The 144179-nt window shown below is 49.1% G+C and overlaps 1 protein-coding gene across 1 annotated transcript; it reads right to left on the reverse strand.

Moving 5' to 3' along the window:
- Positions 1-4495: 4495 nt before the first annotated feature.
- LOC128726320 (titin-like) lies at positions 4496-67507 on the reverse strand. Its single transcript, XM_053820126.1, has 6 exons — positions 67409-67507; positions 10150-10159; positions 9825-10040; positions 7813-9535; positions 5812-6514; positions 4496-5731 (listed from the first exon to the last, which is right to left on the reverse strand). Exons 1-6 carry the CDS (start codon positions 67505-67507, stop codon positions 4496-4498), a joined length of 3987 nt encoding a protein of 1328 aa, XP_053676101.1.
- Positions 67508-144179: the final 76672 nt, after the last annotated feature.

A 144179-nucleotide genomic window follows, 5' to 3' on the forward strand; every position in this document is an offset into this window, starting at 1 on the left:
TTTATCGCGGCCAAGCAGATTATCAGCGCGCGTTCGGGTGGCCCTTTTGGCCGGTGGGGCTGGTTGCGTCCGGCGTCGCTGGCGTCGTGTGCTATCGTCTATAAATCAAGGTGAAAACGTAAAGGATTAGCATTAGTACGATTGCATGTGCTAAGACACGGGTCGGGAAAAGATACCCTCCGTTGGCGGTTGTTTCTTTTGCAGCGAGGGAAATCTAGCCCTCACACGGTAGAAAAACAGAGGGGGCATTCTTTGCTTTTCTCATTGTATAATCAAACCCTACATTCGAATCACCCGTTCGTTCTGCCGGCGAGGTCCTTTTGAGTTGAAATTTTATGCGTAAACCCTTCCGTCACGGCGTTGCATTCGATGGGCTTATAAAAATAAAGCGTGCTCAAACACAGAGTCTCCTAAAAGGATATGCCACTCGGAACGGGCTCTTGAATCGGTTCCTGCTCACTTACGGATTGCGGATGAGCAAAGTTTTCCACCACCGGAAGGAATTTCACACTGGTGGTGTGAGGACAAACTTTTCCCGACCTAACCCCCGAATCGAACATAAATCTTTCGCCCATCAAACCAAACGCCCGAACGAAAGGGTACTCAGAATTCAGGGGACCGTAAATCAGGCCTCAGTGCAGGACGAGCATTAGAAGGAGGCGGTTTTTTTCTACGCCATTTTCCACCTCCCCAGGGGTGAGCGTTTTTTTTTTCATCTTGATTTCCCCCTAACAGCTAGTGCTTTTTCCCCCCAATGTGGTGGTTTTCTCGTTTTCAAATTGTTTACCACCCGGTCCCTGTGAAGTGGTGCAAATTTGCTCCGTCACCTTCGACCACTTCGTTGTACACACACATACACACACCCACAACAGGGGATGCAAATTGTTCGCACAAAAGCGACCGGTGGAAAAGTCAGCAACAGCACGATTAAAGAGCACCATTCCTCGAAGTGCATCGTCCCGGAAGTGCGAGCAACCATTCCCCGGGAAAAGGCAAGACAAATTCACGCAACAATTCACACCACATTCTGTTGTGGTTTCCCGTCCAAATGACACCCCCTTTCAAAGGCGGGAGAGCAAACGGGACACCGACTCTCGGTTGCCGTGTGGTTCGCCTTGCCCACCTTCGGTGCCGGAATATTTCACACACTAATTAGTGTCACTTTACTCCTACACTCACAGCGGTCGACCCGACCAAAACCGACGGAGGTTGACATCTCCCGTTTGGCTGCAGAGATGGGCCATTTTCTTTTTCCATTTCACCCATACCGTTCCGTTGCTAGGCGACAAACAATTCGTAGCAACACGGGACGAAGCGTTTGATGTGGTTTCGATGAAGAAACGCTTCCCCAGCGGGTTCGTTCGTGAGGTGCATATGTTTAGCAGTGCGCCCGGTTTTTCCGCTTTTCACTTGCCGCTGAAGCCATTCTCGGGCAGTTTCTTGTTTTTTTTTTCTCCATTCCAAGCAAAATGCGAGCTAGCTAGGGGAAAATGGTCAATGAAAAATTCACAAGCCACATAGCGCGCGCACTTTGAACTAATTCCAAGAGGAAGTCCCACTTCAAGCGGCTCAGCCATCCATCCAGGGGTTTTCCCGGCACCGATCCGAGAAAAGCTCGACAAGAGCATTGTCAATATTATCTCCCCGTATGGGAGCGAGAACTCTCTACTCACCCTTGTCGCGTGGAGAATGTCTTTGAAAATCGTAAAGCCGCTTTTTCACTCCCTCCCCACCGCATTCGAAGCGTTTGAAGACGGCGAGGGTGATGAAATATTGATTCCCAACCCGGGTCTCGGGGAAAGTGCGGCCACTTTATCGAATCGGAAACTGATTGCACCGATGGTTGACTCGATTCGAGTTTTATGCGACATCCGATTCCCGAGGCGCGTATTATGTGGTCGTCTGGTAGCAAGGGGTTTGGTCCTGAAACCCGGCATAAAGAACCCTCCTTTAAACCTAGGCTAGGGCTTTCCCTATCGGGTATGGGCCCGGTTTTCCAATGCGTTGTTTATTTGCTTACCGACAGCCCGATCGGGATGGGCCCCTAATCCAATCAATCCCCGATGGGTTTTTTTTTTCACCGAATGGCGATGGGTTGCACCGATCCATTTTTCCTTACACTGTCCTTAGACACAAAGCAAGGCCCGAAGCGAATAAAAACTAATCCGTTTACCCGGTTTCCGTGCCCATCTCGCGAAATGGCCCAGGCGGGGCCAATAAAAAAAGGGGGAGCTCGAATTGCTAGCAAATAGGAAACGCGTCGTGTCCTGCTCAAGAAGGACACGCGTCTTTTGACCACTTCCGTAATGGCTCCGGGAGGAGTTTTCCCAGTTTTCCCTTGTGAGGTTTAGCCGAATGGACCGAGTCGCTGTTGCCAGAAACCGACACCGCGAGTGGGTTTGTGCGATCGGATCGGAAAACAAACGATCCAAAGGATCCGGCCGGCATGCTGCAATTGCGCCAGTGCGCCACAATGAACCACGGCACGGTGGCGAAATTGTCCACCAAACTAAACGGAAGCGGAGTAATAAAATAAGTTCGAACTGGGAGGAAACAAATTGCGACCGTTTTGGGGGGGGAAGGGAAAAATAATCCACCCTTCCCGATAGCGCAGCGAGAGGCAAAAGTCGTAAAATAGAAGCGAAATGAGCCATGGCAGCCATACTTTGCGCTTCGCGCTTCGAAACACACCCGCCCGGAAGTTGCTTCTGGGCGGATTTCACGCGACAAAGGAAACGGGAGAGAAAATAAAATAGCAAAAAGAAAGGCAGCAACGAAAACGCATGGAAACGAGCGTCCGGGAAAAACTTATCCACCAAAAACGACAAAGTCCATCCACGCTCCTGTCGCGTCCCAGGCGAGCGTATGTCCTTTCGGCCCCGGGTGGGGGACTTTGGGTTTGACTTTACCGGTTTTAATGATGCCGATGTGCGATGATGATGATCCCGCTGGCCGAACTTCCTTGGCGTGAAGCTGACGGGTGGGGGTTGCAAATAGTAAATGAGGAAAAATCGCCCCCGGGGCTCGGGCGAACGGATCCTGCCGTGTGGGCGGCAAAAGTTGACCCATTCACGGTGCATTGTCAGCGAGCTGTGGGGGGGGGGGGGGGTTGCGAAAAAAAAGTTTGCGAGACGAAATAAACTTCCATTCAGCGAGAGAATTAAGAGGACTTTCCGCATTTTGTGCTCGTCTCTCTTTCGCTCTTTCGTCGACAGCGGGCTGTTATTAGTAAGTTTTTGCTCCATCCACAGGGCACAGAAATGGAATTCAATCAACCGATACGACAAGTCTCGGCCTCGAAGCATTGTCATCCGATTGGATTCCTGGTTCGATTAGCAAAGGTTTCGTTTTCACAGCGCATTGCTGGTTTTTTTTCCGTGGCTAACGGGTCATCGCAAACACAAAGCGGCCCAATCTTCTGACTGCATTTAATCTGCGCTTCTTTTTTGTAAACAAAAGACTCGTCTTGAAACGCATCTCCCAAAATTGATGAAAGGAGCAATGGAACTTGTTGCGTTCGGAGGCAAAGTTCCATTACACAAACGACGGAATAAGCTTGCTTCTGGTGGAGAAAAAAATCTTCAGTAAAAAGCTCCAGTAAACAAAAAAAGCTCCAGTAAACAAATCGATAAAGGATCAAAACCCAAAAGCCCTCCATATTGAAACGCACAAAAGACCAGATCAGGTATTCCTAATAAATATAGCAGAATTTCTTTTCTGAGACGTACAATAACAGCAGAAATGTTTTCAAATCGATCAGCATATGTTTCGATTATATCGCTAATAAAACAAGTGGGAAGATCCTGAAATTAACGGAGGAGTTGCCAAGCGCTTATTATTGAATAATTGTATGACAAACACTCATTTCTAAGTGGAACTTTTGGTGTTAACTTTTTTCGTAATAAAATTGATCACGAAAAATCATTGCATCAATCATATTTTACGATTCTCTAAATAGTGGCAGAAAAATGTACTATACGTGTTTAGATTATTTTTACTTTTTGTACTATTCTTTTTATCTAATAAAATTAAAAAATAGCTCGAAGAGATATGTCGCTTTTGGGTTACAGGCATCAAAAGAACGCCAGGTTCTGCCTCCGAGATTAGTTTCAAATCCAAATTAGAGTGGACATCATACATGTGATAACGATATGCGATTCAAGGAGTGGTGCAGATGGTACTTTTTTGGTTCTGACTATGAAGGAAAGAACAGACGAAACTCTAATGTATAAATTGATAACCAACATTCGAAAAGAAATCGGTCCTTGTTTCAAATCTCTTCCACGTCACCAATGAACACTCTGCAATACCTTTAGTATGGATGTAAAGTTATCATTCTCTACCGTATCCTTGACAACCGTGTACAATATCTTTAAAAACCCAACCTGCAAAAAACCCCTAAAAACATCCGCATCATTACCTTCGTCCGCTGTTCCAATCCGTCCGAATTCGTTATCCTAAACTATCCTAGGCAAGGCGTGGCGTAGCGTAGCACCTAACCGACGAACGGGAAAGGCGCGTACGGGTTCGGGAAAAAGCCCGGAAAAGCGGCAGCAGCGGCCGTTGGCTGCACGGACACCGACTGCGTTAGGTAGGTGGTCAACACCGTCGGTACAACCGTAGTAGAGTAGAGCGTGGTGTACGCCGTTTTTGCACCAAACGTCAGCTTCAACACCTTGCTGTTCGTCTCAGTCACGATCGTTTGCGTAACGACGGGGGTTGATTGAATCTGCAGCTGTTGCTGTTGTTGCTGCTGCTGCTGTTGCTGTTGAAGCAGCAGTGGGTTGAGCTGTGGGATCTGTGGCAGTGGCAGTGTTGGTAGTGTCGTCGTCACTACCTCGTAGGTTGTCTTCGTGATGGTACCGATTGGGCGTGAGATCGTGCTGAGGATCGTGTTTGCGCCATTCACGATCGGTAACACGTGCGATTCGTACACCGTCTCGAGACGAACAACTGGCTTTGAGGAGGTGATCACGGATGGAATCTGAGCAGCAGCCGCTGGATTGAGCAGTCGCAGCAACGCCAACTGCTGCAGTTGATCAGGCGTTAGTGCGGGCGTTGTAACAGGTGGTTCCGTCGTCACGACACGGTTCTCCTTATTCCCTCCTGAGATGCGTTTCTTCGGGCGCACGTTCTCTGGCAAGTTCGCACGATCTACCTCGGAAAGATCGAAATCAGACCCGATGCTAGCGAGATCCAAATCCGAGGGCAATCGCTCACGCTTTGGCTTCTCATCATCTCCATCACCTTCGTTATCGTCACCAAACTCAAGCTCTAGATGTAGCTCAGAACCAGCCTCATCCAACCGGGAGTTAAACTCATTCAGCGTGCGTGAAGGCACGAAGTGATACAACTCCATCGGAGGAAGCGTTTTGGTGGCCGTAACCAACCGTGTCACGTGGTACGTCTGAATAAGCGTGTAACTAGCCGTATCACCATCACGCACCACCGGCAGAATGTGCGTCTTCAACATCGCTTGTGTCGTGCTGAACGTCTCCGTCAGTGTCTCTAGTGGTGGTGTTTCAGTGTCCAACCCAAGCACGATCGGTGGCAACGTGGCAATGCTCGAATCCAGCAGATTACTCTCCTTATCGAGGTGTGTCGTCGTCGCGAGGATGTTCTCCGTCAACGGTTCCGTCAACGAGGGCGTGATCGTGGCCGTTTCCTGCTCCAACACCTTCTCGATCGTTGATGTGACTGTGATGTAGCGTGTGTTCTTCACCGTTCCAACCTGTAAATCAAACGAACGCAAAGAAAAGAAGATCGTTAGAAGTTCTTAAGCGGTCTCACAAACTCCCGATGGTCACCTACCTGGAAGGTGTACGGGGACTTGATCGTTGCAATCTCGTAGTATGTATCCCGGAAGTCAGCTGGCGTCGAAATCTCCACCTTCAGCGTCTCGATCGGGTACCGGCGCTCGATCTGGTTGTCCGCTTCCGCCTCATTCAGGACGTTCCCGTGCACCGAGCCGGACTGGTCGAGGTCCGCATCCGTGTCCACCTTCTCGGCGTGATCCGGTGGTGACTGCGCGATATCATTATACTGTACGGACGTGTCGGAAAGCGGTGCGGTGGTGAGTGTTTCCAGTACCTGCTCCTTGCCGGCGGGTTTCACCGCGCTCTGCTTCCTGATCGCGACCGTCGGTTTCGCCGGCGATTTGTACTGCCAACGGCCCGGCGATCGGTTCAGCTTGAACTTGTACAGGCTCGTCGTTTGGCCCGGTTCCTGCTCCTGCGGTGCGGATGGTTGCGGTTTCGGCTTGAACGATCGCCTGGTCGCCGCGTCCTGTTCGCGTTCGCGCTCGCGTTCTCGCTCTCGCTCTCGCTGCTGCTGCTGCTGCTGCTGAGGATGCACCACCGACGCGCTGTGGGATGATGTTGGTTTGAAACCATTACGAGAGGACTTATTGCGCCGGTTCTGATAGCCCCCCGGGCCGGGCCCAACGCTCGCCTCACTGTAGGCGGCCACTGTGGCCACCTCCGCGCTTGACGCGGTATAACGGTTATATCTCGTACTGCGGAAAAACACGGTTAGCGGAAGAGAGAGAGAGAGAAAGAGCGAAGAAAGAAAGGGAATGTGTTTTACAATCACCGGGTGCAGTGGGGTGGGTGGGCGTGTGTGTCTTTCGACCTTTTCTTTTATGTACACGCTGGGTTGTATATGTATGTGGGAGGGTGTTTTTAGGTGTGTATGTCCTTCCTTCTTCTGCTTCTTTTTTACTTTGTCCCGCATGCAGCACTTTGCCCTCCACTGGGGGTTGGGGAAAAACAAAACCCAAAACGAAAAACTCGCCGATGGATGAGTGATGTTGAATTTCGATGTGTGTGAGTAAAATGGTGGTGTGAAATGGTGTGAAAAATTAAACAAACGATGGGTAGGTGATGAAGAGAAAATGGGGGTTCGGATTCATGCAAAAAAAAAAACATAAGCCAAAAAACAAACAAAAACACGTGCAAAAATAATATCATGAGATGAAAACAAACATGCCAATGAAAATGCACACACACACACACACACATGCGGGAAACAAACACACCGTTACATTCGGACGCGCATTCGTACATCGTGATGATTTAGTGAGTGAGTATGAGGGAAATGAAAAACAAAACAAAAAAATGGAAAACCAAACACAGAATGAACACAATGAAGCATGCGAATGAACATGCAAATGAACACGAGAAGCTCAATCACACAGCAGTAAACGACAAACGCTTCACGCCCGGGAAAACGGGGAGTTTTTTTTACAAATTTGAAACAAAACCGCCAAACCACTCGAATGTACAGCAATTTACAAGGGTTCTTTTGTTTTTTTTAATGGTTGTTTAATGTGCACACGCTTTAACAACGCATCATTAGGCAAGCAGGGTGGCGTTTAATCGGCTGGATGAGGCTCTCCAGCTGCTGGAAGGTAAGAATTTTAAATGAAAAAAAGAAAACAAAAAGAAAACACCCTGGAACGATGGAGAAAGGATGCCACCCACGCTCGCCCCATGCGCGTTGTTAGGGAGCGTTGCGATTTTCGTTGGGAAAAATAAAGAAAATTAAAGGAAAAAAAAGAACAACAACATGTCGAAAATATAACCGCACGATCGATCAGCGTTTAACGGCGACACACGCACATGCACACACGGTCACTTACACAGACACAGATGGGCACGACAAAGAATGATCGGGAAAATGATCGGTCCTGATTGTTTTCGCTTCGGAATTTTGAGCTTTCCCCTCTTTTCTCCCCCGCCCTCGCAAAGTCCTCGTCTGCGAGCCAGCTCCAAAATGGGCTCGGAAGGACTTCACCACCTTCTTCATACTTACTTCTTCGCGGTGGGCTTTACGGCTTGCGTCTGCCGGTAGCGACCCCCGGCGGGCTTTTTCCCGTAAGCCGGTTGGGGCGTAACGGTGGAGCTTGGCTCACCCTCACCAACCGGTTCGTCCCGCTGCAGCTCGTTCTCGTCCTTGCTGATGCGACCCTTCAACCGGTTCTTGAAGCTACCACCGGTGGCGCCACCGGGCAAACGACGCGACGGTCGCACCAGGCTCGAGCTTGGCTGGCTGGCGAATAGGTTTTCCAGCGGCAAACCAGTGTCCTCGAGCGCTTGTGTCGCCGGGGAGGGCGTTATGATCGAGGCCGCCTCCGGTCCGTACCGGGGCGTCTTGCTGAGAGCCGGTGCCGCCGTCTTCAGGATGCGCAGGGTCGAGCTGGGGTTCAGCTTGGGCCGACGACCCTCGCCAGAGGCCCCGCTCGGTGTGTTACCTTGAATGACATGAGACGTGCTTTGAAGGACCTGCGCGTACTTTCCCGAAATGATCGTCCCGATCACGCTCGTCTCGTGTACGGTCGTGGTGCCGTCCTTGACCACGGTGCCACCGAGTTTCGTCACCAGACCGGTCGGATGGGTGGGTCGGGTGCCCTTATTACCTCGCTTCGGTTTGGGGGCCTTCTCACGCGAGGCTCCGGTACCGGTGGTTGGTGATTGAGTGGCGGCGGTGCCCGCGGACGCGGCAGCAGTTGGCCGCAGGTTCACGACACGGAACGTTTCCTCCACGAACTCGGACGGTTGACGCGACAGGAAATCGTATTCCGGCTCGCCGATGTTGTTGCCGATCTGCAAAACCGGTACCGGTTCGTCACCGTCCTGCTCCTCCTCGTCATGTTCCTCATCCTGCTCCTCTTCGTCCTGTTCTTCGGCGTCCTCTTCCGGTGTGTCGTCGTTCTGTTGCTGGGTCGCTGTTACAACTGACGTTTTCACTTCATCCTCCGAAATGTTCGAGAACATTATTGGCGAGTGTTCCTCGTGCTGATCTGCCGCGGCAGTCTCTGTCGGCTCTTCTGTCGTCGTTGTTGTGGTGGTTCCGGTTTCCGGTTTGACAGCTTCGACAACGAGCGTTTTTGGCTTTTCTGTCACCTGAACCGGTTCAACCGGTTCGATCGTTTCCGGGGCGTTTTCTACCGGCGTCTCTTTCGGTGCAACCTCTTCTTCCTGTGGTTCCTCTTCTTCTTCCTGCTCTTCTTCAGGTTCTTCCTCAACCATTTCCGGTGATTGCTGTTCCGGCTCTTCCTGCTCCAGTTCCTCCGATTGTTCCTCTTCCGATTCCACTTCCGGGGCAGCCTCAGTCGTCGTCGTCGTCGTCGTGGTTGGTTCAAACTTTGTGGCGACAACCTTCACGATCGGCGCCACCGGTTTGATGATGACAGACTTTGGCACAGGTTTCACGATGAACCGGTCCGGTTGGGGTTCCGGTTCTTGCACCTTAACCGGCGTCACTTCGACGATTTTGGGTTTTGGCTTAAGGATCGGTTTGATTGCCACCTTCGGTACGGCTTTCGGGATGAACTTAAGCGGGCCAATCGGTTTGCTGGTCGGCGGTTTTGGTGTTTCCGGTAGCACCTGCACGATGCTAACCTTTTCCTTCGGTTGCACCGGCAATACGACCGTCTTGCTCGGTTTGATCTCTCGGACCACCTCTTCCGTTGTGGTGGTGGTGGTTGGAGTCGTTTCGATCACTGGCGGTGGTGGGGCCGTTGTTTTGGGTGGCTCTAACGAACGAACACGCGTGTTTGAGTGAGTAAAAAAGGGAAAATTTAATTGTCAAAATAATTCCTCCACATTTCAGCCTCCTGCTTCTATGCGCCCAAAAGTATGCTATTTCAATGCGCTATTTGCACTTACTCCCGCTTTGATTAATGGAAGCCTAATCAAGCATCCGTTATTCGGCTCTGACAGCTCAAATCCGCTCGCAATTGTTTGCAAACACAAAACCATCCACACCAACGACTAATTGCCGGTTGGAGCCCAACGAAAACCCACCGTAACCCGTAGACTTACCTGTTACAGCCGGTGCGGCGCTTTGCGGCGAAAAGATCATCACCGTGTTGCCGATGGTGGTGGTGAAATCGAGAAATCCGTACACCGTCTGCGTCGTGTAGTAGTCCGGGTTGACATCCTGGCTCGGTAGCACCGCAAACACCGGATCCCCGCCAGCATCCCGCGGCGATGAGTCCCCGTAAACGCCTCCGCCAGGCGAGTAAACTGCACCGTGCGCTGGAAAAACGGAAAGTTCCGTGGTAAGAGAGCGCGGCACAAACACATACATAAGCGCAAACTTTCAAAATTATCAATCGTGTAATCTCCCCCCACCCCTTTCACTCACCCCCAACAACCTTCGGGGCAAAAGACAAAATGAGAAACTTAAATAATGCCGCTAATTTTCGCGACGGAGCCCCCCCATCGGCCCGTATCGATGATGGTGCCGGTGCGAGCCGATCGGTTTTATTATCGTATCGGGTACGACAAAAAGGGGCGCCATGGTGCTCCTGGAAACCTCCAGCACCGCGCGCGCGCGCGTGGATAATAATTTGCTCAAATATTGACGCTGGGTATTTTCGACAATCCTTGCCGGGACGAGCGCGAGCCCGGTACACATCCCACGCTCACGGAAATGGGCCCCGGAAAAGCGCCATCGATAAAGCGCCGGGCCGGGGAAGGTTTGCCCTCGAGTTTTGTTCGCCTTTGTGCCTAACAATAAACAAACAGTCGCCCATCAATTCATCAGTGGAACGGTGGGGCTCTCGGTGGCGAAAAACTTTCCACTTCCGAGCAACGCGAGGGTGTGACAGAACAGCTCTATTCGGGGCCGGAAGGTGATTTGAATTTACGCAAAGTTTTCCCTCCCCAGAGTGCGGTGGGGTGGGTGGAAAAGCGTGGGCGAAAAACCCAAACTGAGCTAATGATCGCTCGACAACGTGGAAGCGTCTTTTGAATCAATTCCACAGCCACGTGATCGTGCGTGGCGTGCTGTCGGGCAAAGTCATTACCATGCAATGGCTGCAACAGCGTGTCGTGGAGGCGTGCAATCGACACAACGAACGAGAGATTAAACTGTTCGCTAGGAGCTCAACTTTCCTTCACCGTCTACGATGAAACGCTGGCATCGTGGATGGAACGTGCCGGAAAACCATCGAGCCGGAGAAACTGCATCGATAGCACATGCATAATGGGCGTCTTGTGGATAAACGTCTTCCAGGAACCATTCAGTTCCGGTTTAAGACTTCTGCACCCATGCACCCATGCAGAAAGAGGGATTATCAATTCGTTGCATCCAATCCGGCATCTCGAGCTTGAAACCGATTTCCCATTTCCTATTCAAAAGCCGATCACCCCGGGCGGGAAATCAATCGCGCTCGAGTGGCGGACTTTTCCTCCCATTTATTATGCGTCCTCGAAAAGAAAAAAAAGGCCAAGCACCGAAACGATGTACCGCCGAACGAAACGTGAGTGATTATGGCTCAAATCTCCCGCTCGGGGCTGAAACGGAACGAAATAGGGCTTTTTATGCGAGTTCGAGCTCACCGCTCTGATGTAATGCCCTTACCGGAGGGGGGTAGCTTTCTTTTCGAGAAGCGGGAATGAATAAATTTTCCCAGGTGCTCGGTGAATTGGGTGCGCCTCCCCGCATGGAATGGAGCACATTCAAATTTATTCCACACCGGAATCGATCAACGCAGTCTAGACGGGTTTGTCCGTTCGAGCTGGCCCACCTTCCACTCAGCAACAACAACAAAAAAGCCCCTCGAAGGGGATCCAATGAATCGGCCCCATTCCGCGAGCGAGCCGCCATTTCGAGCACAAAAAGCGGGGGAAATTGAAACGACAGCAAATTATCCGCAAACCCGGTACCGGTTTGAAATGGTGAGCAGTGAAAAAAACAAAATCGAAAAAAAAATTATCCATAATGAAGCTCCTCGGCTCCACGGTGGCTCGGAGACGCCTTGTGTGCCCTTTGGCCCCCTCAAGATGGGTGGAGTAATCACCTTTAAACAGGTCCCGCACCAGAACTCACTGAGCTATTACAACCGTAAAGGTTAAAATGTATGGTAACGGCGTTATTGCACACGGTAGTTGGGTTCCTTCTCCTCCCCAACAGTGGGTCCTTTTGCGGGCTCGATTAATCAGGAAAAGCCCTCGCAAGGGGGTCGAGTGAACCGGAAGCGAGCGGGCAGGAAAAACAATCACTCACACGGCTACTCGAAAGGATATTCGCAAATTACCCCTTTGCGTGACGAGCCAATTTTAAAATGAAATTATTCTCAACGAGAACGTCCGTAAGGGTGTGTTTGGTGGGGGAGGGGGGGGAAGGGGGTGGTTGGGTGGACAGTGGGAGTGGGTGGTAAATGTTTGCGCTGTCCCATGGCGTAAGGGTGCAGGCGTAAAAACGCGCGCGTCAGGATGCAACTTTTGGGGGTGGGTCCCAATAAAGCTCCCGATGGAAAGGCAAATACTGGTTGGGGGGAGAGTTTTCAACCCTCGCAGGGCGGTTCCGGGGAAAGTTTTCCCGTCCCCCACTCACCGGGTTTCCTGCTGATGTCGGCAAGTTAGTTTCACCCGGGCGCCGGGTGAGATAATGGCCCGGGCGAAGACCGATGATTGGAGCCCCGAAAAACTAGCCAACGAAAGCGGGAAAGTTGTGCGCAGTTAGAACGAGAGTTTTCCAGCCGGTTTCCTCCCAGCTAGGGGTGGGGGGTGGTTTTTTTTTTCTTCATTTTTTTGCTTTTTCTATTCCCACTGCCTCTTCACTGGATCTCGGGTGCTTCCCGGTCGGTACAATACGAGCAGGGTGATGGGCTTGATTGAAGCGTGCGTCGAGATTTCCACTCGTCGGGATGCATTCCAGCACCGGCGTTCGGGAAAATCGTGGCTCTTGCACCCACCCACATACATACACGCCTCGTCTGATGCTTAAGGGCACAGCCACCCTTGAAAGGGGTTCCTTCGAAGGCAGCAAACAAGTGAGCTAAGCGAAAAGAAAAAAAAAAGAAAATGCGAGGAAAAACCCAATCCCATACGCCCCAGGGTGGAAACTCTTCTGGGCTTCGGGGACAAAGTTGTTCCCCCTTGAGGGTAAAGGGAATCCAAGTGGAGATGCACGAAAAAAGCAATCGTCCGAATGAAATGTAACTAGACTTTTGCATCGTTTTAGCTACTCTTTTTCTTTTGCTTTGCTACCAACCGGGCGCCGGCTCGCAATGCACGACGCGCAGGATATGTCGCCGCTTTCTTATTTCCATCCCACCCTCAGAGGGGGTGGGAAAAACCTGGTGGTACATGGGCCGAAAACCCCGAGAGGTACATGGGCAAAAGTTTTCCACACACGAAAGGTAAAACATGCGCCCGGAACGGGGACGCGCGCAGGAACGCGAATGTGTCCTTCGACCGGACGGCGAAAAAGGAAGAAAATGGAGCTAAAAATGGTTAACGAGCTTTTACCAACTTTTGCCCACCCGGTTTACATGCCCGCACACATATTAAATTCTTTCACTATTCTAAACATGCACTCCCGTCGGTGGTTCCGTTCCAGGCGCTAGAGGTCCTTATGGGGGAGCTGAGCAGCAAAAAAAGACGTTCCAAAAGGCAGACGAACACCACAATCAGTCCTTGGCCACTTCTCGTCGTCGTGACGCTCAAGCCGAATCGGCACTCGCAGGATGCTGCCATCGTCCACCGGTGCCAATATATCAACTCGCTCACCTCACAGGACTTCGAAACGCGAGGTAACAAAGTGAGCTCGAGATCAAACGATAAGTAACCGAGCGCGATTTGCATACCTAACGATTAGCTCGATGCTTGGAATGCGATGGCTTGGGAAACGAAAATGGCCGTTGCTCTGCCGTTGCTTGCCGACATGACACGTGAAGAATTGCCCTCTAATCCGACTGTACCTGTTTTCTCCCCTCAAAGCTGAGGTTGATTTGAAGGACGAAAGAGTGAGCGAGCGAACGAAGGCGTAATGAAGTGTGTGCACTGTTCGAGACGCTACGTCCTTGCGATGCCTTTGAATGGGGCTTTTTAGCGCCTTTTAGCGCTACTAAACGAATCCTCAAAATCAACCGGTTTCTTCGCCGATATCTATCGCTACTCCCACACGAATAATTATGTTTGTGTGTGGATGTGTATGTGTGGGCAGGGGGGTTTTTTCTACTTCGCGAAAAACAACATATTTATTTCAAGCGAAGCGATCAACCACTCCCAACGTAATCAATGAAATCTAATCTATTTTGAGATTTTAACGACGTTCGAGTGGGAAGACGTTAGCGAAGCCTAAAAGGCAGCCTGCGGATAAATAATTTGCAAAAACCTCTCGAGCCCCAAGCAGCGAGGCGGTTGGGCCGACCATCAAAACAAACATCCTTGAAGGGGCGCGAGCCGAAAATACACCACGAGAAGAGCGAAAGCGAAAAACCCCGAGCGCACTTACACATGAAACGAAAATTAGGGGACAAAAATTGGGGATGGCCACACCACTTGTTGGGGAGCCTCGGTGAGATCAAAGGCCCCGTTGCTATGGTTTCCGCTGTTTATGTTTTCCCCACCTTTAAGAGGTTTTTTTTCACCGGGCGCGTGTAAACATCTCAATTAGGCAAGTGCCCCTTGTCAAGGATGAGGAGTTCTTGTTCTCTCGTGGAACGGTGGTGGCGTTTAAGCCCGGTGACAGTTTTATTTTCTCCAACCGACTCTAACACGTTTAACTTAGCCAGAGCGGAGAGCTGACTCATGAGAACAAGCCTGGTGAATCGAGTCGGAGCCATTTCCATGCATGGCTCTGTGTGTCCTTTTCCCAGGACCTTTGGTGCAAACCCCGCCAAGCCCTCAAAATCACACACTACTCAACGGGCGAGCGAGCGATCCCAGGCTTCATTCATGTTTGATTGCGTTGCACTTCACAACCGGGTTGCTTCCGGTTTTGATTCATCTCCCCTCGGGAGACTGGCTTGCGAGTAGGGACGGATTTTCACGGAAAACCTGTGCGTTGTTGGTGTTACCGTTTCTTTTTTTCCGGTGTGAGTTTTTTGCCAACCGGAGTAAATCCTTCCCGGGAGGATACGCCGAGGTGTGTGTGTGTGTGTTTCAACCGAGTGTCTGCCTGTGATGTGACGTGAAGGCTCTCCACGAAGAGAGACCAACAAAAAAAGAAGGGAGAAAACTGGCTCGCTTTTATGCTGAGGCATAAATTTAATGGACAATTGTCCCCAAGGCAGCTAGCAGGCTGGTTGGATGGGGTTTTGTTTTGCGCAAAGATGCCCATCCTGCTCTTTTTTCGTCGCGTGTATGAGTGTAGATATATGTGTGTGTGTGTGTGTGTGTGTGTGTATGTTAAACGTTGAAAGCCCTTCAAAAATGCGATTCTTGCACGTGGAAGACGGCAATCTTCCCTTGCCGGGGAAAAAGAAAATAAAAAATGCAAGAAAAAGAAGTGGAACGGCCCGACTCAGCCAGGTGTTTCCAACGCATTTTCTCACGGGAACCGTCGGCAGCACCGTGGTGGGTAATTTCCCGCGCACCTTCGGTGTCAGAATCGAGCGCGCGTTTGTCATTTTCTCTACCGTCTCAGCCGGGGGAGGTGACTGAAAAAAAAAATTGCAAAGAAGCCACCAGGCGCCTCCCTGCGTGAGCCATTTTACTCACAATTTTCCAAAAAGAAAAAAATAAAATAAAAGAGATAAAATCTGTACCAGCGAATCTGCACACACCACCTTGGGGAAAAAACTCTCAACCAAAGCGCGAAAATAAAACGTTCCCTGCGCTTGTCTCGGTGCTGGGGCGGGCGGTGGAAAATTCGGTGGGCTTCCATTTGTGTGCATGTGGCACTTTTTACGCCTCATCACATCCGCCTTTTCTCACCACCCACTCCACCGTCATTAAAACGTGCGTTCGAAACGCCCGAAAAGGGTGTGCCTGGGCGTGCGAGTGCCGGTGAAAAATTCGTAAGCCGCTTTGGCCGTTAGAAGAAAGCGAAGCAAAGGAAAAGCCGCCCAGCAAACGTGTCCCCGTCGTGCGTCCCATTCGACAATGGGATTAAATGGGTGGGGTGGGGGAAGGTGGCGTGGGCGAAGCGACGCTTCAAGTTCGCTCCGGTGACTGCGTGGATTATTTCTCTCGCGATTGTTCGGTGGAATGTTTCATCTTTCAAGCTTTTCTTTTTTATTTTTTCACGGCTCACCACGCATTCGATGGGCGCGTTTTTATTACGTCAATCCGAGTTGAAAAGTTGCCGAGCACATGTCATGTTTCGCCGGGGAGCGCCAGAAGCCGGTACGCGGATGGGACATTTGTCGCAATTAGGGTGGGCTTGGGCGGGTTTTTATATTTATCAAACACGCATCTTTATGCTCGCACTCGTGAAAGTGAGCGGTTTGGTTTTACGGCGGGGCAAAAACAGCCTACCCCACGTTTGCTGGTTGACAATTGAACAGTTTAAAGTGTGGTTTATTCAAACGGATTTTGGGGGGCGAGAAACAACGAAACTTTGCGAAATCGAAAATAAAACCTGCAACATAGGGGCAATTGTGTAACAGACGGTTTATATTGCGTAGTTGGCTACTCGTTTGACACGAAGCACGCTTTTATTTAAACGAAAATACACACCAGAAACAGTTCAAAACGTAGGTGTTTGACGTAAGACCATTAAAATCAGAACTAAATTGATTATTCCATCAATTAACCCAGTCGACAGAGGTTCAAAGCAATTAGAAAGCCTGTTTTAATTCATGTTAGTAATACGAAACGATCCTACGATAGATCCGGATGTCATAAAAGTACAATTCTTCCCTTTTCCCTTGATCTCAAACGAATCATATAATATCACGTAACAAATATTAATAACAACATAACGAATATTAGGTGAACGAATCATATCAGACGTCTCATCTCACGACTAAAACTTACAAAGTAATTAAACACGTAGCAAGCAATAACGTTTCCTGAATGCTGCTTTTAAGGCTACTTGTGCCGTTTTGCGGTCAGGATATATAATTTCATCTTTCATTTCCAACGGACAGCGAGCCGAGGCGAAGAATTTCAATAACACGTGAAAGTGCCGTTTTCCACGACTAGAGAAATTGAATTCCAGCTCCACTTATGTTATGTTGCTTTTCATAAACCGCAGCTAATCCAACGGGTTCTTGTTGCTCTCGAAAGCACGCCCTGTTGCCATGTGCGCCTCCATCACAAAGGCGTAGATAATCTTTGGCACGTAGGGCACAAAATTGAGTTTTAATTGTGGCGAAAAAAATGGAAAACTAATGGCAAAACTGTAGCATATTACGCTTCTAATCTGACGGTTACAAATTGTAAAATAATTAAAAAAGTGAAGCAAGTAATAAAATTCGCAGGCCGCTGCTCCTAAAGACACTTGTAGCGTTTTGTGGTCATTCAAATATACCAATTTTAGAAACTACACATTTCCGCTGACTTTCCGAGACGAAGAATTTTAATAACGTATGAAAGTGGTGTTTCCCTGGAACTCAGTGAGCTTATTAAATTCCAGCAGCATTTATGTGATGTTGTTGCTGAGAAAACGCAGCTTGTACGAAACCAAAAACCAGCGGCTTCATGATGCTCCCGGAAACACGGCCTGTCGTCATGTGCGCCTCCATCAGCAAGGCGCTAGATCATGTTTGCCGGTCGGAACGAGCTCGAAACACCACCAGGACGACGTTGACGGTGGACCACGTGAGGTGCAAAATTGAGCTTTAATTGTGGCGTCGAAATGGAGAACTAATGGCAAAACTTGAAACGATCGAGCCCCGGGTGGGACCATTTGGCATGCGGCAGCGAACGTTGCACCTTCAACCTGATGAAGCTGCCGATTGTTTCATCTCCAAGGCGCGCCAGCGTTTGGTCCTGGTCATCCTGGTCCGGTAAGGCGAGTGACCAGAACGGCCAACTCCCGGAACGAGTCTACCGTCGGATCCGGTGGCTTCGATCGCGTCGATTCCGGTTTGGGGAAGGAAGAAAAATGGACTCCACACTCGGTGCACTGGCCTCGGTTGTTCGGTGTGTCTGATTTCGCAACCAACGCCCCGAGGGAAATTCTACGGGAGCGTCACGCTTCCCGGTACTGCCCGGGGTAAAGAAACATGATCGAAGCCCGAACACCGACTCCGGGAACAACATCCCGGAGCAGCAGTACCCGGCCGGCAAATAGCAAATGGTTTGAAATTTAACTTTAATTAGACTTTTCTCCAACTTAATTTGCATTTAATTGGACCGTATCCATCTCGACCGGAGAACGGGCCCTGCCTTGCAGTTGCGCCATACTCTCCAAGGGTCCGGCCTGGCTCATTGGGTCCATTTTTCGCACAACTTCCGCCCATTAGTGGCAATAAGCTCCCGACGCCCCGGGAAGGTGTTGCGAGTGTCGGTGAGTGGTTCGAGCCGGCCTGCAAGGACCATTCCAGGACCTGCAAGCACCGTTCCGGTAATGAACCTCCGGACTGGGTGGACTATGGAGGAGGAAGTTTGACTAACTGCAAATTAACCGGAACTTTTTGTGCTGCTCCGTGTCGACGAATCGAATGGAATGTCCACTCAGGTGGTCCCAAACTAGCACACACACACACGCACGCACGCACAAACCTTGGGTGCGTGGTTAGTACCGACGAAAGGTGTTTAACGTAGTCCAGCTGCATTTAACTGGGAACCGCAACGGTGAAATAACATTTTATTAGCATGTGTTCTTTTACGGGTGTCTTTGGATTGTACTTACACAATAAACGTGACAGTAGCTGTCCCACCGAGAGTGGTTCGGATTTTCCGTCGACCAACACATCGTCTGCGCCAAGCCAGGAACGGCTTCAGAAACCATCCCCACACGTAGCGTGCTCGCAGTCATTGAATAAAGAAGCCATCCGCTAATGCCTACGCCTCCCGGGGGATCGGCCAAAAGCGTATCCTGTTCCCGTTCCGGTGCCACGCGGCTCACCAATGGGCGGAGGAAACTGTTTTGGGTGGAAATCGATACCGACCACCGCTGACGGTATTGCCGATGCGCCCCTAATTGTAGGCCACCCGCACAGCACGGTAATGATCGTCCGAGCAATGTTCGGTCGTATGCCGACTTTCCGACGGAATCATTTCCCCACGGGCGCTTACAAGGCGCCACCATCGTTGGGCTGTGTGGAGAAAATTCCGAGGCCGAGATAAGAATGTCCGAATTCTACGGCACGGAGTGAATGGGCGTGAGCGCAAAAGAAGAGCGGGCAAAAGGAAGACAAAAAAGAAACCCATCCAACTACCAACACGGCACGTTCGGTTTGCTGCGAGCGTTTGTTCGAACGGAGCCGTGCGGTTCGAGTGGGAAAAAAACACGAGGATGGACCGGAACCGGTGGAAGGCACGGTAAACAAAACTTTTCCTTGCCATTTCCGACTGCTGAGGCATCCCGGCGGGACTCGCCTCGCCGGCTTCCGACAGACAGTGTGTGCCAGCAAAAGTCGATAATTGGCGGTACTCCCGTTAAGAGCACATACGTGGCTTGGGAGTGTATTTTCGTGCGAGACAACGGTACGGACTAGGGGCCCAGGACTGCTAGGTAGCACTTCTGATGCCTCAGGATGTAATCAACCACCGGCACCCGGTTCGCCAGGCCCCGTCGGCATTCCTACGGGGGAGTTTCGAGCATTCTGGTCGAGCAATGGTCGACCATACGGTGTAAGCGTGCAGCTGGAAATGGGAATTTATGTAAATTTGTATCAATGGAACATACACAGGTATTTTATTACCGGACGCCGGTACGGGTGCGAATGGGCCATCCTTGCTCCCCGAGTGCGCCTGCAAGGTAGGCAATCATGTAGCACACCCAACAACCCTACCGAGCGCAGTGGCAAAGAAACACACGCACCTCCCGCTGCCGTGGACATTTCCCTGGTGACGGAAACGAACCACGGTGCCACGGGACGAAAAGCACACAAAAGGTTTAGCCGTTTACTTCCGGGCCTTTTGTCAACGGAACCTGAAACGGGGACGAAAGACAGACCCGTTCCGGTGCGCCATCGATCGGCCGTCGACATTAAGGATTGGATTGGAACCCGGAGCTAATGCTGTTATCGGAAATTGGCTTCAAAGTAGGTACACCTGCTGCCCGGGTTCGACCATTACCGTCCCTATTATCGAGCCACCGTTTTTTTTTCTTCTTTATTTTCCTTTTTCCCGCTCATCTCAGGACCACCCCAAAGTGGATTGGTTCGAGGGGTGCTTGGGATCAGGAAAAAAAGGGGACTCTACCTAGAAACACATCGACATGAGATCGTGTTGTTCAGTTTTCGAGCAGCGTAATGACGACCACAAAGAAAAGGCCGCTTTCTACGTAGGCAAAGTGGTTCTTATTTTCTATTAGTCGTCCCCTCAAATGTTACATTGAAACGATTGAAGCTGAACCCTCGGCTTGCTGGCTAACGGGTAGCGTACTAATTGAATGAATTTAAAGCACATCCTGAAGGAAAAGACCCTCCTTGCCCAGTTGGTGAGCAGAATGGAAAAAAGAGAAGCTTGGTTACAAGTGAATTAATCCTTCGAACATGCCTCAAGACTACCCAAAACGATTCCGTTATCTCAAACACGGCACGTCCGTGACATTATTCAAACCCTCCTCCCGAAACCAACCAGCACGTCGGACTTCTCCAGGACCGATTATTCACCCACCGCGGTGCACCATAACTCGCCCGGGTCACCCCTTTCGCGACGCATACACAGCGAATGCAGTATGTCGTTCATTTTCGACGCCGGTTGCGTTTATTGTGGCGGTAACGTGCCACGAGAAGGTCCTCGGTCTACGGCCAGCTAGCTGTCTGTTTTGCTGCCTGATAGCCGACCCGTTGCACTCGAACGGTTGCTCTACTAGGAGGTCATAAAGTTACCACTCTGGCTTGGTGCTTGCTTTTCGTGTGCGCGAGTGAAACCACGCCGAAGAAGTACGACCGTGGCGAACCGCAAAATAGGGAGCGAAGAAAATTATTTCGTAGGTTAGATGGCACTTTTCATTAAAGTTTTCCTTCGCCCTCGCCGGGGTCCCATTTCCGGTGGTGTAATGACATTTGCATAAACATAACCATTTCTTGAGACGCTCGATGCCGCGGGCCACAGCATGTTGACCTGAAGCAACTTTTGCCTTGGTGTCCTTGCGGGTCCTTGTCGTGAAAAAACGCGACCCACAACGGGTAGGCAGAACGGCAGCCATCTTGATGCAGTTTGCTGGTGGCGTGACAGGCTCGTTGGTTTCCTTTCCATTTTTTTTAAACAACCACGATGGCGTGCCTATAATTGTTCGACCATTTAAAGGATCCGTTGCGTCCGACGGCTTGAGGCTAACCGCCGAGAGCCATATTACCAACAATGTGTCGTCGTTTCCACACACATTGGCACACCGAAAGGGTTAAAGGCAGAAAAGCCCTTCGAACCGGGTTGGCCTCGTGTCACGCGAGAAAAACAGGACACCACACATACACACACGCGGAGGGTCGGGTTGACATTTACAAATGGCCACCGCAGGCGCGTTCCGTTCACGTCACGAGGGGTCGCCAATAATTAATCACTGATTAGGGCGCTAATTCGCGGTATTTAATGGCGTGACGAAAACAAAAGTGATTCCCGAGGTCTCATAATTTAAGGGCCACTTTATACGCGGGTTTCCCCCGTCAAGCAGCCACTTTGGAGCAGTCGAATTGGCCACGAAATGGTAAAACCTGTGGTTGGGTGCTTGGGACCTCGTTATCTATTTATTGAGCTGGAAGCGGTTATCAGCAGGTAGGTCCTGGAACTAGCGGCGGAAATTAGCCAATCTTACCTTTTGCTAGGCAAAAGCACAGCAGCAACATTTTGACGATGTGTCCCATGGTGCAGCTCTTTGTTGGTCGAAGATTATGTTGATTGTGTTTCGTGAGTGAAGGCTAATCTCTTCCGCAAGTGAACTTTTGTGCAGTTACGCTGCAGGTGTGCGCATTATACGTGCGATCAAGCAGTAGAAATGTGGTGGGAGAGTTTCTGAAACGAGAAGACAAAAAGGAAAATGAAGCCAAATGGAGAAGTCAATTCTGAAGTTGAACTGGGAACAAGCTATTTCGAGCAGAAAAATGGGTTATTTATCAAAAAGTAGCACAATAAAAAGTTTCCCAGCTTGAAAATCGATCCCAAAACCAGTAAGAGATCATAAACGTGAAGCCAACTATCGGTATCGTTTTCAGCAACTTTTCAACCGTTTGAGGGAAAAAAAAAGATCCACCCGCAACCCATTGGCACACAATTTCACCATCAAATTTATTGGAGTAATTTTCTCATCCATAATCGAACCTGACCGCTCGATCGAACCCAGCGAAACACCTGCAAAACAACAGTGCAGTATTTAGCACCGTTTGCCAACTGGTGGCCCGAGGTGGATGGGTAAATAGTTTTAATTACTTTAGTTTTATGATTTCCAACGCCACCGTCACCGTGAAGCGATCGAGGATGGTCGAGGAAAATATGCACAAACAATCCTACCGGTGGTGGTTCCAGCCCCCGAACCATACCGAGATGGGATGAAAATCTAATAGCCCCTACACAAAGCTTGTGTAGCAATAATTTATGAGCGTAGCGGACGCATCCTTTTCGCATGGTTGTTGGTGGGAAAAATGGTCCGAGGCTCGAGATAGCGGAAGCCGTTTCCCAGGTGGTGGCGCTTTTCCGACCATTTCGCGCACCGGATGGAAAATTGTGTACATTTGTGTGTGTGGAAGCAAAAAGGATTTGTTGGTTGGAGTTCCAGGATGAAAAAAAAAACACACACACACACAGTCACACACCCTCACCGGGGGTTGATGCAAGTTACAGTGCGCGCTGCAGTTCGACCAGTAATTGGATAATAAACTGTCTGCAACCGATGTGGTGTGTGCGGCGCATAAGTTATGACTTTACGAAAGCGAGGACGACCTCGCCGGCAGGACATGTGCTGGCCACAGGATGGCATCGGAGTAACCCGTAACGGGCAAGTTGTGCTGGCTCAATTAGTCGCGGAACCGCCGGAATGATGATGTGTGGTCATTCGATTTGTCGAAAGCTCGCGCCCGTTTATACCCCACGCGGGATTTGGATTTGGAGCGGTCGGTTACACAAAATGGGCAACTTGCTGGTGTGTAACTGGCATCGATTCATCACGCGGGGTTGGCACAAAAATCGATCCACTCTCGCCCATGGGAATCATTTGCCAGCCGTTCGTCAGTTGTCGGGTGTGGTGGGTGCAACGTCAAAAAAAAAGCGCACAGTGAGTGAAAATGTTAAAAAAAACCCGTCCAAAGAAAGGCGTGAACACGCCCTAAATACTGCCCGCAACACGCGCTTGCGGTGAAGTAAGCGATCACGTTGCCATGACAGCGCGAGCCACCTTTGCACGAAAAAGGGCGTGAAAAAATCAATCCACTACATGAAACGCCACGACGGTGGTTGCTTCGATTGTGAGTTGATCTCTCGGCTCTTTTTTTCTTCAACCAAAGAAGATAGGCTTCCCCGATGGAGCGCTTGCACCATTTTCGAATTCCACGCAACCCGAACACGAAAGCCCATGTTTAGCCGTAATTGCTTTTAAGTGAAGCCCCACCAGGTTGGTGATAAAATGGCTTATTAATATTCGCGACCGATCGTGGGGCTTCGTGCGCGAAGTACTGAGCCCTTTTGCTACTCTAATTGCTACAACGGCGACAATTAAGCCATTGTGGCGCGCCCTGCCGGTGAAGGTGTGGTGGCAATTTTACGCCACGCGCGTAAGTTATTAATGGCTAATTAAATTAACAAAAAAAAACACACAAATGCCACTGCGCCGGTGGGTGTTTATTTCATTACATCAGCAGAAATGTGAACTGTAAAGAACGGTGCAAGATAGCGTTGGCAAAAAGTCGACAAATCCAAGTAGCAAACATGGATTTATAAACTCAACAGAAAAGGAGAAAAGGCCAAAGGTTAAGGCGGGAAACGATAGTGAATTAATTAGTTTTCCTAATGTTTTTTTCAATTTGTATATTTTTGTTTAGGAGTTTTTGACTCCCATAGATAAAAGCGACCAATTTTGCTTTAAAAGGTAGCCTTTTAGGGCACCCAAGTAATTATTTAATCCCACCGTTCGATCACAAACAACTTCCTATTTCTGCTTTCGCATTCCGCTACATTGTATCCTTGCAAGCCCCCAAAACTTTCCGGCACTTCCATTCTTGTTTTATTTTTTAATCCACGACCCCCCTCTGTCTCACAACCTTCATCGCCCCTCACTAGCTGCATCGTAAAACTTTTGGCCCTTCGAAATAGCCACACACCGACCGTAGCGCGTGAAGCGAAACCCCGAATAGTCCACATCCCACTTAAACGCATTAGCAAGTGCGCTAACCCCCGGGGAGCTAGGACCTCCCTCACGGGGGGCCAAAAAAAGGGGCCCGCAACACAAACAAATCAGCCACCCGACGCTGTAATCCGCGGCAGGATTTGAAACTTTGCCAGCTCCTAATTGCAACCCCGCGCTCAATAACAAAACTCAGCGCGCCGAACAGCAGAAGCAGCAGTAGCAGTAGCAAAAAAGAAAGCCCCGCGTCGCTTAATCCGACCCACTGGTCGGGCGGAAGGGCCATCGAATGAAATTATGTTGAAATAAAAATTAATTTACTTCCACTCCAAGCGCCATCCCGATGGAAATCAGTATCGAAGCGGTGGAAGAATGTTCAGCGCTCTACTTCTTGTGTGCGCTTAAGACGAGGCTTAAGAGCTGGCTTCGGTCGTGTTTAGAAGTGGCGTTTTTTGTTTATTTTTTCCCCCACTCGCTTTCTCTTTCTCTCTTTTCCACCCCCAAGAGAAGAAGGTATGCTTACGCAGGCTGAAAATGAGAACCACCCAACTGTTGGGGAGGAAAAACTCCATTACAACAAGGAAAATGGCGCTAGAACGCGACCCGCCACCGTCGATGCGTTCGATGCAAAACTATCGGGCGGCCATCGCTCGATTCATCGGGCGGCTATCTCGCGGGGGTTAGGTTTTCCACGCGGCACGTTGGCACTCCGCCAGCCATTTCCCGGGTGGCAATCAGCAAAAAACTTTAGTCCCGAGTTCCTCGGGTCGAAACTCGCCAAGCCGGCGACCGACGCACCAACGGCACACATTTTCAGCGGAAATTAAATGTCAGCGGCGCTGACGGTTTCACCGAGGGCCGAGGCAGGTGGGTGGTTGTTGAGGGAACCGAAAGGTGCTCGTGGAAAATGACCTTCGCTAGGCCTACCCGTCGTATGGGAAGTGGCCTTCGTTGAGGCGCCCTTTAGGCGCACAGGATTGGCCCTTTTCGAGGTGAAACCAACCCAACCCAGTCTTCCCCGGAAACCCAACCCGATCGGGGAAAAGTTTTTCTCACCCAACCGGTGGGACATTTCAGCCACCACCCGGCCGGCGCTGGTATTGATATAATTAAAAAGAAATTAAAAAGTTTTCCCTTCAAGATTACTTTTAATTTGATTCTGGTCGATGCAGTTCTCGAAACTGCCACCCGGCGGTTCGCCGTTCGAAGCGGCATTTCCTCACCAGCAAAAAGGCGTCTTCTTTTCTTTTTTTTTGACGCAATTTTTTCTTCCTTCCCTCCCGAAAAGATCTTCCGTTTTGCTTTCGCTTGCGGAATGCGATCCATTTGCGAAAATCGCGCAGGTAAGCCTCGTTCATCAAGCGATGGAACCGATTTCTCGAATCATCATCCCGCGGGATCACTCCGGGAGTCGGAGCGTATTAAGCGTCACCTCTTGCCCACCTTGCTCTCGGTCTCTTCGTCCTGAGCCGGGAAAAAGAAAACCGGACACGGGTACCTGCTGGGAATGTGAAGGCGTGAAGGCTTAGCGTACCCAGCAAACGCCGACGCCGACTGGAGCAACTTTTGATGTGCAAAGTTGATTCGAGGAATTACTCCGCATCTCAGGAGGGGGGAAACCCATGAGGCAAGGCGGTATGAGGTGGCGGGGGAGGAAAATTCGCACGGGAATCGTAATTTCCCGCTCGTAATGCCCTGCCTGTGCGTTTCTTCATCAGGCCGCACAAAACGAATCGAGCGGATTGAGCATCGAGTGGGCTGCCATTAGATTTATGCCACACGAAAAACGACCGAAAGAGAGAGAGAGAGAGAGAGAGAGAGAGAGAGAGAGAGAGAGAGAAGGGATGAGAATGCGCAACCACCCACCCTAGGGATGTGAGGGTGGTTTGCTCGAGCCGATGGCAAAAGTTCGCAAAAGAGGTTAATTAGGTTTTATGGGAAAATGTAATTGTCTTCGAGCGTCTTCCCACGGCTCGGCTTCTGGGGTGTGCGTGTGTGAGCCTGCGGTTGATTTACCACCCACTCTCGCTTTGAGTGGGGGGAAAGGCAAGGCGTAGGAATAAAAATCCCAATCCACCTCCGCCGGGTCGGTTCGGGATCGAGGTGCGAGACTTTGGTTAAATTAATTACAAACCGAATTACGGGCAATGATTGTCAGATTAGCGGCGCAATTCGCGCAATTCGTCGGCACCAGACGTGCGTTTCGGCTCGCAATCGACTTGCTTGAGCGACGAAGATGATAATGGCCGCATTAATCGACTTATTTATGGCCGCAAACGATGCCCGCCGAAAGCGCATGGGGTTGTGAAAAATTACCTGTTTTTTTGTTTGTGGTTTTGGCGCCGAGCTGGAGATTTGCTAAAAATGAAGTACGGCTGGTTTACGAGTGTGCTTGTTTTAATTACGCTTAAAGGAGACTTTTTTTTTCTCTCCATGTACCATATTTGATAAGCCCAAAAATTAACATTCTCCCGGCTGCGTAACGTTCCGTTTGTGTAGCACATATTTCCCTCGCCGGAAAATGCCACGGTTTTCCACCGTACCACACGCTCCACATGACTGGTTTCGTTCGTCGGGTGAATTTTTCCACATTTCCCGCGAAACGGTGACCACCTGCACCGCGGGCCAACTCGGCACTGCGTCACATTTCATCCGCAAATAAGGCAACCCATCGGAAACGGATACAACTATAAACTGGCCCCGCTTTTCACCGCCCGGTACACACGTGGGGAAAATAGTGGGAAAAAAGGTTCCTTCCACACGACCGGACCTGCTCGGTACGCTTTTCATCGCGCATCCGTCATGGGAATGCTTTTAATGAAATTAAAAAAAAATCTCATTTCATAATGGTGCTCCTTAATGCGGCAGCGCATCGTACGTCGAGAGCTCCCAGGCCGGCGTAATGTTGTGAGTAATATGAGCTCCGGTCCGCTGCAGCAATGCATTTATGAGCTCTTGCGCAGATTACGCTCCATCGGTAGCTTTAAATATGCCGGTTGAATGCATTTTCAAGCCGTCTTGTACAACGGAATAAAGCCACGAAACTTTACCGGGCAGATATTGCACATTTTTTCCAGCCTTACAAGATACCATCAACACTCGCCGTAACAGCATTACACATTATAAAGCACCGTGGAACGTGCTTTCACTCGTGGCCACAGCATGCACACGCGACGCTTCACGCCGCCTTGAAACGCGATAACGCAGCCACCATTGTATGCAAAACAACCACGCGCGCGAGCGTCTGCATTTCCGCGTGCAGGAAAATGCCCCTTTCGCGTCAAGTGGGCAAACCGCTTCGTCGAAAGTCCATCAAGCTAATCGCTGCGGACCGATCGCGCGTCCCCGGAGGGTATCATCCGCTGCCTAGCTGGGCGCCATCTGGGTTCGCCTGGGTTTTGTTGCAGCAAGTGGACATTATGTCATCATAAATCATCGGTTGCCTTATCGGGGGTGGGTCGATTTGGGGAGACAGAAGCGAAGGCATCAAAATCACGTCAGAACCCTAGACCGGTTGTCTGAGGCGTAAGACAAATGTTACGCACGACGCTCGCGATGGGCAGAAATAAAGAAACAAAAAATGGCGGCACCATGTTTGGAAAGGAAAAACACCAACGGATGACGGCGACGATGGTGGTCACGATTGCATCAGTAAAGTGCACCAGGGCGAGTGCATCATCACCAGTGATTGCATTTGTGCCCGAGCTGCCGTTGTTTCCTCAACTACTGCTGCAGCAGCTAAGATAAGTTATCACAATCGTTGCTGGTTCCGTTGGTGGAAAGTTAAGCAGCTTCATGCCGAGGAAATAGACTCCCTCCCACCAGAGTGGGAGCCAGAGAAAGAAAGAGAGAGAGGGAGGAAAAATACGCCGCTAACCGTTGTTTTGTAAAAGGAACGCCAGCGCGCCTAATTCCCCATGACAACTTTGTCATCCAGGCGAGCAGTCGCCGGTACGTCACCGGCACGCGCGCATCGTCATCGCATGGCAATGAAGCTTTCTGTGGATGTGTGCTTGTTTGTCTGTGTATGTATGCGTGTAGGGTAGAGCGAAAGAGAAAGAACGATGCAGTGCACGCCGGTAAAAGGGACCAACCCTTTTCCGCCAGGAGCTGCGAAATTGTGATTACTTTTCCGGGCGAAGCCGTCGAGCACCGTTTATTATGAGCAAAGTTTTAAAATGAAAATTGTTTACACTAAAATGCATGCAGGTTGTTTAAAACTGCTCGTAAACCACACGACCGGTTCCACGAACGGGGTGCTGCATCGGTTAATAGCCGGCCTCGTTTCGAATGCAAGAGATTGGCTTCCGTGGTGCGCTAAACGTTTCACTTTAAGCTCGCGAAACATGCCTGCTTTTGGATATGGCCAAAGCTTTTATAAAACTATATCACCTATCCGCCACTTGCGAACCCCAATCGAGCTAAAGGGGGCAAAATTTTGCCCCCCACCCTATCAATATTGCAATTGTGCGACCAAGCCAATACCATACCACGGTGGCCCGTAATCACATTAACACGACACACTAATCTGTAATTTATTGCCCGATACATGACGATTCGGGCAAAAACGCACCGACGATAGCCCCCCCCCCCCCATCCCATAAGGGGGTGATGCTGGGTTCGATAAATTTCCCCCGAGCCCACAGGGCCGATTCGATGACAGCTCTAAAACCCCTCCCGAAGGGCCGACGAAAAACTGCGCGGAAAATAGAAACAGCACCCGTTACGACCAGCATCGTAAACAATAGTCAATTATCTGATTACGAGTTTCATTCGAAAAGTGTTCAATCCCCAAACTTGGCACTAAAAACAGTTGGGGAACAAAAATGGCGCGCACGGTAAGGACGAGCCTGAAAACGATGGCGGTGGCCATCTACCGCGTTAGAAGCCATCAAATCGCGACGGATTTTCCGACCAGTTGCCACGAAGCGCCGGTACGTCGATCCATCCACTGCGCGACGCGTCCTTTTTCCGCGAAATTGATACCCCTAGCTGAAGGCCCCGGTGGGCCGTTGTGCGTCGCCATGGTGTCCCGTTTCATTTGCCAAAAGCCGGAAAAATGGCCCCGTCCTGCCGTCCTTGATGTGCTTGCGCGCTCCCGTCGTGTGGTTGTTTGTGTTTTCGTGTGCTTTAAGACCTTCGCATAATCCGCGACGCTCTCTAACGTTCCATCTTTTCCCTGGTTTCCTTAGGGACGGGGTGGAGAAATTCGTGTAAGAGTTTCAAGACGCTACGTGGAGTGCGAGAAGGGCCAAGTAAAATGAGCCTGCAGCATTAACGAACTGGTGTTTCGGTTGTTTTGCCGTTTTACTTTCCCCAGAAATGGTAATAGAGCAAGTTTCCGCCATTGGAAGATTTGACGTTTCCCCCCGGGGGAGGGATTTGACAGCGAAAACAAAACCATGCAAATGGTTGCTTTTGTTTTGGTGTTTAGGAATTACTCGCAAGACGCAGCAGGCGGCAATTCTTGTTGTATTGCGTGCGTGCGTGTGTGCTTACAATGTTTCGCACTCGTTAAACGTAAAAATGTTCCACTAAAACAACATAAATTCGCTTTCTTTTCAGCTTCTGGCCAAGAACCAACCCGAACGATGTTTCACAAAATCAATGCGATTTACCTTTGGGTTGCATAACTTAACGCCTCAGCTCTCTTATCCACAAATCATCGATGGTTAGCGTCAAAACTAGCAAACGGAGATAATTCCCATCCCTGCCAGCTTGGGTGCCTTCTCACCCCCGCTCCCAAAACCGCAACCGATCGGTGTGCCATTAGCAGACGAATGTCACTGGCCCGTTAATAAATTTCCTCACCCGGGTATCACAACTTGACATTTCATAACAACGGCGTCTCACGGGACCGGGCACACAAAACAATCTCATCAGCCTCGAGCGAAGCAGACAAGCGTAACGCCCGCAAGCGTTAATTAAACAACCTGCTTCACGGAATCGACCGTGCCAGAGGCGGTTGTTCGATTTGCACATTTAATTCGTTTTAGAATCTGTACCATCTGCATCGAGCCACGACGACGAAAGCCACGCCAGGTGTCGGGGCGTCGATAAAGCTCAGCGTTTCGCCGAAGGACACCGTGAAGACGTCGGCAAATCATGTCCCATCATGCTCCGGGTGGATAAACCCACCGGTAAAGTTCAATGAATTTCAAACGCGTGTCCTTACGGAATCACGATGCCCGTCCCGAAGGCCAGCAAGTGTTGCCAGATGGGCTTAGTGACGGTGAAGTACCAGCTTTTCCAAGGAGAAAAATCCGAACGGCCACGAAACATCAAAAATAGCATTCATCACCGCCTACTGCGGTTCCTCTGCAGCGCTGTCGATTTGATTGTGAAATGTTTTATTTATGAGACATTTTCCGAAAATAAAGCCCTGGACGATCGATCATAAACCAACCGCGCGAGAACGTTTCATCGAAGAACAAAACCCGCCTTTGAGCCGGGGGCGTTCTTCTCAGACCGTCCTCTAGATAACGACGTGTTACGAAAATCCGGAGGGCGAACAATCGGCGCACGGATTGAGCAGCCTCACGCGGTGGCTAAGCCAAGCAATTAGGGTCGCTTATGTAAGGTCGTAGTCTTGTCGCTGCGATAGCGAGCAAATGGTACCGAGTCCGGACGGGTCCGAAACCGTGACGGGTGGCCACGGGACCGAACACGGCCGATGACAGCAATTACATCGATGCTCGGAATCGTCAAGTGGTTGAGGACGGTCCGTCGCGTAAAGTGTCGTATTTATTAGCCGTTCGAGGCGAAAGGCAACAAGCCGATGATGGTGGCCAGTTTGGAGTGATCTGAAGACGATTATGAAGGGGGTCGATTTGTTGGCTGATTGCATGAACAGGCCGGCGAATGATTGGCGTGTGTCAACGATACTTTAATAGCGCCTAATTGAAAATTTTGCAACGATGAAGGAAGAGGAAGCTTTCTAGTAAGAAGGACACCGTTTTGTCGAATTCATGGAATTCATTGAAGCAACATTTCGCTTTGATTTCGATAAATTTAACTCATCAAAGCTTTGGCTTTAGAATAAAGCGATTTGAGATAACCTCATTCGCTTGCACCTTTGAGTTCAAGGAAGAAAAAGCGCCATTATTCCACCACAACAACCGGTAAAGCAAATTATAATACGCGCTTCAAACATACAGCATTAACATGCCACAAACCGTTACACATTAACCTTATCGAACATCAGACCATCGGGGACGCGGTTCCTTCAGGCCAAACCGCACCTGACCGAACACGCAACGTCAGACTTACCCGCGAAAATGTGTGCTCTCGGGCGATTAGCTCAACCTGAAACGATAACAGTAAAGATAGTGGGACTTTATTAGCATGCCAAACGAACTGCCCAGCCCTGATGGGGGCGTAGCATTTGTTTTTTCTTTCTTTCTTTTTTGCTCCCTTATTTAATTCGATTCCCCACGAGGAAATGGTAACACAAGGGGAGAGAAAAAAAAAACAAAACCTACCCCTAGGAGTCCCTGGCGGAACAAATATTCATGATCTTTATGACACACCCGGGCGTGCTGCCGACCAACCCACGGAGTGGGCGTTATTTGCGGGGGATGATTTTTCCACCCCTCATCAACGGACCCACCCAGCGCCGGCGTCCTGTCGATCGTAACCGGACATTACGCCGCATTTGTGTGGGTGTGTGTGCCGTGCGCCTTTAATTAGCATTCTCGCGATGGCTTCCGGTCGAGGTTGGCTGGACGAGCGAGCTAGAATGTCCTTGCGGGCACCTTTGCCAAAAGGGACGTCTCCGATAAAATGTTTACTGCTTCCGGTGGCCCGCCGGGCGAGTGATGATTATTTTCGGACCCTTCCAAGACGCCCAACGTCAAACGTCCCTCCCAATCAGCCAGCGAACCAAAAAACCGGAAGTCGGGAGAGGGCAACGATAACGTACAGTTTATTGTCAGGCTTGGGGCAGTATTTTTGGAAGTTTTATGATTCCTTCCACGAATCGCCTGAGCGGTTTTTTGTTGCTTCTGTGGGTGTTTGCCGTGTGGAACTACACGCCACTCATTAGCCGAGTTTCGAGAAGAGGAAACTCCAGAACGCTCCGTCGTCTGTGTGGAGTGTTTGATGAAGACGGTTGAATTGAATCGGTGCGTATCATTGTTGCGCCTACACAAACGAGACGGTGCCATTCAGTGTCGGCATCACATCCACACGAGCGCCCAGAACGTGTCTATTCCTTCCCGGGAACTCCGGGTTTGAGCCGATGTGGCAACATTTTCGCACACACATCAAACGGTTTTCAATGGTTTGGGAAACGAGAAAAGAAAAGCCCGCAAACGCAACTACCCGCAAGCGGCCATGAAAAACGGTTCACATTCTTACGTTCGCAGACATTTGCCTTATTACCTTTGCCGGCTCAATGTGGGGAAGACACAAAAAAAATCCCCACACGTGCCGCTGAACGGCCTGCGATGGATGGTAAGCACACAAAACCCACCCAGACATTCCGGGTAAATGTCCTTTCCTTCCCCGTAGGAGGGTTTTTCCGTCCTACTCGCACCGAATGTGCAACGCGCGTGGACAATTGCGACTTGGGACTGCAACGGTGTGGTTGAGGAAGTCGGACGCGTGGCAGGAAACGATTTCCTTTTACAAGTGTCTACGGCGCAGTTTTCCTGGAGCCTTCCCATCCACCCCCACAACGACGACGACGACGACGATGATGATGATGATGTCTTCCGGTCTGCCGGTCCGCGCCGGAAGCAGGCTGCCACATTTCCCGCATTCCACCGCTGGCAATGACATTATTTTCCTGCATTGTTGCGTCCTTATCGGGCTGGCGTCCTCGACGGTTGAGACGGTCTCTCGCTTGTTTGCTTTATTTTAGATGCGACGTTAACTTGTTTCTTCTCGCTTTTTTTTTGCTCTCCTTGCAAAGACCCATAGTACCCCATTGCATGAGACGATACATTCTCAGCGCTCGAGCGCACCGAAAATGGAATTCAATCTTGCTCATCAGGCGTGCATTTTTTTTCCTATCTGCACGCGAACCAGCGAAACCGCCCGCGAATAGTGGCCGGGGCAGGTTCTTTCTGTCACAAAAATCTCATTCCCGTACTTGGTCGCGTATGAAGGCGCACGTCCTGGTTTTTTTTTGGCGTGTGCTTGTCTCTTTTTCCTTTTCCCAGACATCGCGATCTATTGTGGTTGGGTGATAAAAAGGAGAAAAGAAGAACAAAAAAAAACCCCCACGAATGTGATGCGAAACAAATGGAACGCAAACGGAAGGCTCAGTTTGGGCGCCTCCATCGCAAAACCGGATGTCCTCCGTGTGCGTCTCCGGTCGTCGTCTGGGTTGCCCGCTCGAGGACGATTGTTTTGCCGGTGGCACGCTCCTCCCAGTGGTGCGATCCTGTTCGTCCTTGGTGCTGGCAATTTCAATCTCTCGCTCGCCGCAAGAACATCCGCCAAATGGCTCGGTAAGATGATGATTGTTCGGTTGGGAGAAGTAATTTGTCCCGGCATGAGAAGGAACTGAACCGAGCGTCGGATCCACAGGACGATACATAAATCTGTCACAAATGGTCACTGGCAACAAAAAAATACGCACCCACGTGGTAAATGATAAATCGATTGCGATTGTTCACGGATTCAACTCGTCGGTTTGACGGGGAAATTTCATAGCCTACGTTGATATCGCTTTCTCCAGTTCTTGGTGGATCGAGTAAAAAAAACGCATGTAATGATCGCGCACATTGCAGCACTAATGCAGCATGTTTAACATACATTTCGTGACCCCCTTAATTAACTCCCGCGGCGTTACGAGTGGAAACGCGATAATTAAATCCCCCGTTGCCGTGGGTGCAAATCAAGAAAATGTAAATGAAATACAATATTCCTAAACCAGCGCTACGAGCTTTCCACGCAGGCAGCCCGTGAACCTAAGCCTACACACACACACACACAAACATCACCAGTTAATTATACAAAACGGGACTGGCTCAAAGATCAAAACAGCCATTTTTATATGTTTCCGTCCATCAGCAGTATTGGCAGCTACCTCGGGAACCGAAAGCCTTTTCCCGCGGAAAGCCAAACTCCTCCCGTTCGATGCTGGGTTGGGGTTTGATTTTAATTAATCACCAATTAGTAGCAGCAGCGCCAGCAGCTCGAGCATGTGCCGACTGTTTGACTGTTAATGATCCGTCTCGGGATGCCGGGTGAGGCTTTCGTTTCGCTTTTCGCCGGATAAGAGAGCGTCAGGGTTTTTCCAAGCTTTCAAGTCGGCTTTGTTTTTTCGCAATCGGTAGCAAATTTGCGCCGCTCGTTAATTACCCCAAACATCCCACTGGTAAGGCGCCAAGTATTCGCTGCTCGCTCGCCGGGTGGAGAGTTGATCTCGTTTTAATGATGAAAAAGTGATAAAAAATGAAGCATCTTCGGCCGATGGAGACGCCAGGTGGTTATCAAGATGGAAAGGGGGTGGGCATCATACCCACGTATCATTCCCACGCACACATGCATAATCATGAACGCGTAGAAAAAACATAATCCAACGATGCGAGACACATTTGCGTTATCGAAGCGCCGAAAACAAAACGATTCAGCTTGGCAACGGTGGAATGAAAAACCATTCTCGCATTAATTTGAATACTGTCCGCGTGGTAGCGGCTGTTTACGCAGCAGCCATCAATTTCGGCGTCCAAAAGATACAAGATACGAGGCAGTATGAAAACACGAAAATGAACAAAAAAATAATCTCAAACCACAGACGGCATACATTATAATGTCAAAATAGGCAATCTCTCGTGCATACACCACAAATGACGGACGCGTTCAGCGAGACGGGAAATTTGTGGAAAAAGCTTCTTGCGAGCGGAAAAAGTAACATACCAACAAGAAAAATCACACTCATCATCACTGGCACCGGGTGGAAAACGAGGGAAAAATAATAACACAAGCCACCGTCCTTAAGGGATGCGTTTAACTTTCTTCTGAAACCAAACCACAGCGGAAGTTTTATTCCTTTTCATTTCATTTTCTTATCAACACACACACACACATACATACATACACAAAAATATTTTCCTCTCAGGGAAAGTAACAGAAACATCGCTTTGGTGAAATTTTTTTCCCACCACCAATTCGTCGCGCGCAATAAAATAACTCCCCCGCGACAAATTGCATAATGTGTAATGAAATTGACTAAAAATTCATATCATGCGGAAATTGATTGAATTTCGAATTTCGATTTCAATCAATATGCAAATGATATTACTACCGCGTGGTGGTCGCCTTCCTCCATGCGCTGCCCCGGAATGCAAACACCCGGCACCCGTCGTTCATAACGGGTCCCTTTCGAAGGATGAAACGTGGCTCTCGGAGCAACGCAAATTCCGCGCAACGACCGCGCGGTTGTGGCTGCACTTTGCCACGCCTGCGAGCCTCAATCCCGGCTGCACGCCGGATGCGTTTGTTTGCTCTCTGTGCTCGCGAGCGTGTCCTGGGTAGGGTGGTAAAGCATCATGGAAGGAAAGACGAACCACCATTCGAACACTTGCAAACGTCGGTGTCAATCCTTGGTTGGCGTTGGTTCGGTTCGCGAGCGATAGGATTCCAATCACGTAAATCATCATCTCGTTTGCTCGCGTGGTCGCGGTTGGAATCGGAGACGAGATTCGCTCGAGCGCACTCCTCAAGATGGAGAGGACAGCATCTAATCACGGTTAAATGTGCAACCGACCCGGCAAACAACGGCTCCCCGTAACGGATAAGCGGATCGGCTCGGGTTCGATGCAATCTTGTGCTACGTGAGCTGACATTTTTATCTTTTTATTCGACATTTTACATCTTGAAACTGGCCTATATTAGAATTGATGGAGCTAAGCATCAATAGTTGTAGTAAAAAATGCAAAATCTATTTAAAATCACACTGCTATTTTGAGAATAAACAAACGACTTTCGATTTCGAATTCATATTCGAAAACCACCGCTTTATGACGTACCAAGATGGATGCCGATTCCGAGCAAACGTGCTCATGTTAATTGCTGAAATATATCTCGTATGGATGGTTTTCTGAGCCGCAAAATAATCCACTCTAATAATCACCAGCACACGTCGCTAATACGCTCTCACGGGGTGTGATTTACCGGAGCCTTCGAGACCCACAAATGCACTTCACAAACCATGCCAGCGTGCGCGATCGAGCAACCACTCTCAAACAAAGGCACCGCAAGAAACCACACCAAGTGGTGCCCGGAGGCTGCATTCATCCATCCTCTTCACACATACCCACACACTCACACTTCATTAGAGGATCCGCAGCGGACGGTGGGACCTCGGCACAGAAATTCAAGCCCACGAAACCACTCGAGCCCGATCGAAGCAATGCCAAGGTAGAGCACCATCGGTTGCCTTGAGTGCATGCGGCGGCATCGGCATTTACCGGGCGAAAGTAAATTGATCCCATTGCGGTTGCCATTTGCCGGTTTGGCGCCGGGCTCGGGTCGCCTTTTGCGGGCTACGAGGATTCGCTCGATTTCGGTGCGGCCATCGATCATAATTGGATGCATCCGAGCCGTACGGATTTGGGGCGAACGTGCACTCATGCCACATACAAAACGTGGGAAAACCATTGTGTTTGTGTATGTGTTGTAAGGTGCGCCAATCGATATGGACCTTCGAGCAGGGCGACTGTGTACAGGGAGCATGAAAATGCGGGAAAAACGGATCATGAACGACTCACGCGCAATAATGGCCGATCCTCTTAAAGTCGAACTGCCGCTTAGAAATGGTACGGCTCGAGACGATTGTCAACGAATCGGAAAATCTCCGACCGAGCAGGGTTTTGTTATTGTTATCCGCGTTACCGCTCGATTAAATCGCATGGTGAGTGCGAAAGAAACGCGCCCACTGGAGCGGCAGTAACGATAATCCATTTTGCTGTTTTTCAACACGAAAGTACGAGCCGACGCTTAGAAATCTCGGTCAAGAGTCATCGCAAACAACGCACGGACTAGGGAAAGGGATAATAATTCGAAGAAAAACACTCAAAAACCTGTGCCAGTTAACTATTGGAATCCATAACGGTTTGAAGGAAAACCCAACAATGGCTCCATTTCCATCTCGCGCTTTTTACCGTCATTAGAAGGAGTGGAGAAGAAAAAAAAGAATAATAGTGTGAATAACGTCCCCGTGCGAGGCTTCAACCATTCTTTTCATCAAAAATGGCCATAATTTGCCATTCATTGCACCTCGTAATCCAAGCAGAAGTTATCCATTTCACGGAACATGATAATAACGTCCTGCAACTAAAGCTAACGATGAATTGATATATTTTTCATTGGACTGCATAATGGACAGACACACACACACACACACACCTCAGTAATAGAAAAGGACACGATGGAAAAGGACGTGTCCATAAAGGAGCGTCGAATAACACAATGGCGGCTTGGAGCCAGCCTGGCAATGAGATCATTTTACAACGATGGATGAAGCTGGATATGTCCGTAGCTTGTAGTGGAAGGAAGTTGATCGGTTTTCTTTTTTGCTCTCTCCTGCTTCTTGCTACGTTTTTTTGCTTTTCATGGAGCGGAAACATCCTTCCTCTCGACACTAGTACACATTCCGGGATAGGGTCAGGTGACATAGGGTTTTCATAAATTTTCCCGTCAATGTCGGTGATGAGGTGGTTTATTTTATTTTATTTTTTTTCCGAACGACACTCTACCTCCATTGAGCTATCGATGACCGTAGGAAATGGCCACGGGAGTGTGGGTTAATTTAATTTCAAGTACACTCTCCTGCATACGCTGCGATACCCGATCCTGACGCCGGATGGTGCACTGCCGCTTGTTTAATGTTTCATACCGAGCAAACAGCACCTCATATGCGCATGTTTCCCTTCACATTGGAGCAATTGTTGCGGAATCGGGTCAACCATTTTTTGTTTTCGCTATTTCCCACACACCCAAACGCTTTGTTTGAGGATGAAAAATGGAGGAAAACAGGTAGCGAACAAACAGCGGGCTGCAAAAAACCATCCAAACAGTTATTGATTTCGTTCCGAGAAGCGAAATTGCGTTAGATTTTTGGAAAATTTGATCTTGTCCGATTGCACCTTAATCAAGTGGGTTTGTTTGCCGCCCAAAACCGGTGAAGCGCAGATTAGAAATGTGTCCACACGCCGTTCGAGTTGCAATCGATATGCAAATAAATATACGAGTGGAGCGAAAACCCGCTTTTTTTTTGGTGGAGAAGCGATCCATTTTTTTTTCATTTCCACTCCTTGCAGAGCACATTCCTGCTCGGTATTATTTTTCCGCGAATGTCGCCAATTTCGCCCCGGTGGTACAGTTTAAACTCTTCAAGCTTCTTTCGTACACGCATCGTAATCACATCGCAGTTGGCCACGAGCAGTCACTCTCTCTCTTTTACTCACTCTAAGCGGCTCGCTCACTCGCTGCTCCCTGGGGCCGTTGAATTATTTCCATTCCACAAACAGACCACACGACGAGTGTTGACGAACAGCGATCCCCATCACGTGTACTGCTTGCCGTTGGTACACCCAACACCCACCCTTCCCCCCCCCCCCCCCCACACGCCCTTCACATATGCCGCACTTAATTTGGGTTTCAATATTTTTGGCATTTGGGCTTCGGGGAAACCCATCCCTGCAAAAGCCCACCGGGGAGTTTGTTTATGTGCCAGCGAACGGGAGAGCGCTGTTTTGAATTATCGATGATTGGAAAACAGATTGATTGGACAAATGGCAAATAGGAAAATAGATGGAAGCGAACCGAATAGCAATTTGCATGTTATGTTTTTTTTCCTCCCCTGAAACACATGTACCTCATCATCGATGACATGACGGAAGCACTTGAAGCTGTGTGTGCTCGAGGATCACAACGTCCTGGCAGTGAATTGCGTACCACGTAACTGGGATCCCATGAGACTTAAAAAAAGCCCTTATTACCAGCTAGGGTTTGAAAATAACTAACGGGGCGGTTATTAATTGACGCACATAAATATCAAACCAAAAAGCCCTCTCGCCAAGGACGAAACCACCAAATTAAACACCACATTTTAAGAAGGGAAGCATTCTTCCGCACAACAGTTTAGCGGTGGAACATCTTGCTACCCCGGAAGGGATAGACCCCCCCCCCCCCCCCCCCGAAGGACCTTAATTATGTGCATACACATTTTCCATAATCTCCACCATCCAAAGCACAAGTTTATCGGTTCCGCTGCTGACCGACGCCGTTCGAACGGGTGTTTGGAAAGCATAAAGATGGCAAAATGAGCGCCGATTCCCCACACGATAGCCCAACGAGATGCCTCGAGTAATGCACTGAAAAGGATGAGTGGATCTTCGTATGCTCGTGGCGGGAACGTTAAAAATTTGGCTAATTTTAGCCAGCTTTCCAGTGAGGCCAGCTTCCGTAAGCCAGTCCAAACAAACTTAAGCTCTCATCCGCCCTCACTACCGTTAAATCCTCCACCTCCCCCCAGAATGGGGTGGGGAAGTTTGAAAGCATGCAGGAGGAAAGCAAAAATTAAATTAAAACTCATAAAGTGTGCCCTAAGCTTGGCCGGGATTAAAAGACGCTTCCTAGCGGGAACTGAGCTGGGTGGAAGTCCTGAAGGATTTTCGTGCCCTTTCGCGCAACGGGTTCCTCGCCATCATTAGCACCTGAGTGTGTGAGTGTGCACGTGCACACGTATTTCTTCGTTAAAGTCGACCGTAAATTGCAAAAGGGGTTTTCCTTCGGCCAAGTAATGGACCCGTACCATCGCCCCGGGGGCGATCCTTGCTTACGACGGGCCGCATTAATGCGAGAATCTGCTAAACCGTTTATAGTGCTGAGGTGGTCGCTTGGACGAGAAAATTCCAATTAAACCGTTTCCTTGGGAGAATGCCTATTATTTGAATCTTAGCCGCACGGCCAACCACCAGGAAAGGAGCACGCGACACTATTAAAACCAACCCGTATCCTGTCGGCCTAAAATTTGACTTTCCACCGCTCCACGGCTCGTTGGCGTTTCCACGAGGATAGAACGGTTTTTATGATTACACCAGCTCGCACTTAAACGAGATTAAAGTACCGCCACACCTTCACCGGTCGGTCTAATGCAGCCGTTGGTCGGCTTTCTCCTCCCGCTGTTGATTCGATTAGCAGGATTTAGCAATTTTCCTGGCATCACGGCCACCCTTTTTGGCAGAAAAAGGCTCCGATCCCTCCGGGGGTGGGATTTCCGATTTCAAATCCAGCGAACAATTACCGACGGCGGTTTTCGAGTTAAATCGCAGTGAAATGATGTCCTCGGGGAGTGCGCTGATTTTTGAACGCCCGGAAAAGGGACACATTTTGTGGGGCGGGGTGGATGTTCGAACGTTAATTCGACGGGTTTTATTGAGCGTTCACTTTGCCGCCAGAATCGTGATAGTTTGAATTAGAAATCTTTTACCAACTCAGACGCCCCATTTGGGTGTCTATGAGCCTTCGTGGAAAATTGGGCCACATTTTCTACCGATTTTCTCTTGAACGCAACACCAAGGACTCGCACATCATGGCGAGATCAAACGATTGCCGCTCGCCAGGCCAAAAAGTGGCTTCGTTAGCGAACAGCGTATTTGCTCCCCGGACCGGAAGCGGCTCCCCGGAAGCGCCCCTTGGCGGTGGGCTCACCCATTTCCCACCGGTAAACATATCAATCATATCGTAAATCTTCCCCGTGCTCATTAAACATCCTGCCGGGCGCGCGCCCAACGCCAGCCGGTGGAATATAAAATGTTTACCATCAATTATGGCGCACGGAACAGCATCCATCAGCATTAATTTTGGCGTTATCGATGCCATGGGCGGTGCGTGGTGCGTGTTTGTGAGAAAGCGCACGCCACAAATCCGACACAAATCCGGCGCGAACCACCTGTCGGTGTGAGTAGGGCTAGATGCCCCAAGGGGAAAAAGGAGAGAGTGGTTCCTTGCGGTGAATTACAATTGTAAATTTTCCTCCCACACGCGCTCGCACCCACGTCCGGGAGGGTATTCGTTATCACAAGCCACCATCGATAGTGCCGATAGACGCAAGAATATTCAGAGCCGAACGTCCTGGCCCGCCATACGGTGAGACGTTGAATAATTAAACGTTTCGGGTCGCCCTTCACGAGCTCCGGCTTATCGGGGTTCTTTATCGAGGAACGTAACCAAGCCCCTATTTGTAGGCGACATGGCAATGCCCGTCGACGGTTGAGTGAAATATGGCACGAAATGATCGAAGACGGCTCCGGCATGAGCAGTTGCCATGGTGACGAGAACAAACTCCGTATAGGTGGCTGATTCAAATCAGCCGTTTGCTTGACAGACAACGTCAGGGTATCCTTTTCAAGGATGAAGTCCCAACACTTGCGGGTTCTGACGAGTTCTTACCATCTAGGCAGGGCTTCCAACGGATTCAGCGATGTAACAAATTAAAACTTTTCGGTACCGTAAACAAACAAACACACACTACCCGGGAAGAACACGCTCCGTCGATCAAAAGACGCGTCAGAAACAAACGCTGCGCTGATACTGATGATCGGTTCGTTTTATTTCTCAGTTGCCAACTCGCACAAGAAAACATTCCCCGCATGTTTGGGTTGGGAATTCTGAGGAAGTTCCGCCTTACGAAGACTGCCGGTGAGTCGTTTTCAGCATGAATCACGTGGTGAATAGTTCGCATGAAAGTGGCACTACCTTGACCTTGGCCGTAGCGATCACATCCTCCGTACTTCCTGAGCAGGGACTACTGAATCATCGAATGCATCACCGAGAACGCCCGAGCATAGGGGCATTTCTATCAAACGGAAATCGTTTTAGAACGTCGCATTACGCAAAAGTTTTACGCAACAAATTGGCGAAGAGAAATCAGCGGAAACTGTAATGCTAGTCAAATATCGGATCCACGTACGGATGGGGTTCTTATTGCTACTCCACGGCAATTGCCAGTTTGCGGGAAGAAGAACGAGCAACACAACCGAAACTCGTTCGCTTACGGAACGGATACTTTCGCAAACTTCTCTCGAGATCGGTGGTCTTGCGAGACTGATTGGTTGTTTATTTATTTACCCGAACGAAACGAAAGGACATCGCGCTGACGTGCCCATCGTGGGCGCGTCTTTCACGTGACAAATTAGTATCATTTCCAGCACAATCTTCACTCAACTTCTCGTTTCGGCGGGGAAAAGCCTTTCCTTCCGAGAAGATCCTCTTCGAAGCGTTCCACAAACACACCCGGAAAGCCACAGGCCACTTGGCCATGGGGACATTTATTTCACCCACAAACACGAGCCCGGTTCGAGACGGAGTGTCCGTGACGGTGACATGTCACTGGCAGCGCACAATTTCACGATTCATTGGCATTCTGCCTCCGAGTCCGGGATCGTCATCCGTCTTCCGGCTGGCCGCGTACAAGAGCACGCGAAGGATACGCGAAAGAATACGCAACCGGGCGCGTCGTGGACATTATTGTTCCCAAAATGGGTCCATTTTTCCGCACCGACGAGTGGATTCCTGCAACAGCTTCCGGCTGGTCGAACGAGGCAGCTGCCTGCGTGCAACATGTCCGCTCGAGAGGCTTATGATTAATGTGTGCACGTGCGAAATGAGCGACCACATGTGCTTCGCGGATTCGCCACGATGGACGAGCGAACTCGCTTCTAGATTGGTCGAATAATTACGGCTTAGAAAGGCGCGTTTTGGAACAGCTTCATCTCTCTAACTGTTACGCAAAAAGTGGCACCTGTCACGGGTCAAAGTTAAGCACAACCCATTGCTTGTTGTGGAACTCCTACTTGTTGAGGAAGCGATTTTTGTGCATCATCACCCACGGTTATTGCGGCTCAAGTGAAAGTCAATTGTAAGGTTAACCTCTCGACCATCTTGAAAAGGCCACTCTCAAACGACCCGAGACTTCCTTTACCCTACGGGTGCGACCGCATAATAGATGCATCAATATTCACCCCGATGCAGGCATCGAGAAGGAGCGGTGAAATGACAGAAAAAAAAGATGCTCAAACCTTCCCTCGAGCGTGGTCCTGGGTGATATGTGATCAACCACCAACCCCGGAGCTTACCCGGTCGAAGGTTAGGTCAACGAAGAACCGCCAACAGGTACGGAGCAAAGAGAAATGACACACGTTGCAGCCGTAGCCGGTTTTCGATGCATTCCGTGCGATGGTGCAGCGAAAAAGGTGACCATGCCGTTGGGTAACAACTCTCTATCGCCGAGAAGCGTTTGACAAATTTGTCCCATCCTCCTGGTGGCCATGACGAAACGCGAAGTTTGGGTATCGATTACGTGACGGCTTGAGTGAGCCGAAAAATGTGATGTTGTAAACGAAACTCAGCAAGTCCTAGTCACGGTTTATGGAGCCCAGTATAAGACAGCATAAGGCAGCATAAATGAACGGCAATTAATTAAACTTAACAATCGCAAAGCCACGGCAGCAAACAAATCGCAACATTGTCGCTCGTTCATTACACCGCGCTCATTAGCTGCTTTTGGGATGATCGCTCGCGACATAATGATGGCCGACAGCAGCGTCATCATCGTGTCACGAGATCCTCCATGGCGTATCACCCTAAGGGGGTGTACAAATTGCGACCAAACCATCACAGTTCGCTTCGTTCGGAACGCTTCACGGTCCTCGGTGAGTGTATGTGTTTTTTTTTCTTCTATGCCTTCCTCTAAATCCCATCAGCAGCGAGACTAATCATCACCTGTTCGCTCGCCGGAGGTGGAATAATTATGGCTCGGTACTGGTGAATGGGAACTCGGTGGTTCGCTGGAGCCCATCCTTCGCTGTCAGCTCGTCAATCGCTTGACACCGATCGATCAACCCAATTGTGGTTGTCCTGGGGAACCGTCACCGTGAACGACGATTTTCTAATCCCTGCAGCATCACCGAACAGACACGTGTGTGGGAGAATATTGCCTGTTTGCAATTTCCCTGCTGCGTAGGATTCGCCATTCTCGTGCCAATTATTCATGACAGGTTGTCCTCCTGTGTGAGGGTTTGAAGGATGAAAAGTGTATGTGAGAGACAAAGAGATAAAGAGATTTTTCTTCGCTTCGGAGATGTCCAGTCAGGAAAATCACCATCGCCAGGCACCATTTCGTGTGACGTATGTGGAAAATGACGTTTTGCTGTTGATGGGAAAAAGAAACCCCAATCCAAGCAACCCATCAACCGCAAAAGGAATCGCCATCTCAGCAACCATTGAAGCAGTCCCACTCCGGTGCATTACCGTTCCATCACTCGAGAGCAATTAAGGTGGCCCGTTTTGTTTTTTTTTTGCGCCGTTCACTGATACGTTCCGTCATTTTCCTCGCTCCAGCGAAAACGAAAGGTTTTTCCACGCTCCCCCGGCAGGTGCCGACAGGCCAGACGAAGACAGACGGCATGACGTCAAACGTGAGTCAATTACAGTCAATAACTGGCGCGCTCGCAATCACCGACGGGATGTCAATCGTCCCGGCTGGCGCGCTTTGGGAAATTTATGTGCATTACCATGCGCATTTATGGATGAATTTGTTGCCTTATCGTTGCACCATTCCGTTCCCGTGTTAGCGTCTTCTGGGGACGGGCGTGCGATTTGGTTGGGTAATTGTTTTATTACACTATCGGCGTACGTGCGTACGTGCGGTGAATCGTGAACTGGCGGCACGAACCGGAGAGCGGATTGTAAGGATTTATCCTCTCGGCTCGGCTCGGAATCGCATCGCGGGTACATCATAAAACTATCAACAACCCCGTCCGATGCACGACGCTGGAAACGTGAGCCGGATCGTGCACGAACGGGAAAATCCCAACACACGCGGGCACCATTTTTCATCGCCACCAGCGGTGAAAAATGCGCAGTTCCGTGGGAGATCAAAAAAAAAAGGAGAGATTGATTTGCTTTTCCGCACAGTTGCCCGGGTGTGGCGAAGAGTGGCTGCTTTTTCGTCGATCTCCGTCTGGTATGGTAAATAATCGAACGAAGTGGAAAATAAATAAAACCATGCGCTCACTCCTAACCACCCCCAAGTGTGGTGGGTGAGCGAGGGATTGAGCGAGCGTCATTTCGAGATGGAAATGTATCATATGAATCATGGTAGATAACCCATTTTTTTACGGGGAAGGTCGAATTCCGTTCGCCATATTTCATTGCGCTTCTACAAACCCGCTGCAAAAAAGCGGCCCTAAAAAGCCGAACCACTTCTTTAAGTGCTCATCAAAAATTCATTAACAGCCTTCACATGTCGACTTGCCATTTCCGGAAAGACGGGGCGGTTGTAGAAAAAACGACCGTTACGATGCTCCCTGGAGTGATTGATTCCGAACGATCAAAAATGATTTATGAAGGCACCCTGCGTTGAGCACGCGATGTCTTTTTAAGTTTAAGCAAAAATGCCTTCCTTCTTCGCTTCGAAAGAGACTAATGTTTTAATTCACGAGCACAGCTCAAGGATGGGACTGATGTTTTAATTTAAGGACACACTCTCAAGCATCCTCAACGCGTTTCCTTAACGCAGCCAGCTCGTCACGAGCATTCCACGCAATCGAATTAAAACCCGACAAACATGCAAAGTCGGCCGCTTATGGCACCCTTCGCTGGTGCAGCGCCCAAACAACGGTGAGATCGTTTTTACCACCTCATTCAATTAACTCCCGCATGTCAGCTGGCGCTGGAAACGATCCCACCCCGTTGGTGGGTGGTTTTACATGCACAGACGTGCCGCGAACACACCCACACTTGAAGCTAATTAAATCCTGCGTAAAGTAGCGCTACTGTCACTTCAGCCGGCAAACTCGCTACGTCAAAAAGGAAATTAGCGCCCATCTCGGCGGAAAGGAAACTTCATTATGTCAGGCTGGTCGGGTGCCATGGAGCCTCCCTGCCTTGCCTCCTTCAAGTGGAAGAAATGCACCCACACTCCGGTTCCGGTGTGTTTCAGATCCGTTTAAGTATGATCCTCAAATAGTTAATTAGTCGTGCGAAATGCAATTAGAATTGCTCACGCGCGGCACCGGCTGGAGTATGGTGCGCTTGCTTGCACATTGCACGGGAGAAGCGTGTGGCATTGTCGCGATTTCTTGGCGGATTGTTAAACTCTTCATTACGAAGCCCGCCATTTTCCACCGGTCGTTCCACCGGTATTTCCGTCAATCTTCGACACCGGGTGCGTTTATCACGCTTCCGTAAATTGACTACTTGATTTTAATGCTCGTTGCTTTCGTCCTTTGCATCGTCCTAGCAACGTGGCAACGGAGTAGGCGATGGTTTCATTTTTAAGTTTATATCCGCGGACTATTATCTCGATCGTTATAAGATGCTCTTGAAGGAAATTGGAGTTTCTTGCGAGTGTGGAATTTTTCTCAACAAAACCCAATTTGATGAATTATAGTGGAGTGTAAACATCTTAAACTGAGCCAAAATCAACCGGGTATGGTGCACGTGAAATAGAATGAAAAATTCTTCCAAAAACACTTACATAATCAAATACATTTTTTTAAATTTACGTCAAACATATCAATCCACCACTCCTGCTAATACAACTCCCTTGCCTGCCATGGTTCTTTTTCTCACGAACGTTACATAATTTCATTACTTCATGTAACGCTCAGCAATTCATCCCGGAGGATATCTGGGCCCCGGTTTGGTAAGGAAAAACGAACACGCCGTCACGTTGGGGGAAAAAAAAGAAAACCCATCGACCGAACGCTGGCAACATGTTTTCGCAGGACAGCCAAAAAAAAGGGAAACTCGCTCGCAAAGGCCCTGATCGGGGAAAAATTGCTCTCGAATTTTGTTTATGACCAAGCCACGCAAACATCCCCGTGCCAGGCGAACGGGAAGGATAACTGCGTGCCGTTTTGCTTTCATAAATACCAGTTACCCCGTACGCCCGGGTTCGGTGAAAACGATCGATTTTCCATTAGCTTGGCTTCCATTTTTTTCCACACAAAAAAAGCACGGCCCAAGCGAAATGGGGGAAAAAAACGACGCCTGTTAGACGTTAGGCGTTTCTCGGCTTAGGATGGCTGGTTCGGTCGTTGATTAAGAATAATTTTACAATCGGTTAAACTTTACCATGGCTCTATCAAGCCGTACATCCGTCGATGGGATTCGCAGGATGCTTTCACGTGGCTCTAACTCAACTGTGAAGCTAACTGATAGCAAAACCTTGGTGTCCCAATCATCCAACCAGCATGTGTCTCGAGGCCCCGAAATGGGGATGTAATTGAACTGAAAGCAAAAGCACTCGTTCCGACTAGCTGCACCGTACGAAAGAAAAGAGATCTTCACATCCACGAGCTAGCTAACAAAGTGGGTTTACAACGTCGATTCATTTTTGCGCTTGTTTCACCCATCAGGCCTAGGGGCAGAATGTTTTCTTTTCTGGCTTTAATTTATAGCGAAAAAAGCGAGCAACCGGTGTTGCACTAACAGCGACCCAAGCGTGCCTGTGGCCTGGTTAAGGGACCACCAGACCGCAGGACCTGTGTGTACAGGGGGCCTGGGTCGTACCTTCGTTCGAGATGGTGTAATTTGTCGCAAGAGCAACACATGCACAGCAACTCACCAAACTGCGGCACTTGGGTGTGCTCTAGTGCGCCCTGGGTGAAGATTGAGTTGACACAGTTGAACCTGCCCCGGGGAGGGTTGAGAAGGAGACCGAGCGAGAACGTCCTAGCACTTGTCCGCATCTTGTGGCTGTTTTTTCGCTCAGCTACCTTTGGGGCGGGAATTTGGATCCACAGCCCAACCGTTGGTGCTTAATTACATCGCTCGCTCTTCAGGCCTTTCTGAGGTGCTTTCAGGAGGCAGAACAAAACACAATCGAGCTCAACGGACCGAAATGGAACGTGGCCGTGTTTAGGTGGAGTGGGTCAACCGTTTCAAGGACAAATCAGGCCAAGAACTAGTGCATTTCGACGGATTTCATCGTTCAATCGAAGGCGGCATTAGGTGCAGTGAAATGTGGTCTTAAATTCCGCGTTGCTGTTTGAATCCTTTACCGATTCGTTCCGGTTGGTATTTAGAACAGGTCATAAAAGTACTAAAAGTTCAATCGCATGGAAAAAGTATGACGCACGGTTGCTGAAAGTACGATAATTATCTATATCTTTTTATGTTTTGGATAAGTATTTGACAAACTTAACGCAAAATTTATGCAAAACCCTTTTAAAAAGCAGACTCGCCCTGTGCTTTTCTTCGCTAATTCACCACCACAATCATTCTGTATTCTGCTCCATATCTCTTACCCCAACCTGATGCTAATTCAGCAGAAAACCTCACCGCACACTAACGGTCAACGAAAGACGCTAGAAAGAGAACACCTCCCAGGGCTGGCCAGACCGGCACACATTTCACGAGAGCGAACGTCAGACTCTACGCTTCCCCACTGATCGATTGACACTTGGCGACTCGTAACCATAAATCCAATCATCACCACCATAAATCTATCAATCAAATGCCGACATTCCAGCGCACCATGCCCTCAAGGAATGGCACCGGCCGAAGGAGTGAATGTACTCATCCGAATCGTGCCTCGTGGTGGGGTTAGACTCCTTTTTTTCTTGCTTGTCGTGAAACTAGTATGAGAAGAGCTCGAGTATTCGAACCACCACAAAAAATGCCCCATCTCAATGCCACGCCATTTTGGAAACCGAACCGACCCGTGGTCTGCGAGCCGATAAGATTGATCCGTTACATTTCGCGTACGTGACACAATTCGGGGGTTGGGTTCCATGACGATTGGAAAGTGGAAAATTCATCAGCCTTGCGTGGTTTTCGAGGAACCGCAGATCTTTCTCGCACAAAAAAAAACACACAAAAAATCGTAGAATCCATCCCGCAGGGTTGGTTTACGGTAAACAAAATTCCCGCGTGCACGGTTCGTTTTTCTCACCAGCTCTACTGCCTCGAAGGCAGGGCTCAGTTTCGAGGATGGATTTCGCTATCTACGAACCCAATGCGCCCAACGAACAACCAGAAGCTAGTGCTGGTGCCGGATCGGTTTGGCAAACCCTTGGGAGTGGCTGTCACCTGGGTGTCTCTCGCGATGTCACGAGCATCGGTGCACGATTTTGTCTGCGCGAGCACGACGCGGATACGCTCGTACGATCTACAAGTGCTACCGAAGCGTACCACTGCCAACGGTAGCCACGTGGTGATAAATTTGCTTGCTAGAGCCTTGCCACTAGCAAAAGCCCACGTGAAGCAACACCCTCGTCAACGTCACGCGAGACCCGACTCGGGGAACCCGCGACCCGCGATAATTATCAGCGTGGGGATCGCGAGCGTTTGCGAGCCTTCGAGGACCGGTGTGAAAAAAGGGGGAAAAGTCGAGCCAAAAACTAATTCCCACACCCATTGGGGAGTCAGCCGTTGATCTGACGTAGCTGTCAAGCGATAGTAACCGGTGACAAACTGTCAAATAGGCGTTCCTTTCGCAAGAAAGTAAGACCGCACAGAGCCTACTGCGTTTACGGAGCACAAAATCGTGCCCCATTTCGAGAGTGCTTCGCGAGTGATATTTCATATGAATAAATACACATTCCCGATGAATTCGAAGCCATATATTTCTCGTTTAATTGCGACTAGAGCTTAATAATGCAATATCACGTGCTTTTGATTAAAATCTATGCTTCTAAACGTTGCCATCCCATGCAGACATCATGTTCCGCTACAACTACTCGTCGGCTCGAGAACTTCCTGCATGGCGCACTAAATCCACAAATCATTATTTAACGTATGTCAAACACCGGTCCCTTCCCCGAGCCCGCATTTGGTGGCACCATGCTGAGGGGAGCAGAGAGTATAGCCGGTTTGTGGCGTGTATGTGCGTAATTACTGTCAATCCGGGTGCGTATGATTGACAAAAATTACCATAATTCAATTATCCAAATAGCACGCAAACGGCGATCTAATTATTCCACCGCAAAACGGGCCTGGTCGCCGTGGAGCCAACGCACCGGCTCCGGCGCTGCAGTTAATCGTCATTTATTGCCGATCACGGTGCACCCCTCGCGGTACAAATCGCTCGTTCCACCCTCCGGGGTGTGGCGCACGCAGCCACCCTTAAACGAACTGAACGGAGCGTACCCTCTAGGTACCGTTGCCCGGCGAAACACGACACGATAGTGGCACAAAATCTGCCGAGCACGCGGAAATGCAAATTATCACATTACTGTCACGGCGCCCAGAAGTGCCAGAACGCGGCCCGAAGTGCATAGTATATATAGTATAGTGGCTTTTCCCGCTAGAGGGCGCACACTACCCCGGTTCCTTTGATGGTGGAAGTGGTCGAGCGGAAAAATGCACTCAAAGTGCACTCGATTAAGCTGCCGAGTGCGCTGCATCGGTGATCAATGCCGGCGCCCAGCTACGATGGGAAGAAGAAAAGCAAGAACAGGAGAAAAAAAATGGCCACCCCTTCTAACGGCCACACCAGTACCGTTGCGTGATAGCCCTAGCGATAACGCGCTCGCCCATCGGCGTAAATGACACGTCTTGATTATGCAAATGAAGCCGTGGTTCTGCAGCGGAGTTAATTAACTTTAAGAATTAAATCATTTGCGGTACCGAGCTGGTCGTGCGCTGTGTTAAGCCGGTCGAAGAATATGGGATAAAAATGGCCCCCTCGAAGTCCTGGCGCCTGAGGGGGGTAGGCAACCCCCTTCCCCCTCCCTCACGCCACCCACTGACCTCTGACACGCATTTTCACCGCCCCAGGGAACGGGGGTTTGTAAACGGTGAAAGTCAGTGCCAGTGTTGTTTGTCGCGGCTGGGAATTGCGACAAAGAAAGCAGACACTGCCATAGGGACCACCGGGGGCTGGCGACACCACGCGGGATGGATGATGGATTATAGTGATTAACCCCCGCCCCTGATGCTTGTCTGGCCAGTGCTCGAGCACACCCACCCACCCATAAACCCCGGGTGTGTCTTGTCCGTTAGGACACGGTACGGCCCGACGGCTCGACGGCTTGACTCGGTTCGCCGAAGCAAACGGGTTGATTTATGGCTAAACACCGGAACGCCACTGACCTTGCTGGCGGGCTCGTGATAGATTGGTCGGCTCGTGGGGAACGGTTTGAGGTGGGTGTGCAGTTGTTACAGGACAACGCGGGAACGCACACATATGCCAGAATGGTGCGAGACAAACATTCCCGCGAATCAATGCGGAAGTTTGTTCAGCAGCACCTGCTGGAGGGTGCACGATAATAGGTTGTTTCAGGACATGCGCTTGAGGGAAAGCGGCATCACAAGTGAATTGTTAGATGCTGGAATGCGAACTTAGCCTAGTAATATAAATTTTTGATAACCGTTTAAAATATATTGAAATAAATAACTTGACTAGTCAACAAAAAAACATTTGTAACAGAAACATATATGCATATTAACTTTAAAATATTTATATCATGTTGATGAAAATGTCTATCATGGTTGATTAAAACGGACAGGCTTTGCTAGGAGCATAAATTACGTCGGGATCAATTCGTCAATTCAAGGCACTAATGCGCCTTCACGATGGCAATCCCTGTTTATTGCAGCGGCTCATATAACGCCAACTACATGCAACCAAACTGCATCGCATAGCTGCACTTCACGAAAGACCGCCACGATCGATGGGTCCATCGAGCTAATGAAGTGTTAAGATCCTTCCAATTCAATTGACCAATCGACCGGTCTTAAATTGATTCACCGGAATTCTTCCGCCAGCACGACGAGCCAGCGGGTGCAGCACGCTCGAAGTAATTGAGCTCTAACAATGCATAATTTGCATACCTTGTCCTGAATATGAAATTGCCCGCACGAGCCCGCGACGTGGTTGGGGGAATTATTTGGATGAATCTTTCATCGTCAACTGCGACGTACCTAGTGGGGAGAGAAAGAGAGAAGAACGAAAAGCATGAAAATGGTGGCTGAAAACTAGTCGAATAAAAGCATGCCCTTTTTTCCCTCGTTGCAGAGGGTGGCTGGTTTGTCTCAGCGTTGTTGTAGAGCATAAAGTTATGTGGTTTATAAACGATATAGCCTCCCGCCTTCAACGGTAGCAAACATTCCTCACGCGCAATGAAGCGACTACAGAACGGCAGTAAATCGGTCCGATAATCGTGCATGACAGTTGAATGCCAAAGTAGTCACCGTCGTGCCCTCGAATGGGAATCGTACGTTCGCATGTCGTTATTCGTCACGTGTGACAAAGACGGAGCAATGACGTAAGTAAGGCATCAATTTTCCCGACAAAGCAACCCTTGACGACACAGAGCGAAAGACAGCAACCAAGGGAAAACAACACCATCGATACCGCACGATGAGTTTGTTCATTATTTATCTTAAACTTAACCACCCCAGCCAGCTGTCACCAACCGTTCCCATGACGGCAACATCTTCGCCTTCTTTGACTTCGCTGGAAAGGAGAAATTGCTCAAGGATACGCCCGCCGGCGGTTGCGCCTTGACGTCCTTTTCACGCGCCTCCATCGCAGCCGCAGGCGGTGCAGTATCAAAAACTAATTAGCATGCATCCTTCATCGCGTGCACCAGCAACGCCACTGACGCGCGCAGTACCGTGCCAGGACCGAATGGCATCCGGCGGTTGGGATCAAATTTTCCCACTAATGACCAAACCCGTTCGCTAGCGTACGCCCTCGCGCCACGGTCTCGAAGATGCCGCTGGCGCCATTTTACATCTCGGCACCTGTCAGAGTGTTTTCCAAAGTGATTAACATCAAGTGGCCTCCCTGCGCCGGTTGGTAGGAGAGTTGATGCGAGCTATTGCCATCGGTTTTTCTCGCCCTCGCTGTGTTGAGGGAAAGTTTTGCCTATTTTCCACCAAACCGCACGCAACGGAGGGACCGCGAAAGTGCACCCAGCGGGAAAGGAAAATTAAACTCGATAAAACTGCGATAAGCTGAGACGATTATCGGATGGTGGGAGTTTTTGAAGAAAGCCACTCGCCTTCGTTAGACCCCGTTTATTCGCATGCAGTAGCTTTTTTGATCGTTGGCATCACTTGATTTTAGTACAGCATAATTTCGGTTAACGAAACAACGAACACAAAGTCGTGGAAAGCTGACACACCACGTGGACAAAAAAACAATGTCCTTGTTGAGGCCCAGCTTTCATGTACTTTTCGACGCATGCTCCACACATTTAAAGTGCCTTTCAATTGCAAACACCGCAGCAATCCTTTAACGGGGTTTTAATCAAAATTATGACCCACAGCCGCCATTACGCGAAGCGGCGCCATTTTTGACGTGCTTTGCATGCCACGTGCCCACCAGCCGCCAGCCACTGATCAGGTTTCCACAACAAATTATTATTTGCTCCATAAATCGTTCGCCCCACCGGCGAACCTTTGGCTTTCCGTCTGCGGCACCCATGGCGCACGAGGCCCGAAATTGAATTCCGCTTCCACGAGCGATTCCACCCGCAGCGTCCGGAGCTAATGCGGTTATGGATGCATTCGAGCGAATAATTTAGCTGTCACTGGCAGCTAAACCGAACTATGCAGTATAGAGAATGAGAGAGAGAGAGTGAGGGAATAAAGCTGAACAGGAAACAAAGTGAGTAGAGAAAAAAGTCCACCCCCCACAAGCGCACGAATCCGCATCGGTCACATTTTACTTTCACGCTGGGTTAGATTGGTCCAAACGGGTGGGCTTGGTTACGTCCGGTGGTGGCATCCAGCATCGAAACCATCCGTTTGCGACACGTGAACGCCATCATCGTAAAAAAGGGGCGACGTCAGCGAGTCAGGCGCGGTTTCGTGAACACCGACAAATCACAACAACTGTTTGCTGTATCGAACATTAACAGGGAACGGAACGCAACATGATTAATAACTTTACACGCAAAACCGGGCATTTTAAATGGGGTATAAGTATTACTTCCGAGCACACCAGTTAGCAGTCATCTTAAACAAACGAACAACCGGTAAAAGTGATCGCTAATGGACATGCTTTCAATCGCGCACAATAAAACGAACATCCGCTTTACCGAACTCTCTCAAATTTATAGCCCAAATGTCCTGTCAGCTGCCTATTGAAGCGAAGTCGCAAAAAATGGCAGCAAAAAAAAGCGTTGACCACGAAAGGAAATAAGTCAACGTTCACGAAAGCATAAATCGTATCTACGACTCGGATGAAGCCGGAATCTTAGCAAGAATTACGTGCTGCTTTCCGTTCGTTCCCGCTGACGACTGGCCGCTCCCAACTTTCGATTAATAATCAAGTGCTGCCGGAATAATTTTGCATATCGTTTTCACTCGATCTTTCGCACTCGCCCCGTCACGAGCGAAAGTAAAATGACACCCATCGTGGCGGGCTGGTGGGGAAAAGTTCTTCTTTCTTCGCTTCGTGCGATACTTTTTTTTTTGCTCTCGCCCACCGCATCGATAAGACGATCGGCTTTGGCAGCCATTGGCTGCGGGTGTTTCCATCGCGAAAAAAAAAACGCCATCATCTCACGGTCCAGCCCGGCACGTGGCCATCGGGAAAAGCGCGCTGGTAATTGATTTTCGCCCACAAAGATTGCCTCCCGTGGGACTGGGCGTTGACCAGGCCGAGAGGTGGGAGTTTTTTTTTGTTGGTTATTTTACGCCAGATCGAATTCACGCGAATACCTTTTCCCAGGACTCGATCGGTGACGCTGACGGTGACAGCTGGACGGGAGGCACAAAAACTTCCGAACGTCAGCTTGACAGCTTTCCACGGGCCAAGCCGGGCTAAGCAAGCCGTGGAATTTTCAAACTAAACTCGGTGCGTTCTAAACCAGCGGGAGCCTAATGGTGTATTTGGATTACTTCTGTTTTCCATTTCGAGCCGCCACAAGCAAAAAAAAAATAACAACACAACATAGCTGCGAAAAACTTCTTTCCCAGAAAGCGCCCCATAACGGTGGAAAATGTTAATCGCGTCCACTTAATTCGCACACTTTTTCGTTATCTCAACGCTGCACACGCTCCACACCTCGCAAATGGCGGCAAATTGATTTCGTTGTGCAAAGAAGGAACAAAAAATATCCTCATGATGCAACATAAAAATTATGCTCAATGTCACACTGCAGCCACATAAATGGCGCCATTATTGGGGCGCAATTTGTGGACCTGCCCTTACGTGTACCTTAAACCACCGCACGGGTGCCGGCATAACTTAAACACCCCTAAACGACGAACCATTTGGAGGATGAAGTATTTAAGGTTTATTTTAAGCACCCCACTGATAACCCACAATTTGCTTCACCCGTGAAGGCAATTTGGGATCTCGGAGAAGTGAGAGAAAGAGAGAGAGAAAAAATGGCCAACAAAAGAACGGCACGACCTCACCGGCGGTCAAGCGAATGGTCCTCCCCCGATACCAAAATGGCTTCTCTCGTTCCGGCGGCCATCGTGGCCCCGGTGGAGATAATGAACGAAATGATGAAGACATTACCGAGTGGCAGTGAAAATAATTACCACCACATAATGATCGAAGCCCGATCGTTTAGTTGCCGCGTGGTTCACATTTTCGGAACCGCGAGTCCGGCCCCTGCTGTGGCTGTGTCTCTTCGTCACCTACGATCGTGGGGTTGGGTGTGAAGAGAAAGAGATAGAAGATGGCATGTAACGTTTTTACATTCTTCTCGAACCAACAGGCAAACAGCAGCTTGAGATGAAGCGCCCCACACGGGGCAGGAAAATTGTGTGCATTTAATTTCAACATTGAACTTCGGCCCGATACGATCGAGCTGTCAAGGAGGAGAACCTCGAGACCCAGGTCACACTGTGCGATCGCGAACATCACCCGGTGTGTAGTCTTTTAGGTCACACTGGCGGCTCTTTAATTCGCTGACCAACCGAAGGCTTACATAATTATATGCATTACGAGGAACCCACCCGGCCCAGGGGCCCTTAATGTGGCTTGGTGCGGCTTCTGAGGTCATCGGGTGGAGAACGCACACGGTTCAAGTTCTCACCACCCGTGAGCCCGCTAAAAACCCCGCACCAAACGTAGGTGAAAACGACCGAGCTCCGGCGCCATATCGGCATGTTTGTCCGAAGCCCACAAATGGCCCGTAGTATCACACTGCCAGGGAAACCGATGGTAATGATGATGATGATGATGATGATGTTAATGCCGTAGCTGGGTGCCGCTGAATGATGAGGATTTTCCAGTTCATTTCGTTATCTCATCAGTTTCCACTGGCGAGCGGGCCCTCGGGGTGGGAATTTGGGTTTTTGGGTTTTGCGCGGGAGAAAATACGCCCTTCGGCGGAAAACCGGTCGGAGAGGGAAAAACCCGGTGTTTGGCAAAGCAGGTGTGCCCCCGAAATGAGCGGCTTGATGAGGTGTGACGGTGTTAACGAAATCGTTATGGGTTTGGAACCGTTTAAATTATTTACTGAATTTGATTTCGAATCAGTCAACGCTCAATGCTTGCTGGATGGTGACGAATACGCTTCGGGGCAAATGGGAAATTCGAGAAAGTGGCGTTACTGGAAATGGTTGTTCTCACATCAAATGCCATCGTAAAATTCTGCATAAACGTACATAAATTGTGCTTTGAGCTCGAACTTTAGAACCTGTTCATTCTCTGGGAACGGCGTTCCAGTGCACGAACCAGTTTCCGAGCTTTCAAGGTGACTTTCCACCAAAAACCTCTTCCGATGGGCAGATTGCTTCCGTCACGATATCGTTTTTCGACCCTTAATTTATTTTAGTATCCACCACCATCACCACCTGCCCACCACCACAAGCAACTCCTGCCCTTCACTGCGGAGCTCTTAATTATGCTGGCGGTAAAATGTTTTTTCAAAAATCCACCATCACCATTTGACCTCCTCATCAATTCAAGGCGATGGAAATTGCTCTCAATTTAAAGTAATAGCCTCCAGGCGCTCGGGCAACCTCTGACGCTCGGCACCGGTTCGAACGGGCCCCAAACGAGACGCGGCGTGAGGATTTGTTTGCGTTAATCTGCGCCCGTTAATGTAAACCGCATTACGTGCCGCCTCAAATTCTGGCCGAGCTTTTTGGTTAAAATGGGGGCAGGGGAAGGCACGAGAATAAATTTTGTATTTACCCCAGCACGCGAGACGACACTCAAGGCCCAAGAACAGGGTGCCGGTGCTGTCCGATAATTCGATAAGCCGCTCGTAATAACTTATGTATATGCCGGGGAAGAACGTTAACCGCTTGGAGAGCTCGAAACGCTTGCGAAAAAAAAGCACAGAGCCAGCACTTTTCGAGCACCCCATCTATGGGGAGCATATTTTGTGGTCTTCGCAGCGGAGAACAAGAACGAACCGAGCAAACCGTAATACAAAATCGATTACGCATAACGCGCCATGATTTCGATTAAATGAGGAAAAATCTCTGCCCTTCCGGTCGGCGGCTCATCGGCTCCCGGCCGTGTGGACAAATAATGGAACCGCAAGAGCCACGAATCGTGGCTCAACAACAACAACGGCAACGTAAAAAAGCGTCATTCCATTTTACAAGCTTCGCGGGTGAAGGGAGCATTCCAGTGCACCCACGCCATGCCTCGAAACAGTTTATGTTCGATCAATTCACGTTTAATTGTGATTTACGCCAAAGCCGATTGGTCGGTCGGTTCGGGGTCGCTTGGGGTCGTATTTATTTTGTGCGGAAATGCTCGCTTGAGGTGAATATTGCGCTAGCCGAGCCGGTGAGGGGCTTAAATGCGTCGCTTCCTAGGAAACGGGAAGGCTGAGCTGGTGGTTTTACGTTATTAAAAGATGCTTATGGTCGTGATGGTCTCGCAAATGAATCATACCGCTTAATGGACGAAATACGGTATTGTCTTTGATCGGGCGTTCGAGCACTGAGCACTGATTTTCAAGAATGGAGGAAATGAATAATAAACGATACTGTTGGAGACACATTTCATTTTAATGAAACTCACAAAAAAAAATATTTGTAAACAAATAAGTGCTGTTTGCTGGGAAACCGGTAATAACGTGCTCATATTGCACTACGCCGAAAAAAAGGATACATTATGGCAATCCTTTGAAAACGTTAAACAGCTCACCACCATCACAGTAGGCGGTGCCAAGGAAACAGTGCTCAACCACTTTGTTCTCCATACAGTCGGGTACACACATAATTTGCAACTGGCGTCCAGCTGTCTGGCTCCCTGCCTGTTGTCGATTTCCCGATGCCCGGCATACCGGATCAACCGAACGGATCGGAAAACCGGAAAATGACAATATTCGACAGTGGTAAAGTAAATAAAAAAAACCGAACTCCACCACTCGGGGTTTTTTTTTTCGTCCACCGGAAAAATGGCAACAAATATTCGACCGGAAAAGCCAGTACCAGCCGGAAAAGCCGTCACCAAATGTGCATCAAAATAACCACATCGGGCGTCACATTTTACTGCTGACAAGGCGGCCTGCTACGAATGCGTCACCAGCACGCGACAGATCCCGTCAGCAGTTTCGCAGTTTCCTCCGACAGAGGGCGTTGGTTGGTCGAGGGGGTGGCGAAGAAAAGCCAACCCCCACTGAACCACAAACCCGAAACCGTTATGCGACCCACTTTCCCAGAGGGCCAGATGGCAACCGGCTCTCTGTTTGGTCAGCGCAGGTGGTCAATGCTTGGTGTGGGTGGAAAACTCCCGAACGGATACATCAAATCGATCACATTTGACAATGTTTTTGCGGTTTCCACTGAGTATGGCGCGAAGAAGGAGGACGAAAAAAAAAACGGAACCACTTCATGCCATTGTTTTCCTTCCGCTGTGTGCTGGTGTCCTTTTTTTTTTTGTTCTCTCCCATTGATTGTGGGTGTGCGGAGCGATTTTTGTTTCCGGACTTCGTCCCATTCGGCGATTGTGACACGCGCCCAAACGCCGGATGAAAAGCGCCAGCCACCTGCAAATGAAAATTGCAATCTGCATTGCGGTTGATCTGGTTCCACCGGATCACGCGGATCCGCGGGGTGTTCAGTTTCGCTTGCCGTGGCGTGTGGCGTCTCCATCGAAGCGTGTGTCCTTGCTCTATCGGCAGCAGCCGAAGCTAATCGAATAGCAACGCGACCAAACACGCACCCACCGAACCGAGAGGGAATATGATACATTCGCGGTGCTGTACCGAAATTGAATCCTAACCTCACCAAAACGTCAAGCGTCATCGTCGTCGTCGTCGCGTGGCATTGGAATAAAAGAGCACCGCATAAAGCGCGTGCCTGTGGCCGTTTTATCGGCGGGTATTCCGCGACCCAGCGACCCAGGCCCGATCAGAACCAGAATTATCGACCTTAAACTTGACGTAATAGGGGCCACCATTCGCTGGTCTCGTGCCAGCTCGGGAGTCACGTTGCACCAAACCAGTTTACTAGGGTGCCTAGTGAGTTTGAACGTCGCTGGAGAAGTGAACAAAACGTGTAGATTTGGGTTTTACTTTAGTAGATTTTTTCTGCCTAAAACGAAAGGCAATGAAACGAAAAGATAGTTTAGTCCATAATTTTCTCATATTTTTATAAAATCTCCACCATTTTCCCACACCACTAGGCTCCGCGCTACTAAACCAGTTTTCAACCATGCATTACTTAACGCTCAACGGCAACGGGTTGGTAAACGGTTCGCGTGAAAAACGGATCCCTTTTGATCCGCTTCCGAAGCTTCATTTCACATTTTCAATTCGAGACGCGAGGTGAAGCCGTCCGTGCGATCGATTTTTGCATTTTCCACGCCAAAAACCCACCCAACCCAGTGCTTTGAAGCTGATGTTACACATTTCACAGGCCATTCGCGCCCGTGATTCTCTGGCCACTCTGACGCTGGAAGGTGGCGTTACCACTTTCGATGGCAGAAAACCCGTTCAAACGCCCGGAATGTCCCACCGGTCGGTCCGAGGTGCATTGAACTTGAACGATCCGCGTCCGCGAACGGTTTTGTGGCCCGATCCGGTTCGCCGAGGGAGTAACGGGAGATTTATGAGCGATCGGTATCAAGTTCATGCTCCAGCCAGGGTCGCTTGGAAGGCTGGGAGTAACCGTGGGCAGGAATGTAATGAGCGTGTGTGTGTGTGTCTCCTTTTAAGGAAATGTATGCCAAGTGAGTTCCTCGGCGACGTGGGCGACGATGCAGCGAGTGTTTGCGAAACGCTGACGTGATGGAGACATTCTTATTTTTCGATTTAAACTTCCACGAGGATTTGCTTCTTTCTGGTTGCGAATTTACAGTTACTTTGGTAGACATTTTCTTGCGATAAAATAAGAAGTATGATTAAAATGTAGAATGCGGCGGAATAATTGAACCGCGGTGAAAAGTGAAAACAAATTGCTTTCCTTTCTAGCCATCCAGTGATGGGAAAAGCGGCTTCTTGCAATTGCTTTCACGTTTACCAACCTAACAAGTTAAGCTCTGCCCCCGGAAGTCGCCTGAGCCCGCCTTTCGCTCTGCCAACTGACCGAGCAGCAGAAAGCATCCGCGTGATTTTTTTGTTTGTTTCCTCGGCTCCCAGCCACAACTAATGAACACATAAAAGGCGCGCAATAAAACGGCAGCACTGTCTAATTTATTTTCCAGCACGTTCCCCAAACTCGCCCGTCGTGGTAGTGGTGATTTTTCCCGCGGACGCTTGCGTCGTTAATCTTGCCCGATCCTGGCAGTTAAGTTAACCTGTCAGTTTAGCGATGCGATGCGGTTTCAATTTACGTCAGTTAAATGGCTTGCCTGCTCCCCCGATGGAAGCTGGTGTTTCGGCGTTTTTATTAGCATAGAGCCCACGCTTGCCGGGGTGGAGAATTGGCGAATGGCGCCGGAAATAGGAAAGAAATGGCGAAGCGGGAAAACAAAAAAAATACACAAAATCCTGAACACGAAAACGGAGTACGGGGTCGCAAAGGGTCGTTTTACGGTTAATTTGGAAAATATCCCTTTTTTATGGCGTCCGTTAACTCGGGAGGAAGCTACCGGTCAAACTAATAATTTCCATTTTGCGCCCCTTCCTAAGATCCCTTCCAACAAAGATCCAAGCTGACAGTGATTAGTTTGTTTCGTTGTATATTTTAGTGAAGAATTTACCCCGCAACATGGTTTAATAACGAGCAAACAAAAAAAAACCTCTGCGTCCTATTGCCCTTTGCTGTCAGCTTTTTTTCTGAAAAAAAATAATATCCCACGGCCTACTACGGCTGGAAAGAGGTGTTGCGGTTTGCATATTCAAAAAACACCCACCAACACATAAACAACACGAGCTGTCAGAAGCTTCTTCGGGTCGCTATTATTGTGTAAGCCACTGTCATTGAATGAAGTCATCATCGCCTGTCTGGATTCTGTGATTAAATAATGTTTTTTTTCTTGCGTACCACGAAAGAGCCTCCGGATCTTCTCATTAACGTAATTAACGTCCCGCGCGGTTCCGTTTTGGCCTGCCAATTTCCACGAGCCTCCGATGCCACGCCTCGATGGGTTTTCGCCCGTGTGCAGTTGGATGCATTTTTACGTAGCCTTTTGTTTCGATTTTTGTTTCCTTTCGCATGCGCGCATCGTGTTTTTTTTTTGGTTGCTTTGGGATGCTTTTCAACACTCGAGGGCATATTTTCTGTGTTGGTTATTGGTTTGTTACTCACTCATTGCCTTGTCTGTTGTTCGCGTTGCCATAATTCGAGATTGAGTTTTCACTTCCATTCGTACCGGTACGTTTTCACCTCGTTCAACAATTTCTTCTCGTTTTGGAGGTTTATTACTTTTCGCCCCCCATTCACCAATCAAGAGTAAGTAACTTTTTTTCGCCATCGCTTACACTAATTTTCGCCCAAATTACATCCGTTTCCCAGCACGAACGGGGCACACACACACACAAAATATCCATTGCCATTTTTTTCCACTCCCAATTCATTTCGCCCATCTTGGTGTAGTTATTGATTTTAGATAATTACCCTAACTCACCGGCACCGGGCGTACCAAAACCGAACTACTCGCCTATGGGCGCTTGGCGCAGAAGGTGCCCATATAGGGATCATCAATTATCACGTTAAATTCACACGGGTGACCTCTGCCGTTCGGTGGAAGCTCGTGGTTCCCATAAATCGAATCGAGCCACTGCAGTTGCCTTTTTCGGTGGCCATTAAAGCGCTTGAATCGAGCCATCGATGCAGCACCGAGCCCAGTGCCATTACGAGGAAGATTAATCGATTCCCGAGCCAAAACGCCACCCATCGTGTCATCGTCAGCTACCGTTAGAGGTCAAACCGTTCCATTCCGAGTGCCAGCAGCTCTGGAATTCGGAAGCCTCTCTTGAACAACGTCCTCGAGCCGGGAGTGCAAGAACGCGACGCTGTGTGAAGACAGTATTCGAGACCCAGAATGGGGGGTATTTACGCAGAATATCACCACTAATTATGCAACTGCATATAACCGCGCTTAACATCGCCGGTTGCACTCCCATACGTGCCCTGTTTGCGATATATCGATGGCACGATCTCAAACGCATCCAGGAGATTATGGGTTACTTAGCACCCATCGACCGGAATGGCTGGGAATGCGTTGGGGCGAATTATAATTAACCTTCCATAAATCACGTACTTAGTGCAATTGAGACGAAGCACCCTGTCCAAGCTTCCCTGGCAGCCGTTTGTCCTGGGAGGTTTGGGAGGATAATGTGGTGATGGAAGTATCCCGCCACGGAAGTGCTTTTGGCACGGTTAATAAACCCAAGCAGGACCGGAGTAAAAGAGTTTGAAATCTAACCCTTATTTGATATAAAAACGAGCAATTGGAAATCCCAAGTGAGTAGTAGAAATCTACTCTCCTTCTAGATGTATGTTAGTAACATCAGAATGTGTATTACAAAAAAGAATCAGGTGCATCATAATGATGTGTTAAGCCGGTCATAAACCAAACAGTTAACCCAAGTGCACAATTCCACCTACTATATGTGCGTCATTAACGTCCTTAGCCGCACCGTATGGTCAGCAGCTCCTAACGATGCAACGCTCGAGTGCATGCCCATCGAACAACCCGTCAAACCGTGAACATAAACGCGTTCCCCTACCGATGGTTCCTTCCTTCTCCGGGTTGGATAGCTTAATAGAGCATTATGTTTTATTAGCGCGTCCTATTAAACCGACCAGTGAGGGCATTTTGCTCTCTCGCACACACACACACACACAAAGGAGTCCCGGAGCCATAATGAGCTCCTGGTACCGGACACAGGATGGTACCGGAATGGTGCTGATGGCACCGTAAATGGCCACGCGAATGGCGACAGTTACGTGCGTCGTGCACCACGTGTGTGCCGGAAAGGTGCTCCGGGCGAGTGCCACAGCATCCGGCACACACACACACACCTCCAGTGGCACACACGTTGGGCCACTAACTGGAAGGACATATTTACACGATTGTAAGACAATTACACTCCTCCGCAGCCAAGTGTGAACTGTTTGCAGAAGCTGCAGCCAGGCCGGGTGTTTGTGTGCGAGCGCTATAAAAGCGATCCTGCCTGCCCCGGGACGCTCCTTCCCAAAAAGGACACTCCGGCGAACGGTCGAATGCGCAATCCTTTTTGCTGGCAGCAAATATTGACGGACTGCGATTGCCGGCAATGAAAATGGAACCGCTCTTGAACGATTTCGCACTTGTTGATGGTGTGGTGGGAGCTAAAGAAAAAGGCACAGCCGAGAAAATGCTCGTCCAACGGGTTGTTGGAAAAGTTTCCGGGGGAGAAAAAGAAAATAGGAAAAAAAAATTTGCGAACTCAAACGGTAGAGAAGAGGTTAATGGTTCTCCAGGGTGTGAGCCTGAAATTGCATCCTGCTGGAGATGTTTGCTCGCTTCGCCTCGTCGGCGTAAATTACACGAAAATTTTCACCTTTTTCCCCCTTTCCGGAGTTGCGAAAGAGTGCAATCCAAAAGCCCACCCAGTCCCCTTTGAAAATACCATCAGAACCACCGGAACGCTTCCGTTCTGGCTTCGAGGGTGAAGAACTCACCTGCGCGCTGCCCTTGCGAAAATTCGTGTTTGGCCAAAGCTTGCGGCTTACGGATGCACGCCCGGTTGCGTGGTTGAGAAATTAGAGTGCAATACACCCAGGGCAGCCTGCCGAGGCTGTTCGACGTTTTCGAGGGCTTGAATGCTTCCTCGCTTTCGTGAAAACAAAAAAAAAGACATCGCCACATCACACGACGGAAGTGCAAAGCAAACAGGGTCGCTTTTTGCGGGACGACAACACGATAGCAAACGGCAAATGATGCAGCTAGCTCCAAATACGTGTGTGTTTTCGTGGTATTTTATTATATTTCAGGTTCTTGAGCCATCCTTGTTTATTTGGTGGTGAAAATCTTTACGTGGCTTTTCGAACAGAATCGTTACAGATCTGCCGTTTCCGATCAGCAACATACCCGAATCAAATTGCGGTGATTTGGATTGATTTTAATTTGCGACGCTTTGATTTGCGATTTACTTTTACCTTTGAACTTTTAACATTTCACCATTGATGGTACACATAAAACACGCAAAATCAACTAAAAAATAAGCTCATAAATCGTTGCCTCACCTGCTTTACTAAGAGAAACAAAAATACCCAATGCTGGCTTTTGGAAGGATAGTTAAAAAAATGCATAATGCATCAGTTCGATTACTGCGCTCAGCAATACGGTGTGATTTTTCTCACCTTGACCAGCCCTTCAGAAGCACCCGCACCGATTCCGTGGCTCCGAATGCATTAAATAATGTATCGTAAACAATTCATCTTTGCGCTTCAATTTCGAGCGCGACAACAATGCCTGTCCGCGTGCCAGATTTGCGCAACGCATGAAGTAACCGACCGGTCGAAACGTGGCCCCCACCAAAAAAAAAAAGGCCAGCACGAGGGAGCATCGCGAAATGGTAACATTTTGGCTCGTTAAGACCCAAACCCCTCCAGGGACCGTGGGGTTTCGGTTGTGCAATTCATCATCATGCGCTCCCGAACCTTCTCCCAGGATGGCTCCCAAAAAAAACCACACACCACCCGTGATAATGTTGCTTGGCCCCGATTATCCAACGGAACGCCACGGCCAAATGTCACCCGGTCGGTAAGCGCAAGCGAAACATGTTCTCTGTTCGCTACTGTACGCTGCCACCGTGAAAATGCCACCGACAAAAAGGGACACTCGCGCGCGCGCCCTTTTGTTCGACCCGAAAAATTTGACCCAACAGTTCGGTGAGCTCCTCGGTGTCCGGGACCGCGGTGTGGAAAACTTTCTCTTGTCGCGGTGTCTACGCACCGCCACTGGCCCTGGCCACTGGATGTGCAGCGGTTTATGCACAAAATATGCAAAGCGATGCAAAACCCTGGCCAGTGATGGGAGTGGCGTAGTGAGCAACAAAAAGAAAAAAGACGAAAACGTAACTGGTCCTGGCGGTGAGGAACTTCCTGACCCGCCGGGGAGCGACGGGACCGAACATGGGACAATTCTGCGCGGCATATTACATGGTGAAGGAACCAAACATGATGTGGATGAAAAGAAGAAAAAAAAACGCGTCCACCGGAGGATCTCTGGCCCGGTTGGACCACTTTCACTGGCTCGCTGGTACGGCGACATGCCACATGAAAATGAGCCAAGAGACACCCTAAGGGCACGCACACGAAGGAAACAGGAAGCACCATAATGAAGGTTCATTTTCCATGAAAGTTCAGCGGTGGAGCATTTTTTTTTTATTATTTGTGCGAGCTGCTGGGAAAATGTAACACCCATCATTTGGCCGGTTTTTTTTTTATTCCGCACCGTAGGGTGTGCGCGTATGAGCTGAAAAAAAATGTAGCTAAATGCCACCCCAAAAGTGATGGCCATCAACCAAGGGTGACCACAACGGCCGACCGGTGTTGCCGGTTGCATTACAAAAATCATCACTCCGGTCGGCTTAAGTGCGATGCAATTGGCGGTCAATTGGTGGCTATCGGTGAACCCATAAAAGATAATATCATCAGCGCGACCGTGCCCCGAGAGCGTCCGTGGAGAGGTTCATAATTTCATCAACCATTTAACCGTTCCCTTTGGGGTTATGGTGCGAGCATCAAGCGAGCGAAATCAAACACCGGCTGGTGGAACATGGTTCCGAGTGGAGCAAATTCTGCGGGAAAATAGCCAAACTCGTGTTCTCGGCGTGCGGACGAGTCCTTTATCGAAAGAAGGCTCCAAAAATAAGCCCCAAACGGCGCAATTGACGATGAAACAAGGCCAACGAGACACCATGGGTTTTTCGGGCAAAAGCGTCACCAATTTCTCTTTGCTAAGCTGATTGGCAATTTCTCGTCCGAAAGAGGCGCAGTAGGCGATGGAAAGGAAAAAAAACCTCCAAGCAATGTGTAACCATCGCACACTATCGCAACTACTAAACGAACGCAGCCCAAAACGAACGCAGCCTTAAATACGGCCCAAAGCGGTTAGTTTTGCTGGCACACATTTGATGATTTATGCTCCGGCGCTCGGAACATCACGAAGATGCTGCAGCAATGTTGTAACATTTGCATGCTTGCTTTTCCCAACGGCCATGGTCGCCACCGGGTGCGCTGGAAAACTCGACAAACATTCAATTTCCACCACGCGCACACACACACACACACAGGCACACAGTTTCGACAAATTTTCCCTCAACATCGGGATCCGGAATCCCATTTGCCCGCAATAATCGTGCAATCTTCGCGGACGTCCGTTTCGTTGCGAAAGCCCTCCCATCAGGGTCTCGCCTTCCGCCCCGTTGAGTCAATAATTCATAGCCGCATCATTTAGCAAGTCAACCTCTGCATTCCGTTTGATAAATGTGCTTGTTATTTTGCTCGTGCAGCCCCCTCCCGGTGGGTAGGTTGGCCAGGGGGTTTTAATTCCGGGCGGGTGATGGTGAGCGAATTTCTAGCGCGGAAGGTGCCCAATCCGTGGCCCAGGTCGTGTCGCCAACGCTACAGGCGCATCCTCGCAAGCCGTAATCTCACGTGGGGAGTTATTATTTACCACGCGGCACCCCCGGACTCGGGAGCACGATATTTATATGCACCCGTGCGGGGTCGGATCGTAAATTTCGCCACACCACGCTACGGTTTTGGGATGTTCTTTCCCAACGGGAGCCGGCTTCGAAGAGCGAGTGGGGTCTTTTCGGAAGCAACGCTGAGAAGACGATGGGCGAATGGTTTTTGGTTGCATACACCCATGGTCTTCCCAGGAGATCGGTGTTGCAAAGCTCAGCAGCAGCAACAGCAGCAGCAGAACAAGCCCGTTCGATTGTTCACCGATGACAAATGCTGCTCTGCTAAAGTAATTCTAGTGGCGTACCTTCGCGCAAAACGCCTCAAAGTACATCTGCACCTCGTACCAGAGCGTCACCGGGAAGTCGTCGTGAAAGTCTTTACCCATAAAAAGTCGCTTCCCCATCCGGGATCTCGTAAAGACGGCGTAATGATGTGCCATTTCCTGGAGCCTGGACCACCGCCTGGGGCGCCACGTTGCACACCATCGTGAAGGACGACGAACGCAACTCCACGAAACGGACCACCCAGGGTCCCGCGGTGCGAATTCTGAGCGAGTGCGATTTAGCAACGGCTCATTAAGCCCTCCGCACGACCGTGTGCGACACGCCAAGACACACGCGGCGCACATCGCAGTAATGAATGTAAATTAATTGATGATCATTTATTTATCGCACCGTCGGCACGCACCGAACAACCACGAGCCCGGCGATAATCCTGGGTGTCGCGTTGTACTTTGCGGCGTGGAGGTGGGATGATTGAATCCGCTGAGCATGCGATTTAATGCATCACTTTCGTCGATCGGGGCGCTTGTCTACGAGACGAGATACGGAGCCTTTTGCGTGCTTGCGATGGAAGAAGCAACTTTGACAGCTGGCAGCGGTGATGGTTGCTTTGTTTCGGCGCGCATCAACAAATCAACTCCGCTCGTGTCATCAGCAAATGTCAAATGGCGTGTGGATGTAATGAGGACACTCTTGGGAACAGGATGCGCCTCCATTACGTGAGTGAGTTTTATTTTATTTGTTGATTGGAGAAACTGTATTATTTATTCACATAGATGCACCTTTTTTGTCGAATTTTTCCATTTAAAATCAGCGATGCATTTTATACACGGGAAACGCTATCTATTGAATTTGATGAAAGTATTGAAGGATAAATTTCATTATGTTTTTACTACTTATTAATATGTGTTTCTTGAACTCTGGCTGTTAGTATAAAAAAAAAACTTCCCTAAAAGTGCATCATCTGCCCAGATGCACCTTGCACGCGGATGAATACGATAATTTGCTTACCTACCACGCGCAGTAAAAAGACTGCACTGTTTGAACAAAATAACACTTACCGAATTATGATCTCCTTGCCTATTAGAACTCCAAAAAACCTTCACATAATGCTCCAAAAACATCTCTTCTATCCGGTATGATTTAAACATCCATTACTCGAGCGGGCGCGAATGCAAACATACATTCAGCTTCATCCGAACGCTACCTAACGACTACTTAGCATGATCTGTTTGCTTTACTCGCACGCAAAAAAAAGGAACTTCCGAAAACACAAAAAAAACTCCCTCTCAACATCCCGCGGTAGTACGCATTCTAGTACAGCTTTCGTCGTTCGATCGCGTTGGTACACACCAAAAAAAAAAATAATAATAAAAAAACCCCTGCTCGAAAGCTTTTACTACCACCAGTTCGCGAGCGTGATAAAAGGGATGGAAAGGAACTAAAAATAGAGCAAAAAAAACTTCCACTTCCACCGGTTGCCTTGGGTCTGCCTTGTAGTCTTTTTTTGTATTCGCACACACACACACACACACACACACACACAATTACCAATCCACAATGGCTGCAGCCTCTAAAAAGGCGGCACTAGCTCAAAGCTTCCCCGCAAGAGCGGTAATCCATTAAAACATATATTTCGTTCAAACATTGACATTGCCATTTTGTTTCCACGCTAACCGTATCCCGCGGGAGTGGGTGATTTTTTTTTTCTCCTTTTTTACCACCCCTTCCACCCACGTGTGTGGGTCCTCGGCGTCGGCGTTACTCCAGTCGCGCGAGGACGGTGTCGACTCGCATTACGCGAGTTACTTTTTCAACGCTCTTATTCCTTCACCGCGGAGGAGTTTTGCTTCGTTTGCTCGCTGCGCTCCAAATGCACTTCAGCGTACGTGTGTCTTTTTTGGTGCATTTCTCGAACGGGTCTGGCGAGCTGCCGATCACGCGGACCGGCTACCGTGACCTAGGCTGACAAGATGGCTCATGCGAGAATCAATGTCACTGCCAGTGGGGTTGCATTCGCGTGCGCCTTAAAGGCAATGCGCGCGCGGTGGAATTCAGAGCCTGAGACGTACTTAGCGTGCGTTTATTTGTTTGCCAACCGTTCCGAACATGTCGCGTGTTTAAGTGTATGTGTGAGTGTGTGTGTGTGTGCTTGTTTTGCTAGTGCTCTCCATCGGCACTAGCTTAACAGCCGCTTCCGAGCGATTCTCGAGGGATGAAAAATCGTCGCCAAGTGGGCGATTTGAACGATCCGCTTTTCGTCTGTGATCTCTCGCGTTGCTGGGGGTAGAACGACACGCGAATCGCGAGCGGTCCTTGATCCTTGACTTTCGCTAACCCGTTTAGAAGCACGAACAGAGACGAAGCGAAATAGAGAACTAAGCCAAAAAAAACACAAATCCTCCATTTAAAATTGCCCTCGATAGCCAATGCGCGCACAATGTTTGATTTTTCAATCGCTTTGCGACAATTTTTCCTCCCACGTCGAATTGCCCTCGCTACCCGGTCGAGGATAGCCTTCCGGTCTATTTATTTTTCTCAAGCCACTGCTCGCCCTTCTTCACTCGCTCCTCCCACACAAGAGCACGTTTGTTTGTGTTGTTCTTCGGATGGGAAGGAGCTAGAGAGCCCACAAAACGGAAAGCCAAACCCTTTTTCTGCAACAACAAGAAAAAAAAGCGCTTCCATCCCTTTCGACGAACGACCTGACGGCCAAAGGCGATGAGTTTGAGCTGACAATTTATCGCTGTTTGCACAGCTGCCGTACGGTTGGATTTTCTTCCCATATGCTCGTGTGCTCAAACTGAGGAGCGTGTGTGTGTGTGGGGGTGAGTATTTTTCACACTTTTCCGAGGAAATGTTTTTCAATTCCGGACCGCATGTTACGAATCGGAAACAAAACCACCGCACTTGGCGCGTATGTAAGGGTGCACGTAAACGCGGCGCTCGCGTGGTGTGAACTTTTCTGGCACGAGGTGATTTTCCGCCACTCGGGAAAATTCGACGAGGCATTCGAGACGCGGCTGGGGACCATCTAGAGGCGACGCCGGCTCAAGACTAACTTTTCATCTTAATTTTTCCCTTAAATAAGTACACACGCCCCCTACCAAACGAGAGACGGCTCATTAGCTGTTCTTAAGGCGAAATTTCACCACAAATCGGTTCATTTTGCGCTCCATGTAGGCGTTAATTATGAAGCTAAGTCATGGGTGAAAAAAAAACCTTCTGATCGTTGATTTGCATAAAGCTTTCAGCTGTGTCCTGAAGAACTCTTCCTTTAAGGCCCTCGAGCGGGTTAAATCGTGCAAATTGATTTCCCGCCAAGATCGTTAAAATCAATTATCCCTTCCGTGTTAACGCTCCAGCAAGGATCCCTTTTGCCGGTGACCCTTGAGACGGCTACTAAAATGCACCATAATTTAAGCTCCTCGTGAGCAGAGCATACAATCACGGTTCAGCTTCTGCAACCCGCCAAGACAACTCCAGCCAAAGCAGCTAAAATATGGCACAAGGCCAACGGAGCCACTCGCGTGCGTGCAATTAATTACGTGCCAAAGATTATGGGAAATTATCGCGCAGCAACCCGTGCCAACGCATCGCCATGGTAACGGAGCGCTGGTTCAATCTCCTGCACGCCATGTGCCACGATTTAATCGCGTGAGATTCACTTATTTGCTTGTTTCGGTGCGATTCGGTTTCGTATCTTTCTTTCAGCCCCACAGGCGCGAACAAATCAAAGATGCGTATCTCGAGCATGTGGCCTCGGTGGTGAAGATTAATTCCCATCTTCCAGCCAGCCCGAGGGTATTGTTTCGATTGCTCTGAGAAGAGCGATGAGCGGCAAAATCCAGTTGTAATGGGCGTTATTCGGATGTCCGAGGCTCGAATGTGGTTGACTCACCTTGTCGGGTTCAAAATGGCCGTCCTGGAAGTCCTTGGAGCGTTGACATGCAAATGAAATCTGAAATGGACCAAAATACGGGGAGAAAATAAGCTACGGGCTCGAAACTATTGCGGTTTCATCTAGCTGCTGCAACCAACAAAAACAAAACCAGCACCCAATAAGCAGGGTCTTCTAAGCCTGACCAACATCTTAAAATAGGTCACACTGGCCTGGTATCAGGACTACTCGTAGACGTGTTTTGACGGGATTCAATTAGAATTTTCTCCATCTTCATTTGCGTCTCTGTAAGCCCTGCCACGTCTAGAAAATCGGTCGGATGCCCTTAAATCGCTAAAGCAAAGCCCGAACCAAAGAACGAGCACGTTCTTCCACAATAAGGCCAACACTGTCTTTGCTCGGATCGATCCGAAATGCCACACCAACCCTCGTCGGGAACGGGATTAAGAATTTCTCCCCACACTCTGCTCGATGAAAAATCGTTGCGGTACAGCAGCTCAGAGAGCGCCTTTCTTTGAATCAGGGCAGAGTACTACCAAAGAATGGGCCGTCCTAATCTGCTTACTCGCCAGACCAATCGATTCTGGGACGCCGAGGGTTTGGTTTAAAAGTGCAAAGTGCAAAGCCCGCAAGTTTTCTTAGCCAACGAACCCGAACCTTCCACACAATGTGAAATACATTTTCATCTGTCGGTGAGGATTACTTCCCATCGGTTTGCTCTTTCTTCTCCATAGACGCGGTGCTGCATTTTAATTGGGTCATTTCCTAATGGATGAGCCCATTCCCCCTTGGTTTGATTGATAGGCGAATTGACGGTTAAACTTTAACAAGCCACTCACCTCAACCTTAAAGCGCTCCCGTCCGTTCCGCGTAAGTGAAATTGATTCCCCCCGAAGCTCACGAGCGAATTCTAATTCACGCCCCACCGGGATGACCAAAAACCTACCACCCCCAAAAACGGATGGGGAAGCACAAACGAGCTTCTTTTCTGGCAGCAAATTTCTTGACCCGGCTTGCGTAAAACGGCGTTGCGTAAATACGCACCCGGGCGCGAGTGGAGTTTAATGAAATGAATTTGCATCGAAATACACTTTCCGCGCGAAGAGATTCCCTTTCGAAAAACGGAACGACAGGTTGGATGCGGGTGGATTAGCCATTGATTTGGTTTCCAGCGGACACCGCTGCTACGGCTGCTCCTTACGCCATATTGTACGCCGTGCGTGGAATGATAATGCCGTAGCTTTTCTACTTTTACGCCATCAAAGGGGGGAGTCATTGGGAGGTCAAACGCAATCCTTCCCGACTGTTGTACAATTTTTTTTTTCGTGTACTTTTTCATTCCTCCAAGCCAACTCATCGGAGGCTTCCAAGCGCCGCCAGGAATACCAAGTACTCCGTACGGCCGTGGCTTGCCGTCGATGTTGGGCCGCTTCTGGGCACCAGTTACCTTGCCCCAGTGACTGAAACGTGCACATCATGAGCGAACGGATGATGTCATCCTCCTGCGTCGGCATTGGGGGGATTGCCATTTTTGCGCTACCACGCCGCCGCAGTGACTTATGCTAGAATTAGCATGACTAATAAGTCGACCTCCATTGTGGCATGGCGAGGAATTCCAACCGCAAAGTGGATGACGCCGATATCTAGAGCAGGTGAGCAATCGTATTGTCAGCAACATGAACTAGATGTATGATTATTTGTGCCGTTGTTACAGATTTGGAAGCTCACTGCCATCGACAAGGACTATGCTGTTTCCATCCTAAACAACATTACAAATCTTCTCGTCATTCGTTTGTTCGTGAATAAACGCACCACTTGTTTGCTTGGAAGCCACTGCAAATCAGCTGAATGATGGCCGTCTCTTACGGACCCGAAAACTAGCTGCAACTGGATTGGTAGGTGAAATCACCAAAGGGTAAAGTTTTGCGCTTAGTACCAAAAGTCCTTCCGCTTACGGGAAAAGCATCGACCGCTTTCGTCAAAAAGCCAGTGCGTTGGTGCGATGTTTTAGAACAACAATTATTAGCACCGAAAGTCGCACGGATACTCCCTACAAACACCGGAAGCTCCCACAAGTGGTTCTGCCTTTTCGCGTCCCCTAATGAACCCGTGTTAGAGCGAGACCCTCGACTAGAGTTTGCAAGACTTTATTACACCAGGCTTCAGCGTCCCAACACGCGAGGGACGATCGCGTTGTGGTTACGAAAACATCGCTGTTACACACGACGGCGCAAGGCGCTTCCCTTTGATGGATAACGTAATAAATCTCAGTTCCCTTAGGGTCTCTTTGGGACCCGACGCGCCCTTGCCTTATCGTGGCATCGCATCAGCGTCGCCTTCCGTCAGCTAAGACGCGACCAAACTCACCCGGAGTGCCATCACCTGCCGTCGGAAGCTTGGCTACTCCTTGGACTGGTCTTGGCTTCACTATCCGTCCCACTACTATATTGCCTTTTATGTAAATATGTTTGCACGGCACGGTCTTCGCTGGCGGGAATGGATAGGAGACGCATCTCTGAGCATGATCTTGCAAGAAAAACACACACACCGGTGGCCGTTGGAATCCGTTAGCTGGCAACACTGCTGGCAATCACCCTGCAACTAATAACAATTCCCGGTCCTGCCTTACGCCACTATCCGCGAGCTAAACTCTCTCTCTCTCTCTCCCACACCCGTGTGTCCGGTGATGGAGACGAAGACGAGTTCTATTAAGGCGACTCCCGGTACCCGGTTTAGGTTAGCTTCGTTCGCATAAAGCATACTCAACGCGAAACCCCACCGGTGGAGGCAAACGCGCGCGCGATTGCAGCTTTCTTTCTCGTTGGCACGTGTAGATTTATCGCTACCCGGTCTCGGTGCTGGAAGGAAACCGTAATCAACGGTAAAGCAATGAGATGAGCTTTTTTGCTTCTGCTTGCCGCGTTTTTGTTTTTTTTTTTTATTTATTTTTCCTACCCCAAGCTCAAACCGGAGTCAATCTTCATCTGTGGGGTGAAAATTCATCACCACCTGGGAATCGAAAGATTGAAGCTCATTAGCTGCGCGATATCAGAACGACGATCAAAGCATGCTTTGGTTGTTTCTCTTCAGCGCTCGCAGCGGATTAGATTAGATGGCTGGGAATCCGCTTTTTTCCGTTGCTATGGAATCGCTCCTTTTTGTCGTGGAAAACGCTTCCGAGGCTTCTGGTTTGAACGACGGTTTAAGGGGGGGGAAATTCTTAAAGAAAATCTTTAATAATCATATCACAACCATGCCCCAGCAAATAGTGCCTTGTTTCTATCGGTTTCAGCTCGCGACTTTTCCTTTGGTTCACCTTGGCAACGCGAGCGTGTTTTTATGCTGGCGGAATTTAAGCCCACCCGGTACGGATGGTAATCGTAATAACACATGTTTACGAGCCAGCCGTATGCAGGACGCACACCTTTTGCACACAGAGCCGCTTATCGCGCTGCCAGTGGCGATGAAAAGCCGGCCTCCATCGAGCATATGGCACAGTTCCGGAACCGGCGGCCCGAAAGCATCGCCCGTACCGGAAGCGTGCGCCGGAACTGGAATGAAAAACCAAACGCACGAACCCAACGACGCTAGAGAGGCGGAAATCTACGCGCGCGGGGCTAAACTTACGATTGTTACGAGGAGAGATTTTCTAACAAAAATATTCCACCAGCCCTCCCAAACAAAAAAAAACGTAAGCCAGTGGAGCAGTCGCGAGTAGTGAGGGTGAAATTTGGTGAAAATTGGAAAATTGGTGCTACCGGCGAGGGTGCCTCCGGAGGTGCATTCTAGGCCGAGAGCAACAACTGGCCAGCTGCCCTTCGAAAACCCGGCGCAAGGGCAATGGTTTTTAGCGAATCGTAAAGGCAAAACGCACGTGGTACGTCGGAATATTATTTACGCTCGAATGAAAATTCTATTTGCAGTATATTTGCTATTTTTATCGTCGCTAGCTCGCCGGCTTGGTTCTGGGGTTGTTCCGGGAAAAACCTAGACACAGGCAGGCAAGCAAGAACTCTAGAGGCACCGTTGCGTTTCCAGGACCCAGCTTGGAAGCTCTCGCATCCCATTCGCGGAACACTTTCGCCGTTATGGGGGATGTTTTTTGCTTCTTTGTAGCGTTTTTGTATGCTTTTTTTCTTCTTTGTACTCCAGCACAAACGCACAAAGTTTCACTGCCGTCCGGGCTGGGGTAAATTAAGATTTGCTTTGCCCGGTTTCGGCCCGATGCGAGCAGCAAGAAGTGCTTCCCAAAACTTCCAAAGTCTAAATTGGTCAATAAATTCATTTGATGCCCTCTCGTGCCCGTGGATAAGCCACCTGAGCCGGGTGTGGGTGCAAGCTGGCAGGCAAGCGGAAAAGGTAATACAGGACCAAAACCCAACCACAACCACACCTTGGGCCCTGTTTGCAATCGTTCGAACGATTTTGAGTGACCGTTCTGATGATCGCATTTATTTCTGTTCATCTTTTTTTTGCTCTCTCTCTCATCTTTTAGCCAGTAAAAGGAGCACCGAGCTAATCAAATGGGCTCCATCCCCATCAGGTTGACCCTAGCGCCGGTGGCTAAATTAATGTGCCATCGAGAGATTTATGCGCGAAACTCATTCAATTTATGCTCTAACGGGAACCCTCCCGGGTTGCGGGGCCACGACAGGGACTGGAGGGGGGGCACGCACCGCCCAAATGGAAAGTTTTGCAATAAAAGCGGGCGGCACACGGGAACATTAACACAAAAGTCACCCGACGCGTGACGCGCGTAAATCCGGCCGCGATGAATCCCGTCCACCGCTTTCCGGACGTGTCCTGCAAAAGGACACACCCGCCCGTTGGCGGTGAAATTGCTTTACAACCGTACGAAAAAGGAAAACTCCGGGACGGGAATCAATGAGCGGGTGGGTTCAAGACAACAACGCCAAACAACGCCATTTCATCGAGAAGAATGCCATTAAAAAAAAGGTCCACCCATCGGCAATTGCAGGTTCGGTGAATGTCGCCTTTTTTTTACTTAAGGGTAAGGTCCTTTATTGCTTCACGTTCGATGGACGAATGTTTATTGCAGCTGGGGTGGTGAGATTTAAGGGCTCAAATTTATCACCCGAAATTGATTCGCCAAGCTTGGGCGTACATTAACTGTTAAAAAAAGATATATATTTCTATTTCATCGGTCACCCACGCGATTGTTAAAGTCGTGCCCGAAAGTGATTTTAAATTTGCGATTTTTTTATCACCGAAATGCGCCATCATAGTAGGTCGTTTTATTGAGAATCGCTTTAAATTGAAATATGCCAGGGGAAAAAAGCAGACGGAGGACATTTTCCTTGTCTTCTGGCCACGCATAAATCCGCACAATAACCATCAACAAGTACACCTGGTCCTTTTGCAGCCGTGATGAAAAAAAAACCCGTGAGATCAAACTGTGGCGACATCCCGGCGTAATGTCCAATTATTCGCGTCATAAAAATAACCTCCCGGGCATCGTTTCCGGCTGTCTATGCGTTGTTGATGGCGCACAAACAACCCCTAGCGAACCCGATTTTCCAAACCCCACCGGATGACCCCTGTTTTTCCCGGCGGGCAAAACTACCACCCCAAAGTAGTTACGCGCGGCCCCACGCTCCTCCAGGGACCCGGGACATAATGCGAACTAACCCGAACCCGACGGGGTCGTTAGTCCCGGAACGTGTCCGTAAATAGTTGCATTTTATTCCCTCCTTTCTTGCCTACATGTGTGTGGGTGTGAGTGGATGGGTATCTATGCGCCATATTGGACCCGAGAAGGGCTTTGAAACGACCAAGCAACTGGACTGGACGAGTGGCGCCGGCAATGGATAAGGACATCACGGCTCTTCAGACTAACTGACGCATCCGTTTTAGTGCCGTCCTCTAACGATCCGGCAGCCCGAGGATGGAATGATAAATCCATCCATCGAGGCCCTCCATGGTACACGGTCCAGTGGCGCAAAAAGATGACTCGCTTTTATTCGTCCTTCTATTCCGGCCACCACACTCTCGTGTCCTGGCGCGTAATGGCGTGTTAAGGAGCCAGCATCCGGGGCGATCCTGGACGTTCCGAGCCCGTGTCAGTGTCGAGCGTTTCCAATGCTGCTGGGTCTAGGCGCCTGGGTAGAGCTGCCCTTTTCCGCCATCGCTAACGAGGATTTCTTGTTTATGAGCTCCTTTCGCTAATAATCCCTCACCGTACGCCCACCGTCGAATCCTCTTCGACAGGGATCAAATCTCTCTCGCTCGCTGTAATGAACTGGAATTATTATACATCCAGCCGACCGAACTGAACGGGGTGCTCCGGAAACAGTTTCCTTCTGACGCCACGGAATGCGAGTAGCTGGCACAAATTAGCAACGGTATTCATGGAATCACTCTCGGGCGTTGGTTCAGCCAGGCGTAAGGACGTCACCATTTGCAGAATTGGCGCTTGGGTAAGCTCTTTTGGTGACGAGATGGAGGAACATTATGGACATTTTGCGCTGCAAAACTAGTACGTCCGAGAACTAGAAAGCAATAGAAAGACTCGCACTGGGTGGACGGATCGGTTGATTAAGCTTCCTGTTGCACGCTTACATCGACGGCACCTGCTAATTAGGCTGGCACTGCAAGAGTCACAACACAAAATTGAGTTTTGCTGACAATATTTAGAGTCACGACGTTATCTCCCTGCTTTCCGAGTTAAATTTACATCAGAAATGAGCATGAGAGATTCTCCAAAATTGTTTGCATTTTAAGGTTGAACCCTTCGAATGACTTGTAGAATTCTCAACTGCAAGACGGCTAATAAAATCGCTGCCGTTTTGCGGCAGCAAATTAACATCTCACCCGCAGTCCATCTCGAAGACAATTCCTCAGGAACTCAGGTAGCTTGTCGAACATCGTCAGCACACGTTTATGTAAATCTCATACCCGGTAGGCTCGAACACCGCCTCGCCAGTTGGTGCATTTTCCCACTGCAACTGGCACTGGCGGGATGGTTGAAATTCCACGCCGGCATGCTTTGCGTGCGGCACGCTTTGGACAACAATTCAACAAATTATTCCACCCCGCGGAAGGAGAACGGTCACTCGCACGACTCGCAGCTACTTTAGTTTGTTTGTGAAACGCGGGCCACAACGCGGGCGAGACCGGGAAACTAGAGCAGCCCTACCCAGGCTGGCAGTCGGTCAGTGTGACGAATTCGTGCGGCTCCTTGTTTGGGTGACGAAAAGGAACGAATTTCCAGCTGCCCGTCGGTGAGTGGCCGAAGAAAACACACATTCCTTTTTGTTCCCACGAAATGTAAACACACATCACACACGCGTGTCACAGCGCGACGCGGAAGCTCAGCTCACGCGGGCGCAATTGAAATGTCACGCAAACGCCACGTCAAAGGCGGCCGAAATTGTTGCGAAAGCGTCAAAGTGCGTTGCGACACACGCCGCCGCCGCCACGAAGTTGAAATGTCAATCGCGCGTAAACATGCCGCCGGTACAGAAAGCTTTTAACTTCCGTGAGCCACTGGCGGCTGGGCGAAAGGGCGAAAGGGCCTACGCAGGCAATTAGCAGCCTCCGAACGGTGTGGACCAGTGCTGAAGTAAGCGACGTGTACATGAACACTGGCGTGACGGGTTGCGCTGACAAGTCCCTACTCGATCTTTGGCGATAGCGAGACGAGAGTTTTGTGACCGACAATTCACGGACCATTGGACTGTTCGAGCTGTCGGTGATTTAATTTCGTGCCCGTGCAACCCAGTGGCAGTAATCAGCGCTGCCGATAAGCAAACCTAATCGATTTTTAACCCAATCCGGATAATTGCCTTAAAATGTATCGGCGACGTGAACTCCACGCGAACTAATCCATTTGGCAGCGATTTAATTGTTAAACCGTTATTTCCTATCGCACGGTGGATTTCCTGGAACGCGGGGTTTCCTAAAACCGTACTATTAGCACCCTGATTAAGCCATTTATTAATTAATACCAACGCTTATCGGCCAGCCTGAAAGCCCGTTCAGTTCCAGTGATGCAATAGCGGCGTTAATTATCATTCTTTCACCACAACCAAGCGCGCTGCAGATGTGCATTTTCGGGCGGATTAGATTATTAGTTTGGGGTGCGCGCAATAATTGGCACAAGCGTCCTTGCCGTGGCATTCCTGCCGCCCCGGGAAATGCACACAATATGTATAAATATCCGGATCACATTCCACACGGCAGTGGAACACGGAAAACGGGCGGGATTCGGTGAAATTCCACCCGTTAAAACCCCCGTTGGGGTTGCAGGTTTTTTTTGTATCAGAACCGCCAAACCTCGTGCTAGGCTTTTCTCACGCCACGCCACAACGCGACACGCGAAGGGGAGATAAAAAATAATTAAATAATTTCCACCGGCAGCAGGAAAGCGGCATGCATGCATGGTTGGGTGCATCACTGGAAAAGCCAAAAATTACTCGAATTGTTCGAATTCATCCCCTTGCATCCGGGCGTACTGATGGCACATTTGCAAGCGCATGCAATTGGTCGTGAGACCGACCGGATGTGGAACAAGGATGTGTATTTTTTTCCTATATGTATGTTTTTTTTTGTGTACACTCCATGGGAAGCGCAAAATTGATACATCAACAAGAAGTATATTTTCAATTTTATTATGGCATTGTTGAAATGATGTTTTGTTGTGTATCATTCTATGTTTAATCTTTGTGCGAATTTGATCATCATATCAGCTCCAAGTTTATGTTGACTATGTTCTTTCCAATAAGTTTTAGTAGGGTTAGGATTCAAATTTTTAAATTTGGTGTATAGATTAATGTGGCTAGATACTTTGAAAATAACAATTCATAATTATAACAGGACATATGGGATATTTTACAACTCAAACGCTTTGTGTATCAAAATCCACTAATTCAACTGTGTACAGCTAAAGCTCTCGAAAGCTCACCTGGAAGAAAAGAAAAAAGATGCAAAAGATGCGAATTAGTGAAAATATCCGGCTAAAGTACAGCAAGCGAATGTGATTGGGCGAGTAAACTTTCGCTTTTGTGTGTTTTTTTTTGTTGCTTCCCTCCAACAACAAATATTTGTCTCGCGCCAAAGCCTGCTTAGATAATATCACGCGCCCACCGCTTATTGACAGATGCCAAACCCCAGATGGATTCTCTCCGAACCCGTCCCGACACCGCACATTCGATGAAACTTTCCTTTTCGTTTTCGTCCCACTACGCCGGCGGAATTCGTCTCGCCAATTCCGCCACAACTTCAACGGCGAAAACCCTGGGGCTAATGAACTTCCGGGAATGCTGATCGATGTCAAAGCGCAGTGACGCGTCTGGCCACCATCGAAAAGGGCTATTCTCTATTCTCTCGTCCGTCTACGAAGACGCCCGAATCCGCATTAGCGTCTGTTTGAGCGCTCAATTAGTGTCGGATCGACCCAATCGGTGGCGGGCGAGAATGGCGAATTATCCAGCCGCGAATTACGTCACCGTGCAGGAGCATGGAAAGCGGCAGTTTGAGAAGCAGCTGCCACACTGACAACCGAGCTAAGATGAGCAATTAGTGTGGGTGGTTGATAAAACTACCCCCTTCGAAAACGCCCACGCCAAAGGGGAGGAGGCATTTAATTTTGTGCGAAATTTCACCAAACGAAACTCGACCAAACGCTGGAAATATGGGCAAATGATTGAAAATACAGTGGGTTTCAAGTCATCTGTTTTTCTTCAATTTCCCATCCGATATTACTACGGGCTCGAAGCGAGCGTACATGGGGTTTCTAATATCAATGCCTGCGACACATCAACCATTCATCTTTCGGCGCTGTTTGCTCATTCAAAGACAGCCACCATTTCGATTTTAATACGACTGATCCCGTTGTTGGCATAATGGCGGAACAGACTCGATGGCAGCCGGGAAAGAAAACAGAACAAGAGCAAGCATCTTTCCACCGACTAAATCGACTTCTTCCGGAGAGCGAGCAACCAGAATAAAAAAGAAGCACGTCCCGAATCGACGAACGGAAACAAACGGAACCCCGGAAGCCGTCGGAAACACCCGAGAACTCAGCGGCTCGCCGAGGTTCGGATCAAATATGACTGAGCAAATGTTAGGATTACAAATATTGAGCCGGATCTTGCCGATTGCCGAACTGCACGCGACGGATCCTTGATCGAATGGCATCCTTTGGCGGCAAAAAAAAGAAAAGAGAAGACCTTTCGCCAGCGAGACGCCGGGCGTCATTCCATCCCAACGGAAGCCGCCTGGGGTGGGTGGAATTTTCTTTTTTTTTATTTTCATTTTTCTTTCCCTTTTGTCTGGCACACCATCACCATTCGGGGGGGCCATTCTCGCGCACTCAAACAATCGCTCGTGGCCCATCATCGATCGGAAGCGGGCGAATATTTCATGCGCAGTTTCGCCCACGAGAAAAAAAAAGAAAACCCATCCCCGATGAGTTTGACATGATGCCGCCTGGCAGCTGGTTCCGCCGAAAGTCGCGACCATCGGATTCCATCTACGGGTGTGGGGAGACTGACGCTCGGAATGTAAATGTTTGCGCTACGCTTTTTCATAAGGGTGCACTCCCACCATTTATTGCAATTTCATTTTCAATCGCCACTTTTATCTCCATTCATTACACGTGATTCAAACGCAGGTCGACAGAATGGCGCTCGCTTTCCATCCAATGGTTGGTTTGCCGTTGAGGATGCGGATTTTTGAAACAAAATAAACACAAAGAAAGGGGCGCATTTTTTTTTTTCGCTACTCGACTGCCAGCTGGCGGTAGAAGTTCCTCGCGCCGGCTTTTGAGTTGCGGCAAATTGAAATTAAACTCGACCGATTGTCCCCGGTTGGCGCGTCGATGCAATCAGCGTGTTTGGTCGTTTCAGGAGTGAGAGATCGGTTTTTTTTTCGCTCTCTAATATTTATCCGTACATGCACATTCAATTAAGTCCCTTTTGAGTGCATAGACAATATCGTTTCAGTTAGAGTTCTGTTAGATTCCGGCACTTCGGATGAGTTGAAGTCAAACAAAAAAAACAGTACTGCGTTTTGCCTTCTGCGTACCATAAGTGCTTTGGCTGGATCCGCTTCCACGTCGTTAATTACGTCCTCAATTTTTTACCCAACCTTGCCCGAAAGGGTTGACGAGCCGGCACGCTGATTTACGGAGATAAAATCACGCCCTTAAACAAGCGCACCCCGTGCACCTTTTACGTGATGCGAGTCTCGAGAGTGCATCGAGTGGCATTTTTTTCTCACCTCTGTTGCCATTACCGTACGCCATTTGCTTAATTCACAGTTCTTTTTCTTTTTCTTTGAGAACCCACACGGAGAAGATCTCGAAATTACTCACCCCTTTTTGGCCGGTGACGCAATCTTCGACCCCGTGCCGGTCGTCTTCCGGCGCGTTCTTGAATTTAAGCCCACTAGAGGAAGAAGGAGAAGCAGAAGTAAGGTTTCGAGACCCTTTTGCCCTCTCGCATGCTGGGCTGGGTGGTTCTGCCATCACAGGGGCACCATGGCATCATAAATCAATCACTTGAATCACCCACCCGGTGATGACGACGATTGCAAACCAAAGCGCCCATTCTGACGGTGGGGCCACCGAAGTTCGCGTCCCTCATTTCGATGGCCATGTGGGGATTCTTTTTTGCCCACCTCCCCCCCATTTTGTACGCCTTTTCTAGTGTGTCATTCGTGTGGTTTAGATGAAGTCGTAACCATCGCTTGACAGGCGTTCTCGACCCCGCGTGGCGTAAGAGTTGCGGGTTTAGACACACACGCACGAAAAAAATCACACCATCAAGCGTTCTTGAGGTCGCGTCCTTTTGTCGGGTGATGCGCTCACGCCCCCCTGATTTCCCTAACATGGACGGTGTTGGTGTCTCAGAAACATGCCGAGGAGGCGCCTCATCACTCCCGCAGCACGCAAAAGCGTCATCATCCGGACGCGCTCGGAGGCTGGATTACATCCAAATCCTTTGATGCTTCCCCACGAGGGAGGCAAAATCATCCACGGAATGAGATAATCCGCTTCTGGACACCAGCCGGGACCGGATGGTTGCGGCTTCGTGGCCTCGTTTGATGGGGTGGTTTGATCTGAGCCATTGTCTCGTGCGCAGGACGCATCACCGAAAACAATGAAATTAAGATTAATGAGTTGTGATAATGAAACCGTGCGGAAGGTGCTGGAAGCAGCAGAAGAACGGTGGAAGAAAAACTAGCTCCCCAGCATGGAGCGATGGATTGACCATGGTGAAGGAAAATAGCCACCGGTCGAGGGTTGTGCCGTCTCATCGCGTTGGTTTTGGGGAAATATGGGGCAGTTGCCAGCCTTGGATTGGGCGGAGTGCACTTGGGGCTAGAAATTAATTACAACGTCCCTCGCCGGCTCGCAACTGCATCTGACCGCACAGTTGAAGAGCGGTTGTTGTAAGAGGGTTTTTGCTCCTGTGCTGTGCGATCTTCCGACGAACAAGTTGTTACGAGGTGGAAGTAATGTTCACACAGTGAGACAATCTTCTCACGCGGTGATATGAAACTAATTTATCACTCTCGGTCGAGAGCTTCAAATTTGTAATTTTCATTTTGTAACCGTTCTCGTTGGATGTAAATGCACTTCATTCTTAACAATGATTTCTTCCCTTTTTCGCGTTGTAAATAACCCGTTTTTAACCATCGCTAGCTGATGGTATAATGATTTTCCGATGCGATTCAACGCAACCTGCTTGTTTGCCTTCTCGTAAGCTACCTTTCACTAGGCAACGAATTTAAGCTTCTTTCAATTCGCAAACCCCATTAACGGGCATCCAGATAAACACGCAAAAGAGGTTTTATAACAAACCAGCCCCCACCCCGACTGCAAACGCATCGCGTGGCTCGAACCGCAGCTGCTCACCGAAGCGCATCATTTCGAGAAAATTTTCCCTTCGCGACCAAAATGCCCGACGGCGGTGAAACTTCAAAAACTCCACCCACCGGCCGTGATGCAATTTCACTGGCACACAAAACTGCACAGCGCCGTGGTCCAGCAAGCTTTACCGGGGTGTGTATTTTTTTTTTTCGGGCCACACGAACGACTCCCAAACTGGGTGCTAGGGTGGCGTTTCTGCCCACAACAATTAGCTCCGTTGCCGTAATCGCACCCACGCCGCGCGCCATGGTTTTATTTTGATTGTTTGCAGCACGATGACGAGATGGCTTGGGCTGGGGTTTTGCGCTTTTGCTTCTCAAACCGTCTGCGTGCACTTGGCCGCCTTTTTGGATGCAAAATCGGAATGAAACCATTCTCACCGTGGCGGCTGTGGGCTGCTGGGCGTGGAAATCCGTGGAAACGAGCGAATGCGAGGGGTGTGAAAAATCCGTTTCCACGAACTGTTTTTCGGTAGGTTTGGTTCACTCTGGTGCACCAGATTAGCTGCAAACCGTGCAAAACGAACGCATTTTTACAGAGCGACCGAGTCATTACCGAGCGCTGTGTAGTGAGGTGAGAAAATTGACGCCGCTCATGCTCACTTTCAACCGGCTCACTCTCACGCAGCAACGCCTGCTGTGATGATTTATGTGTCTCACCTTTAAAACGCCATTGTTTCTGAGCGTGATATGTACACCACCCGCTTTATCGGAACAACCCGCCGGCGGGCGTCAACTCGCGCGAATCACGAGATCTTTTCGCACTCGATTTTGCCCTTCCGGGGGCTGGGTTGGGCGAACTGGAGCCTAGCTTTTTTCGGCGCGTTTGCACCCATTTTTTTCGTCCGTGAGCTCGAAACGCGCCACCACAAAGGTGGGAACGAACGAACGCGCGCGTGCATTATGCTACCGGGCGGTCGAGACCCACTGCCTCTTTATGTAACGCTGCGCCATTTCGTGCTGCAGCATGGTGCATAATTCATTTTTTCTTTCCATACCACCCGAGGAGCTTGACGTCGAGAGCACTGGAAAACAAAATCATTTGGATGGGTTTTTCGACAGCTTCAAGTGGTGTGGGCGGGCGTTGTGATTTGCAATTTGAATACCGCAACCAAAACCCAAAGGGGGGAATTCTTCGGGGCCCATGCACATTGTGCACCCGTGGGGTGTTGTTGGGCGTTTCTTTCCCGCCCGAAGGGAAAATGTCAATGGGCCGAGAGCAAAAGTGCAGGTTCTTCACCTCACAAAAGCATCTTCAAAGAATGCGACGAAGTTATCCTCTCGCGTCGGCAGAAGCGCTCCGTCGCAAGATGAAGATGCAGCAATAGCAACGAGAAAAATCAACCCAGTGAAGACACACCTTCACCAACCGGTGGCGGGGTTGATGCAATTTGATGCAGCGATTAATAATTCATAGCCAAACGGTACGCTCGATAAAGCATGAGCGGAATTGCGCACGGGACGAGAGAGGTGTTTTGAAATTAAAGCGTAGCCTTTTTGTAATCATTCACACTTGACATGCCACAGCTTGACCTCGGTTAGCGTTGGTGATACGAATCGGAATGGATCGTGTTTACAATCGTCCCCTACATCCGTTGTGGACGGGGACACACAGGCACACACACACATCCAAAAAACACTATCTATTTCATGAATATTTCAGCGAGCATGCGACGGTACGACTAATTAGATTTCCCAGCGCCATGTCAACCATTGATTGAAGATAATGCCCGAGCTGCCGCAGGAAATATGCTTTTAAACGATGTGGCTTTATTTAAAAATGATGTTCTGGAAATGGACCCTCGAGCAAATAAAACGTTCTTGCACCGGAATGCCTGATTGATTTGGATACGGGTAATTAAATTCCAATCTTGGCATTTTCCTCGCTCCACGACGACGTTTAAATATCAATTAGAAGCTAAGAACGTTGTAGTTTTATAATCCAAGCCATAAACCCAAGAAGAGAAACTACGATTAATCTCGCAAAGCCGTGGAGGCTGCAACGCAACGAAACGCAAGATCTAATCCCATTCTGGCGGCCTTCATCTTCCGTTCCAAATACGGAAACACACGCACAGGTTGAAGTTCAAATACAGGCTGCTCCTTAATGTGGATCAATAGCAAAGGGCGCAAAAAAGGCTGCTGGAGGAAAAACGCGCCAATAAATTGAATTGACTTCCAACCCACCCGAACAACGACTACTCGGCTCCCCTATCAGGTGTTAGTGGTGAGCGGAATTTTTACTGCTGTTTTACTGCTTTTAATTTTTAATAACCAACAAACACCAGGCGCCCACTTCCTGGTATGGTACGCGGTCCTAATTAAATAATCCCCGCCACTGGGTAAAGTTTTGCAACTCACACCGTCCCCTTTGCGAGCTACCGAATTGACGCGGGCGGAAACGCAAGTTTAGTTTTGTTTTTTTTCTTCCCCAAGCGCCCACAAAAGCTCACCGACCGATCGGTTCCGTTACGGCTCGCCTGGTCGGACCGTTTTCCTTCTGCGATTAGCAATTAGCCGCTTCCGTCATCGTCGTTCGAAGCGATTTGCTACCACTGCGCTTTAATAGCGGGTTGACCGATTTTGGGTTCATATTGGTTTCTGGTGATTTATTTACGACACCACCCAGCGGGGATGGACACCATAAAGCCGAACCCCGACGGCGGTTGATTGACGGTTCTGCAACGATGGGTTTCGTTTTGTGGCAGTGAGCAGGAAAAAAAAAGAAAACGCCTCGATCGAACCACCTCACGGAGTTGGGTCTAATTTTTAAAGAATGCGCCCCCGTGGTGGTGCGCTTTGAAATCGGCGTAATTGCGCAGGCTTAGATTCGGTTGCGCCAAAGTCACGCTTCGCCGCCGGGAGCCCCCGATACAGTTCGAAGGGTTTTCACGCCCTCGTGCAATCGCTTCCGCACTTTCCAACCGCTGCTCGATTGGTTGAGCTTTACTCACGATCGAGTTCAGGGGGCTTGTGGTTTGTGGAATTTGTTACGGCACACGGCGAGAGGGCAAATGTGTGTACTCAAGGGTTAACAAATCTACTAGCTGTCAATGTGATTTTGACAGCCCATGCAAACTGTCAAACGGCGATGATCCGTCGATACTAGCCCTTCTATTAGTAGCATATATTTCACCCGCTTTTCCCTAAAGCTAGATGACAAACTTAAACCAAAACTGCAGTCCTTTTTCAGCAGGTCTATAGCTCAAAAGTGCTTACAGAACAATTGAACATTCCCCAAGCTCCATGACACGGTAAGTTGCACTCGATCGCACGCCAAAAACAACCATCATGGTAGGCCTCGACAGCTCCGTGTACTCATGAACCGTTTCACAGCCACAATCTCCACTCGATGGCGGCAGAGAAAAATGCCCAAAAGGAAAAGTGGGCCTTCTAGCGCTAACGAAACCAACAAAAAAACCACGCACTTTTCGGCAATCGCTTGACCTTGGATCGAGAAGGTAAAGAAGGGCGATCGGTCGAACACCCCTCATTCGGTTCGATCTTCAAATGCATTCGATATTGGTCTGGCCTCTAGAAGGGAGTGGGAATTGAAAAGGAAAAGTGTGCTCAATTCGCACAGCACACCTGCGCACGGGTGTCTCTTTAATTGCAAAATTTCCCTTTCTAATCGCTGAAAGGGAAATCCGTACCACCACAGCTCGACAGGTGAGGGTGATCTTTTATTTTCGCTGTTTCTGTTTCTGCTCGATGAATCACGTTACCTTCGAATCCGTCAGATCTAATTGGCCACTATCACCCCACATCACAGACCCTCCAACAGCTACGAAACATGCTCGAAACTGGTCGATCTGGAATGCCACTTCCAGGGTCATAAATTAGATCCACCTTTTGGCCCTTGTCGACGTCACACGGCGCAGGGCGTGTTAAATAAAACGAGAGTGCCAACGCCGGTTTAGGGCGCCCAGTTGGCCCTCGACAGGACAGCTGGCGCGTGCCTTATGACTCACAAAACAGGGCCAAACCTTTTTCCCTCGATTTTGCGAGCATCTGGGACCGGATTCCACCCACCAGCGGGACGGCGTCTATTTAGAGCGTCCGAGCAGATCCGATCGAGCGCCTTTTGAGAGGCCCAGCTGGCTGGCCATTTACCTGCACCGTGCGACACGATGGTGGTCGTGTGGTCGTAAATTAATTTACGGTCGTTACAATCAAAGCAACTCACAGCACAGCATCAACCCCCGGAGGGTCCGAAATAGGGCCCGCGCGAATGAGGCCAACCATAGTGGGGTGCACGATTCTTTCGCTCGATCACCTCGATCTGCGCCGGTGAATTGGCGCGGGAGAATGATTCTCCGCGGGAGCGACAATTACCCGCTCGCCAATGACAATTGCAACATAATTTCATCCCTCGCGGTTCGCTCATCCTGCCGCGTGTTTGGGAGTTCGGTTTCACAATAGGAGGGGACCTTCGAGAGGGCCTTTCAGGGATGGGGCGGGCGAAGGTTTTGGTGCATAATGAATGGGTGATTTGTGCACGCGGGCGCACGAAGCTTTTGACTTAATGAACGGGCAGAGCGTATTAACGACAAGATGCGAGATCCGCGCTGGTGGTGTCTAATTTGCATTCGTTTGCTCGCAGCACCCTCCGTTCTATTGTTAATAACAGCTGCGCCGAGAGGCTGAGCCTCCTCCTTTCGCTCGAGTGTCCCATTAATCAGAGATGCAAAAATATGACGAGAACTGCTTCTCGTCATGTACTCGCTGGCAGGGAAATTAAACCACGATTTTTTTTGCCTTGGTGGTAAGACAAAACTGACCCGCTTTTGTGCGGTTGAACGAAAGAGAAAAAAAAATCAAATACCTGAATTGCAACAGGTTAACGGCCAAAAAAAGTTGCCATTTGTGAAAAATAAAAGGCAAATATGTCGCGTTTGTTTTCAAACGCTTCCACATCGAAAGCTTACTCAACTACCGAACAAATATCGCTTTTTTTAATTAACAAAACACAACAGTAAAAAATCAGTTTTAAACTGTGAAAAAAAAACATACCTTTTTTTCCATGGTTCATTTTCATCCAGCGAGGAAAGCAATCAATTCCCAAACCCGCAACCCTACCTCAAGCGGCACTTATGTGATGAGAACTCAAATAATCACTCCTGATTATTGGAATTACCTCTGGAATTCCGGGCCCCCGCCGGGATCGAACTCGGGATGGCCCACGAGTGATATCGAAACGATATTGTGCGGCTCACCGGCTCGTGAAATCGAATGCCAACGCGCCAAATTTCCCTCCACCGCAATAATGTATGTGTGTGTGGGTGCGTGTGTGTGATGATTTTTACCCTTCCGGTTTCGTGGGCATGCTGGAATGCCGCATTTATGCACCGCCAACGGTTACGCTTTAATGGGTCGACGCGTGTAATGGCGCAGTGTGGCGCGTGTATGTGCGATCATAAAATTACGCAGGCTGGTAAGGAGTGCCAGCTGGAACCGGAATGCGGTGGAATCGATCCACCCGATTGGTGGCTTCCCGATATTCCCAGGACGGGATGCAATCAGCCCTCCCGTTCGTTATCGGCTCGCCAATATTATCCAACAATGTTATTATAATTTCGATGCAATATTGATTGAAACGCGTCACGGCGGGAGAGCTTCCGTTTTTGGCATCCTTTTCCCTTCTAGTGGTGTGATTGTGTGTTTTGCGTGGTGGGAGGACATTTGGCCCCGCAAAAAGTAATTATCGGTGAGTGCATCGGTCACATAAAAGCGCCAGTGCTCGTGGTGGTCGATGATGGTAAAACAATCACCGCGATCTCGCCAACACCAAACCCCGGACAAGCTCTTTAACTCACGGCATTCTAATGGCAGGCAGCGTGGCGGCATTTAAAAAGTCAATCGACTTTGGCGATCATTCCGTAATCATTTCGCTAAGGTTAAGGTTCCATCGAATCGGGGACAACGGAGCAAACATTGCATGAAATTAAATGCACTCCCGCGATCGATGGTGCTGCTTATTGACACCGTTTAGAAATCGCACGGCCCGGAAAAGTTCGAGGCCCATTTTGTGGGCTAGCAGAAGAAGACGAAGAAAAAAAACCACCTTCCAAACGTCGAACATGAAGTGGAACGGCCGGTGGGCTATTTTTCTCCACCCGCAGGCCTTCGGGTTTATTTATTTGTTTTCATTCAAAGCCCACTTTCGCGCCCCGACAACGGTTGCACATCGTCCGGGGCTGGTTGTGCCTTGGAGAGCCTTTAATTTTAGTTTTCCATCGCCCTTTCGTTTGCGCGATCGAACTACGGTGGGTTTTCCTTCACGCAACCCGATAGACCACCGTGATGCGTTGAAACACTGCCAGGGAAAAAGCGATATTAAGAAACGAATGCAGATCGATGGGCTGATTGCGCACTGGTTTTTTGATTTGCGATTGGGTTAGCTTGTGTTAATTGCCAGCTGCCAAGGGGAAGCTTCACCAGCGTACATGTACTCTTTACTAACCGTTTTTTTTAAATTCATTCCAAGTATTGAGTGAAATTGTTCCATCCTTCAAGTTTTAACCGATCAATCCATCCGAAAGAGTTCCAACTTAAATGAAACAGTTTCCATTCGTTTGTGAATAAACATGCGCAGCTGCTTTTCGTTTGAAATTTGAACCGCTCGTGGTTTTTAAAACCCTTTTTAGTTATTCCACAAAAACCCCCCAACTGTAATAGCTCAACCAAAACGCACGAAAACCAAACGAAATCACTAAACCACCCCTCCGGGAAATGAGCACAAATAATGGGGCAGCAAAATGCATGATTGCACGATGGACGAATTCCAACAACCGCAGGCGAAAGTGAGTTTGGTTAAGGTTTTCCATCCACGCGTTCCGAGGCACAATTTGCGAACGCAAACCGATAGTTTGAAACCTCCGCCCCAAAGAACCAAGCGAACCATTACAGATTTAATAAACAAATATCTCCACGGAACCGGCTTCTAACGACTAACGTCAGAAGGGCCCAGGCTGGCGAAATGAAAGTTACACGACGAGACGGAAATTACCGCGTGCTCATTAATCCTGCGCCGTGGGATTGATTTCTCTGCTCACCTGATCGCGTCACGTCCGAACCGTGCGTGTTAATAATATTCATGCCGATCTCGTTAAACCATGCGCAAGGATAATTAGTGCTCGAAATCCTGCCCCCAGTCGCCGCAGTCTAATGAACTTCGGGAAGGGAAACTCGGTGTTGGAAAAGTTTTCCCCGATACCGAGAGCCGCCACCGATAAGCGAGGTGAGTTTGCTCATTAAATGACGTGGCCCGTTCGTCCCACGTCACGATCTAACGAGCGATGACGAGGAATGAGCCCGATTTGCCACCCAAAACCGACCCATGCATCCCGTTCTGCGCGAATCGTTTTCCAGATTGCGTCATCGCCGGCGGCGCGATAATTGCTGCTTAATGCGCGCTCGTGAATGTGCATGGCCACGTTCACCGGAGAGTTGCTTCAGAGCACGCTCGAGCAGGCAAAGTTCGCTGTACGGCTGGTAAGAACAAAAACCCTCACAAAAAACAAGCACGACGCGGCAGTACTTGCAGCGTGATTAAAATTCTGATCACCGTGACATGGTTTTTGGACCGAAAAACAGCCAAATCACAGGCGAACCTTTTGCACGGGAAGGTCACCCCTTTGCGGTTGCTCCAAAATTCAACCCGCTTTTTGATGAAGCTTACAGTGGCTTCTCCTTCGCGATTGCGGTGCGTTTTGTGGGTTCCGTAGTGTTTCGTCCGTGTTCCGCCAGACGAACAAACGAATGGCACGCATTGAACATGCGCGGGTTCATAAAAACCACAATTAAACACCCATTACCGGGATCGTAACAAATGTTTTGTGTTTCCTTTTTCTTGCGTTTGTTTCCTTTTCTGGCTCGATTTACAAGCTCCCAGGCAGGGTGAACACGCTACTTGACGAGTGTTTTGCGGTGGTACACGCGCGAAACTTTCTGTCCGATCCCGCAATTCCACGCGGCTCAATAAGGAAACCATATTGCTGGGGTGTTTTGGGGTTCCGATGTGAGGGCCAAATCCGAGCGATCGAGTGGCTTTTGTTTCAATGTTAAGGTTAAGTGACTTGCGGCGGTAAGCGACGAACCTTGCGTCGGCCATGCGATCGTGAAAGGATGATTGATGATGATTTAACGCGATCGTTTCGATGCATTTAGCATCCTGTCGATGTGCCAGCTCGAAGCTTATGTGAGCTTTACGTCAAAGCATCCTCCAGCGCGCTAATATGCTAAATATGCTAACATTCGAGCATGCCAGCATTCTTTCGTGGTTCATCTGCACACGGAACCCATCAACATATCGCATTCCGTCACCTTGTGCTTACATAAAAACGATCAAAAGTCAGCGAACGGCAACGATCGCGTCGCGGGTTCGATGAACGTATTAAAAACAACCCTAGACGCACAACAACGCGAGCATCGCTTTCGGACGGCTTCCTAGTGCAGGACAGATGTTCGCTCTCCACCAAACAGGCAATTAAACCATCGTTTAACGTGGATCATCGCATTCCGATTGGGACCGATCGGTGAGCGAATCGTGTGAGCTTTGAGCAAATGTTTACAAATTGACAGGATAATTTGAGGATGGAAAAAAGACGATTGTTCAATGCGAGTGAAAAAAAGAAACGATTGTAGCGGTATCACCGCATTATAAATGATTATGCTTGGAGGCAATTTTGACCAGCACTTTTGGGTACGCTCGCCCACCGTGCGCCCGCGATCAAAAGCTCTCGCGAACCGGGTGATAAAAACAGAGAAAATAAAACCGGTAACGATGAGTCGTCTCGCGCGCATCCACCACTGGTCATTCAACTCGTCCCCGTCGGATGGCTTCGTCACCGCGATTCCGCAGCATTAGCCTCGCGATCGCGAGCACACACATGTTGATTTGGCGCATCTTTTTTTTTTTGCGCGCTGCGATCGGATCGCCGTTACGCGTGCGCAAGCGAAAGAAAGCACCACGCGGTCGAGGCGCTTTCAAAACGATCGCTTCGCGCAACGGTGCTTTCTCGCGATCCCAGCCACTTCCCTGATCGCGATGGCGGGATGACCATAAAAATAGAGCCGATTACCGCGTGCTTGGGGAGCAAGTAACACAGGAATGGTGCGTGCTTGGTGAGTGAGAGCGTTACGAAATTTCGGTCAGGTCGCGTACGTGCAGAAATTTCACCCATCCCATCCGATTGGGGGTGGCTAGGGCCGGACGGGGCCGACGAGCGGGACTTATGGTACGATCGAATTAAGTGCGGTGAGTTTATGTGTATGACATTCGACCCCAATCGGTTCTATGGCCGGCGGGCCCGTAATTGGCTGACGTGTGCTAAATCTATGCAATCCTGGCACGTAATACATGCTCCGTTTGGGGAGGCTTAGGAACTGGGGAGCAATTTACCTGAATCACGTCACATTGGGCAATCGGGGATGGTGATACAAAGAAAGAGAAGCAATAGGTTCGCTAGGAATTTCAAAATATTCAATAAATTAATGTAATTCAACTCCAAAACTAAATACATCTTATAAATCAACTAAGCGAATATATTTAACATACTTATTCGTTCCGTTTAGTTTGAATGGAAAATTATCATAATTCAGCGTATTTATCCATCTCTTTCAGTGTCCATGATGTTTGATTTGTTATCATGCGAACAGATAAACAAACAGCTAAAGCATAATGAACCCAAACATGTAACATCCATTGACCCAAAATTACTTCACCCACCAACCAAAGGGATGGCTGGAACGTGATCAAACATAAATCACCTTCCCTTTCTATTTACACGCAGGGAACCGATCGGTTTCAGGAAACGAATCCCAGCTCAGGCGGGCTTTTGAGCTATCACCATTCAACACCACCCGCTGGTGATGCTGCATTTGGAAAACCTAAAGCCAACAACCCCAACCGATTATGAAGCCATATGCCACGCGAACGGTTCCTCCCGCAACATACTAACGCGCCTTGCGTGACGTAACTGGCCGTGTCTTTCGTGCCGGTTTGGAGGCTTGATTTTGCTTCAAACTCTCCAGCCCGGGTGTGCGTGCATTTCTCCACGCGCCACGACGACGATAGATCGATTTCCATCTTCACCTTTCGCTGCTCGCGACGGAAAAGGTTACCCCCTAACGGTGGCGAGAAGGCGGCCCAAAATTATGGGTCCCGTTCGCGATCCCGGTCACCACGAATCATGCACGATCGGAAACATTAAAGCGATCGGAAATGTCTGCTTAGGATGATATTTGCGGTGCTGTGCAATTTTGGGGCGATCGCAACCACAAAAAAAAACAACCCCTCTCGGGAAGGCTTAGGTTGGTTCTTTGTTTTTGTCGTACACGATTGTAGAGCGGATTGTTTTTCAACAAACGAGCTCATTCACGGTACGGAAAGGAGGAATAACAAATGCCGTGCGGATCTTGCGCAACGGTTTTGCCCATTAATTCTACACACCGATCGTGCCCGTAAGTGGGGCAGGATCGTTTTCGGTTGAATTTATCACGGCTCGTTTGTTTGCGGCTGTGAATTACTTTCATTTTTATTATGCTTTCATCCTTTCGGCGTACCGTTTCCTGTGTTATGCACGGTACGCTATTGTTTTTGTGGAAAGAAAAATGGCTCCATTGGCTTAAATATTTATTAATGCTCATACTTCTGCTCGGGAATATGTCAAAGCATTTTTTTTTCATCAGCCTGTGAGGTTTGATTAACAACATCAACCGATGTGGAGGTAATTTGTCATCTATGCCATCTGTCACGAACGGCTAATTATTAGTACAAATAAACGCGTCAAAACCACCATTAAATCGCACTCAAATAGTGGCAAGCACTGCATAGGTACTTGCTTACATCGTTTGCAAATAAAAGTGAAAAAAAAATGCGTCTTACACCGTGCGCGAAGGTAGAACAAAACCCGCCGCGAGAACGTAGCACGGTTTCGCTTCTAAGCGGTCGCTATGGCAACCATTTCTATCACTTCGACGCCTACCGGGGGGCGCACCTTGATCGGTGCCGGATCGCGCAGGATGGGATTGGCCGGGCCCATTGTTGGGCGATCGGTTCGCGTTGTAATTACTCGCTGGAATTTCTTGGTTATTAATCACTTTCTGCTTCCAGCCCGACCGAGCCAACCCTTGCTCAAGGTCCGAGCGCACCGAGGCGTTAATTCTACGGCAGGGACTTTTATAGCCTTTCCCGAGCCTTGCGCAAAGCCTCTGCGCTGCTCCGTCATTAATCATAGAACCGATTGCAAACGCGGCCGAGGCTTCATCGCAGGCGGAGGGTGGCCTTTCTATTCGATTGAAAACGAGAACTAAACTTCACTCATTTATTATCCTCCCCCGCGGTCACATGCAGCAGCAACGCGACTGGCGACCATTTCTAATTGCTCCTGAAAACGAACTTTTCACCCTCGCGGTCTGGATGCCCGTTTCGCATGCAAATCATGAAAGTTGCCAATAGGGCTTTGTTTTCGATAGAGAGAAAATCTCTAAAATTGAAAATAAAACAAAAATTAACGACTCGCTCGAGTTTATGTGGCACCCTTTGCGAGAAGCAATTTATTTACTCTACTTTTGCCTCGCTGGCGTGGTGGAATATTTATTTAACCAGAAGAGATGACAAACAACCATCCGGACGGTCGGCACTAAACCAAACTCGTAATTCGCCACTTGCAAGCGAGAAAAATTGTCGTCCGGATCGTAAAAAAACGCATTTTTATCTGCGACCGATGGCCAATTTCCGATTATTGTGCCTCGTTTTTATTCTAGGGGGCGAATGAAAAAAAAAGCGCCATACCATCGCAAAAATAAACTCGCTTTGCGAGCGGAGAAAAACGAGTCGCAGAGAGCGAAATAGCCCACATAATAAAATTGACCATTCGAAAGGGTGCTCTAATTTATTACAGCGAGTTTATTGTTATTTAACGGGGGAGATGTTCGTAGAAAGTCCCATGCGACATGGGTTGATTTTTCATAACGATATTTTATGTTTTTGCTTTTCTGTTTTTCTGTGCATTTAGTTGATGCGCAATATTTTTCCCTGAATTTCACTTTTCCATTCCAATGAAATTTGAATTTATGCTACCGCCTTCGGCAGTCACCGAAATTACCAGTCTCGCTGGTAAACCAATACCCAGCGCTTCTCGCTGCCATTATTCTCCACCAGCCACCACACTAAAGGCCGTTTCCATCTTCCACGCAAGACCGTGACCGTGTGGCCGGTCGGCCGGGGATTTCGTTTTTCCTTTCGACCAATTATCACCGCACCGCGAAGGAGAAACAGCGAACGAAATTATCCAAAAAACCCCTTCCCCGGTCTGACACACACGTGCACGGTGCCGAGAAAGAAGCCAGCCTCCATCGACGAAAGAAGCGAACCCATTCCGGCTCGCAAACACACGGCACCGAATGGGAGAAAAAGAAATGCTTCGAAGGCAGGAAAAACTTTCACTCTTTCTCACCGCACGAATCTCGTCGGTACGATCTTGACCGCGCGTGGATGGATCGAGAGAAGTAACCAAAAAAAAAAAAGCACACCAACACTAGCGTCCGAACGATCGCGTACAATTGTTTGCATTTTGAAGGCTTTCCGACGAGGGTGAGGCTGCATGCTGCACACGCCAATCAACAGGCGGTAGATCTATGATTTATGAGGGTGTGGAAAAAATAATTTGCACCCATGTCGCGGCCAAGGTGCCCAGAATGCCATCGAATGAGGTACATTACTGTTACTTTCACTGACGAGGGAGAGAAGGAAAAAACAAACTCCAACATCAAAATAAATTCAATTTCCGTTCGACTGGACTTTCCGTTCACTCGACTCGCAAGGAAAAAGGGCCCAATAAATCTCCAAACACGACGTTCGTGAGACATTTTTACATTTTAACAAGTGTCGTCGCACGAACCCGCCAGAGATCAAGCTGAAGTTGATTAATCTTTCCGTTTATCCACCGGACCGGATGCTGCGCAAGCAAAACTCCACCCCAAACCGCACTCGAGCCGGACGATTGATGATCGTGCTTTCGGTGGGGTGGTTGATATTTAATTTTTTTCTTTTCGCCACATTTTCGGGGGCTAGCAAACAAAAGGCCTCCCTCTAGCTTGTAGCATTGTCCGCAAGGTGGGAAACTAAACGTAGCAACTATTGGCGCCTCCTCACCTTGATTACAACGTGCTCGCGCGCGTGCTCTCGTTGCCACTGGTTACCAACGTGCGGCATTGTGACGCTCTCCTTTTCAAGCGCCAAATTTCACTTTCAGCTGGCATCGCCCGCCCGGATCGAACCGGAGTCCGGTATTAGGTGAGAAATTTTCGGCTCGCCATTTGGTTTGCCGCTTTTCGAACGGTTTTAATTTGCTGACGTAACACGTGGCCGTCGGTTCTTTTTTTTTTATTCGGTTGTTAGAGCCGTTCGAGTGGGTTTAGTTGCTCGTATCATAGGCCAGCTTCTTCATCATCCCCCCCGGGAGCATCCCAACGGGTACGGGGTCACTAACGATGGGAAGCACTCGCTGCACTTTATGGGCTCATTGTTCGCGCGCAACGCTCGAAAAGGTGCATTACATCGCGAACGGACCATACGCAACTTCATTATGTTGGAGAGCTTTTTTTTTCCTCCCATTTTATGTTGAAAAGCTAAGCATCAAATCGATACCGCAAAACTGGAACGGGGCGTAAAGTTTGTTAATGGAAACCCGAAACGCGGCAAAATGGGGTGCTTTTTGGGGGGGATGGCTCGTGATAATTAACAATTATGCCATAATACCCACCAGTGAAAGGATTTTCCGAAACTAGAGAGCAGGCGTTTTAGAAAGAGCCTCCCAAATCAAGTAATTAAAACAAACCCAATTTGCGAAATACAGGGCCTTTTTTTTACGCAGGCCCCATAAAGCACTAAAATAAACGGTTGTAAATTGTAAATTAAATTATATTTACGTTGGGAGGAATAATCCGTGCCCAAACAGTTTATGAAGTAACACCCACGAAATCATCACCCTCTTGGTGAGCCCTTCGGTTTAATGAAGTCGTAAATAAACGAACAACCCCCAATCGGACCGTTACCGTCCGCACACAATCAATTATGAAAACCAGTGAAAACCCCAATCGAGGCCACCCGAAGCACCCGCCCAGGCGGCTAGTTAGTCGATCGGTTAGCAAATATCCAAGCGCCCTCGTGCGATCGATCGATCTTTCCCAAAGCACCACCGCCCCAGCGATAGGAAGTTGAGCCACCGATCGAACCGACCACCGAAACCGTTCCGCAAAAGACGAGCCGTTTCAGTGAACGAAAAGAAGCTAAAAAAATAGTATATAATGGCTCGGTAGTGGTAGATCGAAACCACCGAAAACGGCGCGCAAAGTAACCGCTCATCCGTGTCGTGACGAGGATCGATGCAACTTGAGCCACCAAAAAAAACGGACGCCGACGGTGGTTTGCACAATTTCCCACCTCAAATGGCACGCGGCAGAAAAGCGGCCCAAAAATGCACCAACATGACACCGTAACGGCTAGAAGAAAAATCACCCCAAAAAGCTCCGTCTTATCCGGGTCTAACGAAAAAACGAAAAACCTACCTTGTCTCGTGCGTCCGGCGTGTGGTTGAAAAACGTTGGCCCTCGGGAAACGGAAGACGGAAAACGCAACACACAAGCACACAAAACAAAACGTCCGACAACGGTGACTTCCGCCAGCGGCAGCAGACACGCTGCAGGTCGTCGTTCGCAGACCCGGCGCTGCGAACGGAAGAAAGCGCCTCACGCACGTGCAAGGGAGAAAGGGAAACTGTCTTCTTTCCCCTTTTTTGCTGTCGGGAAACACCCGCCGCTAGTCACAATTCGCTCACGCGCACGTGCTCGAGAGGAGCAAATCTTCGGGGGAGCTTTCTTCTCAAACGGCGAGACGCGCTCGTTCCAGCAGCCGCTTTCGCCGCGTGTACTTTCGATTCGAGTGGCGATTCGAGTTCAAGCACGGCTGAAACGCCACCACAGCCCACGCGCTAGCGTCCGCAAAGTGCACGAAATGCAATCCAACCAAAAAAAAAATCAAAACTAACAAACTGCAGAAAAATAGTCACCAGAACCTGCCACGGATGTGCAGCGGGCCCTCTAGCCTTCGAAACGGAGTGATTTCTCTTTCACGCCGCGAAAATTCACCTCCACGGGGGTGCCTTACGCCACAGTCACACACACACACGCACGCACGCACGTACACACGGGTGCATACCCCAGGGGCTGGAGAGAAATCGACCAGCCAGCCTCAAGCAGGGGTCTGATCCGCGAAAGCGAAAGGTTGCGACCGATCGCCGTGAAATTTCACTGTCACTGCCGCCTTGGCGTTCTCGCCTTCTGCTAGTGTCCTAGTGATGGCAACAGGCGACTGTCCCGGGTTTTGGCCGTTTCACCTGACTGGGAAGGAGCTCGCTGCGGATCCAACCAGGGGTTGAAAGTTCACACGCACGTGCTCGAGCTCGAGCAGGGCACGTTCAGGGAAATGCGAGCAAAATGGGTTTGCGCACACACCGCACGGACTTTGTCGACTAAAACGCGTGGCGCACGAGCAGCGTCGACGACGGGCCAAAAACCGCGGCACATTGAATCACACTGGCACCGAGGGGCGCATCGGTGAATGCCGCCGTGTCTGGTCCGGGGTTGGGTTCGTCCCATGCACCAGAGCGAGAGCGATGCGCGATGCGGGAACTCACGGGCAGCCCAGGGCATAAGAGTGGCCAGCGTGTTCCACCACGGCCACCAGGTGATCGAGCAGATCGGGCATCATTCCATTCCCCCACCTGCGTACGATCGCGAGCTGTACGATCAGTGAGTACCCGAAGTCGGTTTACTGATCGTCAGGAGATCTCACATCGAAGGGGAAGTTGAGTGATCTGCGAGGCGCGTTTCGAGCACACGTACGTTAGAATCACGGCCGCTGTTCGGAAGCATTGCCGCGGGAAATCGCTTTAGTTGGGGAGCAAAAATGGCTGTTAAATGAAACACAGAATCGTTTCGATTTCATTTACGATGGTTTCGTTTTATTACCTACTCAAAAAACGTTTACAAAATTGCTCTGACTTGAGGGAAAACATTGGAGCGTCGATAAGTGAAATTCGCTGACAGGAATAACTGGATTTGCTGGACCCCGGTGGCCCGCGAAAGCGAATTTTCTGCAATCAAGCCTTAGTTACAGCTAGTGGGACACACACACACAAAAATACAAAAAAACAACAACCAAATTGTGGAAGTGAAATTTGGAATTTTATTCGCCAACCAGATCGGGTTCGTCGCTTTCCCACGCGTTGAAGTCCTTCGTTGAAGTCTCTTTGAAAGCGCACGCGGTGATAATTTCAAGTGACCGGTTATATTACACGAAACGTGGCCGCCCCTCCGGTTCGGTTGATTGTCTCATCATCGCAGCAATTGCGTTGCATTCCGTTCGAATTGACCAAACCGTAAATATCGCCTCGTGCACTCGCTTGGAGCGTTCAATGACCGCGTAATGGCGGTGATTGCGTTCCTGGAGCCACCGTAAATTAAGCCCTTTTTGCATCGAAATTCTTTCAGGTAAGGAAGAGCCAGAACGAACCGATTCATGGGAATTTATCACGAAATCACCGTAATCTTTTTACGGTGCTTGTTTGGCTACAAAAATTGCCTTCAAAAATGAGCCACTCTGATGGCATTTGTTCCGTTTGGTGCCTCTTTATACCATCGCTTGATCTCGCAAGATGCACTTAATCGCACCACTCTTGTTTATGGCATTCGTGGCTCTGATGCAGAATTATTGCATCGCCATTTACACCTCGCACACACAAACACATTGGTGGCCCTCGGCGAGGCCACGAAGAAATATTTGCGTTTAATTTGCACCAATGCCAACCGGCCACCTTAAGCTGCACCGCCCGCTGCGGTCACGGACCGTGTTTGGGTGCTGCGGTGCTGCATCATTTGTACACAACCTCGTGCCGGTCGATAAATAATCGCGAAATTCGACCCGATCCTGGGTGCGCTTCTTCCATTCCAGCTCGACTGGGGTTGATTGATTGGTGGGTTTTATCACAGCTGGAGCTGGCGCTCATCGCCGGTTTGCCGTTATTTACGTTTCATTTTGATGCCATCTTGCCGTTCGGGATGCTCGAGATTTTACGGGATTAATCGCATCCTTGCGTCGTTCTTTGAGAGCATTTGTGAAGGATTCGTGGAACTTCTAACTTTTTGATCCTTTTTGATTCGGAAAAAAGAGTACAAAAACTCGCGATAAGGAGCACACCGGCACGCACACTAACTCATTCGCGTTCTTTAGACTTCCCTCCAATCGAATGGGTCCCTTTTTCCACCGGGAAAATGCTCCCACCGGCTGGGAGCATTTTCAAGCCACGTGGTGCACCACAACAGGCGAGAAATTGATGATTTCTCTCGCGTCGAGCACGTTGAGCATTAGCTTTTATTTATAAATTATTCTACTCAGATCGGCGAACCCCTACCCCAGCGCACCTGGGGCCCTACCCAGGTCCTAGCAATCGCTCATAAGCGCCCAACACGCGTGACAACGTACCGAGTACCAAGTACGACCAGTACGACAATCCTCCTGCTGTCCTGCCTACTCACTGCGTGTACCTTCGACGAGCCCTTAACCCGAGCCCGAGCCATTGCCACCCAAATTCACCCACTCGGGATCGATTGTTTCGCGTTCGAAATTTTGCCTCCTTCCTGTAAACCTATCGCTCCCGCATCCCACGGTTTCGAGATGCTGGTTTGCCCTTTTTTTTGCGCGCGCGAGGTACTTCACGCGGCACGAATGCCGGTACCTTCGGCACTATCGCGGGAGGATGCTGTGCGCCATTGTCGTGCCATTCCCCCAAAAGGGAGACATTTTGCTGAGCTTTTGCAAATAAAATCTTGCCGTGCTTGTTTCTCTTCGCGTATCAAACGGTGATCTAGGCCCAGGCCCTCTCACTCTCACTCTCTCGTTCCTTTCTGAACCTTCACCAGCGCCGACACAAAGCACCGTGCAAAAGCGCAAGATGGCCCGGTATCGATACGAAACGCCGTGCACCGGTGGAGGAGTGCCGACATTCCAATTATGGCGTTCGGTGCCACCCTCCGGAGGGGTGCGCTCGCGCAAAGGAGCGGTCTGGCGGCATTAGAACCCGCCACAAGCACCGGAGGGATGAAGCAGACACAACACAACACACACAAAAAAAGCGATCCGCGCAGAAAGAACGCGATGGGATTGAGTAACGAATCGCCCCGCGTGTGCCGTACTGGGACGATTTTGGATCGCAAGGACTAGACACGAGATCGAGAAGCGCAACCATCCCCCAGCTCAACCCGCTAGCCGTCGCGTGGATGACGATGATTACGTCAAAATGTCAAGAGCTGGTGAAACAGTTGTTTTCTGCGCCGCCTGCTTCGATTCATCCGCCATGATGGCCTTTCTGCGTGACAATTGAAGCACCCAAATGCTGGGGTACACCTTCTAGCTGCTGGCATTAGCTAATCCTTTCAGCAAACCAGCAGCTAAGAGCAGGCTGGGTGAGCAAAACAAAAATCGCACTCCATCATCGCGAAATTGCACGCGAACGGTGGTTTAAAATACACCACCATGCAAGTGCATCGTTTCATATTTATGAGCTTCTTTCTTTTTTTTTTCGTGAGCGATTAACAAACACTAAACAGAACCACGGTTAACCTACAACCCCCTTGCGCAGGGCAGCATAACTCTGGTTCGTGTCGCACCGCCAAACAACCCGTGTTTTGCAAGCTTCCCATCGCGGGCATGATTAAGTGTGACAACGAGTCGCTGCCCATAAATGTCACAAAAATTGTCCAGAACTTCCCACCCCCCGGGCGGGCAGGATGAACAGCGACAGAGCAAAAATTAAACAACACAAACCGAAACATTCATCATCTCCACGTGGACAGCTGACCGGTACGAGCCACGTTGCAGCCATTCTAACCCACTGCGATGCGTTCTGTGCTCGCGCTGTATTCGTCCCTTTTTGGCGCCCTTTTCCCTGCAGCAGCAGCAGCAGCCACTCGTGGTCGAGTAATAAACTAAACAGCAGCGAATGTACCATCGTGCTCGCTTAATGTTATTGAGCATCGGAGAACCGTTTAACATACCATATTTCATGCCGCTGAGCTTGTCTTGTTCCGTTCCCAGTTCCGTGCCCTTCCAGGCTCACAGTGCCGTACCCTGAGAGTGTTTTCCCTAACCAGCTCGATCGGATGGCCCTTCTCAAAGGGTTCCCAGCTCGTTTTGCGAATAAATTCATTGATCTTCGATCTTTCTCCCTTTTTTTTTTCAGCCGACTCGGGCGAATTCCACACCGTCACGAGGGAAGAAAACACAACCCAACCTGGCCTCGGTCGGAGGCTAATGCGGAACCGTAGCGAAACGCGCCTCGAGCGGTTATCCTCCAGGCCGGACGAGGCTCCCACCGTCACGATTCACCTTCGGCGCGTGTTTTATTTCCTCGACACACGCGGGCACTGATCGAGTGCGGTTTGGCAAAACGCAAACACGGCTTTCGATCGCAACCGGACGTCGGGGTGTCGTAATTGGCTTTTCAGTTTCAATTAAGCTCCATTAAGGGGGGCGACTTTGGCCAGCGAGGCATGCCAGCACCAGAATTAGCACGCAGAGAGAGCGCGCGATATTTGAATGCGCGAGCTTGAGACGCAAAAATCTTCATTAAATCGCACCCGAAATGGTTCGAACGCAGGAAACCCAGTAACGTATCGGTAAAGGTAATTCCCACTCGCAGGGAAACTCGACAGATGGGTAGCGCTCTAAGCGATACTGCTGCACCTTCCTGCGCCAGTATTGAGACACTTTTGATTCTTCCCCGGTCGATGAAGCACTCCTTACTCGAGGAACATTTCTTAAGCACCCTTTTGCTCGCCCTCGCTCATTCCATCGCTATGTCGCCGTGTAAAGAATCCTTCATTAGCATAGCCGGCCTCCAGCTTCACTCGAGCATTGCACACCACTCAAAGGGGTTCCATTTCCTGGTTCGAGGCGGTTTGCTGCTCCCGACTCCATCCGCCAGGGTGAGCTAGAATATGCGCCACCGTGACGTATGCGGATGAAGGTGCGGCGAATTCAAACGGAACGGTGAGCGGTCAGGGAACGCCGGCAAGGATTACTGCACTGTGTGTACGTGTGAGTGTGTGTGTGTGTGTGTGTTTGTACAGAACGGTCGGTAATTGATGGAGCATTGTCGGTGTTCTCACGGGCGACATGGTGGCTCCAATGTGAACTGGAGGAGCGCCTGAATGGCGATTATTTAACCGGAATGAGCCGCAGGAGACAGGATGGGAAATGAATGGGGTTTTTGGGATAGAATTTCAACTCTATTTCTCGCACTTTCAATGAGCGTTAGTGGCGTTAGTCTTGTTTACTTGTCTATAGCCAATAATTCGATCTTTTAAGTGCCGTTTCGTCTATGACTCATTGACGAATGTTCCACAGAAGTTCCACCTAGCGTATGCATTGAAATTTTGCCTACTCCTTCCCTATAAAAACGCTTAGCTCAAGCTATAAATCAAACCAGTAGCGAAGGCAAAACTCGCGGCTTTTTTTTTACCTCAAACACTAAACACGCACAGAAATGCGCCCACGCCTACGCAAGAGCGCAATGTTTAGCACGGGTTCAGCTGACAGCGGGCTGTCATCGTGTTTGTACCACGCTGCTACAATGGCGGAGGCTCGTTCCGATGGTCAGCAGCAGGAACACGCGGCTCGAAAGGCTCCAACGAGGCTTAGCTCCACGGGAGATCACATGACCGGTAGTTTTGAGCCGAAAGAATACAAGCTTTCGAAGCTCTTGTAGCGTTTCCACTGCTGAGGAGAAGCGAAATGCAAACATGTTAACAGAAAAACTCAAAAGGAACACCTAATACCTTTTTTATAATTTCCTCAATAGTTAATTTTTCCAAAATATGTTGCTCCGAAACTCCCGATTTTCGACGACTTTGCACTTCATAAAAGCCCCCAAAATAAGCAAATTCAAAAACATTCGAATGACAATGTGCGTGCGCTGTCTGTGTGCGTGTGTGTGTGTGAATTTGTATGTGAAAAGAAAATTAATCCCATCTCGAATGTCCCTCCTCCCCCTCCCACTCACCCTTACTCCCACCAAGCCACCGAAGGAATGTTTAGGCCCGTTGGCAGCGCTCTAAACGACACCATCGGTGGCAAAAAGAATTTTCTAATTAAACCGAACCTTTCCTTTCTCTCCTTCTCCACCGACGCCTCCCCCAACCTCTCCCCAACGGCGCATCCCCAAAACACCCGCCCCCGACAGGCGGTTGCATTTCCGGCTTTGCCCTGGTTTTATCGAGTTTAAAACATTTTAATTAATTTTGCGTGTCGCGGCTAGGAATTTAAGTATTTTTTCAGCTCCCTCTCTCTCTCTCTCTCTCTTTCCTTTTCTTTCTCTATCTCTCTCTCTCACGGTAGCGGACTCTGCTGTAATTCCGTGCGTTGCTTTCTTTTATTGCGAGGCGTTTTTAATTTCACCCAAAAATGTGATGTGCATGTTTAGCGAGATAAAAAGTAGTCCGTGAAAAATGGTTACTTTGCTGTCGAACTTTTTTTTTGTTTCCCATCGCCTCCTGCTTTCCGTGCACTTTCATCACCCTTGGCAACCCTCATTACCACGGGATCGACCCGCGAAGAAGTTTGTCGTGCAGTTTGTGGAGCATTTTTTTTTTGTTGTTGCAGTTTTTTGTATACGCCCGTGCAAAATTTCCCTCGCTGCTTTTAAACTCTGCTTTCATGCTTCATTAAAGGATTTGGTTTCTAATTGCGCCACATCGTGCCGTTTAATTGGATGCCGCGCGAAAACGCGCAGCGAAACTTCGTGGCGTTTGTTGTTAATGAAGGGAACGAAAAAAGTGTGCATAACAAAATAGTAGAATTATTAACCTCCTCGACACACTACACCACCGGAGGGTTCTAGAAATCCCTACTGAAGAAAGCAAATAGACCACAAAGAAAAAACATGGCTACGAACATGCGGACAATCAAGTTATCAACCGAAATGTGTCCCTTTTACGCTCGGAAAGCAAGCACGGAGCTTCGCGCGATGGCGGTAAACTTTGACCTTATCGTTTAGCTTTGAATTTCTCCTCTCCACGAAAGTGCTCCTGTCTCCCTCCCACCACAGCCCCACCGACGTGGCCACGTCCTGACGCTGGACCGCTTATTGCGTTATGAAAGATAAATATTTATCGCTCGAAAATGATTACTCTTCATTACACCCGTACCGTGGCCGTGGCGTGAACATTCTTCACCCATCTTACGAGCGCACCGGAAGTTCTACCAATTTCCGCCCGAAGGAAGCGATACGCGGCGCACTTCCGCGGCACAACAAATCAACGCCTGTCGCTTGGCGTGATGGGCGCACCGAGTAAGCAAGTTGAGGACACCGAAGCGCAAGAAAAACACAACATAAATTAAAGTGTCTTCCCAAACGACGTCCTACGGCTTCCTTGCGGCTTCTTGCCCACTCAACGAAACGGTCAAGCTCAGGGCTGAGTTGACAGGCACGTGCTAATCGTGTCTCGCAAACATGTGGCTTTTCAGCTTGAGCTTTGTTTGCCCGCTTTGCTCCCACGAGAAGCCACAGCAAAACCTTTCGCAGAGCACTTACAGGAAACAGCTGACAAGTGGTTCAAGCGAAACACCCACTCAAAAAGCACAGCCGCCAGTCCGCGATTTGCTCGAAATTTGTAAATGAGCTAAATTAATGGGTATGTGAGCGCCCAACCAGGAAACGGGACGTAAATCACGCCAGTTACATCACATTCGAGCTACAGTGGCCCTGTCTGTCCCCACGGCCACAAGAAATGTCCCCACAAAGTATGTCGAGAGTCTCCCTAAAGCTCCTGACGGGCTGGCAAAAAGTGGAGCATGACATCGACGTTGCTCAACGCGGTTTCGATCGATGAGGGGCGCTCAGATAACCCTTTTCGGGAGGCCACTGCACCCAGATACGCCTCCCATTCCAGTTGGGGCATTCCCGAACCATGTAAACACGACCCAAACACAGCGTGAACCGTGTGCGCGGAGGATGTACTGCGATACTTACTCATGTTTTAATCAATTAGAACCCCCTCACGGTTCGGGTTCGAACGTCGGGAACTTTCATTCCCAATCGCGAGATGGCGGGCGTAGGTATTTTTTTTTCCATCCCACCCAAAGCCCGCAGATTTCGTGCACCACGACATCTAGCCTGATCAGATCGGACAGCGCTCGATAGACGCTAATTAAAAGCGCACAAGTGCGGCTCGAGGGGGTGCCATTTTTTTTTTCGCTCACCATTCTCCGCCCCACCGTCGGATAAATCTCACGCAAACCGATCGACTTTGCGAGCCCGATTAGGAAGGGCCCGCGAAACCAACTGCACGCCCCGTCGATTTTCGATAATTTACTGCCAATTAATCAGGCCAACCTCTCTCGCTCTCTCACGTTCGATTTCACTCGCCCCAAAAGCAAGCTGGCATGCAGCATGACGTTGAGCTTTTTATCGGCTTCATCCGCCCTTTTAATCGGCGCTCTAATCGACGCGATTGCATTCAGCTTCAGGGCTGGGGTGTTTGTTTTTCCACCACCGTGGTCAGGAGCTCCAAAGCTAGGCTCCATTCTAAGCGCAGGTGTAATTATTGGTGCAATGAGCCGGTGCAATTGTTACCCGAAACCGGTTCGTTCCCCTTCACGGTAAAAAGACGAAAGAACGCCGCACAAACGGGACCAGCGCTCGGTTGCCATTCACACCGCCTTTGGGGAGAAATTAAATTGAATAAACTGAGGTGCCAGCGCTTCCAGAGCGATATGATTGTACGAGTGGATTACGCCTCCAACAATGGGTGCGATAGCCATGACCGGCGAGGTGATTTCCTAACCTAAGCAATTTATTCATTCGTTCACTTTCGGTTCGGTTGTGGTTTTGTCACGTTGCTACCGATTGGATGGAGCTCAGCACGAAAAGCAAACGTAATGTCCTTCCGGTGCTGAGACAACTTCAAACTCATTTCGTTTCCCATTCGACGTGCGCTTCCAGAAGGTACGCTTTCTGACCAAACGTCTCCACCTTCGGGTGCAAAAGAATTCTTGATGGGTTTTACTTTTGCTCGAGAAAGTTCCCCCACGAGTTGCGCTTTCATTTCTAATTCCTTTTCTTTTATTTTTGTTTCTTCACCTATTGCTTGCTCTTTCCGCACCAAGCATGCACTTTTCTCCGTGATCCTTTCGTCCTGGAATCTATAACCTCCCACACACACCTACACACGATATGTAACGTTGAACTGGTTCGGGAAAAAGGAGCTTCCCATCGGCAGAATCCCATCCTCGACCGGCCAACCGGAAGGATGGAGATAAGTTTTTGAATTTAATTTCCTGTTTATGAAATGGAATGAAACTCCGTCCCCGTCCACAGAAAACCGATCAAAGCTCCGACTATTGTCTTTCGATTCGATTCCGCAGCGCGATGGAAACGTAGCCCCCTCGTCGCTAGCCCTTGTTGGGGGTGGTTTTTCCTCCCCGCGTGTGTGTGTGTGTGTGGAGGATAGTGAGTTTTCCCTGCCGCGCGCAGCAGCATATTTGCTTCTCTCAAGCGGAGAAATTCAATTTTCCGTTCTTTCAAGCTCACCTGGTTTTCCGTGTGGAGCATCCGAGCCCTGCACGAAACGGACCAACCACTATCGGGGTCGTTTCCAGTGCCAGCAGATACGACATCGGGCTCGTTAGCAGATGCCATCAGCAGCCGGACGGGTTGCACCAGCACCAGAACCAGCAGTTTCAAGGAAGAGAGATGGAGAGAGAGAGAGAAAAAAAGGGCATAAAACCCACCGGAACGAACCAAACAGCTCGCAATTGTGTCTTTTGGCTGAATCACGATTTTCGTTAAATGCTATCTATAATTCCCGGCCGCACCGATGGGAATGCCCGTGGCCATTACACCATCGGCCAGCGAGATCGTGGCGTAGAAAAAGAAGAGGTTAGAAAACGCGCCCCCAAAAGATTGGTCCCCCTGCAAGGCATCCCAGAAGGCTGCGCGACTCGGCTCGTTTCCAAGGCAACCCACCAGAGAAGGCAACTCGCCTTCTTCAGTGGCATCTTCTTTCCTGGCAACGGCAGCGAAAGTCCTCTTGGCGGACGAGCTTACCGGCACGGAAAATATTGCCCTCCCACCCACCCCATTTGTGGGCGCGATTTATTTATCGTCCCTCGGCGACGAGAACGGTTCGCGGTCGCCTGTTGACAATCGCAGGTTCTCTCGATTTCGATTTGACCGACCTGATGCACCGTGTGATCCTCAAAAAGCGCAACACACAAAAGGGCGCAACCGGACTCAAGCGCTGGCTGCTGAGGGGGTTTTATTTTTAGTTCCGACGCAGGAGGAAATTGGGAGGAAAACCGATCCGAGAGCGATTGTGAACCTCGACACACACACAATGCAATAAAGCCGAAGGGGAACCTGCCAAGGGATTGGAATTGTCCCGCAGCAGCAACAGACGGAACGCAGCAAGCATCCTTCGATATCGTACGGGTTGCTCGATTGTAAGGAGCCAGGTCCTTTTTCGCAAGCATCCTCCTCGTCGTGCTGCGCGCGATAGTTTTCTAATAAAGTTTATAGCTGCACTTGCAACGGCAAACGATTTTTATGCTTTGATGAATCGAAATAGAATCCCCACCGGGTTTCAGGTAAGGCCAAGAAGACACTTCACCAGGAGAATGGATGTATGCCCTTTTGTCGGTTCGTTTGTCGTGGTGTGATTTATAAAAAGGACATAAATTCGCTTTACAAAACGTGATCCAGCTCGCGAACGGAAAAAGGGGTTATTGGTCTGGTTCGTTTTCAAAATAGACCCATGGGTCTTTGGCTCGGATCATTTACCCGTCCAGTTGCCATTCTCCAATGGTGTCTTTTTTTTTCAAAACCACATCAAACACCCGGTGCGAGATTATTATTCGCCAAATGAAACCAAAAGGTCGCGCTCGACGGAACGCAAATTAATTAAACACTCTTGTCAGCGATACGCTAGCGCAGGAATTAATGGCACTAAACACCGCGACGGCTAAACACCGGCATTACGGGACAAATCCTATCAGTGAGTCACCCTTTCCTTGCTCGGGGTCGAAGGTTTCCAGGCGCTTGCGAAACAAGGGCTTCCAAAACGCAAGCAAGCAAAAAAACAAAAAGCTCGCACGCAAATAATCCTTTCATTCTGCTCATGCCCGGCCTATCGGAGAAGTTAATCAAATGTGTTCATTAAATAAATATATATATATAAAGCCTGCGGTCTCACGCGCGTAACCAAAACCCAGTCACCGGCAAACTTTCGCTTCCAGGGCACCCACCCGAAGGAATCCGGACGAAATTGATTTGTAAAGCGCAACCGGCCCCTTTCGTGACTGTCTCGAGCGCGGGCGCTGGATTTTTTTTTGCAAAAAACCCTAAAAATGTGACCTTCAAAAATAAAGGGTACGCGTGTGGTGCTTCTGAGTTGGTTGTGTGGGAGTCCCCATCAGGTTTGCCGGGGGCTTGGGTGCTAATGGCTTTCGCTTTTCGAAGTGTGGTTAGAAGCGAGAGAGAGAGAGACGCAAAAAAAGGTACAGAACAGTCGTCAACCTGCGCGACTCGGCACGAATTCTCGCGTACTCGAGACCCAACCCAAGGGTGAGTGCACTTTTGCAGGGCCCCTTCTACTCACCTGGTCACAGGAGCGGAAGGCACGAAACCCAAGCCAAACCCTGCCCGGTCTGGCTAATTTGTATGCGGCAAGAATCGGAATTAAATATATTGAAATAAATTCATTCCACCAGCCCTCGGTTTCACCTCCGGTCTAAGCCACCGGGCGTCGTTTGTCGTGATTGCCAATGTGCGGAGTGAATTTTTGCAGTAAACGCCCGCGTTCTATCGCGGCAGGTACGGGTCAGGATGCCAGGTGAGCCTTTACGAGCATTAGGGTCCTGGGTTTGCGCCCGACATGGGGTGTTAAAGAACAGTTAGCGGCCAGGCACCATTGCCCGCTGGCATTCATGGGGCGAACGGTGAAAAGGTAAGCGAAAGCCTTCAGCACACGATCGCTACCGTTTGGCAGCGGTCGCCAAAGGGGCCAAAGAACCATTCACGCCTAGCCTGTGGTTGTCCTCGAGCCCTGGAGCTGATACGTTGGTTCGTTACAGGCGTGTTGGATCTAACGTTTTTAAGAGAATTTTTGTCATTTTGTGAGCCTGGTTTTAACGAAATATATTACCGCTTTTGTGAGGTTATGTTGATAAAAACCTTTTGCAGTTTTTTTGAGGATATGTAAGAGGTTTTGTTACACGGTTATTTTAAGTTAAAATTCTATATAGCCGTTTACCAAGTGTAGCTAAAAAAACTACATCATTCGTCTCGAGTTTATCTGCAACAATATTTCTCGCTTTCCCGAAACACTTAAGCATCCCGGTAGTCATTTTGACCACCTCCATCACGAATTAATAATTTTTTAACATAATTTTTGTCATTTTGTGAACATGGTTTCATTGAAATAAATAGCCGCTTTTGTGAGGTTATGTTTTCGAATTTTTTTATGGATTTTTGTAGGTTGTAATTGAAGTTACGTTGCATAGTTTTAAAAACCTACATTTTCTCTCATCAAGTGTCGATGAAAATTACAACACTCGAACTTATCTGTTAAAATATTTTTCGCTTTTCCAAAACATTTCAACATTATCGACAATTTAAACCGCCTCCATTATGGATGACGTCAACGAATTATATTGCCGCTTTTGTGAGGTTATGTTGGTAAAAATCTTTGAAATTTTGTTTTCAGGTTATAATAGAGATTTTAGTGCTTGGTTATTTTATTTGAAAACCTACATAACCTCTCACCCAGTGTAGATTAAAATTACAGCACCCGAGCTTATCTTGAACAATATTTTTCGCTTTCCCCAAAACACTTCAGCACCATCGAACCATTTTAACATCGGCCTCCATCACGGCGCTCGATCTCGACTTTCGGCGCGACGTGAATATTCTGCCGTATCTTTTTTATCCACCCCGTAACTGGCCCGCATTGAGATTGGATATCGCTCGACCCATTCCATCTCAGGGGGCACTTAAGAAAACGTTACACGATTGTTCGATAAACGATTTCAGTTTCAATTGAACGCGCCGATTCGCTGATTCCCCGTCAGCCAGCGCACCGTGAACCACTCGATGGCGATGGTTTTCGCTTTCTTAATTAAATTACAACATAAAACCAAACAGCAAAACGGTAGCTGCCTTACCCTGCTGCCACCTTCGGAAACCGTCGCAGCGCGCGATCGATTGCCGTTTCGGTTGCAATCCGCGTCACGTCGCGGCTTAGGACGCTGAAGGGCCTGGCCAATTTTGTTTTTTTCATCCACCTTCTTGAACGTGTTCTCTCTCGAGCGTTATTTTTTTTTTTGCAACTGTCACGCGCACACACCCGCTCCACCCGAGTGACACATTTCATGCCATGCCACGGATGGGTTGGGCACGACGACGTTGGGCGAAAATGGCCCCCATTGAGAGGGCTTCGGCGGCAATGGCGATGGTGCGTAAAGGGATTCACCACACCCCGACCAGGCCGGGGTGGTTCTTGTTTTAGATGTTTAGGTGCTTTTTTTTTCTCTCTTTTTTTTTTGCCTTCCCAACCGGACGGAATGGAATGCTTTGTCGTTGACCTCCACCCTTCAATCTTTATCAGTTTCGAAATTAATTGAAGTGCGTGAAGGAACCTGCCCAGGGCTAGAACGGATCGGTTTCGTTGGGCGTAAAATTGAGCTATTTGGAAATTCTGCCCCCTTGCGAGGAATCGAGCTTTGAGCAGGGTATTTTGAAACGTACCACAGCTTTTATGCCAGCTACAAAAGCCACTCCTGGAAACGAAATGAGAAGCGATAAACGGCTTTCCAGAACGGTGTGTTTTATGAAAGCGCTCAAGAGAGCTGCTTATTGCTTTACGCAAAGTGCTAGTTCTTGAACTTTGTAACCCGTTCGTATGTGAGCAACATTTGCCGGACTTGTCGGTCAGTCAATGTCCAGCTGCGTCCACGGTACCGCACCAGATCAGTCTCCTTTTGGAGCAGTGATTGCTTTTTTTTTTTGAAGCCGTTTTCGTTCACCCGCGACACAAGCACTCGTAACGCACACGCCGTGCATTAAGTGGCATAATTTTTCAGCGTAATCAAACCATAAATCAAGCAAACACACAAGCGCTCCGTGAGAACATGACCGTTTGCTTCTCTTTTTCATTTTGTTGTTTGACCGGCTGTCGCACCGTCCGGAAATGGGTACGCCTAAGCCGAACCGAAACATGGAACGTTCGCTCACGGACGTTTCGGTGTAAAAGGCGCAACCCCCTTGCGGTCAAACGCACAAAACAACCGAAATGAATCAATAATCATCAGACGTAGACGTGCAACCCTTCACTCGGGCAGGGTGGTGTACCGAAAATGAGCCACGGTTGGTGGAGAACCCTTATGGTTAAGAACGTACATACGCCACCGAGGCTCGCTAAGGTGTGGCTTCATCAGGCGCGCAGGTATGCGGAAAAAAAACACGCGATCATGCGCTCTCAAGTACACCGAGGCGACGTCGAGTGGTGGCCAAGCCACTTATTGCGTTCCACGCGCGTTGTGTGCAACATCAAATGGCTTAACCTGACCCCACCGGGCGTCGGATTGGAGCGTGTCAGCGCGTCGTGTGACCTTTCAAGGGTATTTCAGCCAGCTCAAGCGGGAAATGGCCACCGGTAAGCGAACGAACGAATCAATCTCGGAACAGCACCTCCTGCAGAAACGTCGCCCTATCACCAGGGACCGATCTGTTCCGGTTGATATAGCATACGATGCCACTCACGCGCGTCGTCGTCGTCTTAAAAGGAACTGACTTTAAGTGCGCCTGGAAGTGGGCGTGCATTTATCGCAAGCAAGTTCATTAAGCTGGGTGAGAGATTACGCTGAAATTGATACCATTCGAATGTTGAACCCACAATCAGGGGAATCTTTGAGCAATGCGAGTGATGCGAACAAAAGACTTAAGCGACGAACCCTGAGGATCTGTACGCGATCAGTATGATCGTTCGAAATGCGTCACTTTGCTGACGGGTTCAACCAGCTAATTTTGCGATTCATACCACATTTCAATGCTGCGAGTCCTGCAAACACGATCCGAAGGTTTGCTCTAATCTTGCTTTTTCCTTCAACCCGTCAAGGATAGAAGGCCGTTTCCTTTCCGTATATGTGCGTCGAGGCACTCCTTTCCCTGAAGAGCTACCGATTATACAACCGGAACCCAACGCTAGCCCTCCGTCGAAGGGTGTCGAGTTTCGCAACGACACCGTCCTGTCAAAATGGGCACCTCTCGCTGAAGTGATCGCATTAGTGATCGCTCACGGTGTTTGGGTGTTTAAAATACGTCTGCAACGGACCCGCCGTGACCTTGCGTTTGCACCTTCCGCCAGTCAAGTATGCCGGCACGACCGTTCATGGGGTCAATGCGGTGCGTTGGCATCATTAGCTAATAACGCTGCAGCCTCACAAAAGGGATCTGATTTGATGATCCTTTACCTCGAACCCTCAAGGCGGGTTTTGATGGCGATTCTTCTCGCTGACAGCCGGTGCCGGAATGGAATGCAACGGCGTGCAGACGGACTCGTGAAGCATAACCATCCTGACAGCTTTTTAGCGATCACTTATAAGCTTCGCGGTGCAGCGATGGTTGTAAAATTGCTAAACAGCAACAAACAAAAAAAAACCATGCGCCATCATGACGTCTGCCAAACGCGCCCGAAAGTGAGCGGATCTTTTCAGATGAAATGAAAAATAGAGCTGGGAGAAAAAACGCATTTGGAAATTATTGCAAAAATCTCCCCCCAAAAACAGGCAATCCTCTTCGATCCACGGACGAGAACGGACATATTGCATGCGCGCTTCATAATAAATTAGCTCCGCATTCCGTTCCCGATGCATGATTTATCGATTCCGCTCTATCACTATCAGCTTCGCCCGGGCCAGCGAGATGGCCCATTGCCAATCGCACCACTGCATCGCGTTTTTTACCTTCCCAGACGCATCGTTTGCGCCTGTAGCGAACCAACCAACTAGGGGGGATCGCAAAAACAACTTCCCATCGGAATACGATCCGCAATGAGCCCGGGTGAGATGGGAATTCCCCGGTCCGGGTATGAAGGAACTCGATCGAAGGCGTAAAAAAAATGCAATTGCCAACGGTGTCGAGGCCGAGCAAGGATGAATCCTTTTCCATCAAACTATCGGTCACACTGATCCACCGGGTGATGACGAAGCCGGGCTTCAGGTTGGTAAGCGAATTTAATGACTTTTCTCGCATCGTCCCCGAACGGTGACGGTGATACGGCCGATAGCGCAAGAAATCAGCCATTAAGACGACTAATGATCGAACGGGGGTGCGCTTCTTCTGCAATAATCGTATCCTCAAACCGTGGCCGCCAGGCCGAGGTTGAAACAAACCCTAGCGTTTTGTCTCTCTTTCTTTCTTTTTTTAACACCTTTATTCTGCCCTTCTCTTTTTGTGAACAAACGCCATAACGCCACCGTTGCAGCGGGTGCATTCGAAATGAAACTGCACTTTTGAAAGCGATTCCGTTTTCGATGAGCAACTCGCCGGTGGATGACACTTTCTGTCTGAAGAGAGCGAGAGAGTGAAAGAGAGACGAAGCGGTACCAGAATCGAAGCTAATTGAAAACTTCTTGGCCCGGGTCCTAGCAGCGTGGTATGTTTTCAGTTCATTTTTTTTCTGTTCCTTTCAAGCGATGAGTTGAAAAGATTCCTCGCCCACCCAGTCAAACTGTTGCAAATGGGGTGCAATTAGTTGGGCGAATGCTCTAAAGCTTGGGCATTTTTTTTTATTCACGTTCGTCCATTCACCTCGACTCCTCCGCCAAGAGCGATGCGCCAAGCTTCGGCGTTCGAAATCACGGCAATAAATCTCGCTTAACGAGCTAGATTTAAGCGTATCGGATTGCGAAGGGCACGATTCCTTTCGGGGAAGAGAGCATTTTGCCCAGAGGCAGTGGAAAATTCCGAGAAATTTGTTTCCCAATCGTTCTGGGAAAAAGTTGAGAAAATCATCCCAAAATAGGATCAAAATATGCACACCGCGATGTGAAAATTCTGCCTAATGCTCCCTGGTAGGATTCCATCAAAACACGCCGATCGAACGACGCCAGCGTGTAATCAACGTAATTCACTCCAATAAAGCGACTTTAGCGATGTAATTTTGAAATAACATCCACCCCAATGAAGCGTGTTTACGTTCAGCGCCTCAAAAGACGCCAAATAATAACCCCGCACGGGCTCTTATTCGTTCAATCAAAAAATACCCCCGAGAGGGCCTAGGGTCGCTTTAAAAGGCGTTTATTGTGCCGTTCCGAATACACACCGCTTCCGCGACGCTCGCTCGCAAACGAACCTGGCCCAGCATTCACTCCGCAAAATGCTCATTACCATGCATTTGTCACTCGATTTCGCAATTCGTTCCGGCGCGCGCACGGGCGCGTTGGTTTCCGAGCACACGTGTCTCGGTCAAAAGATTCCGCTCGGCGCCACAAAGCAAAACCATTCAAATGGGAGCCGTTTAAGCCACCCGTCAAAACCTGAGCTGAGGCTGGAAATCGCACCACAATCCCTAAAATAGCCATCGTCCAGCGACGCCAGATTGATGGCCAAAGCCAAAACACCACTTTAGTAGGGCCGTCTGGGTCGGTTCTGGGGGAAAATCGGCAGGAAGAGCCTTTGTTCGGTGTGATTGCCAGCTGTCCAGGGCGTCGGGTAAGACGTCGACGACGACGAACGGTGACCATATCTGAAGGAGAGCATTGTTTCGCGTGTCACTTACCTGCCAATGGCAGGCATGGTCGTGGCCACGAGTCCCGTAATAGTTGGGATCCTTCCGTCAGGTTGGGCTATTGAGCAAATTTGCAACAGTACGGCATGGAGTGATAGGTTTCTGGAGTCAAAGCAGGCGATAACTAATTACTTAAAAGGATTCCAGTTGATCATAAACTCTTAGAGGAAAATCATTCTTTATTGTAATGAAATCGATTATAATTTATTATAAAGGGCTCAATTGTATCTAAAAGAAATCGCTCTCTGCCAAAACGGTAGCCAAATCTCAATGCACTTATCATTTTACCGAGAAATGTCTACAAAAAAAAATCCACACACCCTTTGGGAATGAATTACCGTTTTGTGTACACGAGTGTCTGTCAGAGTGCTTTTTTGTCAGGATCACCCAGGTCCCGCGCGAACTCTCGCGCACGGTTTCGACCTCAGTCGCGCCAGGAGCGCCAAAGCTTATGCAAAACAGTACCACCCCTCCCGGGCGAAAGCTCGCGATTGCGACATGCTAAAAACGTCCGCAGTGTCTTGCAAAATGAAATGTTAACCGACTTTTTTTTTCTTTCGTTACCAATTTAATCGCACCCAAACGCGAACCTTCGTCTGCGACCGTTGGCTTTAAACCCGGCCATTTCACAACAATTCGTCGGAAGGTCTTTGTGGTGCTGCTGCTGCCTGCCGTACAGGTCGACGATCGGTGGCCGGTGATCCCGGGGGACGTGAAAAATCACGGAAACTCAGCCCAACCCAAAGCTCTCTCGGAGGGGGCCCGCTTTGGTCTCGCGTTCGATATTCAGCGGGTTCCCCCCAAGCGAGAGACCCTTCCACGGAACAAAATGCAAACAAATGTTTTCACAACGACCTGAGCAAACCGAGCGAACCGAAGTCCCGCTGGGAGTTGGAAGTTTCCTCGATAAATCGCTGCTCAATTACCTTGCAGCAGTTAACTGTCTCGCCGGGTGGGAGCCGACCGAACAGGTGCCAGGGCATGCGCAATCCGATTAAAGCGATTATCGGACTGTGATGGTGCTGGCGAGCAGCAGGAAGGTGGAGGCCATCTTAAGCAAATGTAGATAAATCGCGATCCACCCCTTTTGGGTGAATCGAGGGAAGGCAACGGCACAGGCGAGCCCGTAAATGTAACATTCCTATCTGGGGGCTATCGGGTCGCATTGATCGGATGTTTCGCGAGCACTTTAGGGCGCACAAATTGAGCATCGGAATAGGGATGATCGAGGGAATTGTTCGCTCTCCTTATAGGACGTTTAAATTGCCTTCAAAAGAGGAGGCAATGAATGATGGTTACGTGTGGGGTTGATTACACAAGATTACTATCAATGCGTGGTTTTCTCTGAATTATTCTAAAAACTCCATTTAATTATCATTGCATAAATTAACGCGCAATGTGCAAGACTGTAGAGTTTATGTTGCTTCATAATCGCTCTTTGATGTACCAATAATAATCACTAACCGGCTTCTTCCTTATCGATTGCGTTAACGGTCGTTTATTGAACGGTCGCGCCAAGAACCGGTGTCGGTGGTCATATTTTCCGCGCAACAAATCGTCCCCGCATGGATTACACGCGGAAGTGAAAGCTCATGTCGCACCTCGAGCTTTCGAAAGCGATAGCAGGCTTAGGTCAAACGCGTACACACCGGCAAAAGACGTGGTGTGTCGCGTAATCAAAGAAGCCTATGAAGCTGCACACAATGACGTTTCGCAAGGTGGAGATGATGATTACTTCATGCCGTTTGAGCTGAGTTGGAGGGAAAATTTATTCGACTTTATTTTTCAACCAAATGTAGCAACCCACCGATTGGCATCCCTTCGCGAACGGGCATCGAAATCTGCGCTTTCCAGCCGACTGGACCATAAAACACGATACATCCATTTGGCGATCGATTCCGTAAATATTTATGAAGGCTTTCGAGCCCACTCGCTCTCTCTCTCTCGCTCGATCCGTTCTTGGGCTCCTTCCACAACACGCCTTATAATCGCGAGTGCCACAACGTGCGAGAATGCCCGGTTCCGCTTGGTTCCAGGCCACCAAGCGAACGCATATTGCGCAAAACGCATTCCACGGAAACGGTAACATTCGATTCCGGCCCCGGGTGGTTGGTGCAATACGCCCAGCCACAGAGTTTTGCACGTTTTCCGCCATCGATCGCCGTTTGTCCTTGAAATTGGATCCTAAGCTCAAACCCACCCCGAAAAGGTTTATTGACCACCAGGCAAGAGCGATTGCGCCAGCGTGAAGGGAAGTTTATCTCCTTCCGCCTTGACACACCAATACACCCACGCATGTTCAGGCGTGAAAATGCGGTTCACACTTCTTACGCAGATTAGAGCGCAACATTAGAGCGCAAACGCGTTGCACTTGCACAACGTTCTGTCCCGTTTTGAATCGCCTCCGGACTTCCTTCTCACCGAGCAGGTTCACTTTCCGCCGATGGAGGATTAATGCGATAAGTGTCGGGTGGAATTAGCACACGCGCGTGCCACCGGTTTACGCAGCCAAGAGTGGCTTTTTCTTGCAACGATCGCGTGGCTGGAAAATGGAGCTGGGAATTGAGTTATTTGGAGCCAACCTGAAAGCGAGATCGGAGATTGAGCGAACGACGGCAAAATGTCATTCCATTTTTTTTCTGTTTCGTTTCCCCATGGCCCCTATTATTACATCGTTTGCAGAGCTTATTGCGGTGAAGAAAAATACCGGTGAATGAAACCACCATCATTCCGAGACCGATGTTAAGCGGCCCATTCAAATGGACACTTTTCCATTTTTGATGGATTTCGCACAAACAATCTCACCGTTGCGGTCGTTCGTTTGTCCTTCTTTTTACGCGTGCTCACTTCCTTCCTTCCTGGTGAAAGGTGTCGCTCGAAACGCACCACCGGATGGTATCTCGACCGACAAATGTCGTTAACAGCGTCACGCAGCCATTACGATCATTCATTAAAGACCCCCACAGTGGTCCAACCACCCACGGGGATGCGATTTTCTTCACAGCCGACGGCACGAGTGATGTTTCAATAAGCGATATGTAGGGGGTTTGTTTTTATTTGATCCCGCACCGTTAAGTCGATTTCCGGCCCTTCTGGTGACGTTTATGAATGCAGAGACTTGAGAGCGCACGTTTCCTGTCATTGTTTGTGCTTCCGTTTGTTGAGGGGAAAACACACTTTTCACCGATGGAAAGGGCCTTTCGCTGAAAGAAAGCAACATCAAATCGTCCCATCAATCACGTGGGATCAACGTCTCGAATATCCTAACGCACGAAGGCATGCTTATGATGGGTGTTAATTTTTCCATACCCAAAAGAAAAACGAATGGATAAACAGATGATCGGAATGCCCGAACCCATCAGGATTAAGCCCCACACGAGTAATGCGATTGCGATCCGACATGCCAATTAAAAATTCTCCACCCACCCTTCATTCGGCCATTTATCACCGCGGGGTCGCGTCCTCGTGTGGCTTTCGCGAATGTTGTCCTCCCAATCAGCAGGACACGATCGATGGCAAATTGATGCCCGCGGTGGAATTGATTGCATACCGGCCATCCTCGCCGTAATGTGGATGAACACACACACACGACATGCACATATTGTCGCTCGAGGGATGGCTGCCGTGTTTTTCCATCCCAATTTCCAATTTGTCTTTTCTCTCGGTTCTTTAATTATTCCCGTTTTTTTTACTTTTGCTCATCGTCCATTTTTGTTGTGCTCACCGTCGATTAATTCCACCGGATTATGCATGTTTCGGCGAGCGCGCTGTAAGCGAAAAGGTGGAGAGATTGTTAAATGCCGCTGTTAAGAGGCGTACTTGGGTAATAAAATTAATGACTTATCGCCCGCGATGCCTCCGGGCCACCGAAAGCGAACAATTGATTCCCGGAGGTGGCCGGTGACGTTCCGAAAGGGTCGCCCGCGATTCGTTCATTGAATATTTTCTTTTCCCCTTATTCAGGCAGCACTCGCTCAAGATATAGTAGAGTGGTACAAGAAGGATTACCTCAGCGCATCTTCACTTCAGTACTTCAGCAACTCGGCAGTAGAAAAAAAAACACCCATGCTCACCGTTAAGGGCACACAGCATCTTTCGTCAGTGTCAGTCAGCGAGTCTGCCATCTTTCCCGTCTGGGACGACTTACTGACGTTAACGTAGCTGTTTAGCCAGTGCAGCAAGTGCATCACGAAACAATCAGCAACAAAAAAAACACACTTCACGCTGCAGTTGCGCTCTGTCGCAACGAGCTCTCCCCAACTCTCGAAGCCCTTTTGCAGTCATCCGATGACACGTCTCGAATGGCGGTACCGTTTCACCTTGCCGCGTTTGGTGAAGCAAACCGAGCGACCGAGCGGCGGGTAATAAATAATAAAGAATATATAATGCACTTGTCGAAAGATTAATGATGACGGACAGCCCGCCCGGGTGACGGCTGGGGATAATGTAACTTTTCGACTTTCCCGTTACCATGGAGATTTTGACGTTTCGTTCGAGCGCATCGCATGCTGCGATGGATGCAAATTGTTGCAGTTCCCGGCGTACATTGTGGGCAGATGGCCGCAAGCTTTCTGGTGGGAAATTGCGCGAAAAGTTCAGCCTGAGAGGCACAAATTCGTTCCATTACGCAAAGCACATTTCTCACACCTGTTCGGCTTACTGAACCGGCGTGGTTTGCGCGTTAAAAAACAACAAAAAAATGTGGTTCAAGCAATACTTCCCACCTTTTCGCAGCGCCCCAATAAATCAGTCCTAAATATAACATTTACCCATTATCACTTCGATTAGATAAATCTCGTACCGATTCGAAACGTCCGCGCCCAAACCTTCGGCGCCAATCCGTTTCACCGATAATTCATCCCGTGATCCGAAACAAATTTAATCGCCTTCAAACGGCAAAATGGCACAAACGAATCGATAAATTTTTCACACCACTCCGCCGCAGGGAGGGTTCCACCTAAACCTAGCGTTGCCCGTTCCCCTCGAAAACGATTCGCTGCCGCTGCATTTCGGAGACATGCAGAGCTGCGCATTGGCCCACGGGTCTGTCATCGACCACCTCCGGCGAAGCGGAGACCACACGGTTCGACACGGGTCGACTCGTTGACAACTTACTCAACGGCATCCCACCAGGCGACGGTTCAAATTAAGGGTCCCAATGAATCGAACGTGTGCTGCGGAAAACGAACAAGAGAGAGAGAGAGAGAGAGAGAGAGAGAGTGAGAGAGATATAGCTAACCTTCAAATATCTCCAACCCCTGCGCTCGATGACAGCTGTCACAAGGAAGGCGCACAAAATGGCGTTTGCAAATTTCCAGCGATATGAACTGGTGTTTCCCGGCACCGAACGTTGGCAGCGGTGAAATGACAAAAATTATCTCCACAGCTACAGCGCAGAGGTTGTAAATTGAAATGTAAGCAAACCTGCCTGCCAAAGGTGTCGCGTGACACTGTCCGAGGATTCCTGATATCCATCTCGCTTGGGGAGTGTGGATATACCCGATTAGCTGCATCAGCACGTCCAAACGTCCAGTGCCAATTACATTTATCGACACGTCGACGGAAGGTGGGCCTTATTTCAAGCCCGGGTGAGCAATTAAGCCGGTAATTATGCACGTATGAAGGGGATTGGGTTTATAGTGCTCTCTTTTCTGGGGCCTCGTTTCCCAAATCGAGAGATGAAATCGTGGCGAAAAGGGGCCTGGGAATACAAACAGTAGTGAGATAGGATAAACTAGAGTCAGTGTGTGATATGCTTGAATCAATTAGTGTTCGGGGGAGACGTCTTACACACACTGGTCAAGTACCCGAGATCCTAGTAGTAATGCTCCCCCATTTGGAAATGGGGGATTAAAACGTCAAATTTTATCTGCTCGATACCGAGCGACCACACACTGACCAAGAGCAAAATCCAACGGCTCAAAGCCTGAAGGCAGTCGATTCCAACGCTCATAGTAAGCCACACACATGCTGAAACAACCGTGTCGATTTGGGCGAACTATAAAACCGCAAGCGCCTTCACGCCTTGAGCCAGTTTTGGGGTGTCGTTGTAATAGAAAAAGTGCGTGGCCCCGTGCTGTGGTTTAGTCGGATTTTACGATGCAACCAACGTAGATAACGTTACGCCAAATTAGATCAAGTTCACCCCTTTGGTAGCCCAAGCTACCCCGAAGGTGTCTGGTGTGAAATCAATTATTTTACACCCTTCTAACGGGAAAGCAAGATGTCATCTGTTCATTTTCCGTGTGGGTATGCCAAAGAAACCAAACTCCACCGACGAGTAGCTTGGCCAAGCGGGAGGACATAAAATTTACGACGCTGATGGTGATTAAACGCTATCACTCAATCATGCCGGGCAACATTGTAAACTATCGCCTCACGCCAAGCAACGCCAAAGGAAAGTCCTTCGTACGCCCACGACGACCCTTCGGCAGGCCAAAACTTCAGCTACGACGAGCCCGCGGGCCCGTTTCGAGAATTTATCATACTCACGGCTGCTGTCAATTTGTCACCAGGGGCAATAATCATTTGTCACAAACTTCGCACGGTTCGGGGGGCGCATCTGGAGCGTAGGGCAGCAGGACGCGTGTTTGCTATACTAACCGCCAGGACGAGCGTGTGAGAGTGGGGTTTTTTTTTATTCTTTGAAAATATTGTCTCCCTGCGCTTTCATTAAATCAGATAATTAATAAGTAACCGAAAGCCACATCCTTCACGGTCACGTTTAGTCATCAGATTGGAACGACACGGGACACGGGTTTTGACCCGACGTAAAACAAAATCGCCTATCGGAGTAGGCACCTTCCAGCACAACGGTTCCCTTGGTAACGGTAACGCTGCTCCCGGACGCATAAATCAAGAAACGCCAACCGTAGATCACCGCTCGCGCCCCCAAAGTGCATGACTCGAACGAATTAGTACACGATCGTGGTCCAGTTTCACTGGCCAGTGGTTTTCCGCGCATCGAAACGCGAACGAAACCGTGCTCTAGGCCCTGACGAGCGACATGAAGTGTTACTTCAGAAGCCAACGCAAGCCGACGGGCGACCCAGAAACGCGAAAAAAAAAACCCTCCGAAAACAAAGCCCCTAGGCCGGTGGTGCGATCGTGCGTGATCTTCGGCGTAAGGGCGAGGATCACCGTATCGATGGTTGATCCCGTCCACGATCGGGATCGAATTGATATCATAAATCATGCGCACGCTGCCCTACTATGTCGCCATCATCGTCATCTTTCTCTCTTTTACTCCCTGTAGCAAAAAAAAAGATATATTTATCTTGACCACAGCTGAGAAAAGTAAATTGCGCACACGCGTGCTCTCGCTGAAACGACCGCGCGTGATCATGGCGCGTAAGAACAAATTAAAAGAAATATAAAAACATTAGCACACCTTTCCAGCTGATCAAAGCGCCATCTAGCGTGCGTTTCGTATGATCACTGGGGCCGATTTTTTTTCGAAAGTCTAACCTTCATCCCCACAAACGGCTACGTGACAGATCTCTTTTTTTTTGTGTGTGCCAACCTTCCACCCTTAAGCTTGCTGACGTTCACGCGCCCACAATTTCCCGAGCCCAACGGGCGTACGACGTGAGACATTTTCTTCATTCCCCACTCGACGGGCTGCTCCCATATCGAGACCAGTGCACCACACGGTTCCTTTGTACAGCCTCTCAGCTGATCTCAAGCCAGCTCCAACGCCAACCGCGAAACGATTGCGCGATTGGCGCTTTATGAATTTAATGAACAACATAGGAAACATTATGCTCTCTCGCAGCGAACGGTGCACCATCCATCCGTCCCCGGTGTGCCTGATTCGATGGCCACTCCTCCATCGGGTAGGGTGGGCGCTCAAGGTTGCCATACCCGTTTCTGGTCGAGTGCCCGAGCCCGAAAAGTTCATGCGCCTGCCCCGGGCCGGACGTTCTAATGCCTTCCCGGGTTGGGCCCAACGGGGCGCGGCGCTTCGTCAAGAAGCCAATCACCCGAGCCTTCGAGGACATCGGTCCGGTGCGATCGGTTGCATTCACTTTGGGTTTCGAATCGGAACCAAGCATCGGTGGCCAGAAATGGGCACCTTCCCACCTCCCTTACGGTTGATATCAATCGAATTATGAACCGTTTCGAGCGGGGGTCCCTTTTCGCGCGACACATACACGTGTTTCGTGGACCTTCGCGCGTGGTAAAGGATGCCGATTGCTGTTTATTCTCCGCTATCCCAAATAGTCTCCGCTATTTTTTTTTTCGGTTTTCACTGCACTCATTCTCAACTGGCCGCGGGTTGAAGGTGTCTGCAACGCCCTACAGAAATTGTAACGACCACATGGACCTCATGTTACGAATTAGTGTACGCGAGCTGATTGCTTCAATTTGCCCGTGTCTCCTGGGGCAAGCGGTCGCGTTGTTGGCAATCGTTCACAACGCAAGGTGGTCACGCGATTTTTGCAGTTCTATTTTGGGTTGTTGAGCCGAAATTTTGCTTTAATTGATTACCGAAGAATAGCTATCCAATTTAAAAATAAAACTTTCATGTGGTTTTGCTAAATAAACTGAATTTATTTGACCGTTTTTCAACTCCTGAATGCACGAAATAGTCCCATATTACGGTTGGAGCACCTTATCACCTAGCTGGTCTATAATCAGCCATCGATTAGATATCGCCTACGATAACTAGCTTAATTTAGCCACTCCATTCCACCCCAAACGACCCTAATTCATAACCTCACCACCGGAGTGCCGGTGGGAAAAGTGCCCTTAGAAAGGGTTGCCCTACATAATCCCCAATTCCATGCCCCATAAAAGCCTCGCCAGCGTTCCTTAATCCCTAATTAGCGCACCGGTCTAAATGTGCCACGATCGATTAATTTTAATAAGCAACGTGTGAGATCGAGCCAGCGTGCTCGCGGTTTTGTAATAAATCGCCCAACCACGATGTCACGTTTTTTAGTTATTAAGCGAAACGGTAGGAACCACAACATACGTGGCTCAATGAGAAGAAACTAGTACGCGAAGCCACCGAGGGCACGGGAGCTAAAGTTCAGCGACAAAGGTGTACAAAAATTTTAAACTTCCCTTTCGCTTCGAACGTCGATTACGTCCCGTAGCAGGATCCCCGAAGATTATCCCCCCAACGGATCGCACACGAGCAACATTCCAACATTCCACTAGGTCTTCGCGAAAGGGTTGCAACTGCCCTTGTTTGCGCACCCTCAAATGATCGATGTTGGGTCAAACAGCCATAGCTCGTAAAAATCGGCACCCCTCGAGTCGGTCCGTTCAACGCCAGCAAGCCTACGAAGCCTACACACTCTACCGTTAGCGTCCTATAACGCTACCATTAGTATGGCCACCCTTCCTTGTGGGCAAATATTAGCCACGCCACCCCCGTCCAGGGTGTCCGGAGTGATATTTGTAGGGCGTATCCGAGCGAATTGTGGCAGCCCTTTCCGCAAGTCACGTCCCGAACAAACGTGGCGCCGAGTTGCTTGGAGGGTTTTTGGCGAGAAGGTTAATGGCAACGCCAACGGCTCTTGGCGGTTCTTGGAGGCCTCTCGGTGTGGTGTGTGGTGAGACCACGACCGGCCAGGCACGTATCCACCTCCGCCGGTTCGATCTGGCGGGGGGTTTCTACCTCCAATTGACGCGAGCGATAGGGTTGATGGTGTTAAATGAGCGCTCGTGGTTCGTGGCAGTGCGGGTTTTTACCTCCTTTTTGCTGCCAACCGAAAGTGGTAACTCTATTTGGAACTGTCAGGCTGGCAAATAACGATTCAATGCCAGACTAATGGAGCTAATGCTGAGATTGTTTTCAATAGCCGGCTGAATGGGACCAAACTAATTTGCGATAAACAGTACTTATAAATTTTGCTAATACTGTTCAAACACGAGGTGTTTTTGCTTATTAAAAAAGAAGGAAGCATAAGAAATTTGAGCTTAGAAAAATGTTTAACGTGAGTATGAAGGACTTCAATGACTCATTCTTTCATCTTTTTCAAGTCATTTCTACCGAGTCAACATGTCAATGGTTTGCTTGCAAATAAAACCACCATTAATCATCTCGTTTATAGTAATTGTTTCAAAGCACTGCGTTCCATAGCAACATTCGCTTTAAACTAAACCGTCTATCACATTTTCCAACGTGATCTGAATCAAACCTCCACCAAATGGAATGCGTCAATCCGAGCAGTATTTGATAAAAAAACCGATCTAATTTATTCCATTCCTATTAGAAGTCGGATATCGATCACCATCAGGCACGCAATAATCATAGCCAATGCGATCTCGTAGCTATGGGCAACCGTAAATCACGGCCTGCTGGATGTGGAGAGTGCCAATCTTCGTACAATCCACCATTTGCAATTAGCTCTTCCCATGTATGATAATTTACTCGACCGAGAAGTAGGCGCTGAAACCTGACACCTGATCCGATCCGTACGTGACAACCGTGTGAAAATGACCGTTTTGTGATATTCTCTTTTTTGTTTCACTTCACATTACCCAGCTGGCAAGGCTCCCAAAATGGTAGCCATTTTAATTACTTGCATCCCAATTGGCCTCATTCGGCAAGTCAACACCAGCAACGGCACACAGTACGTATGGGACCAGCTATTGGCCGCATCTGCGAGCGTGTCCGTTTTAATGACTGTTTTGAAGGAGCTATTTTTTCGCAAGTTTCTTTAACTGCAACAAATAAATCATACGGTATCTTTCCCGTGCACTTTAGAGGAGCCTTTTTCTTGCCTTCGCCTTTTTCGCCCTTCGAGCAACTATGCGGATGTTATCAGCGCGGAAATGTACCCCGGGCCTTTAAGAGCTCGTTAAGACAGCTGAGGATAATTTTGCCATATTCTATCGCAATTTCCCCCTCCACCGTTTGGAAGTCTTCTTTCGGGAGCCGATAAACAGCTTCCAGGTTTTCTTGCAGTTTTTTTCCGTTTGATATAACAGCTAAATAAGATATGGACCATAAATAAGCGCGCCCATAAACGGGAGCGAAACGAACCCAAAACAAACCGAATCTATTAGCCGGGCGCAGAGCGAGCATCGCTTAGCTGGGCAGGATTTACAGTAACCGGGCGAACGGGAGAAAGTCCTTGAGATCTTCCGGCCCTTACAGATCGACATCTGGCAGCGGCAGCGTTCTGCAATTGAACGGCATTCGGTGGGCCAAAGGACAAACTTTTATTTTGTGTGCAAGTCCGAGCCGCTTCACGATAGACCAACCATTAATGACACAGTTTATCATTTTAAGTAGACATTTATTGGGGACAATAATTTCTTAGACACCGCCATACGGCTGTACGGGCGATAGGCGCACTGCCGTTGAAGAAAATGGGTCCCAATGAAAATGTCTCTTCCCCAGAAAGTGGGCTCGTAAGGCGAATCTAAACGATTTTCGTCTACTTGCAGAACCTCTCAAGGATAGCCATTTTGTGGCAGCCCGAGCGGTGATTAAAGTCGGCGACACCGCAGCAGCGCCAGCAGCAGCTGATGGCAGGTGATTATCATTTCAAGAACGCACAATTAAACGAAGAAAGATTCGCCTCATTGCTCGCATAATTGAGAACATACATTCCCTGCTCGTTATCGTATGCAAATCACCACGCTAGGGAGGATACTTTTACATGATTTAGAAAGCCACTCGCACCGTTCTGTCTTCTATTGCTCCCGAAAAATAAAAGCATCCACCTGGAATGGAAGAAAACAACGCGATATAAATCATCGAGACACGCATGGCAGGAACAAACAAACATATTTATCATTCTTCTTGTATTATTACACGACACTTGTGACGCGCCTGTTTCATGCGGTTGGTATCAAATGGACACATAAATTTGCCAGTATCCATTCGCCTGTCATACGCATAACACCCGTCGCTCGAATATTTCCCGTACAATGCAACAACAACAACAACAAAACACAGAAAAATGTGCACAAAAAAAAGAGTAAAATAAAAATCATCCCTCCCGCAAAGCTGTCCTGGGCCCGGCGTAGCATTTGGTGGGTCTTTTTTTCGTGCATCAACCCGATTTTCCGGTCACGATCACCCCTCAAGCACCATACATTATCACCCGATTAATTAAAACTAATAAATAATTTATCAACTCACACCAGCCCCAAGGGGGAGGTAGGCCAGTTCGAGTCTGGGCGAGAATCAGAACTCCAGCAACCGCATTACGAATTAATACCCAGCCCAGACGTCGAGAGGCTGCTGGCAGACTGCAACATAGATGCCTGCACGGTTGTGCATGTTAATTGAAAAATTATTGCAAAACGAGAGCTGCGAGGGGCGAGTAAAAAAGCAAAAAAAAAACATGGCGAAACAAAACTCCCACCCAAGCGGGTGTTTGTTTTGCCAATCGGAGTGCAATTGGATGTTTTTCTATTATGATGAAAAATGGTAAAATCATGTAAAATAATGCTCTTCCATCGTTGAAAGGGAAATTAAAAGCGACGTTAATCAGCTTACGGGTGTGTATAAAAAAGCCATCAGCCAGGAGAAGCTTGTTTTGCTAGCGCCAATAAAAACTCTCATCGAGCTTGCATAACATGGGTTTGATTAACAGGAGTTGTACTTCAGCAATATTTAGTATGCGAACATGTAACTCCCCCAAAGAAGTATCATCAGCTTTTTGCTGATTACAGGTTAGTTATTTTTAGTTCGAGCACGATGGAAAACACACATCCTGCTCCATCCATTCTAATTTACGGAGACACGTATCAGCGCTCGGATTAATCATTGAGTCATTTAATCCAATAACGCTAAAATATTCCATCCACGGCAACGGTGTGTGCCTTCGTCAACCAGCTCCGAGAACCGTTCATAATCCTATCAATCAAACGGCTGCTGCAGGAGCAGAAAACCTCGGGGTGGACGCAGTAAGTTGTCGATGTAAAATATTCTCCCCGCTATTTCTCAGTCATAAAAGCACACCCACGCAGGCATGACAGTGGAGGGACGAAAAAAGCTTTTCCGAATGCCGCAAGGCAACCGGCAACAGGCGTAGAGGTGAGTTTAAGCAAACAGGACTCGAGAAGCACTCGGACGGTCGATGCCATCGAACTGTTTCCTTTCACGCAGGCGGATATTAATTAATTTAATTGAACCCAAGACGTCCTGTTTGCGGAGCGCAATAATTAATGGAAATATATTAACGCTCGCACGCTCGTTCCTGTCTGCTCGGCTAGGGTCACGGATCGAACCCACGCAGGGAAATCCTTACGCCCCACAGGACACATTCCTTGGAAAAACAATACCATCTCCATGCCCGGGGTAGTTCCGTTTCCGAGGCACACGGGGGTAGCGTCCTCTCGAGTGAGTCCTCGCGCGCCAATTTAAGGACTCCACTTCCGCTTCCACGCGTGTGCGTTTGCTGAATCAACAGCGCGTTGTGTGTGGTTCGCTTCACAAACAATTCCGTTCCGTTCGCGTGCATGCTTGGGGGGAAAATTCTAATGTAAGCTTACCGCACACAGAGCACTAGAAGGTACAAATCTCCAGCGGGCTGATAGGCGCGATAATTTATGGTCCGCTCGGAAAAGAGGGCTTCAGAGCTCGGGTTGCGATTCTCGATCGAGCCCAACCGATAGTACCTGTACCCTGGCGTCCCTTTCTAAAGGCCCAAGCCGTTGTCAGACCGAGGGTTTTGCTATTAATTTAGTAATAAATAAATAATAGCGGATGAACGTTTATCGACACGTGGTTTTACCGTTAGCGTGTAACCGGCAAGGCCGGCAAAAAGGTTCACAGCTCGCTTGCGGCCAAACACCACGGAAGTGGTGGCGATACCACCCTCGGACCGGCTTCAGAAGCCGCCCTTCAATCGCGACCAACTCGACCGTTAATTTATGGAATCGAAGGATCGCCAGCACAAGAACGGGGCGCCATCAAATGCCAAGTGCTCTCGTCGAACGGCCGTGCCATTCGCGACGCTTGGCGAAAAATCGGCGAAAAGTTTAAGATGGTTTGGCGAGGTGCAAATTTATATACCTTCCCTTTTGACGCCACCCCATTCAAAACCCCACACACCGCAGGATGTGCCCAGCTGGCTGGCGGTCGTAAAGGATGGTCGTAAATTTCCCATTTACAGGCTAGAACCCACCGGTGACATCGCCGTACCCGGGCCGGGTACGGCTGTTCCCGATGATCTTTACCGCCGGCTCCGATCTGCCATCTTGAGAATGCTCCACCGAAGGACACCCGCAACCCATTCCCGGTGTTTGAGGGGTTTGTGGTAAAAATTATCACTCTATCAAACGAACCGGCACCATGTCAAAAGGTTACCACCCGCAGCCGTCGCTGGTATATTAAAATGTGCAAAATGGTTTATTGATATTTCATTACGACGGTACCGAGGGGTTGCGCAGCTGGGGTCGGGAAGGGATGTGCGAAAAATACGATAACGCAAAATTATTAAATTTAAACGCTCCATTCCCATTTATTACCGCCCCGGCAGCGGGTGGAGCTAGGAATTTATTTCGGTTTTTCAGCTTTGAAAAGGGTTGCGGGTGTGAATCGGAACTAAAAATCACTTATTAAAACTGTTTATCAGCCGGGAGGGTATTGATTTTTTTTTTGCAAGGAGCGTATTTTGCATTTTTATTGTGAAAAGCTTTCTTACAAAATAAATCAATACGATTCCTATACGTATACGAGACAGTAAACGACGTATAGAAAAATCGCTCATATCTTTATTACATACTTGGAACATTTCTCACACCGATAGAGCAACTCAAGGTAACACTTACCCGATCTGACCAGCCAACCATCGAGAGAGAGAGATACATGAAATTAACTCGTTCGAGTGCCAACCCAAACCCGGTTCGCTATCTAACGCTCGCGATCATGCACCATTTCTGTCATCTTTCATGTACGGCTTGATTAAAACGCCACTATCCCGCTACCGTTCGGACGAAACGGCACATATTAATTGCCACTAATCATGTGTTTCACGTGCGGTCGTGAAGACAAGTGCAGGAGGACGTCCTCCGCGTAAGATTCGATCGGTAAGTGCATCGATCGTGCGATCTCGATCGCTGGTAATCACGGGGACAGCTGGTTCGCGCGTGCACGTCTCCGTTTTGTTCTTCATTCTATCCTGTGCAGGCATGAGGCATATTAAAAGGGGCATATTACGTTGAACAGGAGTATAGGGAGATACGAATCGGTTGGCGTGTGGATGTCGTCGATGGTCACGATTTCTTGATTTACATAAATCGATTAATTTTCTGTTTACGACGCATTTTTCTCCCACTTATGCTTCCAATAGCATTGAGATCAATTTGTAACTAGCGTGATGTAAATAAAATGCACAAAGCCACTATCCACAGGTAAGCTTGAAGTCCTTTTTATACAGGTCCTCAATTCTTGCTCAGTCCTCAATTCCTACATCCGCGTACAGGTTTTGTGGCAGTAAACCACAATGAAGTAAACCACAAAATCCCTCGAATATAGGCATCAAAGGTTTACAGCTGAGGTGTTATGTTATTCCCCGAAATTTATCTCACACCAACCATCAGCCTAATGGCCCTCCATCAATTCAGAACCCAAAATTCCACACCTTAAAGGGAATCGATTTCAATGTCATTTGAATGATTTTTTTTTTGTTAACGTTCTATGCTTTTTTTTTCCTCTACATTAATCTCAATCTCATATAAATCCGTCCCGCTTGGCTATTTGTTCCTTGATTTCAACCGGCCCCTAATGGGGACCAGCAAACATCAAAGCCTTCTAAATTCTCGGCACTCCACGCGCAGCAAACAGAACCCTGTCGCAGAAGGCGCTCGGGTTGTCTGCTCTGTTCCGCTAAAAATAACCCAATTCTCGTGGGCGAACAGAGGACAGCGAGCGTAATGTGAACACTCTTCCATCATGCCGACGCTCCCAAGATCCGCCTCGGACGCAAACGCGGCCGTTTAGGTGATTTTAATCGATCCGTTCATTATTGTGTCAATCAAAGCTCCACCGTCACCGTCACAGGCTGTCACCAGGGGGGAGTAAGCCACCAGAACACCCAATCTAACGATCGACCATACGGCCATCACATCTCGTTCAGCACGCCAGGTGAGAAGAGACCTTCGCCGGGGCTTCTATCATGCTCGAGAATCTTCAGCCGCCGTTCTCAAGCGCCACGGTGACACGCAAACCGACCGCTCTCCCACGTGCGAAGGACATCTTCCTTGGCCTAATTTTACGCCCGCCAGTTGTGCTTCCTTCATCCTCACACCGGGTGGTAGGGTTGTGCTAATGGTGCTCGAGATGTTTCGTGCATTCAATTGCAAAATTACTTCTCGTCAGCAAGGAAGCGAAGGGATCTTTCGGTCACGTGAACCAACGTGTGCTGAAAGTGATTAGTTTCGTTCTAATCGACCGGCTGAGACGGCGTAGAAAGCAACGTTTTCGATCACCAATTTAAATCCAAAATCTTTACTGTCTGCGATTGATTTAAACAGCACGTTGAAAAGAACATGAAACTATTGCTTTCGAGACAAAAAAATACACCCAAATCAGGGTGAACATTTTATGCCCCAAAACGTGGTTAATTTTCTATCCGCAAATGCGCTGCAGCCTATTTCGATTTCACCATTTCGCCCACTCATCGCTGTTTTCGCGCTGGGGGGTCCTTAAAGCGTTACCTTCATGTTATCGACAATCGATTTCGTGCTCGCACCGAAACATGGGGATGAAAAATCGAGATTTTGAGCCACAAAATTGAACCCCACAAACATGAACCGGATATTAATAACGTTCCCAAGCTTGCCAAGCGAGCTCGTAGAACTTAGGCTTAGAGCTGTGAGGGTCATTCGCGTGGGGCGCTTTGAAAATGAGTTACTGTTCCGATCAAGGCTTTCGCGAGGCATGGGAGTGAAGCTATGGGATTATCCAGCGTAATAAAAACGCGGAATAGAAAAAAAAACCCCACGCTGACCCACGTTTGATGAAGCGTGAATTTGCCTTCCTTATTTATTTTTGCCTGATTATTGTGCGCCAATTGAGACATTACGTGCCATGAGCCGCCTGTTTACATCCTTCTTCTTGGTTGGTTGCATTTAATCGGGTTGGGTTCTATCGCCATTAGAGCCTGCCTGTTTGCACCCATCAAGGACCCTCTCGACTCGTGAGAAACACCCGCTCAAGCACATAGTTAACGGTATCGCGTACTTTCACAACGCCCCAACGCGTGGCCCTGAAACTCTAGAAATTCGCATTACAGCCTACAAAGGCGACACAGGTGAACGGGTCCCGTGGCATGAGACGTGCTCACTTCACAACCCTCAACGCGCCAGTGCGTTATCAACCCCGCCTTTCCGACTGTGCGAAAATCATAATCCATCCAGCGAACGGGTCGACACCACGGTCAAGGTTAATCCTACGCAGGTTCCACCGGTGTCGATGAGGTGCCATTAGCGCGCGGTAATCACGATAATCGGCGTATGTGCGTGGTGCATTTTGCAGCCCGTTGGCTTGGGTGGGAGGCTGCGAAATCGGTTTCACACCTGCCAATCGCCGACAGTCACGAAAGTCCACTTGTGAAGCTCATAGCTGCGATCGTTTCGGTGGAATTAACTGCCTGACACACTGCCAACCCCGGTGGATAGTGTGCAATTGATGGCCCACTAATCATGGGTATTTAATTTACTGATCGTTTTTTTTTCTTTACTTTTTTGTTTCGTCGAAACACCGTGACACCGTGTGAGCTGCATATAAATTATTTCATCCATTTCCTATGGACATAGCCATTTTTTTTGTTGTTGCTCGCATTACATCCTTCCGAAACACGTGCCATTTGTGATGCTAACTCACCCTTTAGCAAACGATCCCATAATGGTTTACCTTCGAATCGATCGGCAACGTGTAAAGAAATCGCGGCATTTGTCACGCCGCCAGGCACGGATCGGTTCGTCGGTAATAAAAAAGAAAAAAAACCTTAAATTGTCATTCTAATGTGCGCACCGCGAACGCAGAACCTGACCCACCGCGTGGAAAAGGCCTTCACCGCGTGCCAAGAACGAGCAGAATTGCGCAAGGTTTCGAACCCGCAGCTCACCGTGGCATCTCAGATTGACAGATTGCGTGGCGAGAGGACAGGAATCGAAGGTGCAACCACATAAAATGGAGCTGTTAGAGCTGGATGGTTGGTCCGGCACGAGAAGAGCAAGCAAAAAAAAACCCTGCACCAATCTCATCGCAACGACCCATGCTCGAGCAGGTGGGTAGGGTCACTTGGATGGATGTACTTCCTAGTAAGCGACCATCGGCTGGAACTCAGTACGGTCGAGTTATAGCCACCGAACCAAGCCGCTTGTACATTGTGGCAGTCTCTTTCACTGTGCACACGTTCGTGTCGGTGCAGGAAAAGCCTCCCCGGCTGGGTTAGGCTAATCCAGTTACCCTTCGTTCGATCGTACCAAGCTACCGGTGTCACCTGGCAACCCTGAGCACTCCTACTAACCTCCGGCGTTGGTTACTTCGATGCGTTGGAACGAAACCTCGGCAACGATGGACTCAGAACGCCTCATAACTATCGAATGGGTACATTTTTATTGCTCCCTCTCGATCGATGTGAGACTGACGTTGAAATTGTCGTTCCCTAGCAACTGGTCGAGAATTGCTACATTTTTGTTGCTTTTAGCCCTTCCATTTTTACACGCGTTCTCTATGGAACCTTCTTCGAATGTCCATCACTACGCTCCGATGGAGCATTTACGAGCTGCAGGCTTTTACGATACACCGGCTTTAATTCTCCCATCCCGGTACACCTACAATACCGATACCGATCGCTATGTTTTAGCGTGTAATCATCATCAATCCAATTAGAACCGTCCCATCGTCCACGTGGGAATCGCCTTTCGTATGGAAATCGTTCGTCCAATCCAGCTACCGGTGCTCAAGCCCACCGTTTGATGCGATCGGTATCATGCATCCAATAAATCTCACCCTCCCACGGACCGGGCGCATCATTAGAGCGGTGCGAGGATTTGTCAGTCCGAACGCGGACAAAACGTGGTGGCAAAAAAAGGAGAAACATCCCGGCAGGCTCGCAAATTACAACATCAAACCCCCGTTACAGCCCGGTGTGATTGTTTTATGTTTGGCCATATTTCATGCCCCAAAGCGCAGGAAGGATTTAATAAATGGAAAGCGTCCCCAACCGGCACATTAACTGCAGCAAGCCTGTCCCCTCCGGTCCGGTTGTGCTTTCGATGCATTGTTGCGGCTAATTGTACGTATCACCGCGAGCGAATGGAGAGATTTATCGTTTGAACGGGACAGTTCCATTTGAACTTTGCTCGTCAACACGTGATGTGCGAGGGCTTTGGAGGATTTTTCTCGTTTTTTTCTCTCTCTCTCGTGGGGCCTGCTCGCTTGATAACGCTGGATACATCACGATCACATCAAACAGAGGAGGCTCACAGTGCGATGGAATGCATTTTTAACGAAGGATTGTTCGTTACCGTATTTATTGTGTGCCATGTGAGCAATTGTGTCGCGTAAAGGATTGCAATAAAAATAACGGAAACAATCGCAATTATTTGGTAAAGCCTCAGTCGGTGCGCTATAGATTTTAATTAAATGTTACCTATATCTAGGAAAAAAATACAAAATAGGATTGTTCGATGGAAATGATAAACCAGATGGAAAGAAAACAATGCTTAACGGAAGCTTATCGTAGGGAGCATAATATCTGCAATATAAGTCCTAAACCTTCTCGAAACACAAGCCCAACACCTGCATCATATTAATGTTTTTCCCACGGATCTTTTTCATATGCAATTGTGTTTTTACGAAAACAAGTAATATAATAATTCACCCACAGTGAAAAGTGAGAATCGTTAGCACAGTTCGGCCGATAACATGATTGTCGTTTAACGTCCTTCAACCTCGATTGGGGACCGATTTTGCGATGGTTTACAACATCACCATCGCTTTTCCACCATCCATTCCTGCCAACCCATGGACGGTTGCCATTATTATCATGATCGTACGCACACATCTAGGTCACCGGATTAATCCCAGCAGCGACACCGCGTCATCCGTTCGCGTATGAATCACGGTAAGCCCCCCGTGACACTTATGCTTCACATTATCGGCTTTATTTTTCCCTCATTGCGCGTCTGGTCTGGGCTTTAATTTAGCTCCAGTTTTTCCACCCAACCGGTGGTATGCGTGGCTATCAAAACCCCGTACTGTGGCACCTGATGGGGCCTGCTTTGTCTTTCAATGCCCGTGGCATTGAGTTGAAGCTTACCGTCGTAAAGAAAATAATTACCTAAAATTGTTATTACATCGAAGCTGCAGCCCACTGCCGGGGTCGCTTATTGAGCCACCGACACGAGCCGCTCAGAATAGGGCAGTTTCATTACAGCTAGAAGTGTAGTTAGAGGGTTGTTTTTTTTTGCATCCTGCCGGTGGTATTTTGCCCCTTCCGATGAAACAATCGTCTAATGAAGTTGTCTTTACCCCTTGTCAATGGTGCACTAAACTTTAAAGCCACACATATGTGGAGCAAGGAAATCTTGCAATTAATTTCTCCAAGGTCCCGAAAGCGCGTTTATGTTGTCCTTCCTGCCGTCTCACTCGGACCCGTCACACCCCCCGATCTAATGCGAAAGCCAGCCATCATCGACAGTAAATCGAGCATAATCTACGTGCGCTACCATGGATTTCTGCACCATTATTAAGGTCGCCCTACCACCGCTACACGTCAGGAGGACGTATCGCACTCGTAAAGGTGTTTATTTGTTTTTCTTCATTTTTTTTTCTCGCTCTTCGTTACCTTCGATCCTCCTTCTCGACGCAGGAGGGCCTAGCATCATTGACGCTTTGCCCTCCGAGTCGCATAAAACCATCCAGGCATCTAGGACGGACGGTGCACATTTCGCCACGACTCCAAACTGCCGAAGTGTCTCTCGAAACTGCTCTAGAAACACCTTTTCGGGGGTACTTTTATGCGTCGGAATAAAAACCGAGGTGGGTTGCTGGGGGGGGGGGGGGGGTGTGACACCCCCGGGGAATGGGGTCTGGAGCACACACACACACACACGCACCCACACGTGCACACACTTCATGCACGTTCGAAAAGAGCGAGCAGCCTCTTCAGCCAAATGTCGATCGTCGTTGAAGCCGACGCAAACAAACAACCCTCGAAATGGGAACGAACCGAGCTTTATGTCCACGCGGATGGGTTGCTACTTTTCCGAAAGCTCCGTCCTGTTAGGCTTTTGATGGTTTCCTTGGTGACCGGTTTTTTTGCGCCTACTTCGAGAGGGTGTCTAGTTGCCGAATATGAGTGCGTTACTCGTTGAGGCGTTTTGAAGATGTTTACCCTAAAAACAAATATAGATTCACATTTCACGTGGTCATTTTTCCGTTTTCCTATTCTGCCATTTATTTTGTTGTTGTTCTAAACTCCACTAAGTCTTCGATGTCGATGCAAGCAATCAAACGCGTAAATCCTGCAGCAATGATTCGATTACAGCAGCAAAACCCTTATCCTGCTGTTGTTCCATTGCGAAAGTGTCCCCAGCGGAGTGATCCCAAAGTTCTCAAAGTCGTTAGGAAGGGTAAAAAGTACACTAATCTCTCTTGCACCCTCCTCGGTCAGCCTCCTCAAGCGAGAGAGCCAAACGACGAGTGACGCTAAATGAATACGTCGCACCGGCCAAACGACCGTAGAAGGGTTTGGCCGGAATGTCGATGGCGATTGATGACGGTTTGGCAGCTTTAGGCAGGGCCCCAGCTACCAGGCATGTGTGTGTTTTTCGCTTCCTTTCTCGAGAAAAACGACCTGTGCAAATGGTGCTCGTTTTTTTTGTTCTTCTTTTTTTTCTTGCAACCGACTGATGGCTGTGGAAAACCAAACCCACCCCCCGGTTTCTCGGTGCCAGGCGGTGGAAGTTTCTAACGAGGGTTTTCGCCCTGGGTGGCGTTGCCAAATGTGAAACACGAACGCAACCCGGTGACGAAAGCCAGTTGACTGGTCGAGAACCCTCGCCGGTGCCATGATTGGATTTGCTTTCGCTTGAAGGATGTCAGTCAGTTCTTGAACGGTAGGGGTGTGATTTCGAAACGATTTCGGCCCTTGGGTGAGCTTTTCCATCTCCCTCACACACTGCCGGCATTTGTTCTTCGGTTCGACACAAATCTCCAACGTGAACAAATTCATAAATCCCTCTGTCGAGTTTTGCACCCGTTTATCGCGCAAAAAGCACCACATGCTAATTCAGTTTAATTCCAATCCCACATTGTCATTGTCGTGCTTCTCCACCGGCAGCCAATTTACGCTTCGGCTATCAGCGGGTATTTGCACCACAAATTACAGCTTTCCCTCCAACGCGCGCAACGGTGACGGTGTTTCAAACCACAAACGCATGGGTGGATGCTAATTTTCCACCCATTCCCCAAATGCTAGCTAGCTAGGTGACCTCCTGCGAGTGGCCGACGGTGGAAAGATTACAATTTTATTGCCCGGCACGCGTTCGTCGCAAACTCGCATCGTCCGGGCTCGAAATTGGCCACGGTTGATCGCTCGTTAATCGAAGCCCTTTTTTGGGGCGGGAGGCCCAAATATTGTCCCAGCCGAAAATTGCGCGCACATTTCCAGCCCAAGCTTATGCTACGGTGGTGCAAACGGTTATTACCGTGAGTGGATGCGCCCTTGGCCGCCCCAGCAGTGGTGGCAGCTCTCAATCAAAAATATACACCAACCATGCCATGGTTCGAGCACCACTCATTATGCGCACTCGAACGCGAACTGGCCCACGGATGCAAGCAATAAGCCAGCAGCAGGTGTAGGTGGGAATTTCGGGAGCGCAAAATGGCACCCTGGAAATGGTGCATTAGCCACGAGCAACCACAGGTGTGTGCGAGCTGGAAATAGGTGGAAGTGGTTCAAAGACCCCTTTGCTGATCAAATGCACCCTAAGCATGGGCATTTGGAATGCGCAATTTCATATTCCGTGCGAATGGGATAATCGTTATGGGCTGGGTATTCTGTGTGGGTGGTTGGGAACATACCGGCAAGGTGTTAGCTTACATGCATAATCGATATGTGGAAAACTAAACACCGGAACCCGGTTGAATACGCAAGAATGCTTCCATTTTTCAGCCTTGTTTGACGTGCGAATTATCCGGCTACTTTTGGGGCTGCATTTAGAAAAAAAAATGTTTAAAATTGTATTTAAAACTTTCATTGTTATGATTTGAAAATAGCTCCCTATACATTTAAGCGTCGTTTTTAAAAAAAAAACCAAGCTATCAAGCATGGTTTAGGTGAGAAAAATCAGCAACAGCTTAGCACCTTGTACATGAGACGTCCCACGCAAACCCCGCTTCGAATCCCACCCATTCGGGCGCAATCAAACGCCTGCCGAAATGGAACCCCTTTTTGACGACATTTTCCACTCCACATCCATCAAACAAGGCCTTTTGCGAAAGTGCACACCTGCCACTCGGTGGGAGGGTGGCTACTTAAGCAGAGCCCCACTAATAAAAAGCAACCCCCAGCGCAAGAACCATTCACTAATAATCCGACTTTACGATCCTGGTGCCGTACCGAAAAGGGGGGGAGATATTAACGAAGCCTACCCAACGGTGCGGGTGAAGTTAACTGCTCTCCTACCCATTTCGCCATAAGCTGTTGTCATTTGTCGTTATAAACGGTCACAAAATATTCTTTCCAATTCTCACGATACCTTCCACCCGCTTGGTTCGATCGAAAGCGGGCAAGCGAAAGGGACGACGAACGTGGCTCGGAAAAAAATGGTGATAATAAAAAAGAAAAAGGAACCGCCCCAAAAGCGAAGGCTTAATTGTGCCGTGACGGCCAAGTTCACACGCCCGTTGCGTTTGCTGTCTCCCGAGCGAATCGGAAAGGCAGCTGTGGGGTTTTTTTTTATTGTTTGTTTGCCCGTTCTGTCTCTTCTCGTCCACCCAAATCCGGAAAGTTTTGATTAATTGGCGCCCCCGTCGAAATCGAACGCGATCCGTCATGTCAACCGTCTGAGCGGTAAACCCGCGAGCATAAACCACCCCGCCCCGGAGACAGTGAGCTTCAAATTCAAACGTTCTCATTCCTCCTTCACTAGCGGGTTGATACTGATCGCGCGTTCCCAGCTGGCTCGTTGGGGCACTTATTTTTAGCGAGCACCAAAAAAACGGCCCCCCCAAAAAAAAGCGGCCCCGAAAAAGAAAAATAAAACCCACCCCACCGAGGAAAAGACCGAACCCAACCGCCAGGGCAGGCGCACACAAAGTGCGTTTGCATTCCGCGTCAATTAAAGGCTTAAGCTGGGTCAGGCCTCTCGTGACTCACTTCGCCGCGCGGTCACGAAGAAGGTGCGGTCACCGGGGAGCGTACTGGACCCCGTTTCAAGGTCGCCACTTTTCAATATCGCCCGCGAACGCCGCGAATGGCTTCATATGTAAAAAAGCGCGAGAGGGCGAAAAAAAATAAATTAGGCCATAAAAGCTTCACTTTTCCTATGGCGACGACGGGGAGAGAGAGAGAGAGAGAGAAAAAGCCAACCTCCTGCGCAACGAATCGCGCCGATTGAGGGTGCATTGAATCGGTGAACAATAGGGCGGCAGTTGAAACGTTTAGCTACAAAGTTTATCGCGACGATTGTTCCTCTTATAAGCAGTGTGTATTTAAACACCGGTTTCATGAAGCGAGAAAATGTTGTTACGTTTTCGTTTATTCACTAAAAATACACCTTCTGCCAGGGCCCAATGGGTTGTCGTTTAATTAAAATTGTTTGAGCTTGTGATGCCACGAAATTATTGGTTTTCCAAAAAACCGCCCAATAATTGCTGGCGTCCATGTTGAAGCCCACTTAAACGCTTTATTCACAGCCACCAAACGAATGGCTCTCGCGAACAAAGCGAGGCAGAGCGCACAAAAAACGAACCCAGTAAACAACGCACAAAAAAGCTCCACCCAGAAACAGTCATGTAATGAAATGAGCATAACTTATCGGTCTCGTGTTGAGGGGTGGTAGAGTCTATAAAAAAACGCACCACAAAACCAACTAAACGCGCCAATTTGCTGCGCCAACATGCAAAGGGCCGAACCGGACCCTAATGGGTTGACCGCTTTAAACCCCACTCCCCTTTTCCATCGTCCCGAGGGTCGTTTCGTCCAGGGTGCGTTTTTTCCCACCCACCACCATTAACATCCCTTGACAATCGATAGGCCTCGCTACATCATCGCACCCTTAATCGAATCATTATCAGATCCCCCCGAGCGAAGGACCCCAAGAGAGGGACATGTGCCTCTAGGGGGCTGGGGGAGGGCAGTAAGGTAGGGGTGGGGGGGGGTGGAAAACGCCTGGAACTATCAAATCGAACGGTAACACAACCCGACATCATCAACCAGAAGCACCGGACGCGGCAAGCGATGAAATAAAACGAGCAATAACACAATCGGCACTTGTGGGTGGCTTTTGTCCACCTGCTTGCCCCCCCCCATCCCTCTCCCTCTCACCCCCTTCGCCCGACGACAATGGCGCCTCCCACGGTGGCCGGGGTCGGTGTTAAATGAGTTTCATAATTTAGTTTTATTACCGGTGTAATGACTAGCGATTGAAATGGTGCTCTTTCCACCGATCGCACCGTGGAAGTGCGAAGTGATGCGCTAGATTGAACGATTGGATTCCACATGCCGGTTGGATAGGGTGGTGTGAGAAAAAAAATGTCGTCAACCCCCTACCGGATGGGGTTCATCAAGCGCGACAGGATCGCGAGAGTGTCATTGGCATAATTTATCTATCATTGTACTCCGGGCGTGGGGGTGCGAAAGCAACAAGCAATTGTAAGTGACTTTCACGTCATTTTTTTTTCGCTACCGAGTGAAATTACACGTGCGACAAACAAAAGGATTGTTTATCGCTGTTTTGTTTGGAATGTAAAAGCAATCGCGGGTTATTATTATTTTTTTTCCACATCTCTTTTGAGCCCACACTTGAGCGAATGACACGCAGGGAAATAAGCTTCTTACGATTTGCATGGAGCACTTGATCGAATCACAACTCAATCAATGCCTACTATGGCTCGTGGGGCAAATAAAATTCATCCAGCTCACCAGTCTAATTGAGAAGGGGTTTTACGATACAGTTCCTTCACTAAAACCCATCCCTGAATTCGTTCGCAAGTTTGCCACAAGATTTTGAAGTCAAACCATATATCCTACCCGTTCCGAGGACTCTTAGTGCGCGTGTTTTTAGCGTTTAATTCGACTCCTTCAATTTCATTTCCTGGTTCCCCCCGATGCATAGCGGCGTTGTTGGCATAAAACGTGTCGAACACTTAATTTGTTTCTATTAACACCTCAACAGCGAAGGAAACCGATATCGCGGATTTGATACACCCGATGGCAATAAATAAAATTCGAACAATAAATGCAATAAAAACTCAACATCCCTTTAGGCATTGCGGAACGCATTAGCGGGCACGAGTGTTTTGGGCCGATCCATAAACATCGACAGGTGCCCCGAATCGATTCGCGCATTCGATCGCTGCGCTATCCCAAAATGCGATCTCTGCGCCTTAAAACGGTTGCATGAACGTTTGCAAATTGAGAAGGGACACACACACGCACACATACGCAGTAACAAATAAATGCCCGCCAGCAGGAAACAATCGGACGTGGGCCACCTTCGTCATGCGGTGTGGCATATCGATCAATCTGTACATCGTTTCACACGGCGTCGCTGTCAAGAACCGTCAAAACCATGGCGCACCTTCGGTCGCTCAAATCGTTAAGGAACTTGAGCGCAAAACAAAAAAAAACCCGAGACCATAAGAGGGGGCCAACAAATGGGAGCAGCCTGCAGAGGCCTGTGTGAGGCCACGGTTCCCTAAGTCGTCTCCGAGCCGATCCGATTATAATATTACGCAGGTTTTTGCAAAAATCGGCGCTTGCTTGGCGTGATGCGTGCAGGTCGCAAAAAAAAGGGTACCAAATCGGTACGAGTCGACAAACGCACCTTACGGATCGAGTCCTTTGCACGCGCGACCCGGGGATGTGTTTCGTGCACCGTGGCGTTCAATTTAAGGCGAACCTGTTGGGTTTTGCGTAACAACCGTTCGCAACCGT

The sequence above is a fragment of the Anopheles nili genome, chromosome 2 (genome assembly GCF_943737925.1).
Source record: "Anopheles nili chromosome 2, idAnoNiliSN_F5_01, whole genome shotgun sequence".
In the NCBI taxonomy this organism is placed as follows: domain Eukaryota; kingdom Metazoa; phylum Arthropoda; class Insecta; order Diptera; family Culicidae; genus Anopheles; species Anopheles nili.

Excerpts from the sequence above, each read along its gene's own strand:
- LOC128726320 (XM_053820126.1), bottom strand. The coding sequence starts at position 67,507 with ATGGGGAAGCGACTTTTTATGGGTAAAGACTTTCACGACGACTTCCCG. Across the intron at positions 9,536-9,824 it reads CGCCGCACCGGCTGTAACAG|AGCCACCCAAAACAACGGCC; the intron begins GTAAGTCTACGG and ends TTCGTTCGTTAG. Across the intron at positions 6,515-7,812 it reads GTAAAGCCCACCGCGAAGAA|TACGAGATATAACCGTTATA; the intron begins GTAAGTATGAAG and ends GTTTTTCCGCAG.